This window comes from Larus michahellis, chromosome 4 (assembly GCF_964199755.1).
Source record: "Larus michahellis chromosome 4, bLarMic1.1, whole genome shotgun sequence".
NCBI classification, from domain to species: Eukaryota; Metazoa; Chordata; class Aves; order Charadriiformes; family Laridae; genus Larus; species Larus michahellis.
Window position 1 is genome coordinate 72,417,857 of NC_133899.1, and position 113,386 is coordinate 72,531,242.

General features: G+C 40.7%; 3 protein-coding genes across 10 annotated transcripts; 2 read left to right on the forward strand and 1 right to left on the reverse strand.

Annotated features, from left to right (window-relative positions):
- The first annotated feature begins 9,859 nt into the window (after positions 1 to 9,859).
- On the forward strand, positions 9,860 to 19,159 carry PSMC1 (proteasome 26S subunit, ATPase 1). 5 transcript variants are annotated; one of them, XM_074585497.1, is made up of 12 exons: positions 10,093 to 10,139; positions 10,466 to 10,812; positions 10,915 to 10,968; positions 11,824 to 11,920; positions 12,331 to 12,455; positions 12,935 to 13,120; positions 13,322 to 13,450; positions 14,368 to 14,464; positions 14,638 to 14,827; positions 16,042 to 16,193; positions 17,939 to 18,093; positions 18,852 to 19,159. In XM_074585497.1, the coding sequence occupies exons 5-12, from the start codon at positions 12,396 to 12,398 to the stop codon at positions 18,984 to 18,986; spliced, it is 1,104 nt and encodes a 367-aa protein (XP_074441598.1). In that variant the 5' UTR covers positions 10,093 to 10,139; positions 10,466 to 10,812; positions 10,915 to 10,968; positions 11,824 to 11,920; positions 12,331 to 12,395; the 3' UTR covers positions 18,987 to 19,159. The 5 variants fall into 5 exon arrangements, with proteins under 5 accessions (XP_074441595.1, XP_074441596.1, XP_074441598.1 ...); XM_074585494.1 differs by lacking the exon at positions 10,466 to 10,812 and having other exon boundaries at positions 9,860 to 10,098; XM_074585495.1 differs by having other exon boundaries at positions 10,063 to 10,139; positions 10,466 to 10,968.
- A 2,840-nt stretch (positions 19,160 to 21,999) lies between these two features.
- On the reverse strand, positions 22,000 to 93,120 carry NRDE2 (NRDE-2, necessary for RNA interference, domain containing). Of its 4 annotated transcripts, XM_074585493.1 has the most exons (16): positions 93,017 to 93,120; positions 92,274 to 92,488; positions 81,806 to 81,902; positions 48,828 to 48,936; positions 46,584 to 46,808; positions 44,349 to 44,498; positions 42,398 to 42,860; positions 41,806 to 42,208; positions 38,244 to 38,377; positions 36,075 to 36,195; positions 33,876 to 34,054; positions 32,788 to 33,174; positions 30,830 to 31,758; positions 28,411 to 28,549; positions 23,513 to 23,584; positions 22,000 to 22,855 (listed from the first exon to the last, which is right to left on the reverse strand). In XM_074585493.1, the coding sequence occupies exons 7-16, from the start codon at positions 42,725 to 42,727 to the stop codon at positions 22,730 to 22,732; spliced, it is 2,820 nt and encodes a 939-aa protein (XP_074441594.1). In that variant the 5' UTR covers positions 42,728 to 42,860; positions 44,349 to 44,498; positions 46,584 to 46,808; positions 48,828 to 48,936; positions 81,806 to 81,902; positions 92,274 to 92,488; positions 93,017 to 93,120; the 3' UTR covers positions 22,000 to 22,729. The 4 variants fall into 4 exon arrangements, with proteins under 4 accessions (XP_074441594.1, XP_074441593.1, XP_074441592.1 ...); XM_074585492.1 differs by lacking the exons at positions 92,274 to 92,488; positions 93,017 to 93,120 and adding an exon at positions 84,321 to 84,965; XM_074585491.1 differs by lacking the exons at positions 81,806 to 81,902; positions 92,274 to 92,488; positions 93,017 to 93,120 and adding an exon at positions 56,266 to 56,426.
- Positions 93,121 to 93,171: 51 nt separating this feature from the next.
- CALM1 (calmodulin 1) lies at positions 93,172 to 102,814 on the forward strand. Its single transcript, XM_074585499.1, has 6 exons — positions 93,172 to 93,405; positions 96,488 to 96,518; positions 97,438 to 97,581; positions 99,683 to 99,789; positions 101,326 to 101,461; positions 101,694 to 102,814. The coding sequence occupies exons 1-6, from the start codon at positions 93,403 to 93,405 to the stop codon at positions 101,720 to 101,722; spliced, it is 450 nt and encodes a 149-aa protein (XP_074441600.1). The 5' UTR covers positions 93,172 to 93,402; the 3' UTR covers positions 101,723 to 102,814.
- The last annotated feature ends 10,572 nt before the right edge of the window (positions 102,815 to 113,386 follow it).

Below are 113,386 nucleotides of genomic sequence, written 5' to 3' on the forward strand. Positions count from 1 at the left end.
TTGTCTTTCTGATGTCTCAGGCAATGACTTCCCATTCTCCTGCACTGAGGATAGTGCTCTCCCTTCTCTCTACTTTCTGCTTCCCTTTAATGCTCCGGTGCATTCAGTCCACTTACACTGTTCATCGTCAGATTCAGCCTTTCTTTCCATCTGCTTCGGTGGGCTTCGGGACTATCCCTAAGTGCTTTCTGACTTCAAGTCTCTCCTCAAAACTACTGTCCTTAACGAACCCTTGGCTGGTGTATCTGCGCTGGTGTGCTTTGCCTTCTGGCCTCCCTCCTGCATGGCGCTGAGAGAAGCCCCGCGGAGCAGACACAACGCCTTCCTTGGGTTTTGTAAAGCATGCGCACTTGCAGCGTTAGATAAATAATTATAACAACTCTGCCCTTGCATGAGGAAAAATATACAAAACATTAGCAGTTAATAATTCAATCAAGTACGCAGACTTGGCAAACACCTGGTACTGTCCAAGAATTTCAGACTCACAGCCCAATCAGTAGTTAGTATCATCTTTAGAAAGCCTTCATATGTGTCTTTAGAAATATTACCTTCTGCGAAATGAGGGGGAAAGCCTATTGCATGTTTTCCTCTTTCCATGAAAATTATTTCAGTGTCTCTTCATTAATTGACTGGGTCCTGCAAAGTGGCTCTGGAACAAACTAAATTTATGTGATTAGTGATGTAATTAATGATGAAGTATTCAGTTTGTTAAAACCATCCTAGACTATTAGTATATCAACGGGTTGACCTTGAGGAGCACTGGGTGATGGCACCTTTTCAACATCAGCAACTATTAATTGGCAGGTGAAGAACTCTGTATTCCGTTTAGATGATATCTCCATAATTCACCACTTTTTCTCTTTTCCCCAACCTTAGCAATTTTTCTCATCAGGCAGTCTTTTGTATCAGCTTTCATAAAGCTACCAAAAGCCCTATAAAATACAGCCTGGCTAATATGTTAGATCTTACAAACAAATCAAATGATTACTACATTTGCCTGCCACGCAACAAAAAGTCACCGTAGCAACATCGTTCTTCACTCACTGCTGAAGTACCACAGGCTCTTTTCTTACAGAAATACGAGAACTACTAAGCCACACTACCTAGCATTTTGCCAACCACTGTTTCAAAAACAGGGAGAAAGGCATTTTCTTCTTACGCTCACTTTCAGTTGGGTTTAGGATGCCACTTTGCTCTCATGCTGCTTTCACTCACTGGAATCCTTTGGGCCAAACTTTGCCATCACTTATGGGACTGTATTTGCCAGCAGGTCAATGAGGTGAATCTGATACTGCTTACACTTACGGAGAAGTAATTTCACTTCAGCTGTTGGATGATAAGACTGAGAGAGTCTCCTTCACCTCCTGCCTGCCTGCAAGACTTACAAAGTTCAGCTTAGGGGAATCGCCTGTTGCTTTGAGACTTCCAAATGAGACCATATGAAGACACAGTATATTACAAGCATAACTTTTAATATAATGACGTGTTCTGCAGTATTCTGAAAACATGTATGAGTCAGTCTTCAAGGTGTCAGACTTTGCTACAGCACTGAAAGATTTACAAGACTTTTATTATCAAAATTTTTGAAAGCGTCCATTCACTTCAGATGTTTTGAATTCTGCTTGTCCGGTTCCAAATGATTCCTGCTCCAAGAAGTCTGCTTTTCAGTGGTGCTCAGAATTCACAACACCAACATGTTATCAGCGGGAGCTGTAGTGCAGAGGAATAAGTACTTGAAGATAAAGCGATGCAGGTGAGTCAGTAGCTGGAAACTCAGGTGAGCGATCAAAATGAATAGATAACGCAGAAAAATAGGTTTAAACGTATCATTTGTGGCACTAATCAACCCCCAGCACAGCCAGCAGGGAAATGGGATGGGACAGGTATTTTACAACACGCTGTCACACTTCAACTCCTAGAACAGAAAGGGGAAGTAAAAATTATGGCATCCTGTTTACACTGCAGTTAAGTGCAGTGTAATTAATCCAGCTCCGGAGAGTGAACACTTGCTATACAGCTCAGCTGTCCCCTTAATAATTATTAACCTAAAAAAGAAAAATATATTTATATTTCTTTATGGTTCTTGCTTCAGCAGTTGATCCTTATTTCCTGATCTCCATCTCTCAAATATAGACATTTAAGTGGAATACCTTCCTCCAACTGTATGCCCTTTGCATATAGAAATTTTTTCCTCCATTCAACGTGGCATCATTTGCCCTTCAAATAAATCTTTGATGTATTAAACTTGATCTTTTTGGCTAGAGGACCAAAACCAGCTTGCTCAGCTTTATTTAAAGTTGTTGTTGATCTGGAAAATGAACAAACTAGTCACTTCTTCCCAAACCTAATTAGGAATATTTGGTTAGACATTTTTCTTTGGAAAGTGTTTGGTTTGTGTTGTGGTTTTGTTTTTTTGTTGTTTTGGGTTTTTTTCCCAAAAGTAAGACTATAGAAAGAGTTTGTTACAATTAATTTCTTTACTCAAGAAAAGCTTGTGGATAAAATTCAACATTTTCAACCCATTCTACTTGCTTTTTTAAACAAAGAGGGTTTTGTTAATGCCTTTCTGGTTATAAATTTTAGCTTATATTTAAAAAGTGGAAAATAAACATGTCAAAATGAAATAAATACTTCAGAATTTTTCTAAATTTTCATTCTACTTTTCTAATTTATTCTTTATCATCACTTTTGTTGGAAGCACGAAATAATCTGAAACTTCTCCTATTTCAAAAACATAAGCAACTTGGAAATTTAAATTGTTAACTAGGTCCTTAGACTTCATGACTAATAAAAAGGGTTTTTTTAAGAAGTGATTTAAAACTTCTTAATGAAGAGGAAGCTCTGAAGTTCTGCCGAAGCTCCACGTTTTGGGAATAGCCCTTCCTGTATCCACTCAGCTCTGCAGCCCTGCAGCCTTCCAGAGACCCGCGTATTCCTGCCCGGTGGCAGAGTGTGTCCAAAGCGTACGACCAAAGAAACCAAAGAAACGCGTGCAGCACTATTAGTGTTTTTACACAATCTGTTTAGGTGGCTGCTGAAGTTTAACACACAGTCTGTTAATGACCCTCCCTCTTGGTGGAGGGTTAAGATCCGTGTGGCCAGTAAGATATCTCTTTTCCATGAGGATTAAAAAAACCTTAATTCTGTGTTCACAGAAAATCCTACAGTATACTCCAAGCTTCAGAACTAAACTTCTTAAGCTAGTTATTGCAAAAATTAAGTGCATAAAACCTTATCAGCTACTTTTAAAGAATGGTCCCAGTAACCTTTCTTATCTGACCGTCTTCTGAACAAAACTTTAGTAATCAAAGCTTCAAAGCAAGTCTATATGTAATGTTGTCAAGATATATAATTTTTAGTATATCTAAATGTTGCTTTAATGTGGTTGCAGTCAAGAAATAAAATTTCACAACAGAAAACAAAGATAAGGATGTTTAGGAATATAATAAATGCCAACCCAGGCTGTGTGAATGGATGGCTTCATATGCAAGAACATGAAGTTCACACAGATTATTCCTAACCATGCAGAGAAAATGTGGTTTTTCTAATTCTTCAGGAAATCAGACTGTAAGGATTTCTTCTCTATTTTACCATCTCCTTTCCAACGCACAGTAGAATCTATCCAATTCAGCATTTGCTTCAATTTGAGCAGGTAAACGGTCTCACTGGAGTCTTTGGTACCACAGGTGGGAACACATTAACATTTTGGAGGGACAAGCCCACAGTGACAGTCCTAATCCTCCATTCTGTTGCAGCCGCTTGGTGCTAAGTCACTACCATAAACCTGCACTAAAGCTGGGGATCCATCTCGGGGCTCCACACTGAATTGGCAAGTTGCCTTCTGTTCCCGTTTACTCTTTTCTCTCGAGTAATAGCACGGGGATTATGTGCAGGGAAAGAAAGGCAGGGCAAGAGCTCTTTGTGCCTTGGGGATTGTTATGGTTTGAGAAAACCCGTAACAATTTATTGTCATTTAGACAATCATTTTATGACCCGATGACCCTCCCCACCCAGAAAGCGGAACTGGGGAGAACAAGGAAACACGAAGGTTGAAATATAAATAGATTTAATAGGATACGACTAAATAAATAACAATAATACTAAAGAACCAGTATTGATCCTGATACTAATATAAGATATACAAGGATTATACTCAGCCAAGTCTATCAGTAGGAAGCTGTGCACTCCCAGCAGTGGACAGCAAATGTTGGATACTGTGAGTGCAACAGCTTTGGGAGGAAGGGAAGGGAAGGGCTCAAGGCTCCGGCACTGGGGCAAGGAGTTCTCTGGACCGCTGCCATCAAGGGAAAGACAGACTATGCAGCAAACTTTCTAATTTATATTGAATGTGACGTTCATGGTCTGAAATAATCCTGTTGGCCAGCCCGGGTCAAGCGCCTGGGTCTTGCTCCTCCTTATCCCCACACCTGGCAAGGCTCAAAAACACCAAGACCTTGAATCCCATATAGCCTAGCTGGCTATAAAGTAAATATTTTCATTAATTCAGACACTAGAGTCTTACAAAAGTGGAGTTCTCCCCAGCATTAGAAGAGAAGTTAGTCCTGTGTCACTCCATCCACGACAGGGATGCAGCAGAGTCACTGCAGGCTGAAAGCTGCTCTCCTCCACGCTGGGAGCAAGGCAGTTACAGAACACCCCGGGGACCAGGAAGGCATAAGAACCACTGTTCACAGTTTAGAAACACAACGCTGTGTCAAGGAAGGTCACAGAAGTTATGACTAATGATTCAAGTTGTGAAACATCACGTGAATCTTTTCTTGGGGAACATTCTCTTTGTGTATACCCAATAATTCAAATCAAATGGGTTGTAGCTAAGAGCCACTGATGCAGTTAGGGCTGAAGCCAAGAGGCTTCCACTCCTTTTTGAAAATGAACCGGTGCAAATGTATAATACAGACTTCAGGAAAAGGATGGAGGTGAAGGTGACATTCCTATTTTTAAAAATCACCGTATTTGAGTCTCAGTGATAGGAGAAGGAGGGGGCAAACACGCTGCCCAACATAAGGCACTTATTTGAGCAGCCTAGTTTAAAAAAAGCCATGTCCCTAGTTCCCTGGACGGGAAGTAAATGTAAAGTAAAGGACTCTTCCAGCAGGTGATGAGCCTTGTTCTGAATTGGGGGAGAAACTTCTCCTACTGGATTCTGCTGGGAGCCTACAAGGAGTCAGTACCCTGCTAATAACGACCCTTCACATAGTTACATGCCAGTTAGTAGGAGGTGGGAATACATTCCACTGCTAAAATATTTGAACAACTTGTAAGCAGCACAGAAACTTAATGGTTAATTGGGTACTTTTAGACACATACACACTTAAAAAAACACCCTGTCTTTTCCGAACAGTCCTTAATAACCTGCAGTTTTATTTATTTATTGGAGGGGATGGAAGTTCATAACCCACTTATGAAAAGAGGGAGTCCAAATTGCAAGTTTTGAAAATGTAACCCACTATAAGTAGCTACAATAGCAAGATTTATCCTTTTCTTATATGTCTGTAGGTTTGTTTATTTAAATTTATGGAAACATAAAAAGCTCCAGGCGCGTAGACATATATTAAGAAAGACAAATTAATATCAACAACAGAAGCAATCCCAGTAATTTCCTCTATGTGCAAAGGGAAAATAAACCTCTTTGCTATGTACTAATCCCAACCCCAATATTCCCCCAGCCCTCAGCTGCCCTCTTCTTCCTCAAAAGCCTGGGAACACAGATGGGGGCTGTACCATATGCCTAAAAGATCAGCAGTAAGCTTACTTCAGAGTAAAGAAGAGGGAGTAGAAAACACGAAGAAAAACAAAGCACAAAAAAACCCCCCCTCTCCCTGAATAACTCTTAATATTTTTTGATATGAAGAGAAGCTTTTTGACACCCCCAAGGCTATGTTCATCTTTAGCAAACAAGGACTGTCTGTTCCTCTCTCTTACCCCTGCTCGCTCGCTCTTTTTTTTTTTCTAGTGAGGGTGACACGAAAAATCAGAGGCACTTGGATCATTAAACACATTTATTGTTTAAAGTTCCTAATTTGACATTATCCATACTCTGCAACCTAGCCAAAAATCTGGATGTGGAAAGTTAAGACAAGCAGCCAGGTTACAGAACCGCATTTCTATAGCACTGGCAGTTAGCCAGCATTACCAGCCCCAGGAATTGAAAACCATTAACCAAATCACCCCAAATCAGAAAATTGTTTCAAAACCCACAGCATTTCCCTCCCGTGATTCAGGTTTTCTGCCGCAGCTGTTCCACAGTATGTATTTAAGGGAACGAGCTGGGAGAAAATCTTGACAACACCCTTTTACTGTTGTTCCCATATGTAATTCCCTAATATTTATAAAGGCTACAAAACCAGGTATGCTGTCACAGACGTGTCTTGGGAGTGGCCTGCAGGCTTCAGCCAGTCTAGTTACTCATGCTAAGTAAAGCTAAGCAAACAGCACAAATCAAACCATACTACAATCCTAAGTAATTTATTCTAATTAAAACTTGGTTGTTTATGCTAAACAACTAATATCCCTCAAGACACCTCAAATGACTGCAAAGCTAGAAGCCACTAAAATCAGGGCTTTATAAGAAAAAATAGACAAGAAATCTGAGTCATAACCAGTACTTCCAATTACAGGTATAATTCTAAATAAATATGGGTTTGTCTGAATCTAAAGTGAGGTTGAAGAGAGGAAAATTGCATATATTTGAGGGAGAAGACGTTCTAGCATCTGTACACCCTAAGGTTAAAAGAAATACAGATGCAATCCTGTAAGACAATAAATTCCATAAAGTGAATGTCATTAAAGCAAAGAACATCTGTTTTCATTTTATTTCATTCCAAGTGTCCTTAAAAGTTACAGAACAGCTGATACCATGACAAAAATGCAGCTAATTCATAAAAGAATAAAAATAATAGAAGTCAGATTAAAGCCACAGTGCACAACAGTAACCCTTGTGAACAAATGGAACCAAACCAAAGTAAATGATCAAAACCTCACACCTTTCTACACAGCTCAGACAGTTACATTAATATTTAATAAATCAAGTTCCTTACTCAGATGCGAATTCTAGAGAAAGCGTGAAAGAAAAAACAACATCAAAGCAAAGAGCAAAACATATTCCACATCCTACTGACTGCTCTAAAGTGAAGGCCCTTTTCATGACTGCTCTGATCTTCACACTGAAAACAGTGACAGGTGTAAATATAATCTACATGATGGTTAATGGGGTGAAAGCAGAATGTAAGGATTTTTAGACTACACCCTCGGCTTGATTAAAACCTCTCTGTTGATAGTGACGCTCACAAAAGACCCCGTCCTTCCATACTGACTCCCCGCACAACCCCGCAATATCTCATCACGGAGCTTTCAGCTCAAAGAAGAGAAAGTACCTGCAGATCCCCCAAGTTCCTCTGTCACGCAGCCAGCGCTCCCGCAGAGCCGGCAGCCGCTTCTGTCGTGGGGTGGGCAGGCCGGGAGCAGCCGCTGCGGGACGCAAACGGCGCAAGGACGGGGCCTCTGGTGCAAGGACACGGTGTAAAACAGACTCGACCCAAAATGGGCGTTTGGTTCTGGATTGAGCACACAGTTGTGTCCAGTTTGTGCTTGACCTTCAGGAATGACAAAAGCAGACACTGGAAGTTTCTACGGCATCTCCCCAGGGATGTCACAGACTGGTGGAGCTCATTGTAGGTATAAATGTTATGTTTATCTGGAGGGAGGGATTTCCTGAAAACTTTACCAGTGTTCTTACAGTGCTACCCATGGGAAGAGCATTTCTTATACACAAAAATATTATGCTTTTTTGTTGACTGGCTGATGCAAGAGACGAAAGGGAGCATCAGGTCCAGGGAAAAAAAAAACCCATAACTTTAAATACAGGTCACAAAGAATATTTGCAACTCTTCCTCCTCTGCTTCTACGCTCCCACACAGGTCAGCTCACAGCAACAAGTCCTAACAGAGAGGTCACAGTGTCTCTTCCCTCTTGGCAGTTAAGGCTCCTGAAGCTGAGATTTCATTCCCAGATAAACAAACCCCCCCTCACTTTCTTTGCTTTGTATTTCCATTTCTTCTTTCATTACCAAGAGCTTTTCTGGTTACTCCCTCTGCAAATAACTTTAAACCAAGGCTGGATGCCTTCATTTATTTTGAAAACACAGATGGAAAAACATTACAGGAAAACAAACTTTTGGAAGAAGAGCTACTGGCACACTACACACAGAATGAATGTCTGTTTATATTGTTGGAACAGGCAAAATACATGGCAGCTCACGCTACAGGTGGAGAACAACCAGCATGGGTAGCACTCTGAAAACATTTGCTGCAAGCAGCACTCAATATACTAGTCCAGACACAGTCTCAGTAGAAGATCCTTCCATCCATGTTGTAAAACATTAGCTCTGGTTTTGTTCCTTTCCCTACTTCAGGCTACTCTCCTGAGCTTTAGAGCTGCTGTCCTCTACAGCGCTCACGTACCTTCTTCCACAGGCCTGTGAAAAAGCAGAGTTTGCAGTATGTGCGAGGCTAAGTTGTGACCCATGAATTCTTCATGATGGCATATGACGTGACATATATGACATATCCCATGACACCCGACAGGAGCAGGACCACTCCCCAAGCCGCCAAGAGCTGTGCGCTCTTTAACATTTCCAAGTGTGGCACAACACAACCAGAGTGTTTTGGTCTTTCCAGGAAGACCCATCTCTTAGTGCTTAAGTAGCAGTGCTTAAGGGAGGTAACTTGAACTACCAGGATTAAGGCATACTTTCCCAGCATATTCAGACGTTTTAATATCTTTTTTTATGGATATTAACACTGCATCAGCTAGTTATTATGCACTTTAATAGGGATCATGAGCTTCTTGTTTTGATGTGAACTAAACTATAAGAATACGAAGATGATCAGAGCGCTGGAGCACCTTTCCTAGGAAGACAGGTTGAGAGAGTTGGGGTTGTTCAGCCTGGAGAAACCTTATAGCAGCCTTCCAGTATCTGAAGGGGGCCTACAGGAAAGCTGGGGAGGGGCTGTTTGCGAGGGCATGTAGCGATAGGACGAGGGGCAATGGTTTTAAACTAGAGCAGGGCAGGTTTAGATTAGACATTAGGAAGAAGTTCTTTACAATGAGGGTGGTGAGACACTGGAACAGGTTGCCCAGAGAGGTGGTGGAGGCCCCATCCCTGGAGACATTCAAGGCCAGGCTTGATGAGGCTCTGAGCAACCTGATCTAGCTGAAGATGCCCCTGCTGACTGCAGGGGGGTTGGACTAGGTGACCTTTAAAGGTCACTTCCAACCCAACACGTTCTGTGATTCTATGAATACCTGAGAAATATCTCATGGGGAAACAACTCTTTCTTGTAGGTTTCCATGGCAGAGAAGGCAGTTTCACACTTTTGAAGCAAACACTGCTGTTGGCAGACCAGTAAAAATATCATCTCTGCTTGGCCATTACATGTTTCTTCTGTAAAGAAAAGTGTTATTTATCTGAAATTCTATTCAAAAGCTATTGCAACTTGAGTAGTAGTTGAAATGTGACCACAAAGCATCTGCCAACGCCACAGACACTGCTTTTTCTCCATTGCGCTCAAGAGAACTGATTTAGACACGCTTTTGACCGCCCGCAGGTGGTACGACAGCCGGGCGGCTTTCGCTTGTATCAATACACACGAATCCACGGCCTACAACCCGGAGGTCTGAGGAACTAAAGGGGTCTCAAAGCAAACACCGACACCAGCGCGGGACGCTGCCCGCTGCGGCTCCCACTCCTCCCGGGCGTACAGCTGCGGCGGCGCGGAGCCCTCTGCCGCTCGGTACTGGCCCGGCACCCCGAAGGGCCGCCTCACGGCCGACAACGCGGGGGCAAACGGGCACGGACCGAGCGCGGGGCGGGGCGGCGGCGGGCCCAGCTGAGGGGGCGCGAGCGACCGCCAACGACCGCCGCGCGTGACCCGCTGCCTCGCGTCCCGCAACGCCTTCGCCTCGCCCCGCCCGCGCCGCCTGTCGCGCTTGGCCCTTGCCGCGCCCCGTAGTGACGTCGCCGCCGCTGCGTCGGGCGCCGTCGGGGTAGCACTTCCGGTGCGGCGGCGGGGCAGGATGGTGAGGCGGCGGACCGCTCTCGGGGCCGGCCCGACGCAGCGGCGGCGACAGCGCGGCCGGGGCGGCGTGGAGCGGAGCGGGGTGGTCGGCGGCGCGGAGCTGGAGCGGGGGGTGGCGGCGGCGGGCCTCTTCCGGCATCCCGCCGCCATCGCTCGGCGTTTTGCGGAGTCACCGCAGGCGCGGAGCCTACAGGGGGGAGCGCGGCCGGGCGCGCCGGGGCCGGGCGGGGGTGTGGGTGTGGGTGTGGGTGTGGGTGTGGGTGTGGGTGTGGGTGTGGGTGTGGGTGTGGGTGTGGCGGGGCTCGCCGCCGCGGGAGGCTCGCCTCGCTCCTCGGTCCTTGTCGCCGGGGTCCGCAGGGCCGCGCCAGCCCCGGTCGCGGCATCGCCCGGCGGGTCTGGGCAGCGCCCCGGTGGGGCCGGGCTGCCCCCGGGCAGCGGGTCTCTGCCGCAGCGGGACCGGCCTGTGGTGCTGACGGGCGGGTAAATCATCCGACGGGAGAGCGAGGGAGAACTTTCTGTGAGACGCGTCGCGTAGCGCTGCGCGTTCATTTACAGTGGCGCGGAATGAGCTACACTGCTATGTGCTCAAACAGCGCCGTGCCGAAGGAGTCAAAACCAGACCCATGACCATGCCCTTCCCTGCCTCATAAGTCCACGCTTCTCTTTAGTCACTGACTTTTGGCCATTAATTGGAATATATTAGTACTCTGTTTAGGTAGGAGAAATCTAATTACGGCATTTCTTTCCATGGAAAGGTTTCAAGATTCATAGTGGTGTACTTATATTTGGCTGTTGGTTTATTTTTCTTTCTACTTAGGGTCAAAGTCAGAGTGGTGGACATGGTCCTGGTGGTGGCAAGAAGGATGACAAGGTAACTAAAAACAAAAGAAGTGCTTTTACTTAAAGAATGAAGTACAGATATGCTACTATAGAGGCTGGCTGCCGTAGGCTTTGTTTTACAATTTATTTTTTTTGTTTTTGTACTCTGAAACGCATAAAATTACACTCTTGCTAGCTTTGGTGAAATGTCTTCTCTCTTCTGTTTGCACGCTGGAGAAAACAGGTTGCTGTTCAAAAACAGAAAAGGGGTTTTGAGTGTAAAGGAAAACTGAAATTATTTCACAGTAGTAATTTCTTTTTAAAAAGAATAAAACTATAAATCTGTTTGGGTCAGGAAAGACTGCCTTTGAGCTGTCACTTAAGTAACTGGTTTTGGTTTGAAAATGACATCATACCGTCATCTACATGAGGTCAGTACTTCATGTTGTGGACCATTAGAGGCCTTTCCAGTTTCCTTTGGAGATGGAAGTATAACGTTCCTGGCAAGCTCTGTCTAAGCTGGCAAACTGAATGCGCGTTACCTATTGATTAAAATGCAACAGAAATGTTCAGATTCAGTATTTTCCTCATCCTGTCATGGATGAGTTTTGTTTGTGATTTACTTCAGGCTTTAGCCTTCCCCATTCTATGTTCATTGAAAATTGGTAGAAATCTAAATTAGAGATGTAAAATAAGCAGGAGGATAAATTTTTGAACTTTTTTAAAAAATAAGAATAATATTTCTTCTGGACTTCTCGCTATATATCATAAAGGAGACAATTTTGTTATGTAGTCATTCATCTTAAGTTGAGCTCGCTCTCTGTTTGTGCGCCTATCATCTGTCTGTATCTTTTCGTTGTTAATATCCTGATTTTATTTTTTTCGTGGAATTGTTTTTACGACTAAGGATAAGAAGAAGAAATATGAACCTCCAGTTCCAACCAGAGTGGGGAAAAAGAAGAAGAAAACAAAGGGACCAGATGCTGCCAGCAAACTCCCCCTGGGTAAGCGTTCTGCCTGCCCCGGCAGCCCTGTGGGCTCTTAGAGAAGTGCAGAGCCGTCCTGTCCTCTAGATCTGTCTGGGTGTAGGTCACAAATGATTAAACAGAAGGACAAATGTAATTTTATTTCTAATTAACATAAAAACACAAAATAAGATTATTGTTATGCCCATGAATTCCCGGGTAAGAGAAGGAGAGAGAGAGAAATTGAAATGAGGAGAAACGCAGGGGAAACTTTTATCTTTTAAAAATGTCTTTTACCTAGAATTACCGTGGGACAAGTAAAATAGTGACTGCTGTTCATATAGAAGTTAGTGTTGGAAAATAAAGCAGAATTTCTAGTAATGAATTAGTGAATTGTTGGTACCATGTCAAACTTGGTCTAAAATATTGTGATTCTACTCTGATTACAGTGACTCCTCACACACAGTGCAGGCTCAAATTGTTGAAGTTGGAGAGAATTAAAGATTACCTCCTAATGGAGGAAGAATTTATCAGAAATCAAGAACAGATGAAACCTTTGGAAGAAAAACAAGAGGTGAGGTTTGAGTGAACTGTTACTTCTAATACAATAAATGCTCTAATGTAAACTACTTCATACAAAAGCAATGGAAATAAAGTGCCATGAATGTACATATTGTGTATATTACAGTTCTTCATGAAATCTCAATTACTGTCCAGAAAACAGGATTTTTTTTCTCATGGTTTAATGAGATGAGGCCACAGTGTTTTTCTGTTTCTTAGTGGTCTGTCGAAGTGTAGCTCCCAGATACCCATCAATACAGAAAGAAAGAATATTCTAGCTATGCGCGTCCACGTAATAGCGGCCATAGCATAGAACTAAAATAATAGTGGAATTAGTTTCTGGCCTATGCTCTTAGGCCTTTTTTAGGGCAGTGAAACAACAATACCAAAGGCTGGTTCTGTTCCGTTGGGTGTGAACTGTTGAGTCAGCGTTGTACAAGAATGTTTTTGCCTGTGTTTTTGAGTTGTTTCTTGGATTCTTCTCGGCAACAGGAAGAAAGATCAAAGGTGGATGATCTGAGAGGAACGCCGATGTCCGTGGGTACCTTGGAGGAGATCATCGATGACAACCACGCTATCGTGTCCACATCAGTAGGATCGGAACACTACGTCAGTATTCTGTCTTTTGTGGACAAGGATCTGCTGGAGCCAGGCTGCTCTGTTTTGCTAAATCATAAGGCGAGTTGTTTTTATAAAACGACGCACGAGTTCTTGTACTGTTTTTAACTGTGCTCTTTTCTTGAGAATCACAGGATCGTAGGGTCTGAGAGCTAATGCTGTTTATTTCATGCACCTGAACAGATGAGCATTGGGTTTAGGTTTGAGCTTGTACTGGTAATGGTGCTTGCTTTCTTTGACAACTCTTAATGGTTGAACTAGGTTCATGCTGTGATAGGAGTCCTGATGGATGACACAGACCCTTTAGTTACTGTGATGAAAGTGGAGAAAGCCCCTCAAGAAACATATGCTGACATCGGTGGCCTCGACAACCAGATTCAAGAAATCAAGGTATTCAGTTGTACTAATTGACACTGTTAAGTAAGCTAGCAAATAGCTGTTGTGCTGGGAGCTCAACAGTCTAACAGCGGGACCAGCTGCTCTTCGTGTAGCGTCGTGCTGTAGCGCGTGTCTTCATTTGGTTTTGCTGGGCAGACCTACAGGCCTAACTCTCTTAAGTGGGCGGGTGGCACCCCCGTTCACAACGCCTGTGCACACAAACCTTTCGCAGCTCTCATAAAACCTCTGCAATAACTTTAGTATTTTGCAACATGTAACTTGTAAAGTTATTGATTGTTGCAAGATAAGAGTTAAATTCTAACAAGCACAGAGGTTGTTTTGAGGGTCTGATGCCTTGCATTCTGAGGATATTTGGTGGGTAGGGGTTTTTTGGTTTGTTTTGTTTGCTTTTGTTGGTTATTTGGTTCTGTGTTTTTGTTTTTTAACTACCAGCAGAGCTCTGTCTGAACTCTGGTAAAACGCAACCCTTTTGATTTGGGTAGGCATCCAAAATCACAAATGCTCTTAAAATACTGATCTGTAGGATCCAGTAACTCCTGGTGGAAGGCATCGTTTCATAAAGGGCCTCCCTACCCCAAGATCCTGCATGAGTGTTTGGGAGTCAGGAACCCCCACATTCCAAACTCGGGATGATGCGTTTAGGTTGGAGGAAGGGGAACACTCGCTGCTTCTTTTCCACATGTCAAGTGGAAACGGTAGGCAGACCTGTTCAAATAGAGTAGTTGCCTTAGCATTGGAGGCAGCAGAGACACGTATTTACGTATTTTTCAAGGTCTGTCCTGAAATTAGTTAAGTTCTTTTTGCCTTTGGTACTTTTATTAATGCTGTTCTCAAGATGCCCACAGCACTTCTGTGGAGAGTGCGCGCTCTTTATAAAAACCTCAGTTTCATTTTTTCCTGTGCTGCAGGAGTCTGTGGAGCTTCCTCTCACCCATCCTGAATATTATGAAGAGATGGGCATAAAGCCACCCAAAGGAGTCATTCTGTATGGCCCACCTGGCACAGGTATTTTACAGTACAGCAACAGCTCTGCTGAGCTGACATGAGTGAAATTGTGCTTGGTTAGGATTGAACCGTTGCCAAGTCTGTCACAAATTTCATATGACTGTTTTGTTAAAGCACTTTTTCTTTTTTTTCCCTGCAAACTAATAACAGTATTTCTTTCCAACTAAAAATAGGTAAAACCTTACTAGCCAAAGCAGTGGCAAACCAAACTTCAGCAACCTTCCTGAGAGTGGTTGGTTCAGAACTTATACAGAAATACTTGGGTGACGGTCCAAAGCTGGTGCGCGAACTGTTCCGTGTGGCTGAAGAGCACGCTCCGTCGATTGTCTTCATCGACGAAATTGATGCCATCGGCACAAAGAGGTACAGTATTCTGGCTCCCACCTCACAAACGAGTATCGCCAGGGACAATAAAAGGTTTACTAGAAACACTGCTTTTGCAACCGCAGTGATACTCAATTTCTTAGCTTTGCTGCCATTTTCATAATACTCTTTTTGATGTAAGCATTTTTAACAAGTAAAACTTCAAAGAACTTGTTTGAAATTAAAATATATCACAACCTTTTCATGTTAAGTAGATATGACCAGAGACTTAATCTCTCTTCTGTCTACCTGGTAGCATCTCTATGGTGGAATATCTTAAACAGAAAGAGGCACTGTGTGTAAGTTCCTGTGGTATCCTTTAAGTGCAAATCCAAATATGCCGTAATTGGCTTTAGCGATTCTGCATTGAAGCAGTGTACTTCATAGAGAAAATATCCATTTATCATTTGCCTCTCCAGATTGGTGGCTAAATACTTAAGTTCTTAGAATATTCTGTGGTAAGTTACAGAGTGTGATGTCACAGAGAAGCGTTGCTTGTGCCACACTAAACTATTGCTCAGCCTGTGTGCAAGTCGTATTACTTTGCAAATTCCGTAGGCTGGTTGGAACTATCCAATACAAATTGTCTTTAAAGTAGTCAAATGTTTTTTAAATAAATAAAAAGGTGCTCATACATGTTACTACACGGCTGAAGTTCCAGGGTAAGGCAGCTTCTGCCCCATGTATTTCATTGTATGTGGAAAGGATTGGACCGATGGTGAAGTGCGTAACACACGGAATTCTTCATAAATATTATGTTGCTTCAAACTGTTCCTAAACGTGGGTGAGCTGTTCTGGGTGTGGATTGTTTGGTCTGAGATGAGCAAAATGAAACGGCTGAGCTACAAAGCAGAGGAATACAGCCACTGGTACCTGTGTTTCAAGAAGTGCAGTTAAACCAGGATCCATATGAGTAAGGTTAAAAGTTGCGCAGTTAGAGCTGCCTGCATTGGGAAACGCTCTGACATGGAAAAATGAGTGACAACCTGTATTTTTTCCCCAGCTACAAGAATAGTTCAGTGTCTCTTTACTTACCTAGACGTCGCAATATGATTCAGAAAACTTGCTTTTTGTTTTCTATGGGTGAACATTAAATTAAAAACAAAATAATCTGTTACGGCTTTTGAAAAAAAGTAAACACGACACTATTTTGTTTATATGTTTATGGTAGTTGTGTGAAGTATGTTCTTAAATTTGTATATTATTTTCATCAGGTATGACTCAAATTCAGGTGGGGAGAGAGAGATCCAGCGCACGATGCTGGAGCTGCTGAACCAACTGGATGGGTTTGACTCGCGGGGGGATGTTAAAGTTATCATGGCTACAAACAGAATAGAAACGCTGGACCCAGCTTTAATTAGGCCAGGTAAGAGCCTTCCCACCGTGTGTGCTTAAGTCACTTTTCTTACGAAAGGACTTGTCATAACTCAACAAACTCGGGCCGGTAAAAAGAATGCAAGTTACTGGTTTGTCTTTATTCACCGTCTCATCTGCGTTGGTGCATCTGTTAAAATTGGAACCCATTCACGAGTTTCCAAAAACAATGGAAGAGACGAAATGCGTTCATTCCTCTCATATATACAGAAACAATTTGAACATTCTTCCTCTGTATTAAGAAGGCACAGCTATTTAAAGTTATTGTTAAGGCAAGCTCTAGTGCCGCAGCAGCGTTTCGTTAACGTCTGCAGCAGCTGGTACCACTCCTGCTCCATCCATGAGAACTTACACCTGGAACAACGAGAGCTGGATTTTGATGCCAGGAAAGCAGCTGCTTCCTTACTGACCAGGCACGCTGCTGTCATTGGGGGGACAAGTGAGTGAGAAGAAATACCTTATTTTGACTTATGTATCATGTGATGAGTCAAGAGCTTGAACAGGCACATTTTCCAATGGCCGCTAAAAATGTACCAAAACATAACACCTCTGTGGGGTCTGTTAAATCAGAAGTTAGAAAGCAACACGGAGAGCAAAGGAATAAGCTAAGCCTCCCGTTAGTGTCCTCAAGTAAACTGTAAGTATTGAAGAGGTTGTGAAGATATTCCTTCTAAAGTAATAGAGGTAAGATGGAGAGCAAAGGTAATGATGTAAGATGAATTTGCCAAAGACCTACTCTGAACAGTCACTAGACTGTAGGAGTTTAGAAAACACCTCCACAGTACAAAGTTGCTGAGGAGTGTTTGTTTTCAAAAGGTCTGCTTTTGTCACCCTTTGTCACTGTCACCTTACCCCTCCAAGTCAAAACCAGGTGCTGTTGGAGCAGAGAGGAGAAAATACTGTACCGGTATTAAAAGACAAATGACGATGATCTAAAAGTTGTTGGAAGGAAACTTCCTATGCTGGTTAGTACTTAAATTATAACTGTTGTGTGAGCAACAAAGGCACTTCTAGCAGCTCGGCAGACTGATTTACCATTGTGTGGGGTAGTCTGGAATATCCTACGTGGTGCCATCGACCCTTCTTTAGAAATGATAGTATAAAAACAAAGAAAAGAGTGATCCAGGGATGGAAATATGTTTAAAAAGATCGCTCATTAAAGTTGGAACAAAGAGTATCAGAACATCCAAAGGTCCCTACTGACATAAAGGAAACCTCTGGTAGGGACTTGCAGCAAAACCTTCCTTCTTCAGGAAGAACTTGCAGTTTTTTTAGGAGGCTGGTTATATAGGGAGGAAGTTCTTCAAGTTGCCACAGTGATTTAATTTTCTGCCACATAAACACAGGCTAAATAAACTTTAGAGCTAAATGTAATTTTAGAGTAGAATAAAACTTACTACAAGAACGTAAGTATTTCATTAATACCTTTCTGCGCTATGACACGTTGGCTTTTTTTATATTTATATGCAGCTCAAGGAAGCCAATGGTTTCTCATGTTTCCCAGGTGTGGCTTGTCTTGCCTGCAGTGACACAGACCTTTCCAGCAGCACGGGATCTTTCAGCTGTAGTAGCTTCCTGTTTATTGTGGACAGGATAGTCCGATCTCACTTCCTACTCAAAGTCATGATCGTGGTGTGAAGAAGCTGTTACCGTCAGTCTAACCTTGAAATGTTCTTCCTGCTCTGTTTCCAGTAGCTGCATGCAAAAATCCTAAGACTGAACTTTTCTCTCGCACAGGACGCATTGATAGGAAAATCGAGTTCCCTCTACCCGACGAAAAGACCAAGAAACGAATCTTTCAGATTCACACAAGCAGGATGACGTTGGCAGACGATGTGACTCTGGATGAGCTGATTATGGCAAAAGATGATCTCAGTGGTGCAGATATTAAGGTCAGTGTACATCACCATTGTTTATACTTCAAAACGCAAATTAAGCCTCACTTTTTTTTACTGCATCCAAAAAACATGTGTATTGAAACTGTTCTGGAATTACCTGTGGTTACATCACTGAGGGACAGTTGTGTGGCTTTAAAAATAACCTTTTCTGAGTGACACGTACTCAGCTTTACAAATGGGAAACTTATCAAAACTCTAATTATGAGGTAGCTTGTCTTGGTAAGAGTACGTACCTGTCTTATCTGAATAAGAAACTTTAAAAGTAGCAAAGTGGAAATGAGGAGTGGAATGTGGAATCTTGCACAAACATGCAAGATATCTTAAACATTATTTAAGATAGTGCAGGAGAAGCAGCATTTTTAGAGACTCTGTTGCAAGCAGATAAAAATGCAGCTGTAGATGAAGAAGCTTCAGCTGTACTTAGTCTGCTTGTCTAAAGCAGATGGCACACGTGGTAGAGTTACCACGCGAATGGGCTTGACCAAACATGGCATTACTTTATCCCCTTGCAGGAGGATAACGCAGCTGTTATGAGGCTGCATTCCTGTCACCAAAGTGTTACGCTCATCTAGCTTTACCCAGATTGCTACTGAACAATACCAAACTTAAGAATTTTAAGAATTAAGTTTTGTTAACACTCTTCACTTCTACTGGAGAGTCAACTGGAGCAGTAGGAGGGTGCCGCCACCTTCTGAGGTGTGGCCTGAAGGGGCTGCAGAGATAGGAATGTGTTCTGGCTTTCTCTGTTGCAGGCAATTTGTACGGAAGCTGGACTGATGGCTTTGAGGGAACGGCGAATGAAAGTTACAAATGAAGACTTCAAAAAGTCTAAAGAGAATGTTCTCTACAAGAAGCAGGAGGGAACCCCCGAGGGACTGTACCTTTAAGTCACCTCTCTCTTTGGGGACTGTCAGAAGCTGTTTCCATGCTGATGACAGTCTTGTGTAAAACCACATAGTCTGGCTCATTTTCATTCTTGAAGAGGTAAAATCCTGGTGGGCTGTGATTTCTCAGTCAGTGTAATACTTAATTTCCCAATAAAGCTTTTATTTGAACCGAACAGTTTTGGTGGCAAAGGCCTGCTATTTACGTGGAACTGTCTGTTGCTTTCGTTGAGCTTATTTCCAAGAAAATATGGTGGTGCTACAGGAGTTATTTTCTCCATGACCCACCCCACTGTGCTGCCAGGACACACTGTGCCGGTTCCCCACCTGTTGGTCCTTGGGAGGTGAGTCTTTTACAGCTGCTGTGTTAATTGCAGCTCTTCTTACAGTAATTACTTTTCTATATCTCTTTGAATGGCTTAAGTAACAAGGACAAAAGTAACTTTTGACAAACCTCAGTGTCTTAAGTCATCTATATGTAAAAATTAATGAAAAAACATGCAACCTTAAGTAACATTCCGATACACTTTAAAAAGCACCCAGCTCTATCTAGCACGTGTGCTTACGTGAAAGCAAGGGGAACACTCATTAGTAGTCTCAGTTTAAAGATCTAAACATGTTTGAATAAGGTAACAGTTTATAGAGTTTATAGATTTGTTCATTACATAAACATGCTTTCCTCACTCCTCTGAGTCAGAGAATGTCTTTAAAAGGCACCCAGCACAGTGGGGAGTTCTACAGCCCTGCGCCACCCAGTAGGGACTGTCGTGGCGCAGGCAGGGAGCACCTGAGGTGCGCGGTCTGTCACACAGGGACAAACTCAAACTGTGAGTCACCTGCCTGCTGTTCTGCAGCGTAATCTGAAAAGGAATTCTTCCCCTCTAAACACATTCATCGCCTGCAGCCCCACCCCCACAGGAGTTAGATTTCTGTTTTGCCAAGTTGTAACGATGCAGATACTGCTTATTAAGTACTCTGGGCAGTGTACTTTTGTGAAGGACTCGTTAAGTTCTAATTAATTACTTTCTGTGTTGTCCATGTGATTTTTTTAAGGTTTATATAAAGTTCCATATACAGACCACAGTTAAGCAATGTGCAGTCTTTGTTCTGGAAACTTTCTGCAGGAGCAAACGCTGGCCAGGAAGAGACAGTGGAGTTAAACACAGCGCAAATCCCTCTGCTAACTGCCAGTGCCGTAACAACAATGGTGGCAGCAAGGCCAACACATTTTGGTTTTCTGGGTAAAAATTATGTGGTTCGTTGTTAAAAGCAAACCCTACAGCTGCATGGAGTCTTTTATTTAATCTGGATGACAGGAACCCTGAAATAGAGTTGTTTTTCATCTGGAGATAGAAAAACAAGAAGCAAAGTTTTATTACCCATTCTTGTAAACCTTATAAGATCTGCCTCCTTGGAAAGGTCACAAAAAGCCAGTGATTTTTTAGCACTTTCTAATCGTGGCAGTTGATCTCATCATTGCTTGAGGGGCTGAAGAGCTTTATGACATGTGTGGCAAGCAATGTTTTTTTTTTTTTTCTTTTTTTCCCCCCTTCCCTTTTGGGACATGGCTGTAATGCCATCTAGAAGCGATAGATTAAGCTAAACCAAGAACTGTGTTCTGGTACCCTGTCTACCACCACAGCAACTGAAAAAGAAACACATTTGAAAATTAAATTCTTACCTTTTGCAGCAGAAATTAACTTCCACCACTTCCTCCAACATTTCTGAACTCGAGTCACAAAGATCAATACAAAAGTAATAAAGATGAGGAGAAAATGAACAGTGAGTATATTCCCCATTGGGACCGAAAAAGTTACTGGAGTCGGAATTAAAAGGCAGGACTCCAGGAGCTCCTGCAGTAAATGAGCAGCTTCTGACCATCCCAAGTGAAGGCCGCAGCGCGAGGAGAAGCTGTGCAAAGGAAAGGGGATGCGTGGAAAAGTGACTAAAACAAGAGCCATCACTGGAGGTTTTCAAGATGCGATTGGACAGGGTGCCAGATAGACCTGGGCTCCCTGTCTCACGACAGGCTGGACAAGACGATCTTTCCAGGCCCCTCCCAGCCTGGGACGCTCTGTCATTCAACCAGAAACACAAGCAGGAGCACAACCAAGCTTCCCCTTCTCCATGTCCCTTTCAGGTCTTTAGAAGAAACGGCATTTTGTTTTCAGGGGAGAGCAAAAACAAGCACACCATTTGTGATGTTACTTTTCAGTGCAGAGGAGTGACTCTGACCCCCAGTTCACTTCTGGAGCTGTTTTTTTAAACTGTTTTAAACTTTTAAGCTGTGATTTTAAAAATAAAATATGTATTTTTTACAAAGCCTTATTAATTACTTCTATAGCATCACCTGCAACACAGTGAAATTATAAAGCTCTTAGAAAGTGGTGTAACACCATTTAAAATTCTGCATATTCCCTGTAATACTTAAAAATAATTTCAGAAAAAAATAAACAAAGTGCAGCCTAAGCTAAAATGTGTTATATCTTGCATTGTGCTGCTACAGGCAAAACCAAGCCATAGGCTGTACGGCTTTGTCCAGACATAGTTTTCCGTGTAATCAGATCTCCCAGCTGGACGCCCCCAATTGTTTTAGTGCTGTGACAGTTGTTAGTTTTCTCCTGAAAAACCTCTGAAACAGTTTTGGACATTCAGTGGCTGCAGGTGCCTTCTTCCAGATGAAGATCCAGTTTCTGAGTACTTGGGTCTCAAGAGCAGGGATGCTAAACAGTCTTTCACATATTTCAGCATATTCTGTCTTATAAAATAAATATATAACAGAGCTATGTATTTAAATTGTTCCCGTATTTCATATTACTTCTCTAGGACCTTGCCCAAAGACTCTTGGAACAGAAGCTACTAATTAAACAGTCATGTTTTGACTACTCTGCCTTCTTTGGTGAGGATTAAATGCAGAACAGACCTCGACTTCTCTTAAGATGATTGCCTGTATTTGGGTCAAGAGACAGTAATCAATCACAAAAACTTGATTGAAAATTAGCTGCTTAGAGGTGCATTATGGATACAACTTCATTTTTAATACACTCACAGTTCTATTAAATTAAGAAATAAAAAAATAATTCGTTCCTTTTGACTTTTCAAATATTCAGATATATTTTCCATAAATATTCGTATTAAAACAGTCATCTGTCAAAACATACAAATACAAGTCCAAAATAGGTGCCTGCTCAAGCAAAGATTTAGCTTCTACTAAGAGTTTATGTACAGATGTAATGACTGTTTGACTTGGTAGTTAAATACACACACGCATGCATACCAAGCTGCAGAGAATTACTGAAGTCCGCCAACTGGAGAACAGTGAAGCATCCATTTGGCAGATGTTTATTTCCTGTGCTGCTCACCAAACCATAGTTGGCATGTACTGAATCTCTACTGAACTCTAGGGAATGTAATTTCAAACAATAGAATAAGAAATGTGGGCAGCATTCAACAGGAGGCTATTTATAAGAGGGTATCCTTCTGTGGGAGCCAGCAACACTTCAGGGAAATGGATTCGTTTTTGTGGGCAAAACGCAGTACTTGATTCCAGAATAGCTACACCTAGTAGAACTCCATTTTGATAGCGATTTATATAAAACCTTAAAAAAAACCAAAACAAACCACTCAACCTTAAAAAAGAAAAAAGTACACAGTACCCAACAGAGTTCCTGTTTGAAGAGAGACAGGTCTAACTGACAGGTTTTGAACTAGCTTCTGTACTTTCTCCACTCGTCTACAGTCTTCTTTTAAACCTCTAATAGTAGATCCAGCTCTTCCATAGGTACCCGCACTCGCAATTCTTTTTCAGTCATTAGATCGAGCGTCTCTTGCAGTTGATCAGGGAAGTACTCTACCGCATCCATATAGAGTACCTAAAAAGAGAATGAGAACATTTACTGTGCCATCTTTCTATCCTAGCGAGAAACACAGTATAAAGAAGTCTGCAGATATGCAAACGACTCTGTAACAAGAACATAAGAAATATCATACACTTCTTCAAAATAATACGAAAACAGAACTGGTTCTTCTACAGTGACAGATGTTTAATCAAGTTTTTTTTACAACTCTTACTAAATAATTTTATTCAAAAAAGATCAAATTTCAAGCGCAGCATATACAGACATTACCTGAGGAGCTGCAGGCATCCCTGAATAATTTCTTATACTATTAATTAAGTACATTTTCATTTGCCTATATATTTCTGCTACTACCCTGCTTATAATAAAACATGATCTAAAAGACACTAGGACTTCTACATCACACAGAAAGGAATTTATTATCTCCTTGCCTCCTGCAATGCAACACCTTTCTGTTCTGAAACACAAATAGCACTGACAACCATGTTTGTTTCCACTGCAGGTGCATCTCATATTTGCAGAAAATCTTAACAGTGCTTCTGCTTCAGAAATTTCTCCTTTCATTTGCATATAACTCATCACAACAACTACTAAATTCTAACTTTTTTTTTTTTAATACAGAACTTCAAAAATTAGAGTATGATGACAGGTTTATATTTTTTCTACACTTACCTTTGCCCAAGGACAGTTTTGAAGCGCTTTATAAAACAATCCTTTACTTTTTTCTGTTTTTCCTAGTGAAGCCTGAGTGAGAAAAAGAAATGTTCATGCTCCAATGCAGTAATAGCTAAAACAATAAAACATTATCTCTGAGACAAAGAAATTACTGTTCAGTGTTCCTTTGATGAGGAATCCTTATTACTATATATTGTGGTAGGTACGCAACTGCTCCACCTGTGCCAACCCCTCTGCTCAAAGCAGGGTCAGCAACAGCAGGCTGCTCAGAACCATCTCCAGTTGGGTTTTGAATATCTCCATGGATGGAGACTCCGCAACCACTGGACAACCTGTTCCAGTGTTTCATCACCCTCACAGTAAAAAACAAACAAACAAACAACTTTTTCTTACATTTAAATGGAATTTTCTATATTTCAATTTGTGGCCACTGCCTCTTTTCCTGTCACTAGGCAGCACTGAGAAGAATCTGGTTCTGTCTTCACACATGAGGTATTTACGTACATTGACAGTATCTTCCAGGCGCCTTCACTTCTTGAGGCTGAAAAATCACAAGTCTCCCAGCCTCTCCCTGTACAACACATGCTCCAACCCCTTATTCATCTTCACGGCTCTTGGTTATTCAAAGGGACCTGGACAAGCCACCAGCAGAACGTGGTACATCAGCCACTCCTGATTTTGTATAACCTGCAAACTTGCTGACGGTACACTCTCTCACTGTCCAGATCGTTAATGAAGATATTAAAGGGCACTGGTCCCAGTATCAGTCCCTGGGGTACCGCACCAGCAGCTGGCCTGCAGCAGGAGTTCACACTGCTGACAACAACCCTTTGAGCCTAGCAATTCAGCCAGATTTCAGTCCACCTCACTGACCGCTCACCTAATCCACACTTCATCAGCTTGTCTATGAAGATGTTCTGGGAGGCAGTGGAAAAGGCTTGCTAAAGTTGAGATAAACAATATCCACTTCTGTCCCCTCATCCACTGAGCTAGTCATCTCATTGTAGAAGGCTACCAGATTGGTCAAGCATGATTCCAGAAAATATAAACAGGAATTTAAGATAAATAGTCTGTTTCAAAATCTATATGAAAGCTTTGCACTTTTAAGCAGTGAGAGGCTTTTACCCAAAATACTGAAGACCAAATATCTAGACACACCCAAAGAGAAAAGGGAGAGATCCGCAGAACTTAGGGTAATACTGGATAATCACAACTTCTTCTACAATTATATCTGAAAATTTTAATGTTTCTAATTGATTTTGCTTTTCTGCACAATGTTATTCAAAGCTGTTACTGTAAAAGTAGTATTTTCCTCTGTCTTGTTAGCGTCTAATAAATATTCCTTCTTGTTCTTGTGAAAAAGATGCTTTCTATGAATGAATCGTTAGTGATAAAATACACACTGGGTGATTTTACCTTAGCATTTGTGCATACTAGAGTCTCATCAGGAGTCTGTAAAGACTAACAGGAATCCAATTGGACATGCCTATATACAAGGTTGTATAAAATGTAATTACAAGCACGTATTTGTGTAGAAATGGTCACAGTAATAGCCCCACACAAGAGATCATCTATAAGTGTTGATAAGATCTCCCCTCATAAATACTGAAAGGGTGGGTGTCAGGAGGATGGGGCCAGGCTCTTTTCAGTGGCGTCTGGGGACAGGACAAGAGGTAATGGGCACAAACTTGAGCATAGGAAGTTCCACCTAAACATGAGGAGGAACTTCTTTACTTTGAGGGTGGCAGAGCACTGGAACAGGCTGCCCAGAGAGGTAGTGGAGTCTCCAACTCTGGAGACACTCAAAACCCACCTGGACGCGTTCCTGTGCAGCCTGCTCTGGGTGACCCTGCTCTGGCAGGGGGGTTGGACTGGGTGATCTCCGGAGGTCCTTTCCAACCCTGTGATTCTATGATTCTATGATCTTCTCAAACACAAAACCAGAGCCTCTCCTTCCCCTGCTGCCTCTGTATTTCACAGCCTGTTAACTGCTGTTCTCCTCTGACAACTTATTATGCCAGAGGACATGAACAGAGGAGTAATATTGTGGAAAGAAATTCCCCTTACAGGAGTTCCAAGCATTTCTTTTGTGTTTTAATCTTCCATATTGCACTTTGGAGAAGCAAGAAAAGAACCAAGATGATGAAACTGCCTATGTGAAGTTGATTTTGTTCATGTACTTCCACAGTGAACTATGAAGAAATGAACATTATTGCCTTCTGGTGTTATTCTGCAATGCTAGTTAGCATAACCTTTGTATACAGCTTTTAAGATTCAAAAAGGTTGTGAAAATTCAAGGCAAGTTATAAACCTATTGTTATGTTTTCCCCATCATGCAGTTATTTTGGATGTGGACTGAACCTTGCTTGCTTCAATGTCAATCAATCAAAAAATCTTGGTCTGGCAAGGTTTTTATAGTATGGAGAAAACAGAAGAAAATATTTGAAGGGCCCACATAAAATAGTGTTTTTACCATATTCTTTGTTCCACCATAAATCCAAACCATACAGATGTTCATGCATAATTTTTTTTCTAATTCAGATCTGGAAGTTGTTCAGGGATGAAGTTAGGAAAGATAAAGACCAATTGGAATTGAACCTGTCAAGGAATGTCGAAAACAACAAAAAGGCCTTCTGTTAAGTACACAGGTAACAAAAGGAAGGATAGGGAAAACGTGGGCCCACTGCTGAATGAGGCAGGGAACCTGGTTACACAGGACATGGAAAAGGCTGACATACAGAAAGCCTTCTTCGCCTCACTCTTTAGTAGCAACACTGGCCTTCAGAAATCCCAGAAACCAGGGGGAAAACATGGAGCAAGGAAGATGCACCAGGATCAAGTCAGGGAATACCTGACCAAACTGGACATGCCCAAGTCCATGGGCCCTGATGGGATGCACCCACAAGTGCTGAGGGAGCTGGCAGATGTAATTGTGAGGCCACTCTTGATAATCTTTGATCAATCACAGCAACTGGGAGAAGTGCCCGAAGACTAGAGAAAGTCAAATGTCACTACTATCTTCAAGAAGGGCAAGGAGGATGCAGGGAAATACAGGCCGGTCAGCCTCACCTTGATCCTTAGGAAGGGCGTGAAGCAGCTAATCCTGGAAACCATTTCCAGGCACATGAACAAAAAGAAAATCATCAGAAGTAGTCAGTGTGAATTCACTCAAAGTCATGCTTGACCAACTTGATAAACTGCTATGATGAAATGACTGGTCTGGTGGACGAGGAGAGCAGTGGACACTGTCTACCTGGGCTTCAGTAAGGCCTTTGACATTGTCTCCCATAAGATCCTCATAGACAAGTGGTTGCTGTAAGAACTGGATGAGCAGACAGTGAGGTGGGTTGAAAACTGGCTCAATGCCTGGGCCCAGACCGTGGTGATCAGTGGAACAAAGTCTAGTTGGAGGCCAGTAACTAGCTGTGTACCCCTGGGGTTGACATTGGGTCCAATCCCATTTAACATCTTTGTTAATGACCTGGCTGATGGGACAGAGTATACCCTCAGCAAGATTGCAGATGACTCAAAATGGAGAGGAGTGGCTGATACACCTAAGGGTCATGCTGCCATTCAGAGGGACCACAACAGGCTGGAGAAATGAGCTGACAGGAACACCAACAAGTTCAGCAAGGAAAAGTGCAAAGTCCTGCCCCTGGGAAGGAATGACCCCATACACCAGTATATGCTAGGGGCCACCCACCTGAAAAGCAGCTTGGCAGAAAAGGACCTGGGGGTCCTGGTGAGCACCAAGTTGAACAGGAGGCAGCAATGTGCCCTTGCAGCAAAGAAGGGCTAATGGTATCCTGGTCTGCATTAGGCAAAGTACTGCCAGCAAGTTGAGGGAGGTGATCCTTCCCCTCTACTCAGCACTAGTAAGGTCACACGTGGAGTACTATGTCCAGTTGTTGGATTCCCAGTAAAAGACAGACATGGACACAGTGAGAAAGTCCAACGAAGGGCCACTAAGATGACTAAGGGACTAGGGCATCTCTCCTGTGAGGAGAGACTGGAGAGCAGGGACTGTTTAGCCTGAAGAGGAGAAAGTTCGGGGAGGATCTTATTAATGTATATAAATACCTGAACAGAAAATATACAGAAGAGGGAAGCTAGGCTATTTTCGGTGGTGCCCAGTGACAGGACCAGAGGCAGTGGGCACAAACTGAAACACAGGAAGCTCCATCTGAACATCAGGAAACACTTTTTTACTGTGAGGGTGACTGGGCATTGCTCAGAGAGCTACGGAGTCTCCATCCTTGGAGATGTTCAAAAGCCATCTAGACACTGTCATGGACAAGTGGCTCTAGGTAGCCATGCTTGAACAGTGGAGTTGGACAAGATGATCTCCAGAGGTCCCTTCCAACCTCAACCATTCTGTGATTCTGTGAAGTTATACAGAATCAGGATCTAGATTTGACAGAAATATTTCCTTACAGAACCCTAAAGTAGTTCTAAAACATAAATACAAGTCATCTTTGCTGATTTTACTTATACAACAATAATAAAATCTTAAGTGTCTACAATTTGCTTCCTCTTCTATTAAATTTTGCTCCCCTACCCACTTACCTTTATATTGTGAGTAAGACTGGGTGAAATCCATCTATTGACATCTTATGACATATTTTTTATCTATGTAAGATGTCAGCCACAATAACTTGCCTCCATCTATATCTAAACTACATTGTCAGAAGCTATTACTCCTTCTAATCCATATGAATTACATTTTCCCTAATATTCCCAGCAAAAAGGAGCATTACAACTCAAATACATCACCTTGAAAATGGTATAGGTATGACAGCATTTAGTACTCCTTTTTTTATACAGTATTGTAGCTGTGTTCATGAAAAATTCCAAATATAGTAAGAAAAATAATAAAAGTGATACTCTTTTCTTACCAAAAAGTTCAAATACATTCTCCACAGCAGTGGACAATGGGTGCCATTTTCACTTTGAGTTGCGTGTTCAAATAGAGCTATAATCCGATTTGTTAACCCAGTTTCAGGAATAGTAGAATGTATTTCACCAACATCTGCCCTGAAACACAGAGAAAAAAAGAAACCACAAGCCCTTAAACCCAAGCTAAAGAACCACATCCAGGTAAGAGGGTGAAGATCAATGTACTGTCTTTGTACACATAGCACCGTATATAGCCAGATTTTTGCATTTCATGCTACAAACTCTGAACATTATAAACCACATTTTTAGCACTTGCTAATCTAATCAATGCATTTCTAAATAGGAAAATCAGTGTTTTTTTAAAAAAAAGAGATAAATGAGGTATTATTGTGAAAATTCCTTTAGTATGTTGAAAAGTTAACCCTGTCCAAGTGGAGGAGATAATTTCTCTTTGAGTACAATAATCCACTATCATATGATCTTAAAACACTTATCTTAGTCTTCATTCAAGATCATTTTGTGTTCCAAGCTTGGCATAGCAGCTCAAACCAAATTCAAGTCTAGGTGAGCACGCCTTCTTCTGGTGCCCAGGAAAGCCTGTTCAAATTTACCCATGTTGCCTTTGAAAGGCTCTGTGTTGGTCTTGGATCAAGGCCTAGATTACAGCTCTGGATCTCAACCAGGATTACAATAAAAATTTTCTTTTTCACCTAGTGATTCAAATGCCCTAATTCCAGGCGTAACAAAAGGCAGGTAGGTATTTTTCTCCAAAGCACTGATTTCTATCTACAGCTGATACAGGCTGTCTTATTTTTGATGCTTGACCTTGAAGAAACAGCCTGTAGCACTCATGGCAACATTACTTCTGTCTGCGTGCACTCTCTTAGCCTGCCAGCTTCTTCCACTCACCCTTAATACTTGCCCTTAATTTGCCTCTTTTTTCAAGGGTTTTTCAGGTCATGTTTCATTTTATCTTAACCTTTGCCATGAGGGAAAATGATGTAATCTACTCTGCACAGAGTCAGACATTTGAAGCATTGTACCTCACACTGACTTACATATGCTACTGGTTTACCCTTCACGTTCATTTCTTTGAATGAATTCCACGCACTTAAACAGGCAGAAATACAAAACAGAATAGGAAATAGTCGCACACAGTACAGACATTTTCTTAGTTTGTCACAACATCATAAACATTACTTTTATGCATGACTGACAGGCCATTTATCTCTCTGTTGCAGTAGTTCAGCTCTGTTCTTGCAACATCCAACTCGTCCTTGCACAAATACAACTTACAGGAAAGGCTATGCTAGCAGAGAACAATCTGGAAAGGAACTAAATGTCACAGAGAAAATCATCACTCTGGAATTTTAAGATCAGTTTCCAGTAACAATAATGAAAATGTAGCATAGTGTCAGTCTGTAATTAACAGTAGATCAAATTACAATCCTCCTTTACTTTTGGTGGCTGTTGAATTCTTATTACAATTTAGGATGACATATACTGACAGCTCTTGAATGTCACTATCACGTATGCACGCCTGTTACCAGACTGTGGCAATCAAAGCAGTGGGTGCACCGTCATTTTAAAGTATACTGATAATTCTGTAATTTCATCAAGTGTGACCATTGTAAGCTTACAGCTATGTAAAGCTTCCAGATAACATTTTCCTAGAAATCTCTGTTGCTATGTGCAGACACAAAGAACCAAGCTGCCAATGTTATTAGAGATACGTAGGTAGCTGTGGATAGGTAGCTCCAAGCAACTGTTAGACAACAGCTAGAGACTAAGCTTCAAGAATGAACACATACCTCTGTTCCCCACATCTCCTACCCTTTCCACCTTTCCCAGGAGCAAAAAAATCTGAGCCCAGACCATGCTGCAAATTCAGGAAATTTCCAGCCTCTTCTACATAACAACAGCCCCATATGAAAATTAAATTCTCAAGTACTCACTATGGAAACAGATCTGCCACGACTGTATTCTATGATCCAGGAGTAGTAGGGCGGTGAGCTGCCAGAAACTGCAGCGTAGCTCTGTATTACCCTCCTTACTGCTGTTGTATTAAAATGCAGCAGTTTCTAAGCTCACAGTGTCTGCCTTGGACATCTAAGCAGGCTCTTAGTTATTTAAAAATTATTTAAAGAAATGCATACCATCTTGATGACAGTAGCAAGTAATCAAACACAAAGCAACACACAAGCTGATCCAGTAGAAAGGACGTGAGACTATCACCTAGGTCTTTACTTCTATTCAGGATTCTGCCACTGACTTGCTGTTCAGTCTTGAACAAATAACCTTCCCTAGCCACAGCTTCTTTATCTGCAAAATGAGGACTATGATAGCATTTTCTCTCCTCTGTTAAGTGATTAGACAGATCAAAAAAAAGCATAATCATAAGGAGCTGCAAGATACTACCTCTGGACATTCTCAATGAGTTTTTTCCTCATCTGCTCTGCTTGGATTGCAAACAGCCATGGCTCTAAAGAGTTAGTAGACCTTGTGACACCATCAAAAAATCTTCGTGCTTTGCTAGCACTGTGAGACTTCCTTTGGATGTGGATATATGACCTCCAAAGAGACTGGTTGCTAGGATACCGTTTCAGAGCCTCCGTTAGTGCCTCTCGCAGAGGATTCAAAGGATAAACGCTAATTTTCATGTGGAATCTGAGTAAATTTGTATGCAGCAGTGTGACAGCTTCAAGAGCAGTGGGAAAATCTTGAATGCCAGAACTCTCTTCAGTATTTTCACATTTCTGTGGACCAGGAGCTTCAATTTTTTCCAAAGTTTGCGCATATATTAATACTGCAGCATCAATCCCAACAGTCAAATACTGGAACAGTGCATAACAACCAACCAAGTTAACCAGCTGATTAGCATCATTGACCTGATCCTGATCAGAAACTGGTGTTTTACTTAAATAATCTTGCAGTGCATGCTCATACGTTTTACGAGCTTTCAAGACATTCACAGATAACACTTGTCCACTATACGGCACATATGGTCCACTTTCAGCCAATTTGGTCAATATATGAACAGCACGCGACGTAACTGCTCCTTCTAGACTTTCCAGTAGTTCCACTTCCAGCTGAGCATAAAGCAGACTGAGGCTGCAGAGCTGGGGACTCTTCAGTCCTCCTGTCCCTGCCGTGCCGAGAGCTGTGTCAAATACCTTCCTGGCATCATCGATGTTACCAAGCAGCCATTCTAAGTAGGCATACAGTTTCCAGAGAGAAAGGTGGTTTCGGTTGTCAGGTGCTTTAAGGAGATTCTTGGCCAACTTTTTACTCTTCCTCCCTTGCGCTTTCAGCTTCTTCTTCTTTTTTCTTTGGAGACACTGAAGTACCTGCAAGGGAGAATAAACAGAACGAATTTTGAGAGGGATGGGAGAAGAAAAAAACACCTCACAGCATTTTTTGATTTCATTACTATGTTTGTTTCCATATTGTTCTGTATTTCACCACCAGCCAGATTTGTTGCTACAGAGTACTGTAGGTTGTCACAACTGCCTGTTGTCAGCTCCCTCCAACGTAGCCAAATTACACAGTCTTATCATTCTTACCCCTGCCACTAAGTAATACAAAATTTCGCTCTTTTAAAAGGCCAACTGTTCAAATCAAGAGCTGCTAACCTATAATGGTTGAGAAAAGGAAAACAAATGATCCTGTCTGGCCAGATGCAGCTTTTAACTAGCACAATTAAACCTCCAAGTAGCTTTTCAGAGTGGGGAATGTGCTGACAGACAAATGTGGAGATTGGATGGGAAGATGACAGGAGGTCTTCTGGTCAGGTAGTGTTTGGGTAAAAGACAAGGAACTTCTCCGTAAGGAAACATAATACTAAACTTTCTGAAGCATTAGGAAGACAACCTGGACTCTCTTCCTTCGGTGGGCATGTATTAGAGCAGTTTTACTTAAATAAATACATATTCAAGTGACAAGGCGTTATTTCCTTCAATAACACTACAAATGTAACTTGTACAGGAAGTAGTAAGTTTCTTGATAAGGTGCTCATATCATGGTATTGGGGATTATGCACTTTGTAGAACAGTTTGGTAGAAGTACTTGTCTGACTCACTTTGCTTTGGAAAAAATCACTTGCATCCATTTCTGTCTACCATACAACATACCATATAACAACATTTATCCAAGACTGCAAGAAAACTCATTATATGTATGCTACTGTGTAACATGTACTGAAGGAAAGGGTTTGGGCTTTTTTCCCCCCCCAGTGCAATCTTAAATGGCATTTCCTGATTTGAACGCTTAGTCCTACAAGACTTAATTTTCATCAATATTTATTTTAATTAATATAAACATTAACACACAAGAAAGCCACACATCACAAAAGTGATTCTATGCAAATTCCTCATTACCTTAGATATTTCATACTGTAACCAACAAATGGACAGGTTACATTTCTCCTTTCCTGAAAACAGCAGGAACAGAACATGAAAAACATTCTGCACGAACTCCTCTCCTTCTTTATGGTGGCCTATGTGATGTCTCCGTCGCAGCATCGTGTCCATATGACCAATACTGTTGAATCCAGAAAGTGGAAAATGAACAGAAGTCAGTGGCTTTTCATCAGAAAGCACACTGTCAAAGATGTTATTTTCATCCATGGCAATATAGAGGTTGGAAGGAAAGAGTTTGCTTGTACATGGAACCCCCAGGAACTGCAAAAATGAGTAGAGTAGTTGACGTTGAAGATCTGGATTAGAAAGACGGATTAAAGATGGTCCAAGATCATCAAATAATACCTAAAAAAATCCAAATTAAAACAAACTCCATTAATTTATGCAATCAAATAAAATCAGCATTTATATAATTTATGTAATTGAAAAACCTTTTCAGGTCAATAAAGATTTGTTATTACTATTAAATGCTAACAGAATGTCATTCAGATTAAAACGAAACAAGTTAAACAGGTGATCTGTTCTTCTAGTCAGACTGTAAATTTGCTATCAAGAGATTTCTTTGCCCTGGAATATCAGAGATCTTCACAGAAAACTTATACAATGAAGCTATGAAAGATATTATTGTTTAGACCATTTAACACATTTTTATTTGAAAATCAATGTTTGATTAGACCTAGCTCCTAAGAAGAAAAAAAATAAATAAATCCAACTATCTGACTTGAAGGCAACAAAACCTTTGTTCATTTAATGCATATATCTTCTTAAACACAGATTTCTGTGACATTTCCACGTATAGATGAGAGAAATCACAGAACAGCAAATACAGACTATTTGCCTACAGCCCTTCCAAAGTTCACCAGGAGCTTCCCATGGATTTCACTAGTTTCAGCACAAAACCTCAGGTAAATTTTGAATTCCAAACAATGAAAAGAATTTTTTCCAAATGAAGAAAAGGATTACTCTTCTAAAATATCCATTGGCAATGAATTCAAATGAAAGGATAATTCATCTTATCTCCCTTTGTTTTATTGTATCACAGCGACCTGTCTTTCTGGATCATCACAATCTTCTTCAGTTTCCTTTTTGGTTTTGTCTGGCCTCCAAGGTAACCAATGCCTTGCTTCACGAGAATATTCAATATCCAACCAAATATGCCACTTGGGGAGAGTTTTATCCTTTATTTCTTGATCCTCATCTATCTCCTCTTCATCATCGTCATCATCTAAAACCAAATCAAGACACACCCACCACACCAAAATTATTAAAGAAAAATTAATCCACCAAATCCAAAGACCAGACTTGACACACAATTTAACTACTTTAAAAATGTAAACAAACACAGTGTTAATAAAACAGACACAAGACAGAGCTGCAAATTTCCATGTCACAGTTCTCCGTTTTGACACCAAGTCTGTAAGAGTAGGAGGTTTCCAAACTTCTTGAACCAGCGAATCAGTGTCAGGACTCAAGCTTTCTCATAGAGGAGAAAATAAAACACTGACAGGCTGTGGACCACTTTTATGAGGTGCAGTTTGCAGGCAACAGACAAGAGTCAGTCACCTTTCTGTGCAACTTAGGTTCCTCATACCTCAACACACAACTGGAAACGTGCTCTATCAATACTCATGTGCATAAAACATTTTGAGAAAACCACTGTAGGTAACAAGTAACACTATAATGTTAAACATCATAAACCAAGCTTCGCAACGTTGCTTTAAAATACCTGGCATTTTCAACATTTTAATTAATGTGCAATTCAGACAACCAACGTCGTTAAGCACACACAAAAGGAAGTGCTTAACCACATCTCACTTTTATGATGATCTTTCCGGACTGTTAGATGCAATTAGCATATTTTTCCTGTTACAGCAATATATTAATTCTGTGCTGAAATTGATAAGCACCTGTAGGCTAAGGGAAAGCTTGTAGAGATTTTTCAAATACCTTTTTCTTTCTTCTTGTTGTGGAAAAAAAAGTCCTCAAAATCTATAGTTACCTGCAGTATTTTTTTTGTACAAAAATCATGCCATTTCTATGCCACCTCCAAATTCTTCTTCCTGATGTTTGCCATTAAATAGGTGAAACACTCCCACTCCCAATTCTTAAACACAAACAGGTGGTGGCAAGATTTTTACTTTTTGTGATCTATAGCCTCTCCTTTAGTCAGCAACTCTGTGAAAAATGACATAATTTCCATGATCTAACCAAAATTTGGAAAAATTGACAGTTTTAGAGATTACACCCGATTATACATTAGATTTGAACTTTTGGGCTTGACACAAATGGGGAAAAGCACTGATATATGCTGGACCTGCCCAAGACTGGCAGTGGTCCTCTTCTCTATAATGAGTCTTCTCAATTTGTGGGCAAAATGTCTACAACCATCACGAGTGGAACTGCTGACCTCAGTTAAGGAACAAGGAAATTCCATTTTAATCCAGGGACAAAGGAAGCACAGCATCATTTTCCAATTCCATTTTTTTACTAAAAGCAGGACAAAACTTGCTTCATTAGAGTTGCTACGACAGCAGGAGCAGCAAAAGCAGAGACAGCTCATCTTTGGTCAGACGCATTCCATCCCCCTGCTTCCCTTCAAGATCTATCTGTTTGAGAAATAGTCCTTAAGGGAAGCATTGTGCACCAGAAGACAAGGTGGAACTAAGCAGCAGGAAGGTGTGTTTTCCGCATCCCTGCTTGCCCAGAAGCACTCCAGCCAAGTGAAGATGCAATTCCTTTGTTTTCTGCATCACAAAGAGCAAGGAGAGGTTTTCCTCCTATTTCTACTATATTATTTGCTATGAGACACTGAAATCTGACTCTAGAAACAGAATAATTAAGCTAGGAACCCTTAAGGCAACCAGCATCTAACACTGTAATTCCACCTGGTCTACCACTATGATGAAAGGCTCTTGAGGGAAGTAGCTTCTTTCAACTTTACATGGGCACGAGTCTAAACAAAGTACTCACACCTTTAGCCTTTTCATCGCAGAGTGGAGGATATGCCATCCTCTCCCTCAATTCTCATCCCTAGGAAGGACAACAATATTCCATAAACGATATCATACATAGAAGACTCAACACATGCTTTTCCCTGTGAAGTGTGATATGGTTTATCTTAATCTTGGTAAGTATTTTTTTAAATTCATACCCAAAAACATGAGAAGAAACAATTTGTATCATTCTAACCAAAATGTTTAGAAGAATACACAGATGTATAACTACACATACTGAAATAGACATACCAGGCTTAAGAGCAATCCAGCCACCCTTTTCTTGTTGGTGCATCCAGGCTTTCCAGCCTCTTGCTCCTTTTTCTCCAATTCGTGGTTCTCCACTATCCCAAAAGGGTTCAAAGAATTCCACCTGTTGTTTCGGATAGGGGGAACCAAAAGAAAACATACAGAAAAATAATTTTTGCTGTTGTACAAACACTTAGTCTGTACAAAGTCAACTCAGGTTTTCCAGACTCTAAAATCACCTATCTGGGTGCAACTTCCGTAGCTAAAGACTTTGTTAGACACTGCTTAAGACTCAGCAGGAACAGCTAATTACTTCAGTTATGCCTGTGGCATAGCAAGACTGTTGTCAGCTCTTCTCGTGAACACAAAGATTGTTTTTAAAAGGTATTAAAGCTTTAAAGAAAGCAAAAGACTTTTGTGCCAAACGTCCTATACAGATCCTTCAAGGATAGGCAGCCAAAGTCCCCAAGATGTGGCTTTCAGAAAGCAAATCTCCTATCCTCCCCATCTTCCACGCGACCATGAAGAATTTGGCTAATAGAACAGAATTCAGACAATCATACACCTACGGTCAAATCAAAATATTACAGTTGGACATAAATATGACTGGACTGAGGACAAGAGGAAAAGATCAGTAAGGCGTTTCATGTCTCTGGTTGTTCAACAACTTCAGGGCACTTTCCAGTGAAATAGAAGTCCAGGGTTCTAGTTCTGACTTTGTCACTGCCTGCATGCAATCTGTCATCTTTAGATTCATCAATTCCTCCCCTGCTTTCTGTATACTTAGCTCTAATGACCATCTCTCTCCTATTACATGCTTCTACTGTGTACCAAACCTTGGCTTGGATGTTGAGATATGACTGTTAATACAAATATTAACAATAAAATTTACTCTAAGAAAAATCAAGCATCAACGTATCAGAAAATGCAAGGCTTACAGCAACTGCAAAGCCTAATTCTGCTCCTCATGGATTTATTCTTTGCTCCAAGTGAGAAAGTGAACTGTGAAAACAGTACGGAAACAAGTAATTCAAGATTGAGTCATAATGCTTCTGTAAGAGGGCAGGATGTGTGATCAGCTGTAAATCTGGCATTTTCCTTTTTTCAAGAACTGCACTTTGCAAACTAAACACTGTCCTTTTAAATTGAGGTTCCTTTCCATCCTGCTTTCTTAAGAGTTTTTAAGCACATCAGATGATCTTGAGGTTTTTCGAGTGACTGAAAGTATAACTCAAGCTTTATCTGTTTAACTATACCAAATCTCCCATCCTGCATGATAATTATGATTGAACCCTAAACTTCTGGCTCTTTAGGAGGACACCCCTATTATTTGAACTACAAGACTGCTCCACCAGTGGGTAACAACATTAATCCAGAGAGCAAAAAAAAAAAAAGCAGTCTCAGTAGTAGCTGCTGGGGAAGAAGATGAGGTAATAAAAGGAAAATTAATTTCTGTCCTCTACGGTAGCCCAGCTGCCTAACTGGTGGCCCTCCCCACCACTCACTGAAAAGGAAGCAGCTCCCAACAATTCAGTGGGATGATGCTACATTGGCAACAGCGCCCTCTGAATATTAACTTACTGATTAATATTGGGGTGCACGCCCAACATTTGCCTGAGCAAATTGAGAGAATAAGTGATTTAGTACTTTAACAGAATAAGCTGAATGGAATCTCAAGGGTCAAATAAAAGATACTTTAAAGCATGAAGGTGCTCCTAATGTAGCCAAAGAATTACAAAAAATGGTAACAGAGAACCTAAGAAACGTTCGCAAGAACTGTCTTGAACCGAAAGAGGTTATAGGTCCTATCAGCTTTCTCCAACAACAGTAACAAAACAACAGCAGTTTTGGGGAAAAGCAGCAGGGGAAGTGCTAACTAGACACAGACTTTGGTCAGCCAGCTCATTTTTTTCCATCTTTAATTAGAAAAAAAGAGGACATGAAACGACTGGTTATCACACTTCTATTACATACAATAGAAGCAGACATTTGGCATACAGTTCCAGAGGACCCACAAGCATTTTTCCAATGCAAGCACCACCTTGAAGAACGGCAAAGTAAGTTGTGATTAAAAATATTTCCCTATGCTCTTAAAAATTCATCAACATTTTTCTGTTACAGCATTCTCTGTAGTGCACATGCATATACATGCATTTAAACGGAAATTGCTACCTGTCCCCTTGTTGGCAGATCTTTTACACTGTCAGGTTTGAAGAAGGTGAAGTCAATCAGAGCCTGAAACAAAGACACTGCTTTCTCAGAATGGCCAGCCTGTCTCAGAAAGTGGCATTGCTGAACAAATATAGCTGTAAAGTAAAGAAGATAAAATTTTAGTATTTCAAATACACTTTGTTGCAAAGTATTTTATTACAGCCCACAAATACACAAAAGACGTGCTGTAGAGCATAATTGTTTTGGAACAGTATCAAAATCCAAAACACTTGGAGTAACTAGCATAAATGCATGTCAAAATTGTCGTAACTTAATTAACTTTAAACCTTGCACTTTAAATGCACCAAACCGATGACTTTTTATTCATGCCAAACATGCACTGTCCTTGTTGACGAATAAAACTTATACACAATGGTCCCAACTGCAGTTTATTCAATATCTGACAGACTGGGTCATAGCCCTCTTTGAAGATGCAGGGCATTATTATAATTCACACTGTAAGTGATTACAACACAAATCCTTTTTGCCTAATTTTTTCATGAGATGGTTACATTGGTAGTATGTTGGCAATATAACATTTTCATTCCAACTGTCATTCTCATTTTCTTTTCCTTTATATAAGAACTCAGTTAAGTGATGTACAGTCTTTTGGCCAAAGTATTACTGCTTGAAAGTAGAGAAGAGTCCTATCCCTTGCTCTTCGACAAATTATTTCTGTAATCATTGCCATATCCATACTGCACACTGAGCCTCAAGTCTCAGCTTAAAAAGGAAAGCAAAGCTCCAGATTTTCTATTCATATATTCTCAATGAGAGTCCTAATGGAAAGAGCTGAAGAAATAGCAGGTACTATAAACACCTCTACTACGAGGCAGTTCAAGGACATCTCACAGATATTCCACCACTCCAAATTACACTCAACTCTTAACAAAACAATAGCTGTTCAAAAACCAAATTGCTTTGAATCATAATCTTAATTGGCTTGCACCCAAACCCCATACATCAAGGCTTAAATAAGTCACTGACAGTTTTGAAAACAGTTCTTCAAGAACTATTATTTCTTCACTAAATGCATTGGCTTTGGAGGGTTTTACACAATCAAAATATCTAAGTGCCTAGATACACACATGGGTAACAACATAGGTTCGCATCAATTGCTTCTAATGATCATCTTAGTTTTTAATACTAAGTAGCAAATGATTTACTCCTTTTTCTTGTATTTTGATTTACATCCGACGAGCACACGTAAAAATTTGAATTCAACTAGAACACACAAACTAGGCATTTCATCTGATTTTTCCCACACAGTCAATGATTGTTTCTGATAATAAAGACTCTGAGATTTCTGAAGATATTTAAACAACAAAAAAGTATGTTTAAGTATATAATAGAGCCTTCCAAAGTATTTTAACCAATTTAGGCACTTTTTTCATCAATTTTGGTATCTAAATGACACTGAAAAAGTTGTCCTTTCCTAGTTTCTCAGCTTCAAACAGAGGAAGTTTGATTAAAATAGTCTGAAGGTAGAGAATATCTCACCAGGACTTGCTGTCAAACTGGAAACAAAAATAAATTACAGCGTAAGATTTTCGGCATGACAAAAAAACCCCAACTATATTTGAAGAAATGCAAAGATCAGCATTTTCTTTGTGGCGAAAATCTGAAAACCACATGAATACATATTTAATTCAGTCCTTGATGCTAAGACACTTCTGCAGCTGAACTGACCTAAAAGATAAGGACGTTTCTCCCCAGCAAGTAGGTATAATTTGAAAGACAGGACTCCCTTTCCACAGCAAAATTTGAGAATGCTTGCCTTCATTTGCTTTACATTAGCAGATTCTAGTAAAATTAAAATATTACAAATTGCTATCTCAAAATTTATGTAAAAACTGATCTATAATTTTAAATAGATTTTAACCTTTCTTAAATTTCATGTTTAAAAAACCACCCACTTATTTCCAAGCAGATAGTACTGTGTACTGAACTGAACACTAGATGGCATAATCCACCACTATTTAAAATTAGCTCTTACACTTTGTCATTAGCAAAGGTCAAAGGTTGAAGATACAGGCCTACCATACACCTACACTGCCACGCACCTCATAATTAATTTGTGAAACTCTTTGTATATTTATCTTAATGAACAACTTGGTAATCTCCCTAATAAGTACACTGTCAGTTCAAATTCAACCCAAGAATTAGATAGTTGAGTCTCTTAAAAAAAAAAAAAAAATCTCAGATCAAGAAGTCTCCCCACTGGAAATTTCTCGACTCCGATCATTTGAATTCCAAAGAGGGAAAGACACCAAACCAAAACCCAAACCCTTCAACAGCATTCATAAACAAATCATTATAGTCTTAATATATTTTTCATGAAAAACATTCATTGTGGTTTGTGTACAAAGTGACTGAACAGTTGGAAATCAGAGACAGCAGAAGCAAATACAAACTATCAGGCAGTACAATATCCACCTGCCAGCACAGGATTTTTCCTTCACAGCACTTTTTCGAGTGCTTGATCCAAGATGAATTAACTGAAGACCATAAGACATCTGAATAACTGAAATCAATTTGTAAGCCAGAATCTTGATCTGTAAGTCCAGATTGGATATTGCATAAACATAGCATCATTGCTCAAACAGCAATTGCAGGACTTGAATAAAAATAGAGGTTCCTTGGCCTATGACACATATGAAGAAACGTGGACTGCTTCATAATAGTCTCCTCTAGACTTAAAACAAACTTAAAACAAATTTTTAAATGAAAAAAACAACAACCAAACAACAAAGATATTCATGGTGACAGTAGTATTTCCCCCTCCTCAGTGTATTCATAGATTAATAATCACAATGACTCTCCAAGGTAGAGAAGTAAAATTCAAATGGGATAGGTTAAGTCATTTAGCTCCAAATAAATTTAAAGCCCATACCAGAACTGAGCATGAACTCGTTTCTTCCCTGGATCTAGTCCAGCATCCTAACCATCTGACTAATTTTCCTTCCAGGGGTAATTATATAATAAATTATAAGTGGTAGTTATATGCATACAATAAATACAAAAGGCATGATCCAGTGGTATCACAGTTTAGAATTCTCCATCTAAGAACTGGGATGCTCAAGAAAATTTCACATCAGAATTCCCATGTCCCTTCTCTTTTCTGGATTAACTATAAAACTTTTGAACAAGAGATAATTGGTTTTTTAAACAAGCCAACTTTTTTTTTTTCTGTTTGTTAATAAACATTTTTCAAAGATAAAAGCACATCTTTCGGCTGTTGGCTGCAATTCTCCAGCCTTGACATTTGTACTGTAAACCACTCAAGCACATTAGACCTTACTGGATGTTATATCACAAACTCCCCTGGGGAAGAAACGCATCTGCTATACCCATATTTGGTTGGAATATCTGCTTTAATTCTCAGCTAAGAGATGAGGATGCCAGGCATTTTGAAGAGAATAAAAATTTCCTGCAATACACAGGAAAGTCTATTCTTACAGAGAATGTAGTCAGCTCCTATGAAGACCATTCTGACCATGACATGAAACAGAAAGAACCTTACCTAGCATAGCTTCTTCTGTACCAGGCAGGAGAGGATGTGATACCATGCTGCCGTCCTGTACAGCTGCCAACGTAGTCAAACATTTTCCATAGAGGCTATTGATTTTTGAAACAGAAAACGTAGTAAACTGACTTTGACAGAACAGGAGATATTTCTTCCACAGTTCTGGATTATTGGGATGTAAGAAAATTAGCTTCTGCCATTCTTTGATCAAAGCTGGTGGTTCCCAGAATTCTGTGCAAAGCTTCAACCTGGCGAGTTTCAGATCAACATTACTTGGATTGCTTTCAATTGCCCTCTCTAAAATAGCCAGTTTCTTTTCTAATATTAACTTCAGTGATTTTCTTCTTACTTCTTGCTCTCCCTTACTGGCGTAAGGGCTAGGTCCTCTCATTAATTCATCCTTAAAACAAAAAGAGAAATCATGACAACATTAGGAAGAATCAGCACCAGAATCACGAGAAAAATGCTGACATTTATGAAGATGAATTAACTGCTCCTTCTTTACCAGCAGAAGATATTTAGTCCTAAACATATAATGCTCACCTATTTATTACTTACAACAAGCAACCAGGTCTATCAGAAAACATACCTGAAAAGAAACAAATTCCATCCATGCATTAATATCTCTTGGGTTTTCTCTAACTTTCTTGTTATGTTCTTCCACTTTTGTCATTAGAATGGAGTTAATGTTTATCCCAGGCTTTTGCATTGTTTGCTGCGTATTTACGGGCTCATGTTCTGCACCCTTGCACTCTTTTCCTTGTAGCCACCCTGTAGTTGATGGATCATAAATCCCAAGAGGATTTACCTCCGTTGTGTCAGAAAAATCATCAGTTTCCATTTGGAAAACTGGTATAAAAGCAGTTGAGTCAGACGGAGAACTTTTATTGCAAACAGGAATCCCATCTGTGTTCAGCATCTTCACATTGTTCTTTGTGAAGTAGCGCTCAGGTCGCCTCTGTAATTGCTTCTTTTTTGATGCAGAAGTGTCCCAAGTTATACACTGTTTCTTTGCATCTATTCCAAGACAGGACTCTCCTCTCCTCTTATATCTTAGAAGGAAAAATAAAATTAAATATCTTTCAAAATAAACGTTTGAAAAGATACCTCCATTTTTGAAATAATGCATGGAAGAAGTACTTTAATTCAAACTGACCCAAATAATGTATGGGCAGACCTTCAAAAGTGGAAGAACTTCATAACTTTCTCCTTAATTAAGGCTTCAATTTCTACATTTTTTCAGTGCCATCACAACTTTTGTTATCATACTAAGCCTCCTCTGAGTTCAACAGTATCTTTCATACTCAGCAGAAGAAAAATTATTTTTCCCCCTATCATTTTAAGCCACGTAGACAAACTCGGAGTAAGAACAACAGACAGCATCATTTAAGGCTATTTAGATTAGATTATGTGAAACTCAAAAATCAGAAACCAGTGGTTTAGTCTAATAATATCTTTCTGTATCCCTAAGCCTCTATACATTTTATATGCCAAGAAGTGGGCGGGGAGGAGCTGAGGGAGAGGAAAGAGAGGCCAGGTTCATAAAGGCCACAATAATCCTATTGATTAAGAAAATACCATCTTAAAATATGACCAAGAATGCAATTTCAGTGGCAGAGTGACGCGCAATGTTAAAATAACACTTTTCATCTCAAACAATGTCTGAGAATCCAAAGGTGGCAGAAAATTGGAATGAATTGTAACCAGGCAATTTTACTGCAAACATTTAAACACTACAAAAATAAAAACCATAAATCCTCCCTCCTCCACAAATAATTACTTTTTATATATTGTAAACAGTTTTCCTTGAGAACATCAACAAGTGAGTGTACATACATAATGCATGAGCTCAGTGTAAGTTCCTTTAAATTCTCCGTTAATGCAGGAAAATGTTCCGAAGGGTCATCATAGTACCAGTAACCCACAAAGGATGTTGGATATGCAATTTCATCAATACTCATTTGAAATGTAGCAACGCATAAGACAGATACCCTTTGGCACTATGTCTGGGTGATCTAAGACAGAATCTGTGTGCTAAGAAAGTACCTGTAAATTTTTTTTGCAAGGATATCAAACTACCCAAGTAAGTAAACCTCTTGACAAATCTACTACGAATTAATCAGTACCTTCATTTCCCTTTCAGACACAGAAACAGAACAGAGATCAAAAAGGGCACTCGCCCAAAGATCATCTACAACAGAATCCAAGATTTCTGACCTTAAAACCATGCTTTTGAATCTCCCCCATGCTGCCACCTCCGGATGACAGTTCTAAAAGTTCACATGCCTGCAGTCCACTATACAGAGAATGTTTTTAGAAAAAATGAAAATAATGCACTTTTTTCCCCCATTATTTCATGGCATCTTTTGCCCTCTTAAAATATTTCTGCCCAACGCAAAGTCAAATTTTGAAATCAACTATTCACTTATCTTATTTTCTTATCTTCTACATAAAAATTTCAGAGCCAAACTCAAGTTAATGAATCTTGAGATAGTGATTCTGTGATAGTTTGAATACCAATAGAAACCAACACATTGTACCTTGCTATGTCCCCTCGATACAGAGATTTGTAGGTCCAGTTTGCAGGGTCTGGTTTCTTGTCTATTCTGTAGGTTTCTGCTGTGAAAGCCTGGATATCATCAAGCCAAACAAAGCGATGGCTGGCAAGATTTGATGTTTTCTTATCTAGACTGAAGAAAAGGAGAAGTAGTATATTCTAAACATTTGTGCACGTATTCAGCATTTACAAAACCCAGGAAACATTGCATTTCTGTAGTTCATGATAATTTAATCTACTCAAAGTCATGGTACCTGATCCATTATTGCAAAGTCAGTCACACACTTGGAAAAAAGTAATTACAAATACACTAATAGGACTATCGAAACAAAACACAAACACTCCTCGCGCTTGCAAAAGTTGCATTTAGGACTACGGAAGGTAACAACCAGATCTAACCAAACAATTGCTTGGCAAACCATAATCTGAAAGCCATATATTACTACAGTTAAAATTTACTTTTGTTTTAGTAAAGATGCTACAATTAAGAAAAAGAGGATGATCTTTAAAAGGATTATGTTGATTAGCTGTAATTATACCCATGCATTTGATAAAACAGTGTGCAAAGTGGTTTATGAATTGCAGTTATACAAATATACTTAAGTGGAAATTGCCATGTGCCTCCAAACTGTAGACAACTATGAACTTCCAATCTGAATTCATACATAACCTAGTAAATGAGTTTTACGGTCTTGAGAAGCTTTGTAAAATTTCACAAGACCTATTGCATTTAGAGCGATTTTGTGGTTCAGGTTTCAAAACCAGTCTCCTGAAAACTCAATATTCTCTCACTACCAACAATTTATGGAAAGAAGTGAAAATAGAGATCCTGAAAGAACTTCAACCTTTTCATTCGGGCAAAGCACTGGCTGGTTGGCCCAGTACAGCAAACAGCTGATGAACCAGGTTCAGCACATAAGCCCATTCCATCCAGCCCAGACACCCTCCCAGCAAACACAAGAGTGACTGGGCAGAGCACAATGGTCTTAGCATCCCAATGATTTTTATTGTGCTTCCTCACAGCCAAGTAAGCCTTAGCCAACACAAGCCAACAACAGTCTTCATACGGAAGGTGAGTGTGGTTAGAGGCATCAGAGAATACCTCCAGTATCACTGCCATTCTTCCAAAGGGAAACAATGTTAAGATCCCTTGGCATAGACACATGCCCACACGCTTCTGCTCTCAGCTCCTGGTTAATCTGCCTTGGGAAAATTAGTAAATTGGAGGAAGTCAAGGACTGCCTGGACAGCTGTAACAACAATTCCTCAATGTCACCAAATCCTCACTCTGTCCCAGGAGCAGCTGCAAGTGCTGTGAATTAGAGCCAGAGCTGCTGATGCTAAAGAAAAAAAACAGGAACTAGGGAATCAAACTAGCAAACATGTTGAGAAACACGGAAAGGTGACTTACACAGCCAGTTAGATTGGGCCACTTTGAATTAAATGATCAAAACCCAACAGACTGAGAAAAGCACAGCTAGGTATGCCAAACTTGAACACTCAGTACATTCACAGAACCTCTTTTACTGCTTAAATATCACGCTAGTCACTAGATACCTATTTTATTTTTCCATAAAAAAAATGACACCTCCACTAATTACACAGTACTTTAGAGCTCCTGGAATTAACAAAAAAGATCTCGCAAAACATTTTCAATTGTTCAAATACCCATCTAGGTGTACCATAAGGAAGAAGTATGAAGCACACAGCATTGAGCAATACATGGCTGGACATAAAAGAAATGTGAAATTGTTCAAGAAACTTTGTCTTAATATGAAAAAAGGGCAAAGTTAACTCTGAGGAGGAAGTTATATTACAAGGCAAACACAGCTGTATATTAAGACTTTTGCACTAATTAAGAATAATGTTTAATGCAATCCCTCTCCAAGATCTCCCAAAAGCGAACCTTGAACAGAAACAAGATGCTTACAAAAATTCAACATAAGCCTCCACATGCTTTTAAAAATATATTTCATTATCACCATACCATGCTTTGTTCTGCAGAACACTACTTCACAGAATGTTTTAGTCACAGTTTTTCAGATAAGATTAAACAAGTGGTTCTAATTCTATTTTCATTGCTTTGAATGCAGGTTTAGTCATATACAGCTCAGAAAAAAATGACCCACCAGTAGTAAGAATTTCATTCATAAAGTTGAAAAGACAGCTCCAGGAACACAATGAATTTACATCTTGCATAGTATTAATAAATACATACTTTGCTGCTGCTTCCTTTTCGTGATTTCTGCCACTTCCTGTGGCTTTGTCCTTGATGTTCTTAGTGTCCAGGTCCGATTCACTGCTACTGGAGTCCCCTTTGGTTTTCTTTTTTGTCTTCTTATAGTGGTGATGTTTTTTCTTTTTCTTTTTCCTTTTCTTACTTGACTGTTTCAGACTCTCATCTGTATCACTTTCCCCTGACAACTCTGATCTTGAAGTAGTCCTGCTTGAAAACAAGCATATATATCTATATACCCCTATGCATCTAATGTAAAGAAATACAACCATAATAAAGTTCAGAATCGTTTTACCCTTTACCTTTATTCTCCCTCTAGTTTTGCAGAGTAGAGTTAGCAGCAACACACAGAATGAAAGTGATATAAATCTGCATTAAACAACTGCATTTATTTTTTCAGCTGCTGGCATTACTGACGACCAGTCTTAAAAGTTTTAATTGTCAAAGGCATTCTGATGTGTGATCTGTATAAATATCCGTTATCATCATCAAATTAAATAAGATGGCTGAGCTGATAAAATTTCCTAACTTTGCCAAGACGATTTAAGACAAGCTAAAGGGACATGAAACCTTTCCGGGTGACCCGCAAAAGAAAAAAGTCTGCACATTTTTCCACGTATCTTTATGATTTACACAAGAAATATCAAAACCATACTTTTAAAATCACTCCCAGATTATAAATTCAAATCTCACCAATCAAAGAACAATTTTTGATGACTACTGAATTAATGTTATCATATAATAAAATGTAGTAAGAAACACTACATGAAACAAATAACTGACTTACTGACAGATCACACAAAGGACTGATAGTTTTGGTAAAGCACGTGCATATCATTGTACATACTACATACACTGCCACATTTAATAATCAACTGAAATAACGGAGGTCTTCTCTAACCCTTAATTAAAGCACAAGCTCTTTTTAAGCAGTTTTTCTGGAATCTTTCAATAAGGGAAAGGAGTGACAAGTCTCGGTATTCCTAATACGCCAATAAAAGAAAATGTATTTCAGAAGCAAGGCACCTCAAAAAAACCAACCCTTACACAACTTATTTAAGGGCACTAAGAAAATAGAAGCCATGGGAGAACCATTAGCAGACCTTTAAAACAAACACACACACTCCCCCAAAGCAAAACAACCCCAGAATCCCAAAAACCCAGCAGCTACGTTGAAGTAATTAGTTTTTATTGAACTGAGAATGTACCCTAGTAATAGGCAAAAAGATCGAACATTTCCCTGTACATTATTTTTTGACAAATTCTTTTTCAAAGATTAATTAAATATGGTAGGTTTACTATGTCATTCTATTTGAATGGTAATTTGTAAATTCCTTAGTTTTATGACAATTAAGTCTTGAAAAGATTTGAAGAAATATAAGCAGAATATATGACTGATAAACAGAACAGTGATCGTATTTCACCCACACAATACATGTAAATGTAAGAGTAAGTATACAAAAACAGATATTCAGCTGTGACTGTTTTTATAAAGACATTCTCTATCATAACCACCACCAGTCATTGTCAATACAGGAGCTTGTATCAAATTAAAAGTAACTAAGTTTTTGAACTTGGCAACTGCAACTTGATTCCATTAATTATTAAGTGCTAGTTATACTGTAGATACGCCAAGTATAGCAACTATTCTAGTGAACCTATTAAAACTAGTTCTTCAGCAAACGTGGTTGCTTAAAACTCACTTTTGTAAAAGAATATAATCACCCACTTCAGTGATCAGCATGTTCTACACAGCCGCACAACTTGATACAAGTAATATTTCATTAATTCACATCTTCAATGAGTTTTTAAAGAGTAAAAAACTCAACTGTGAATTGGCTGATTGAACTGGTTTTCACAGAGAAATCACAAAGATGATGCTTAATCTTTACATTATTTCAAGGGTCACTTAGGACATTCAAAAACTAATGAAGAATCATGATCACTCAGTTCCCTTTCCATTCCGAAATAACAATGATTTAAATGCAGCTGTGAGAAAAAGAAAATGGGAATGTAATTGCATAAGTATAATTTCTCATTATTTTAAGTTAAAGGACAGGGAAGCATTATTCATACTTTTATATATGACTCAGTTCAGGCCTTTTTAAATACTGAACAGGGGAATAAAAAGCAGCCCTAAAAGCTCCCGATTTTGGTCTCACGTAACAAAAGAGAAGCAGGACAAAAGAAAGAGGCTATTTTAAAAGATACTGAAGTATATTCTACCTTATTAGTGGTGATTTTTCCGGGATGAGATTTGCAACTTCTGTAGTGCGCTGATGCAGTAATAGTGCATCTTCCGTAGAGAAGCTTGGGTTACTAAGCCAGTCCAATTCTGCAGGTAAAGAAAAGTGTGAGATCAGTACAAATTAGCATGTTGTGTTTTTTAAATTTGGGGGTTAATCTAGCCAGCAGACAGCCAAATTCACAGCAAATGTCACTAAGTCATGTGTGATAATTGAGCATATTGGAAAGCAGTCCATGAAATTTCCATTCAGCAGAACACTAGGTTGTAATGAGGTAAAATATTTAGGAGCTGGAATCTTCCCCTGAAATCAACCTAAGCTTCAAAAAAACCCACTATACAATAATACTTAAAAGTTCATACTGAAAGCAGGTAATACATTTCATACACTGCTATATACTTTAAAAAAAACCAAATCTGTCCACTATTAATTTTTACCATGTAAAAATTCTAACTTTATATATTTATGTTGTATAACTATATGTTATATATGCATAATTATGTAAGATCTTCAATGTATTTTCACATATTTTGTATATATTAATGATAATTACTATATACAATATATAATATTTACATATTTAAATAGTAAAATTGGAAAAAATTACAGAAGGGCATAATTAAATGAAAGGTGTAGTTAATGAATGCAATACAACTTACGCAAACTTACAAAAATGTACTTTACTCAGTGTATGGAAAATATTTTTAACAAAATTTTATTGATAGGGATACACATTACCAATAAGAATACTCAAGCGTCTTACACAAGGTCAAAACGTGTCACTGGATTCTCAATTATCTAACCACCAAAATACCACTAGACTTTTAAATAGTGTGAAAAAAGGCTAATTGATGCTAATTTTGATATATTAGTCAGCATTAAGCATTTTGCATCTAGACCTCAGCCATTTCAGTCATCAGATAAGATCAGATACTGACAGTACGTGGAGGGGGAATTTTCTGCCATAATTTTACTGGTATTAAAACTTCTCTAACGATTTTCATAGAGATTTCATTTATAGAATTCTTTTAAATATGTGAAATTTTCTAACATATTAAGCAACAAACATTATTTCACATAAGCACAGAATTTAACATCAGCCTCTCCGGTGCCAGACCACAAGAGATAACAAGGAGGATGGAAGAAATTTGGTCTCCCTGCCTGTTCTCCATGCTCTTTACAACCACTTTTGCCTCAGTGTTCTTCCTGTCACACTCTTGCCTTTGTGCTTTTGACTACACTGACCTCTAATCCTTAAATAGCATGAACTCATTGTCTGCCAAGCCATACATCTCTCCTCTTTCTAAAGTATTTCTTTCAGAAATAGCTCTTCACACCAAAATTCTTTATTCCTTCTCACATGCCTGAATTGTTGTCCACAAAACGGAGCAGGCTGCAAAACAGTTCGTTAACCTAAGTTAAACTTGTCAAGTAGTACATACCATCAAGGAAAGCTCCAGTTCCCATTTCCCACAAGACTGCCCCTGCTACCAAAGACCCAAGGCCCCGTGGGCAGGGACACCGTCCCCAGTGGTTCCTTGAACTGCTGCACAGAGAAGAACCCACGATTCTCCTCTGCGCAGAGGAGAACCCAGGGTTCATGGCAATCTCAAGACCAAGTCACACTTCCCACCAGCATCCCAACCAATACTCTGCAGAACACCGCCATACACCATTGCCCGGCTCACCAAGACGTAAGATGTAGACTGAAAAAATAAAAATTCAGATATATAATATATATGCGTATTATTGTAACCTTCCGCCTGGCAATCAGAATCACCAAACCTAAGGCAAATACACTACCCTACTTTGCTGCAAATGAACATGCGATATTTTTTTTTTTCTTTCCAGGAAAATACTCAGGATATATTAATGTAAAATTAGAATAAAAATTGAAACCTTAAACCTGTGATCTTTACATGCCTATTTAAAATATGATTAAAATCTACTATTTAATTTAAATTAATCCACCCTGGCACAAACACCTTCATTTTAAGTATGTGCCTATGACTGTAAAACTGTAGATCTACCACAAAGCATTATTCCAAAACCTTTGGTGAACTTAAATGAGAAAGATTTATGCTGGATAATATCCAAGAAACATTTAACTCACCTATCAAAATAATTATTCCCCCTGCTGGGGAATAAAGTGCTGTGTAACAATAAGTTAATTTCTTATTTCGATCTTGTAAGAGGTATGTTAAGAACAAACCTAAAATCAGAATTACTTCTTAGAAGAATTGTATTTAGTATATTCCGTGAAATACCAAAATGTTTCTCATGGATAATTCTGTCACCATCACATATTTAAAACACACAGGAGTTAAATAAATCCATACACTTGATAACTGCATAACCAAATTGCAGTTAATAATTCAATATATGTCAGGCAATGCACCAAGTGCCGCTTCATACCTGAGATTTTTGAGGTATATTTATTAAATATGACATTGATTTTAAAAATTATCTTCCTTACATTCAATCATTTCTGTTCATTTTGGTAATGAAGACAGGGTGTAAAGGAATGCAGGAGCAAACTGCAACCCTACAATGTTTTTCCACTGGTCTTCCTTGAACACAGACAAATTCAGAGAAAGCACAATGGCCCAGAGCACTCCAGATTTCAATAAATGCAACTAAACTGTGCATAAAGCCTTTTATATACTTACAGAAATAAAGGAGACATTTAATTCCCTCAAAAAAAAATACATCTTTGTTTTGATTTGAGTTGTATTACCCAGATGCACTTAACAAAACAGAAAAATGCACTGGTTAGCAGAGTCTCTAGTGTAAAGATGTATCACATAACAGCAAAAAACTGTAACTTATTAGCCAGACAGATCTCCTTAAAATTATTATATCTGTTACAAAGATATACAAAACTTACCTAATTTATCTTGGGCCAGATCTGATCTCAAATAACATACTTCAGGCACAAAGATATTCTCTGTCGCCTTTGAGCTACTTTTTTTGTTTTTAAATAAATTATTGTTTCACTTTGTAATGCATAATAAATCATGTACTGGTATTATTTTTGGTGGAAATAAATTTATTGTAAGGTAGTTCCGTACTGATTTGAATGAAGAATTGTGGCTCAAAAATCACTTGAAATATATCAATACTAATACTCACGATGCAATAAAGCATTGGGTTATGTTTTTTTAAAAAGTAAGTTTGAGGGCAGAATGAACTCATTTGCCTTCAGTCATAAAGAGCTGTTGATGGCAAAATTCAGAATTCAAGACTTACAATATTCAGACCATTAGGAAAAAAGGCCAAGATGTTTAACTTTCAAGATCTTGATCTAAGGTCTTTTAAAATGCTCTACACATCAGAACAGGCTTTTCGTTGATTTCAAGGACGTAATATCAGGTTCTCCAAAGATTAACGCAGAAAATGCATTTTTTAATATTATTCATCACTGTAAACACCTTAGATACAGACCAGCCCAAATTCCGAAAAAAATGTTTGCAGAAAACTGGCATGCTAGATTTTATAACCCTGAGCCTTATGGCACTACAGTGCCAAATAACTTCCAAATGGAGATACAGATCCTTAGCAGCACTAAGAGCTTCAGTCTTAAGAACTGAAAAATATAAATCAACTGATACATCTCTTTTTTTGAAGTGGCATTATTGATCACATCGACAAAATGAACAGAGAAGAAAATAAAGAAAGCAAGCAGTAAAGCTCCAGCTGTTTTAGAATACACAATAAAACATGGGGCTGACCAAGCATATAAACTTCCCTGAGGCACAAAACACAACTTTAAACAAAAGAGGCTACACCTGAACTGGAAGAGTGGAAAACAGTTATCTTTATATTTCTGTGTTTAAAAGGTTGTTCTCAGACCAGAATAACATTCTTAAATAAAAAGAGTTGGCAAAATTTTCATTACCCCCCTGCTCCCAGCAAATTAATCCTGCAGCTCACAAAAAGATGAAGCCTGGACTTCTGAGTTGTGTCCTCCATCCTTTACACCCTCCACCGTCACCACAGCTTCAGGAATTATCTGGGTTCTCTGGACCCTTCTACAGTACTTTGCCATATCCCTGGGCAAAAGGCAGCCTGCGCTGTGCCAGATTATGATCTCCAAAGATGTTTATTAGTTGGCTAATGTACATGTGCTCATTGCCAAGCCCGTCTATCCTGGTTAGCAGTTCAATTCACATTACAGTCTCTCTATCAGCAGCGGCACTTTACCTAGGTTTCTTTTTTCTAAGCAAATATGGATTTTGAGAGACGTCCTCTGCTTTTGCCAATTCTCTCTCCCACCACAACAAATTTGACTGAAAGGGTTAAAACTTCCGAGGAGAAAGAGATATTAAGTAGGATGGCAGACAAATGCACAGCAAGCGTGCAGGAAATCGATTTCCATAGAAAAATGTGTCTTAACTATAGCAAAATAATGCCTACTATCACCATTAACTATTAGAAACAAACTTCGAAATGTCATTTTGACTTAACTTTAGCTGAAAGTATATCTTATTCCCTTACAGATGTGAAGTCACTAACTTGGTGCAATATGATTACAACAGTGAGCACAAGCAGAATAAGGTTTATTTTTTATATTTTAAATTATTGTTTTAGGGCCTCCAAGGAAAACTCACCTTGAGAAATGGAGTTATAAACATTAATCCCCTGACTGTTCTTGTAGCTTGGTTCTACCTGAGCAAATGAGATGAAATTGCCTTTTTAAAACATTGAAGAATCACACTGCAAGAACGAACCCCTGTAGCACAGTTAGTATGCCTTTATGGATACCCCAGGGAAATATTTAGAATTCTCCAACTACAGTATTTTCTGAGCAATTTAATCAAACTGACCTAATACTCTGGAAAGAACTGAACAATTTTTTCCATTACACAACATGCAAGTCCAAAACTTCTTGTAAATAATCTCCAGTGAATCAGTTAGCTGGATACAAACATTTCAAACATCGAAATCCAGTCCCCACTTTAAAACTCTATCTTTCATTTCTTTGTTATTTTCTCTTGTTAGACGTTTAAAAAGTTTATCATTTTCTCAGACCAGATTTACATTCTTAAAGAACAAAATACATAAGACTTCTTTTGTGATAATATGCATGTACTTGTTATTGTTCTACTCTACTATCCACATGCATGGGCACAACAGTAGAAGTAATCCAATGGCATTCTTTTTATACCTTCCCAAGAAAAAAAAAAAATAAAATTTACAGTGCATGTCTACAGAGACAATTTTTACGAGTTATGTAGATCCTTTTGTTGCCTCTCAGAATCCTGAAAATGTGTTTTCAGCAAAAATCACTGCATCACCTTACCTATAGAATAGTCCAGATTGTAACTAATGCTGTGCATAATGCTTACTACTGTCAGCAGGGTTAATTATTACCACTGCTCTGTTCAGTATGGCTACTGATAAATTTGTAATTTATCTTCTACCCAAAAATAGTCAAGCTTGACAACATAATTGTAAGAAACCATATACAAAACTACTTTACACTCTAGAGGCTGCTGCAACTCCACAATCTAGCAGGGTAGGAAGAGTGTACAGCAATACTTCTGTTTCAGGCAACACTTATATTTATAAATGGTTTAGGAAGGTTTGTAAGAGACAGAGGTGGTCTGAAGTAATGAAATACGGTCAGCATATTTACATTATTACCTCAACTTTCACAGTAAAATTATGAAGCAGTCCTAAATGACTGCAAAAGACAGCTCAGTTTTGCATATCATGTTAAATATAACATACTCCATGATCTCTGTATTATGATGGACTTTGGCTTCATATCAGCTCTGAGGAGAGTCATCTATCAGAGAGATACCAAAGTTGCCTGTGAAGTTCCCAAGTTCTCACAAGCTGAATGTGTGAAATTTGATATATGCCACCACAAACATGGTTCTAAGTTAATACTTAATTTTTATAACTATACTGAAATAAAAACAAAGCACAATATTGGCTAAAACGTAAAACAAACAAATTATGTTCTTGAAAGTTTTGTCAATAATGCTCAAAAAAAAATAAAAATCTTCCAGTAGACCAAAATGTAACTCATAAACAGTGTTAATAACTGAACTTTAGTTCCAAAAGTCAGTCTTAACATCTTTTTCTGTGTAATTTGATCTTCCAGACAGGTGGTCTGCAGTGACACAGACTACGCATAACCAACCTAAAGGCTAAAATTACCAGAGTTTTAAAATATATGCAAGATCTTACTATTAGAGAATTTTACTGTACCTCTGCCTGGCAGAGCAGCTCCCCTCTTCCTAGAGGCTATAATTTGCGATATTATTATTATCTGTTCCCTGCACCACATGTCATTACCAGAAAGGCTCCTGCATGTGGCTACAACATCTCTGTACTGGCAGACAGAGTATCAACAGCTGCAACGCCATCACGGGGTAACGCCTGGTTAGAACAAGAAGCTAACCCCAGCCTGTATTGCTAAAAGCTTCAAAAACTCACCGTACCGCTTAGGCCAAATATACAAGAAATTTAGCTTAGGTAAACAATTCTCTTCCAGTTTACCCCTGCTGTGGTGTCTAGAGGATGGGCAGACTAAAGCGTGGTGGAAGCTGGCAAGCAAAAAGCATAGTTCAAAACACCTCCAGTACAATTAATAAATGTTGTGCATACATCAGAGTTTGGCAATACTTCTATTCGTATAATAAAAGTATAACTACTAGTCAGCAACCGTGAGAGGCCAAATGATAAACCAAATCACAGTCTGACTCATGACCTTAGAAAAAATATCCTTTACAACTAAAATGTGGCTTTGTAAGCAAGGAAATGAGAAAACACTTTTAAAGTTATCCAAGGATAGCAGAGGAAGAAGAAAAAAAACTCGTTTTCTGCATAAAGCAAACCTTCACCAACACACACAGAAAATTAATATAGACACATTTTTCAGAGATGAGTATTTCTACAGCCATGCCTCCAGCATCTACCAGCAGATAGCTGGAAGCAAACTTGAACACGTCTGAGAGCCCATCAACGAGACGCCAGCACCATTTTTTTGCCGGGGTGTCCCTATTTCGGGTTCTCCTCAGAACTACCTCAGGGAAAGTAACTTTATTCGCAAGTATGGTTAACTTTTATTCACACCGGCGACGACATGCCTTGCGCAGAGGACGCCTGTGCTCGTACGCTGCCCGTGAGGGAGGAGCCCAGGCTGAGGGGCTCACCGCCCCCTCACACGGACCTCACGGAGCCCGCTCAGCGGCGGGGCTGGCCGGGCAGACCGGCGCCTCTACCGTGCTCCTAAGCCTTCGTTGGCGCTGGGCACAGACCACCGCCGCCGGGCGAACTGGCGGTCGCAGCAGGCCCGAGGGGGTGCGCGGAAGGGCCGGTACGGGGCAGAGTGGAAGCGGAAGGGTCTTCCGAGGGCCGGGCCGCGGAGGGCTGTTGGGGGAAAGAGCGTTCCCCCAGGACTTTACCTTTCCTGGAGCCCTCGCTGCTGCCGGGTGGGGGCTCCCCGGGCTCGGCGGCACCGGCAAAAGCCGGGAACAGCGCCATGTCTCAGCTTACCGCCACTACTATCTGCCCGAAGTGCCCCGCGGAGCGGCGGGGCAAGATGGCGCCGCGACGCTGAGCATCCTGGGAGGTGTAGTTCGTCCTCCCGACTTCCCAAAATGGCGGCGGTGCTCGGTGGCTGCTGGGGGTAGAAAGGCTTAATACGGGAAAATAAGTGATCCTGTTCACTTTCTCTGCAAAATTTTATAGACTGTTAAGATACTTCACTTCAGTATTCTCCTTTCTGGAGTGAAAAGTCTGCTTTTTTTCTTCATATGTTAAAACCACTCCGTAATGTTCTCCTTGTTGAATTTCTTTAGTTTTTCTAACTCGTACACTAATACTGCTGCATGACCTGAATTTGATGTAGTGATTAAGCTATAGGCGTACATTTGGTTTAGGGATTATATGGAATTACAATGACTGGTTTGTTCTCTGCTTCCTTCCCAACACCTTCTGATAATTCCGTTTGGCTTTTGGCCTCTTCCGAGTTACGATGTCTCTTAAGAGCCCATTCCTGAGTGGCTAAAGATAATAGGTAACTATTGCGTATAGATTTTAGGATTAGCTGCCCTACACACACCGCTTTGCACTTATCGAGCTGGTTTTTTTGGTCATTTTATAATTTATTTCTGAAATACATCAATGACCTTTCTCAGTCAGCTTTCCAGTTGATTATCCTGAATACTTTTGCACCATCTGTGGATTTTTTCAACTCTGTTCGCTGCCATTTGCAGCCTTTTTGTAGATGTTGAACAGTCAGATCCCGAGGAATCCCGCTGGTGACTTCTTCCTATAGAAAACTATAAAACTATTTCTAAATCCTTCTTTCCTACCTTTAATTTATTATTAATCTATAAAGTGCTATTCATTTTTATCAACAGGAGAGCAGAATATAAGTACAGAGAGAACAGGATTCAGAACAAAATAGTGGTCATGGACACCGATAGTCTGGAAGTCATCAAATGAGTGGGGCCTGATTGCCAATGGGGAAAGAATGGGCTTTAAAAAAACTAAAAGCAGCACATTACGAATTTGTGACCAAATTCTGAAGAGATAATTAAAAAAAAATTACCTTGCCACATGCACATTTTAGCTTTTTTACTGAGAAGAGAAAACCTTTGTAATTGTGCTACCTGAACAAGCATTTGTCTTTCCGTCTGCCTGGTATAATTTCTCCAGGTAGTTTTAGTACTCGTGACCGATTTCAACCAAATTTAACGGGAGGTTACAGGTCATTACATTACTGCAAATTACATGAGAACAGGTGGCAACACAGAGCAGGATTTTCAGTGGGAGGAAAACTCCAGTGCATGCAGTTCATATTGGGAGTCTAACCTACTGGGAAAGTTGAGTCAGAGCTCTCCTGCTTATGGAAATATTTGTTTTAATCTTATTTGGACTTTTATTGAAATTTGTAAATGTGTTTATTCTGCATACCTCAGCACTGGGAAAACTACCACCTATCTACAGAAAATTAATTATTTCCCTATTCTCTTACGAACCAGACTCAAAGCCCTTTCAAGATACTAATGCTCTAGATGCAGGATAAACTAAATGGATTTCATAACGAAAGCATTCAGTTTATTTCCTGAATGTCATTATTCACATTGTCTCTTGGCTGCTCATAGTGATGGTAGCTAAGAACTTCTCAACAAAGGGAATACAGAAAATGTGTTTTGAGAGTAAAGCAAATGACCAAAGAGAGAGTTTATAAGAATCCTAAATACAGATTTATGCCCCATGTCACTGGAAGTTAGCCACAATTATGGATAAAAAGAGGGATAAATTAACAAAGGGTGTTATCATTGTTGCCATACATATATTACTGTGACATTAAAAAAAACCTACCCACCATATTTAACACTACCACATAAACACAGGCAATATTTCCCATTATCACAAGTGGAAGTTAAATTTGTGTGAACATTGCTTTTAGATTACTGCATTTATTTGTACAAGTAGTTCCTATTTATCATTAGTGGAAATTGGCTATGTAGTAAAATCTTCTACATTGACAGTTCCTTGACTACTGAGTGAGCAATGCTCCTTCTGATGAAATGTAGTTTTCTGCAATGTCTTTAGCCCCACGTGTAACAAGTTTTATTTTGCAGCTTTTGCCTTAAAACTCTGCAAAATGCATTTTAATAACGTTATATGAATAATTTACTAAGCCTTTACAGGCAAAAAGTAGTATTATAAATGAATTGTTTGCCTCAACCCAGTTCAGCCAAGCCTTTTCTTAAGATTTAGTGAAGAACCTGACTAAAACACCTCTTGATGTCTAGAATAAAGTTACCTGAAACACTCAGCATTTTTTCTTCAGTTCTATTCTAATAACAGCAAATCATCAAGCCTCTTATGGAATCACAGAATCATGGAATTTTTCAGAGTTGGAAGGGACCTCTAGAGATCATCTAGTCCACCTCCACTGCTAAAGCAGGATTGCCTGGAGCACATTACTCAGGACCCAGGCGAGTCTTGAAAGTCTCCAGAGAAGGGGACTCCACAACCTCCCTGGGCAGCCTGTTCCAGTGCTCTGTCACCCTCACCATAAAGAAGTTTTTTCTCATATTTGATCGGAACTTACAATGCGGACAAAACCACTGCAGCTGTATACAGTAAGAATTCCTTGTTAATAAGAAGGAACAAACTAATTAACCGTAGGAACTAGCAGGTTCCTTTCTTACGAACACTCTGGTCTGCTCTTTACATTGTATCTACCTATTTAACATATTAAAGTCTGGTATAGTTAATATTTTAATTAATAATCCATTTTAAGGATTTTTCTTCTTTGATAAGGATTTTTCCTTGGAAAGTCTTATGTAATTAATGTACTGCACTGCCTAAGCAGATGTGAGAGTGATAGTTTTCAGTAGATTTCAGACTTGAGTGCTTTTGTAGATTTTGACAAAAATCAAAACATTCTCTTAAGGGACCAACGAACCTCCCCTCTCATCAGGTCCATAATATTTTCCTTATTACAAGAAAATTGCAGTAGATATTTGTGAATCTGACTTTGGTGAAATGGGTGCCATATGACACGGTAGTTCATGGCCCTTCACCAGACCCTGAAGGGCTACAGCGGGCCAGTTTGCTTCTTGGCCTTACACACTCACATTTTGTTCTGTCGTGCTCTCCACTCCTGAACTTTACAGCCTGTGATGTCATGCCTCTCGTATCTTTCACATTTTCTGTTGCTTCTCCACACTTTCTACTTCCTCTGTAGTAAATCCTGTAGGTAGTTCTTCCTTCTGCTCTGATGATCAAGGAGCCCCTGCTAGGAGCAGGTTCATCTCTCCGTAAGATATCAAGAGACCATCCTTTTTACAAAGGAGGGCTTGTTCTCACATGCAAAAACTTACAGAACAAGCCGTATAATACAGCACTATAAATGGTGTAATTTAACGCATTCACAGTGGGTACCTTGAATAAAAGCATCAGAAATAAAGGCAACCTTTTTGAGTAAGGGCTACATTGCACTCATTTAAAGAAATAAGCATCGCTAAAATATGGTAAAATTTTGTAAGGCTGTAAGAGCAGAGGTTGCATGAGGGGAGACACGAAATGGATTCTGACCACAAAGCTAGAGGGACAATTGGATGTATTCACGTGTGCCGCCCCCCTGGGGTGGATTAGCAGGCTTCCACTTCTGTGCTCCACCAGCCTTTCCAAACCTCCATGATGTGCCGAGTGCTGCTAGCATCATGGGGTGATGCACTTGTATCATCATAAGAATGCTTATGCAGCTTGCTCTATAAGCCATTTATTATCAATGGGTTTTAATGCGGCCCATTTAGCACGTTCCAGCCGTGAGAGGAACTGGGCAAATGTAAGAGGAGGGTGCTACAGCTCTGTCTCCCCACAGCGAGGCCTGTGGAGCACGGCGGGGTTTCCAATAACACAGGTTCCTGATGTGATGGCGCGCCAAGTTTCCAGCCTTCCTCTACGTTTTCCCAGCCCTTTGTCAGGTTTCTTTCACTGGGAATTACTTTTGTCTATGCCAACGCTACCCAGATGTGTTGTGCTCCACTGAGTAATTTTACCAAGGGTTCATTTCTTATTGACACCCACTGGGCAGGCGAGAGCTCCGGTTTGAGCAACCTCAGCATTGTCCCATGGCCGGCCTCACCAGGGGAACAAGGCAGAAGAGATGATGTCCTGCAGGGGCATAGCTGGATGTGGCCTGTCAGCCACCGCTGCCATGCCACCGGCTCTCCTCCCTCCGTGCTCTTTCCCAGGTAACTGGATTCATGCCGTGAGCATCAGGCTGGGACATTTCGCAGAGCGCTCCATCATCTCACACTTTGCTGTTGTTTGAGAGAGGTAGCTTAAGTAGACGTCTTCTAAGAAAAAAATTCTTCTTAAATGTCTAGGTACTATTCTTCTAATCCTCAAAACTGACAGATCAAAACTGGACATAGTTTGATTCTAACGTATAATAATTTTGCATCTGACTTTCAAAAACACTTCTATTATATTTTAAAGGGAAATGAGCTGATTCATATTTAGCAGCAAATTCCAATTACTAACTTTCTGTTCAACTTTTAATTATATATTGTATTACACGTACGGTAAATATCCTAGGTGAGGAGACTGCATAATCTTGCTAATTAATTTGATGTATCGTATTTTGCCCCCAAAGTACCCATTTTGCAGGTCAGTATGTGTATACTTTCTAGAGTCTTTTATATACAGATTTTGAAAATAATGCTATTGCTCATTAAAAATATACAATTCTACTGCCTTTTTCTCCTTACAATGTATTAAATAAATACCTGAATAAAATCTTAGCAGTTTATTAATAAAACAGGGATATAAAATCACACAGAACATTGTTCCTTCACTAGATAAAATTGAATAGAAAATAAGCATATATAAGTTGATCTTTTTCACAGACACACTATTGCTAATATTTTTACAAAGGCTGTCAGGCCATCTTTCTAATGTTTTAACAAATCTGGTGATTTATTTACCGATGCAAGTTCTATCTGTAAAATCTTAAGTTATGATAAGCATTGTATGAAGTGCTTGCTGGGGAGATCAGCAATTGCAGGTATGTTTGTGATGGACATATGTAATAATGATAACCGGTTTAGTTCAGATATACATTCTGATTCTACGCTTTAAAAACCTAGAGGAGATTTTTGTATTTAATTATTGAAGCTTCATGGCAGCGCTGGCCTTGAACTCTGAACTAAAGCCATGGTCAGACTGACCCTGTATGCATGTATGAAATACGTATACACCGTTCCATAATATGAAACAGAAACAGCAACCAAATTAATATGAACAACCTTTGTTTCAAAGCCATACACTAGATAGATAGGCCTATTAGGTTTTTACACATAAACTTCAGACTTTGAAAGTATTTTAACTTCTGCTGTGCATTCAAGTATGCATATGTGAATATAAATTTGTATTTCTATATAGAGTACAAAAAAATGAGGGTCTTGGTATTGTTCCCGGTACACTTACTGAGAATTTTGCTCTGAACAAAACTACACCCAGAAGAGGAAGAATGTATTTTGCAAACATGAGCAGAGCATTCTGTTTGCTAGAGGTGCCCAGTAGCATTTTATACATGCTTTCTCAGGGCGAAGACTAGAGAACTTCCTATCTACCCAAACCCATGCAATTTTATACAGCTTCTTTTTATAGAGAAACAGAGATAAGGAGTTTGATTCCTGGAAAAAAAAACCAAAGCCAATGAACCAACCAAAAAAACCACCTCACCCTCCAACCCTTATTTTTGGCTTATTTTTGTATCTTCTGTGTTGTAGGCCCACCATACGTCTTTCTAAAACAACACAGGAATAGATCTTCTTGTAAGAAAAATTAATTTTACATACTTCTTTTATTCTCAAATGAAAACAAGTGAGTGTTACATGCCATCTGGACTGAAAACATTCAACTTACTGCATTGTGAGGTGGCTTTGTGGCTTCATCCTGCAGCCAGCAGGCTTCCAGTGACTGTAATGGGGTTTTTATTGGTTTCTTGGGATCATAAGATCAGATGTTTTAATTTGGGGGAGAGGTAATATCCCTGATGAATCTTTCAAAATGCAGTCTAGTTAGCATGCTTAAATAATCAGTATTTTAAAAACACATAGGCTACACTGTCTAACAGATGGGATTTCCCATGTTCTATTATACATTCCTTTGGAAGCAGTTAGCAAGTCTTCTGCCTTTCTCTGGGTTTTGTGATTTCCTATCCAAAATCCATGCTAATTTCTCATTAGACCTTTCCCCAAAATAAAGTTTATCTAACCATTTATCCTTAGTCTCTAACATTTTGTGAGCATAGGTCTGGAAGGGATAATTTGAGACTGAGGCCGGGGTTCTCTGCAGAAAACCGTACCACATAAGTTTGTTCCTATATTCCATTTTGAAATTTGTTGGGCTTTTCTACCCACAACTCCTGTGGCAAGACAGTTACAGAACCTTTATTTTCCGATACCTAGAAACATCCTGACTTCCTTCGTAATTTCATTCATGCTCTGTTTATATCCATCTGTTTCTGGGCCAGCATTTTCTTATGGCTTAAAATAGCTCTTTGCTTCACCAGGGCGCTAACCTGGTGTAATCTATGCACAGACAGTAACCATATGCCACTCAGCCTTTCTTCCATTAAGCAGTTTTAAAATTTTGTAAGATTGGTTGCTCAGTCCACAGAATTTTTTGCACTTTTCTCAGTTCGTGTTCTGAACTAGAATTGTACACAGTATTCCAGATGCAGTGGTACTCTACAGAATGGCCTACTTCTCATTCTCTACATCCCCCTGCGTTTATTGTTTAGTTGACTGAATCATACTAGTGGCTCATAATGACCAGGATCAATTATTACACTTGGGCACTTCCAATCTGTCGCTTCCCCTGGATGAATGCCCCTATTATACCAGAAAATCTTGTTATTAATCCCTAAGGACATGGCCTCGTATTTTGTATTAAATTTAACTTTATTTCTGTTAGTCCAGGCTGCTAGGTCACCTGTTTTCTAGGAATGAAATTCTTGATGTGGCTCATTGTAAGCAAGGCCTCTCAGGTTTTGCCATCAGCAAGTTTAATTATCACACTCTTATTTTTGTGCCATTGCCTTTACTAAATAAGATTGGGCCAACTGCTGGTATAAGGAACCCCACTTGAAAACCCTCTCTGGTCTCATAGTGCCCTTTGCAGCACAGACCTATTGTCATCCTTCTTTTAGCCAGTTCTTTATCTAACATACATTCCTTGTGCTATTTCCCATTTCAACTAATAATCGCACAAGTACTACATTGTCAAGAGCTTTACTGACATAAAAATCAATCAGATTTACCAGGTTTCCATCCATAAAAATTCTGTTGCCATTAAAGTACACTCATGATCTATCTTAGTAAAGTTGGACTGCCTTTTATCCCATCTTCCATTTATATGCATAGTGTTCATTATTTTCAACATCTGTTTTAAAGCTTTGTGTGTTATTGTAGACTAACAGAATAATTGCAAATACATTAAATGTTTATAAAAAGAAAAGTGAAGCTTGCCATATAGCACCAACACAATACAACAGACGGATTAAAATCTCTACCACTGGCCGTAAAACTTCATGCCGTGCTTCTTTCATTAGTCAGTAATGCTTCCCCATTTGAGCAATCTGAGCTCTCCTTGTTTAGCTTCCAAGCCATGGTTCTTTTGACGTTGTGTATATTCTCTTCTAACAGCAAACTTTGCTTTGTCTTTCCTTTCTACATCTTTGTTCTGAAAGCTGCAAAAACTCCTCATTAGGCTGGGGAATGTAGCTAGATTATATATAACCTCAGTGCTTTGGGGCTCCCCCTGCTTTTTGTGCCAGTTGCGATGTGCTACTTACATCACTAAATAGTCTTTGCTTTTTGTTTTACTCTTTTGCAAGATCTAGCTTTGGGTTAGGTTTGGCAAATCTTCCTTGATTCCTGCACCTCCAAGTCTCCAAGTCATAGCTTTCTTCATTCATTTATTTCCCTTCACCATTCCATATAGACCTTTTCCTTGCTTTTGCTCTGACTGCTGAGGTTACTCATCCTGCTTCCATACTTGGAATGTAAATTCCAGACGGTTTTTGCATCTCTGAGTTAGATAAATTCCAGATCTCTGTCATGTTTAAACCTCCGATTTATTCAGGCTATTCAAATACCTCAATTACTATGTCTAATCTGTCAACATTTGTTCTTATGGTGTTAAAAAAGCCCTCATAAACTTTAATTGTTGAAACAGCTTTGTTTATTCTTCCATTTAATTTGGATTTTTCAACCAGGTGTGGATGGAGAGGGGACTGCTCTGTCTTACTTTAAACGCAACCAGGTCTCTCCCCATTATTACTGCCTACCTAAAATTAGCCTAAAATAGCATTAGTTTGTGCCCAGTTGAAAAAAAAAAAAAAAAAAAAAGCTTCAGTTGTCACTTGCACAAATATCTGGGCTGTACTGGTATTAGTAATTTATGTTTTCCACTGTACATCTGCATTTTTTAATCTCTCTTCAACCTCATCAGAAATCTCCCTCACCCCCATGTTTCACCAACAACTGAGCTGGGATGCTTGAAGGAGATTTTCCTTCCTCCAGTCTCCCTTTGTGCTGCAAAATCCCATTAACTCAGCTGCCATCAAGGTCACAAACTTTCCTCCAGAGCTTTCTAGAAAATTTCAATTTGTAAATAACATCACATAGGTATCCATTATTGGTATTGAAAAGCTTTATTACCAGACAATTTGTATAATGCTTGAGTTGTATGCAATGTCACCTCTCTGACAGAATGCTGATGGCTGTCACTAGACAACCAATATGACAGGCAATGAAACTAGCTGATAAATACAGAATAAAAAAAAAAACCAAACCACAACCAAACAAAAACTGTAACATAATGAACTGGAATCCTGCTGTCCTGAACTATTACACTGTTCTTTCAGCAGACTGAGGATTACTACGCCTATAAAACCACCAACCTAACATACCTAAATTATGGATGGCATCACTAACTCACAATAATATATTAACTGTGACTAATCAACTATATATTTATTAAAATGAAATCCTCTATCTTATTAGCAGTGAAAGTCCTTTTATATAAACTGCAGTTATTCTACTGAAGTGCTTTTACTTTTGACCTGAATAGCAGCAATATGCTGCACAACCTTGAGAAGAGGAGAATGGACAGGCAAGAACACTTGGTAAGCACTATAATAGCTTTAGGAAATTTAATTTTCATGTAGAGAAGAATGGACATTAATTTTATTTTTATGGTCCTTCCTCACAGGTACGACCGCGCTACTTCCATGCACTTCTTTTTCACCTTATCTGTCCCTCAGTGTTCTCCTACACCCATTAAATTGTATAAAAGCAGTTCTTTTGGCTCAGAAGGCTGGAAAAAAAACCAGCTGTACATGCATTAAATGTCTTAGGAGGAAAAGTAAGGGTGATGGTAATTCAAATCTAGTTCTTAGTGCAATAAAATAGCCTAAGCCAGAATAATTTGAATGTCCATGTACCTTCATTAGGGTATGAATGAAAAAAAAAATATATTTATATGTCTATACAATTTTGTATTTCATAGCTTATTTTATACACGTACACAGAAGTGGAACAATTTGAAATTTAATAATTTCCAAGAAAATTGAGTATGTCAAAAATCTGCTACTCAGTCTGTACCACAAACATGAATATGCACAGCTTCATCCAAATGTTTGCAACAATCTTCTTTCCCATGTAAGCAGGAGGCTGGACTAGAAGACCTTCTGAAGGCTCTTCCAAGCTGACCTGTGCTATGATGCTGTATGAATTCTCCCTCCCTCTAGAATTCTCTCTCTCACAACCACTATTCCACATCCAGGCATGCACAAAACTAGATGATAACGCTTTGTCAAATAGCTCGCAGCCTAAATCTGTTTCCCATATATACATATTTCCTTTTTGGTACCCAAACTGAAGATCATCATCAACGCACATGACCATTTGCTCACAAATGGACAGTCAGATACTGTTCCTTCTCTTCTACTCACTCAGCATTGCACAACACTCATTTATCTCACTGTCCATGCAAAATACTCTTTCCCCCCTTATTAAATGTTACTTTCTTTTTTAATTCCCCTCAGATTCTTCATCACTTTCTCCAAGATCATCAGTTTTGTTCAAAGCTGTTGGGTTTTCATGAACCCTGAGCCCATTTTCACAACTGCAGCCATTATCTGAAATACTCTCTACCCATCTGGCTATAAGTCCTTTTTGGTCAGAGGACTTCTCACCTATTTTTACGACTTCACTTTTGGCAGGATGTGAAATCCACCCTCAGAAATACAAGCTTGGACCTATCACTGGGGTGGAACTGAGGCATTAGTAAGGCAAAAGAACAACCACCACTGCATTGATCCAGGCTAGACCTCAATAGTTGGCAAAAGAAGTGTTATGTGTAGTCCAGATGGGTGAGGGAATGTGATAAATACATGGAATGCGAAAGAATATCTTCTCCTTTTTCACTTGTGTCTATCAGTCTGCCTGTGATTACACTCTGCTTCCCAAATACTGTGCACATCTCTGCAAAACAGCAAGGTGGGAGGTAGCTGTAGTGGCCTTGAGAGATAAGACCTCTCTAATTACCTAATCATTCTTGAGAGGTCAAGCAGTGGACACCAAAGCCCATAGCCAACAAAAAGTGTTACAGAGCTTGTAACGAGTGACTCCATGAATGAAGAAGCCCCAGAAGATTGATTTCTATAACCAGCGCTGTTTGCTTAAGAAGTATTTTACATTTTGTTTGAAATCATGTGGAATATTCTTCCTCAAATTCTTCTAAGTCAATGTGCCAATAAATACGTCAATACATCAAGCATTCTGCTGACCCCTGTCAAATAACACAGTCTCAGTTACCTTTTTGAGGTAACTGGAGTGGTTCTAGCATTTCTTTTCTCACTATAGATTCCCACCATAGAAAACACGACAGATCTTTCCTCTTCAATTTATTGTGGTGGTCTCATTTGTTAACAAATTTAGGATAAAAAGCAGTATAGCCAACCTAAAGCATTTCTTATTTGCTTAGGTGGAAAAGGAGTGCAAACAAAAAGCTCAATTTCTCATTTACAGGTCATATTAACAAACAAAATATATAAACAATCTTTCTTCTATAAAACATAATCCCACATATAGTGTGATCTGCTGTAGTTTTTCCTCAGCACATAGCTCACAGGCAGCACATTCACTGCAAGACTCTCTGACACTGCTCAAGGCCTTAGAAAACTACTGCTGTAACTATGGTCCAGGTTGATAAAGAACTTAACTAGTGCTTCCCCTAGAATATTAATTGCTCACGGAAAACAATACTTAGATAACAAAGCTTAGGCACACAGTCCATATTATGTTTTCCATCAGTCTTCTATTGTTGATTTTCCCATTTCCCAAAAAAGCATTTCCAACCTTCAACCACTGCCAGGTTGGGGATTGGATTCTTTTCCACTGTCCATTGTTAGAGGAATTCGGAATTTGCAGAGAAAAAAAAAATAACCTTATCTACCAGTCCAAATCACACTACCAATTAGCCAGAAGCTGGAGAGTTTCTGAGAGATTAAACAACAGACAAGGTAAGCCAACGTGTCTAGCTCAAAGCAAAAATTAGGCATGCCTGATCTGCAGCACAAGTTCAGAGACAGATCTGTATACGACATATAGGACCACTGTAGATACCTCTCAACATGTTTTGTTGCTGAACTTCTGAATACAGAGAGTCCTTCCATTAGACTAAAAGGAAAGCAATGGCATTTTCTACTCATCTAAACATACCTTAACATCTGCTTAGCCATCTGATAGATTATTGGTGAGGTACAGGTTCTGGTTGTATTTCTAACTATGAAGTCACAGTTGTCTTTCCACCGTAATGAACATGAGCTTCTCTGCACCTCCATTCAAACAGATTAATTCCTCACACACACCTGATGGATGTTGTTTTCATAGGTTATCTTGCTTCTGACTATAGATTTGAAGAAAGATAGTTCATTTTGTTATTTGAGATCTTCTGTGGGGGCAGGTTAAAATACAAAAGGAAGGAAACATTAACCTTTATCCTACTAAAGGTTAAACACGTCTGGAAACCTATGAGGCTTGATCACAGAACTTCATAGGACCAAGGTTGCTCATGACTTAAAATACCAGACCAGAAAAATAATTAAAAGCTCCATTTAATATTTACAGAATCACATAATGGTTCAGGTTGGAAGGGACCTTAAAGATCATCTAGTTCCAACCCCCCTGCCCTGGGCAGGGACACCTCCTACTAGACCAGGCTGATCAAAGCCCCATCCAACCTGGCCTTGAACAACTCCAGGGATGGGGCTTCCACAACTTCCCTGGGCAACCTGTTCCAGTGCCTCACCACCCTCACAGCAAAGAATTTCTTCCTAATACCTGATCTAAATCTACCCTCTTTCAGTTTGAGGCCGTTACCCCTTGTCCTATCATTACACTCCCTGATAAAAGAGTCCCTCCCCATCCTTCCTGTAGGCCATCTTTAGGTACTGGAAGGCTGCTATAAGGTCCCCTCGGAGCCTTCCCTTCTCCAGGCTGAACAACCCCAACACTCTCAGCCTGTCCTCATAGCAGAGGTGCTCCAGCCCTCTGATCATCTTTGTGGCCCTCCACTGGATATTGTCTCCTTTCCTCTTCAAACAAGTGAAAAGCTTTGCTTTACTGAGGGAAAAGTATTGGGAAAATTACCAATAAAATCTCAGTACCCCAAGTGTATTATTCCTCTTGATCAAAAGCCACCAGAGAAAGAATAGTAAGGAGCATGTAGAAATAGGAATAAAGTCTTTCGCAAGAGTGGTGTGAGATCATCTGAAAAATAATTACAAGACAGAAAAGGGTAAATGAGTGAGAAAAATGTAAAAATCTACTGAATTTGTATCATTTACTATTATTTGTACAAAATTTCTTGTATGAGTGGAAGACTATCACTTAAATATGGGAAACTTCTAAAATGCTTCAGTGACAGTTTATTAGTCCATGCACTTCACTTTAATAAACAGCCTTAGTCCATTAATTTGTCTACTCTTTTCATTATTATCCATATTAACTATGAGCTGTTCTCTGTATAATTTAGCCTAGCAGTTACCTTAGGTTATTATTCCAAACTAGAAATCATATATATATAAAAAAAAAACCACAAACCACCAAAAAATCCATACAGAAGTAAATATAAATGCAGCTAAAACAGAAATATGTACCTGACCATATTTACACAATTTATTAATGACTAAGAAATTGTTATTAGTGTTCATCAGTATATCCAGAACAACTTCATTAATCTTTAAAGTTTAGCCAACCATGGTAGACAATCTTGTACTGGAAGTCATAAAACACTGCATCTGTATTTCCCACGAATCATTACAATTGATTCCTGATATTTAGGACTGTTCAAAGTCCTAAAAACCAAATAAAGCTGAAATGGTACTCTACCACCTTTGGTTCCAAAAGGGTGCCAGTGAGTTTTAGAATGAAGTACTTCTTTTGAGCTAAGCATATGGCTGCTTTAATGAAGAAAGCACACCATATGCTTCAATCAAAAACTTCTGGCACCTCCACACTGAAAGGGGAAGCTGCACTCCACCCCAAACTATGTTACGGCCTTTGGCAGAAGCATGCAGTAGCCTCGTATGAACTGTGGAATCTCTAAACACTGTCAAAGCAGCCTTCCTTTAGGAAGAGCTGCATAAAGCAGGCTCCGCTAGGTTTGTCCAAGTTCATTTATAGAAGACTGTACTTTGGGTTTGTGAGCTGGTATCCCAGATTTGTTAGCAAACAAATCAGTAACAATATACTGGAAAGGAAAAAACCTCAAACGTTGACATTACAGAAGTGCTTGAACAGCCTTAATCATTACGAGAGGCCCTGTACCACTACTGAAATATGAGCCCTGAAGACTTCAAGACCTAGTCTAGAAAGCATCCCATTTTAAAATGCTAAGATCAAGGCTTTTCTTCAACTGCTAGAAGTAATTACTTTTTATTGCTGTTCAGTAAATAACTATTTGAGAAAGGTAAATTCATAGGACCAGCAGTTGCAGACAAGGCCAGAGATAAACACATTCAGATAATTAGCACAATATGTTCAGTGAGTTGTCAGGAACACAGATAAATTGGGGAGGGGTGCAAGGAGAGACTACAGAGGAAAGGGAGGGAGGAAAGCAATAGGAAAGGCTAGAGTTAGAAAATCAGAGCCACTGAATGCCATTTGTAAATTAATAGCTGTAGCCAAACAGAGAGTTTCCTGGTAATAGAATTTGTTCATCTCAAGTCAGGAGAAATACAGTATTTTCAGGTGATCTCTGTTGTTCAGGGACCTCTTTCCTTAGGGTTGCCAGCTGTGTTTAGATAGCCAGATTGGGTAGGAGATTTCTCCAGCAGCAGGTTCTGATGTCTTTCTTCCCTGTTGAGGAAACAGCTCAACAGCCGTCAGCTCCTTTGCTTGTCAAGGGAATTTTTTTGCTCCTTGACAAAGTGCCCGCTCTGTATTTATTCCCTTTGTTTGGATTTCTTTTCAACGACATGAGGATTCACACCCTCCCGAGGAAAACCATGGTTAGACCTATCATATGCCACTCCTAGAAGTGACTTCTGAAGCCTGTCTGTCTCCCCCCACGCCATACCATTTTCCTGCCCCACAAGTGGGGCTGAGCAAGAGGAGGCAGCAGCAAAGACAAGCAGGGATTTATTTCTCCACAATTTCTGGCCCTGTGACATCATGCCAGTGGGGCAGAAAGCCCCCTGCGGCCACTTTTTTTGTAGCCTTTTCCTCATTGAAGTTGCTGACAAAGATGTCTGAGAAACCGAGGCTCTACTGTTTTTCATTCCCAACAAGCCGTGAAGTGCAGAGTGGTACACAGCTCGGTGAAGCCATCCAGTTTTTCATAGAGTACTGTGTGTGGTTTGTAATTTTGCAACCCTGTCTAAGTGGTGGTTCAGTACTAAAACAAAGAATACTGTTTTTATGTGCTAAAATTAAATAATTCTATTTATTAATGCCATTCCTAAATTATTTTATTTGCAGGGGAGAAAAAGCCTTTCCTCAAATCTCCAGCTCCCAACCACCGTTTTTCATTTTTAAATATTTCACCTTATCAGAGCAAACATGCTTAGTGATCTTGGAAGCTTTGTTTTATTTGAGATTACTTGTAATTACAATGGTACAGCTGTTAGAATTAGTGGAATTACAGGAGTATAGCTGCCCTGTGGCTACTGTTTCACGATAAAAAATGGTAATAGTAGCTTAAAGCCTTCTAATACCCCATTCTGCCCCTCAGCTGTGGCAACACAACTGCTTGTAGGGCTTCTTAAATAAGGCTCATTAAAAGGTTGTCAACACTAAGTCAAGGAACTGATTGGATTAAAAAAAAAATAATTACTGAGCCTGAAAACTTGTGCTAGCACAACTGAATGGCTGGCATGCCGCAGACAGAAGAGGGAACAAAAAAGGGGAGCGGGAATACCTCAATCTGATACTGCTGCTTGGACAGCAGCAAAGTAACAGCCTATGCAAGAATAAAAGCGAGAGCAGGCTTGTAACACCCACTGAGCCAATTCTCAATTATCTATGATTAGATTATCTATGTTGCAGATTATCTGTGCCACCGATGTAAAACCGCATTGCTTCCGGCATAGGTATTAGCTGAGGCCGACCACTGTACAAACATCTTTTGCAAGACTGTGCCTGGCCTGGAAACAATACGTGCACCTTCCCGCAGAGCCAGAGATGATAAATTCTGTCCAACCAAAGCTGCTGCTGAAGAAACAGCTGAGGCTTCTCCTCACCGCGTCCCCAGAAGCAGGAGTGACAGACAGCGTGCTGCGGTCACACTTCACCGCTTCCCATCAGGAAGAGCTCAGACCCAGCCAGGCTCCAGGCCAAAGGCAGCGGACTTCACGGGGAGACAGCTGAAATGATCCCCAGCACGCAGGATTGTGGGAGGCCTTTTAGGTCAGGTGAATACGATACGCGTGCACGGATCCAGTGTGGATATCTGACCCAACAAACTCCCCTGCAGGGAACCAAGGAGAGAGAGCAGTGAAACATCCGCCGCAAGAAGCCTGCCCGCTTTCTGGAGGAAAGTATGGGAGCAGAATGAAAAGGCCAAAATGTCATAGGTGACACCACCAGCGAGGCATTTACACTATAAAGTATTACTTGCAAAAGAAAACAGGAAACATTATAATTAAGAGTAGGATGTTGAGAAGCATTCCGTCTTTGGCTCAGCTCCAGCCTGTCCGAGCCAGATGACAGAGAGGATCCAGCTGAAGTTATAAGGTGACTATTTCTTGGTTGTCTGCTACAGTGCTAACACAAAGCTTCCAAGCACAGTAGTTTCTTACAAACTACAACAAAACTATCACCTCTCAGTGTGGAAGTACGTTTCAGCGCTAGCTAGCAGCTTTGCAGCTGATTATTCTATACTATTTCTATTGCGCCATAAATGTGTGTACCATTTTGGTAATATTTAACAGAATATAGTTTGCCATAGTAAAGCAAGCCAGCTTCCACGTGAACACACACATTTTTACTCCAATGTAATAGCTATCACCTTGCCTTTAGCAGACCCTCAAAAATTTAAACCTCATTATTTTAATTCTTTGCAAATATTCAGATAAGGTGCACAATTTCATTAAATCAGTTAGCTTTGGGACTTTCATTTTTGTCTGTTTATGTGTTTTGTCTGCCCCATATAAGGAATGCCAACAGTGCCAAGCAGGCTGTTGCCCCGTTCCCATATTGCAATCTTGTGTGATATTATATTTGCTAGTAATGCCAATTCTTTTTGGCCCAAAGAGTCAGCCAGCTTTCCACATCTTTAAGGTTGTTTCTGTTTGGAACAGAAATTGATGAAATTTGATACGATCCCCTTTACTTAGGAAGAATGGGCATAACATCCTGATTTATGGAGCACAAAGAAATTCACATCAGCAGAAGCAATTTATTTACCTGTAGTTCCCAGACTCTCCATAGGCAGCTGTATTGTAAAAATCTTCCTTGCAGCATTTCTGATGCCACACAGACAGAATTACAGCAGCTTCCAGATCACTTCCTCTGTTCTGAAATTATTTCTAAATCCTCAGAAAACCTCCTGTACTGCTTGACCCTCCTATTGTCTGTACCTGCATGTGACCCAGTGCGAGGACAACATTTTCTACTGCCTGCTATCTAAATCAAAGTAAGTTTTAATTGTTTCTTGTGGTTTCTGAATGGAAAGTGGCTCTCATGGCCACTACTTTGAACAAAATTGTTGAACTGTCCAATGCCGAATACAGTAGCATGCTCTTCAGACTTCATTTTTTCGCATTGTCAAACAAATCCCTTTGGAATTGCACGGAATCTCTTAGCTTAGCCAGATATCACAGGCAATCCCATGTGGCCATCCACTGAAGCCAAGAGAATTACTGCAGGGATGGATTTGGCAGTACAGCATTTTGAACTGAGTTCCCTTAAGCAAGAAATCAGCACAAATGTACAAATCTGGCTGTGTTTGAAGGTTCCGTTTTGCAGCCATCTGTGCAAGCTTTTATTGTTAAACAGGAATAAAACAAATTCTGGGCTAAATGATACTCATTTATATATGCGTTTAGGTAAAAAAAAAATACACAGAATTAGGAAAGATGAAAATAACTAGAAAAAGCTGGTTTGAATTATTAGAAAACCCAGAAAACACTACATTTGTGTAAAACACTAAGAATCCAGCTTAAGACATGTTGACATTGCAAATTAACATCAGAATCCCTATATGATTTCTTAAGCTAAAAGATACAGTCAGCTGAAGACAGTTTACTGTGTGTTGATTTCTCAGACAAAACATGAGAGCTGAAATGTTGCCTCCTTTGTAATGGTACATAAAATCTTGTATCATTTTTGTAGAAGAAATAATATACTTGATTACTGTTGGCCAAGTCAATGAGTAATTACATGGTGAAACATATTGCTACAGAAACCCACTGAGGTCAAGAAACGAGTAAATTCTAAAAATGTACACGAATAACAAACTACCCAGAGCTGCAGTTGCTCGCAATAGTTCTGGAAGCCTTATTACATGTCATGTTTCAAATTTAATAAAATCTCTTATGTTACAGTTTAGAATACAATCTTTTATGGGGACAGACTGTCTCTTGTTACCAGCAGCAAGTACTTTTCTCAAGGACCTATCTTGCAATGGGTGTAGAAAGACCCAGTGAATCTCAAGTCTGATCCAGAATAGTATTTTCTATGTACCAACCTCTGAGTTTTCTGTGACATCCCTGCTGTTTGGGAGCTGAAGAAAGCAGGGTGAGTGCCAATTTCAGTTACTTTGTTGCCATTTTGCTTTATTAGCAACAACCATTTTAAGTATGAAGCATGTAAATAATGACACCACAATACAGGTTTTTTTTTTCTCAACGTACCAACTCAACTATGTTTTAATCTCTGCAGTCTGAGGTTTTTTAAGATGCAGCTTTGGACAAAAACTTGATCCACGTTCTGCTTTCACTCCTCTTTGGGACCAGCTTCTGATCAATTTAAGCAGGGCAATGCAATGAGGGGTTAAGAACTGAAGCACTCTCAGATTCAGACAAGATTAATAATCCTGTTAATTAGCAACATCATTTTTGCTTTTATAACACTCTTTAAATTGCAAGGAATGACACAAGTGACAGATACGTACTCACTTGAGCTGTGGAGCAATCACCGCCGCAAAAGTAGTTCCAAGCAGCCATTACCTGTTCACACTGAAAAGTCTCCTTGTGTCTCCAGTATGCTCTGGCATAGAGCAGTTACTCCAAAACAGCATGTGTAACCCATGAGTAAACTCATCTACACCTGGAGTTCTGTATGATCAGCAGCTAGCACCAGCCAGCTGATGGGCAGTGACTTGCTGCTGTCCAGGCCAGCAGCTCTTGCCTCTCCACCATCATTGCCCCTGCTGGAGAAGCTGAGCCAGAGCCACCTTTTGCAAGACTCTGGGAGCAACACAAGGTAGGAAATGTGACATAGGTGGAGTGGAGGTGGATGAGGGAACAGAGCTGGCTTCTTTTTGTGGCTATGAGGGAGGTAAATTAAATTTTGGGGCTTCGATAGCCATGGCGACAGGTACAGAACTGGCATAAGAGGGCAGGTGTGCAAGCAGGTATCTTCCTACACATCCATGCAGACCAGTCTGGGGAGAGAAGTTTGGTGCTACCAGTTGCACCAAAGACTTGCCCGTCTCCAGTGGATCAAGCCTGGGAGCCCCTGCTCTGTATCAGTCTGTTTTGCTGTCATGTAACGTATGCTAGGGTAGATAGCAAGCAAGTTAAAGTTTACACCCAGGAAGTTAATCATGTTGTGACCAATCAACACACCCTCACAATGGAAGAAGGCCCAGAGCCATAAACTCCTGCCATAAAACCCATGACAGAATTAGTCAAACAATTAGAGCGATGGGGTACTATAGAAAAAACTCACCCACCATATAACAGCCCAGCATGGCCTTTTAAGAAACCAGACAGGATATGGCACATGACTATTGACTGTAGGGCTTTAAACAAAGCAACTGGCCCTTTAACAGCCCCTGTTCCCAGCATAGTAGATATGAATGTGCTCTTCTGTGGCTGGGAGTGTCAGCTACAAAAGGTATGGTCTTTATGATCCCGATACAAGAGCAAGAAAAATGACAGTTTACATTTACTTGGGGTGGAAGACAATATAGTTTTATCGCCTACCCCAAGGTTTTAAACCTGGCCCCACTATTGCCCATGCCATGTTAGCTAAAGAGCTAGAATCAGTCATCCTCCCGAGACAACAATTTTGCAATATACAGATGATACTCTAATTGGAGGACACGATGAGGAAATGGTTCACCAAATTATGAATGCTATCATCCAGTGTTTACAAGAATTAAATATTAGTGTTCTTGAGTTGAAACAGAAAGGACCAAGTCAAGAAGCTGCATTTTTAGGTACATGATGGATAAGAGGACAGAAAACTGTTCCAGAATCTGTATTAGCAGAGATACAAAGCAGTGAAGCACCTTCTGATAAAAAGGAGTTACAAGCTTTAATAGGAACTTTTGGGCTTTGGAGGTCACACATTCCTGGATTCAGTATTTTAGGAGGATCTCTACAATTTGCTGAAGAAAAGCGCAATATGGAATTGGGAACAAAATCATCATGAAACATTAATGCTTTAAATGATGAAATTTTACTTACCAATCTATAGGACCTATTAACCCTGCACACCCAACTACACTTCTTATAGGCCTAGGCTATGAAGAACATCAATGGGGACTATGGCACAAGATGTGCACGGTAAAAAAGCTTACCGATTATGGTTTGCTCTAAATTGTGGCAAGGCTCCCAACTATACTCCATTTGAGAAAGTGCTGTTAGCTGCACATGAAGAGCTGCTAACTACCAAGCCATTAATTCAAGAAACGGAAAAGAAGTTATGTGCACCCATTCCTCTTTTAAAACCAATTTTTATCTAGTTTATCTGGTAAGCTGTTACCCTTAATGGTAGCCCAGGAAACTGCCGTGAAGCAATGGGCTTTATATATACTTCAACAGGTGACAAGTGATGGGATGAACAAAGGAAACAAATTATTAGAGATGTAGAGTGAATTGGGATGCCTATTGAATGCTCTCATCTGCCCTCCTCTCCAGTAACTGGTGCACCTCCCTGGGAAGGTGAGATAGAAGAAGTTTGGTTCACCGTGGCTAGAGAACTGGGTGAAAAATAATCAGCAAGTATATGGTAGAGACATATGGGGGAAAACACACTGGAAAAAGACTTTTGATACAGACCAGTCTAAGTGCATATCCTTAGGACATGTATCTGCCCACCAAAAACTAAAAACCCTGAGTCAAAGTGGAATCAGATGGCTTATAATTTGGCTAAAATAAATGTATTGCAAAAGTCGAGGCAGAAAGGCTAGTAAGTGGCTACAGGAATGGCTAGGACACACTGGGAGCTGCAAGGAGAGGATGGCCTGTGACAAAAGCTTTGGCAATACATATTGTAGACGCGTGCCTTTTTTTTCAAACAATGGTACAGTACCTGTCAAAAGGACAACAGTCTGCCAATTGCACGGAAAGTGAACTACTCTGAGAAACTTGTCAAGTAGATTATATTGGTCCTTTAAAGTGAACACCTGAAGGCTGGAAATACATCCTCACAGGAGTAGAAACAGTGGTGTAAGGAATGTGCACCCCACCCCAGCTGCGACAGGTCCAGCAATGGTTGCTGGTTTAAACCGCTGGTTTGCTACTTTTCCCTTGCCCAGAATAATACAATCTGATAATGGATCAACATTTTAAAAATCAAGTTTTACAAAGGAAAAGGGATACGGGAATAAGGGATAACTCACTACAGGGAGTGAGTTAACAAGAACTGGGGCTTGGATTATGTCTGAGACCTAGATGTCGTCTTTTGCAGGAAAATACGGGGTTACCTTATCACCACGGGAATGCTGACAATGAGAATGTATGCCTGAGACCTGTCTCTAACAGGTTCTGCCTTTTCACGTTGCCTTTGGAACAGTTCAGGTGTTGAACATCAGTTGGAACCCAACTCTGAAACTAGTTACAGGGAGAATACTGTCTGCATTAGCACAATGTCTAGGATTGATAGTAGGTGATAATGTTACAGTAATCCTTAGATCTAAAATTAACCTGACTTTAACTACGTGTAATACTTGATGGGAAATTGCAAACGATTTTAACAATAAAATGAAGTGGATACTACAGACCTGTAAGGCAACCAATTGTACCTTAATGGCTCATAAGAATTACGCTTGAAATGTAAACAAATGAACAATGTAATAATATACAGCAGTTTTTCCATAAACACTGCTAATAATCAATAGGGAGTCGATGTGAATGGACAAAATTAAGATACCACTTGTTCCTGATTGCATATCTTATGAAGCAACCAAAACAACCTCCTAACAAAGGTGCTCCTTTACTTAATACAATTGCATGATAGATGAAAGCCCATGATTATGGCTCCAAAATTAATGACAATGAACATACATTTGAACTTAACCAATGTAAGCACTAGTGCATGGAACAAGATTTGTGATTTGTGGCTACAAAATCATATACCAATAGGACACAGAACTAAAAGAACTATCATGCCAATGACAACTTTGCTGGGCGGAATTGGTACAGGATCAGGAATATTGAATTCATTTGATACTGAAACTCCACCAAATAAATTATCAGTATTGGAAGAAATGAAAGCTGGTGTAACCCGAATGACTGCAAGCTGGCTACCAACAGCTTTACACACTTCCACATGAGACTGGCAAGGTACTTGTCACCTTTGGCAACAAACTAATGTATCACTGTGGTTCCTGTTACTAACCACCAAAACCATACCACGAGAAGCCAGCTCTGCTTTATCTTTTATTCTATTTCAATTAACTAGTATGTATCAGGTTAATCAGATTTGGGTAGTCATTGAAAGTAGTCAAAGACAAACCTTAGAACTGTTCCTGAAATCTTAGTTCCCCGACTTGGTGAAAGACAAATTCAGAGGACGATGGCTTAAAACTATTGAGGGCTCTTACGGTAACGCAGCTACAGAGGAGTTAATATTCCAGTTGCTAGGAACCAGAGAGATGAGCGCCACTCATACAAAAATCATACCCTTATGCCTATTTGCTGTCATTCCTAACATCTTTTATAAATAGATGTGGATACCTACAGTAGCAGGAGATCGTTTGCATTGTAATACACGTGACATATATGAAATTAGTAAACACTACACCTGCTGGCTATCAAGCTGAGGATGGACCTGCCCTACCATGCCTAGAGCTCCAGAATTATGCAGTATGAAACATTCCTCTGGCATCTGCATCTGGCAGAGTGTCTACAGTAATGAGATATCAGTATATGGCAACGGTTTTGGATGTGTGTGTGTGTATCCACCTTCAATACTATCCACTTCGAAGACGATGTAAATTTTGAATGTGGCAACATTGGCTGCTGTAATATGACATATATTTTTGACTAAATAAGCAACCAGATTTACAGGTTAACTTCTTGTTGACTGAACAACAGATGTCTTATTTTGCACCATTTAAGATATCAGTAACATCTGGAGTGACCTTTGGTCGTGGAGTGACCTTTGATCCACAAGATGGCTTTCTCAAACAAAGTGCCAAGGTTACCCAACATCTATCTGAAACTGGAAAATGTTTAGACGAAAGACAAGTAAAAATGGCAGATGGTAATAATGAACTGATTCAATTAGCGAAAGTGGAAACCAGCCTTACTGAACACCATTTGTATTCTATCTTTAAAGATATCATAAAAGTTACCAAAAGCTACCAATGTACTGAAACTTGTGTTACATCTATGCTTGTATTATTCATAATCATTGTACTGTTATTTGTTGTAACCTTGATATTGGCCTGTTACCTGAAAAATCAAATAGTACATGATATTAACTCAAATTAAATCACATACTAAACCTGTAAATAATCAGTTTCCCATATGCTCTCACCCCCAGCGTGCACAGGCAAGAGGGCTGGCAATTCCTATGATGAATCTATTAAGCTCACTGTGCAGCACCAATAATTGTTGAATGCTGGGCTGAGCCAAGGAGCAGAATGCGGTGAGCCTACACCCTCCTACAATGGACCAAGGCTCAGAGGAGATGAGCAAAAAAAAAAAAATTATCTCAAGGAAGACTGTAGAGAATGACCACCAGTTATCCCACAGCTGAACTTATCTCAACACAAAGGGGACTGGAGGGTAACCTTTGTTTTAGATAGAAGGCTGTACCAGTGGGTCATCACGCTGTATAAAAAGCCTTCCCTGAGATAACTAGTAGAGAATAATGTCTTCCTGAGCTAGCCAAACCAACATGACAGGAGGGAAGCGTATATGTGGCTCAGCCAAAAACAGAGTATCGAAACTGAGCAACCAACAACATGCACTTTGGAGAGAGCAACAGGCTTGAGCTGGCATCAACCCACATACTCCTTCCTGGTGACTGGGGATGCCCAGCATCATGATGGTGGGCACACAGAGCCCCATAACAAGAATTACATTTTTATGGTGGTTCATCTGTATTTTTTCCTTGTGTTGTGATCTCAGTACATTGCTGTATCACCCTTCTAAATCAAAATCCCATGTAACACCAAATATATCAAATAAGTAAATTTGATATTAAACATTAAACCCTCATGTGGAGTATCTAAAAGAACATGGTCGGAAAGTCTTGTACTCTGACCCGTATGAAATTATGCTATTACAGTCAAGCAAGATCAAATGAGGGAGAAAACCCTTCTTATAAGTGGGAAATAACGGAAAAGGTGAAGACTCCATTTGTTCTTACACAAAACCAATTATGCTAAGACTTTTATTGTGGTGGTAGGTAGCATTTCACACCATCAATTCAGTTGACAGTAATCTAAATGGCAGTTTGTGCTCAGTGTCTTTTCCCAGCTAGAGTATCAAGGTAGATATGAGTATTTGCAAATGACATGAAATGGAGAAAATACAATGTATTTTTTAGTACAGGTACAACTGAGTGAAATCAGACATCCTCCTAAGTGTTTAAATTCCAGGCTCTACAAGATTTTCCAGCAAATGGTAAAACTCTGCCAAACATCATTGAATGCTGGACGATTTGCTTTTCTTAAGCACTCCACTAAAACATCTGATGGTGTCACAACCACTTAGATCAACCACTTTCCTAACTCACCTCAAACTTTTCACACGCAAAGTAATAAGGTCTTCCTGAGGAATCCTTTTCAAGTAAAAATAAATTTGCACTAGTTAGAGAAAATAATGTATAATAATACTTGATGTACTAATTATAACCCTCTTGTGTTCCTGTGCATTTGTTCTTGGCTGACCCAAAAGTCACTTATCAAGTTTATCTGACATCAGCTTTTATTAAAATAGAAAATAAAAACAAACAAAGAAAGAAACAAACAAAAAAGCATCATTTTAGCAACTTTAGTAGCTTTGCCAAACTTGGGCTGAAAATTTCCATGATGATTGTCTGCTTTGGCCTGTACAAACTTCATTCAAATTTGTTCAGAATAATACTCTAATAATAACAGCTACAGAATAGCACATATAGAAATTAACAATTTTGTCTTTAGAATAGAGCTTGACTAGCTTGCAGCAAATACAGCATACTCACACTCCAAACAAAGAGGATAAAGAAAAATTCTGAACAGCTATTCATTAAATAGCACCATCTAACCTGAAGCCTGAATCAGACAGCGGCCCCGAAGGAAAAAAATAGCACGGTGATGTTGTTCAAGGCTGTCATATAATGTAAACAGCCAACTTCAATGCTTCCCATGCTTGAACTTGCAACTGTAATGCCTTTATTTGACTGTATGCTTACACGTGTACACTTGCATGCATACATAAATGCAATAAATATACATATCAAATAGAAACAATGAGTCAAAATGGTGCAAATTTTAGAAGAAAGAACACATTACCTGAAAAGAAAAAATTCAATCGATTCTTCTAACATGAACATGTAGTTCCATATTCTGTTATTTGGTAGTACCATTCAGGCTCCATAAGATGGCAGACCTGCATATATTTAACAGATGTTAGTGTAATGACATTGCTGTAAATACACTGCTTTTAAAATGGTTGCTTTAAATGGACGGTGAATGTTTTTAGTCAGAATGTTTTGAATGTGATATATTTAGAACTGTAACGAACTCTGCTTACTACTCCATATTACCTTTTCCATACTCACTGATGGCTTTGGACATGGCCTACATACAGCAGCAGTGAAAAAATAAAATGTAGCATTATCATTCAGAGTGAAATGATTTGGAACTACCTGAACTTGAACAATGTAACTCTTGCTAATAAACAGGTAATTGGTATTTATTCACATTGATTCATTCTAGCAACTTGTGCTCAAAGTAAGCTAATTCTTAGAATATAATTGCTGTCCTGAACAAATTAAAGCTCTGGAGTTCATCTTTTAAACAGTCTGCTTTACAGGAGAATATTTGGGGCAACAATTATTTACTTGTTAACCCTGAAATTGGTATATTTATTTCCCATTGAATGATGATGTCACTTGTAAAACCTTTTTTCAGGTTCTCTGAAATTAATGTAGTTCTATTATTTGTACAGTCATTAGAGTAAATTAATATAACAAATTGCCTTTATGACTAATATACAATGTTTAAGGTTGTTCTGGAGAATACTGTGTGATGCCTTTACCAGTGCTTTATACCCATTTCCTTTCCCTTTGTTAAGACCTCAAGCTGTTTTAGACTTCAGATTTTCAAACGTGAATTTTTCAAAAATGCTATCATGCTTTAAATGACCAAGAAAGAAATTGAATGAGCTTGCAATCTCGCTTTTATGTTTCACTTTAGCAAACCCTCACTCATAAACGTTATAATTATAATTACACAGGCATATAATTTTCCCATAAAGGTTTCATTGCACTTGTTCCACTTGGCTAGGACTACAAGGAAAAGTGGCTAGATTGTTTTTAATATGCTGAAAGAATTCTTTGGAAAAAAGACAGTAAGAAGTGTTCATGCTAGCAGGAAAGCAATTTGTACCCAGTAAGGCTGTGAAAAGGAAATCACGATAATTTTAAAATAAAAAGTGTTCTACTTCCTAGTGAGCAAATGGAATAAAGGAAACAAATTACCATGGAATTTAACTCGAAATCCTTCCAACAGCACATCAGGAATGTTATCCTGAAAACTGTAGTTAGAAAGAAAACTTTCACTAGAGTCAAGAAAGTGGGCCGTTATGTTCATATGCAAATTTGCAATTTCTTTCATATATAAACATGCTCTTTAATAATTGCTTAGCAGTGAAACCTTATTTAAAATACTGCTCCCTGACACCTTCACAGACTTCTTGCTGACTCACTCTTCAAGAATGGGATTTTGAAAAAGAGCAACGAAAACACTCCAATAACAGAAATACTGAAGAATTTAGATATTATGAGCGTCTGTACCCTACTTCTATGTTCAGACGGTTATTGTACCCAGCTCCATAGATGTGCCAGGAAGTTTTTGCTGGTTTGAAACTTGCCATCGTTTTTAAAATGGTCCTGTAAGGCTCTTACGGGTGCAGAGAAGGCTTTGTTATTTGCTTGCTTCTGTTTTATCTATGCTTATTTCAATTAGAGACATATAAAAACCCCACACGAGTGGTTACGGCATGTCTGCGGCTCCTTATGCAACAGGGCTGCAGCGGGTGTTGGCTAGGCCCAAGGGGCCCCCAGACACCCAACAATGTCCAGAAGTCCCAGATGGAAGTAGGCCAACCTCGCGCGCCTCTGCGGCCGCTTGGCTGTTCAGGTCTCATTCTGTAGAAGCATCTCTTTGTGTTGAAAGATTCTGCAGCGTCTCAGCAAGATATTTAAGAGATCACTCATCACTTTATCGCGCGTATCCTCCTCCAACTGCCATTCAAACTGTCACTTCAAGCAGCAGTCCAAGAAACGCTTCTCACACCAATAGCGGAAGGGCAGAATAAGCAAATCTGCACTGCCACATTCTGTGCTGCTGGCACCCTGTGTTACGGAGAAGGAATGAGAAACGAGGCTTTGTCTTTCTGCTGCTTTTTTGACACAGAAACCTGCTGCTAAAGAGATAATTGACTGAGGAAAAGCTTCTTCCTGCCAGTTCTGCCTCAAGAGACTAGCAACCGCTATTGCTGCAAAAGCCGCAGCAGCATGAAGAGGCGGGAAACCTGGCGCTAGGGCTGCCGATACCGCCGAGGACCCTGCGGACATGGCGAGCCTCGGCGAGCCTCGGCGAGCGCGGGCGCGGCGAGGGCCAGGGCCAGGGCCAGGGCCAGGGCCAGGGCCAGGGCCAGGGCGGCCGCCGCCATGCCCGGCGGCGGCCGTCCCCACGCCCGGCGGGGACCGTCCCCGCAGAAACCCTCCAGTAGACGCACTCCAGCATCTTCACTTGACGCATTGCAGGTACAACGCAACCAATCAGAGGGCTTGACTCTTACCGGCTAACCATTGCAGAGTCCCTCTAGCCAATCAGGCGCTCCTTGACAAAGCGCTGCCTCAGAACCTTCAGCACCGCTTCCGTCGGGATCCTCCGTGCCAAGAAGCCGTAACCTTCCGCGAGAGAATATAGGCCCAGCCGCCCGCCAAACCGCAGGCGAGTGGCTCGCTGCCGCTGGTTGTGCGCCGAGGGAGGCTGTCCCGGCGCCGCTCCCGACGTCTCAGCCGCTGCCTCTCCCCGGCTAGCGCGGCGGGACCGGCAGGGCGCGGCGGCCGCCTTCTCGCGGGCCGCTAAGGGCCGCCGCCCCGGCCGAGCGCAGCACAGAGCCCTCCGACCCCGCTGCCTGCGGGAAAAGGGGCAAACCCCACCGTTTCCTACGTGAGGCTCTGGGTAAGCGAGGCGGTTTGGGCCGGGGCGGCCGGGCCCCCGCTGCTGGTTACAGCGTTCATCGGCATCAGCAGCCCCTGCGCGGGGAGCGGGAGCCCGGGGAGTCGCCAGAGCCGGAGCCTCACGTCAGGCGAGTTTTGAAGCGACTCCAGAGCCGTCGGTGCCAAGCCGGCAAATGGCGTTTGCTAGAGGCGCGGCGGAGAGCCCTGCGGTGGCGCTCCGTTAACTGCGAGAGTCGGCCATGGCACCTTTGAGCAGCAGCCGGGGCGGTGGCCTCTGAGCGCCTAGCACCGGGGGGAGACGCCAGGCCCCTACCCAGGGGCAGGCGATACGGGACGCCTGGTGTCACACCAAACGACGCGGCGCTCGTCTAAGTCCCCAGCATAGTGACAGTTATCCCTCTATATCCTTCCTTTGGGGTGCCTGGTTAAAAATCCACCCCATACCCACAGACCAAATAAGAAATACACTTTACTTTGTAGTGCAGGCTCCTGTGTCTTCATACCAAGGCAGCGCTGCGGTTGCTGGGCTGGGGCAGCGGTGCGAGACCCTGTACCTTCTCAAACATCAAGGGCCTGGCAAGGGTATCTAAAGATGTTCGCTCTCTAAAGGACACTCCCAGGCCCCAGTGGAGGCTGAGGGATTGATGCAAGGATCTCAGGACAGCTGAAACTCTAACGATAATGTTTTTTTGCAAGAATTAAGCTAGATGACTACTTGGCACCCATGGACCTGTCACAGAACAGAGTTCATTTTTTTTGCAGAAGCTTGTGGGCCAGCAGTATGTCCCCGAGGAGAGAACAAGATTAGACAAACTAAAGAAAGAAGTGGGAGGAAGAGTAGGAAGATAGCTATGTTTAAGTGATTTAACCCCATAATAATAATAACAAAATAGTCTATTTTGAGTATTTTGCTTTTTGCCTATTTGATGCTGAATATCTTGTTTCAGTTATATTTTAGTTAAGGAGATTGGTGCTCTGTAACCACCTAAAATAGAATATGGAGATAGAGACAGCAGAAGCAGAATGGATGCCAAAGTGAAATGATCTGGAGTGCTGAGCACTGCATCAGCCCACACACAGGCCCACCCCAAGGATAGTGATGCAGAGAAGTCTTGGATGGTGCTGCCTGCTTGGAAAAATGATGTCAGTATTGGCAGACCTGAAATTAAACTGAAGGCTAACCAAAATAAACTCATTAAATGTACTTCCCTTCTATATAGCATAAAAATCCCCATTCTCGGTGCAGTGCACCTTTGTGTTAGGCTTGTGCTCTTTAACAGCGCTGCTGACAGCTTCACAGCCAGCACATAACAGTGCACTTACTAAATATAAGTACTTCATTAGCATCTAGCATACTTTTGCTACCACAAAAATAATAACAAGTAGCCATACTGTGGGGAAGGTCAATGCTGCTTGCCAGGAAAGGTGTGCACGAAGTGCTAGATGCCTGGGACAGACCAGATTTTAGGCATGTTCTTATTTCACAGAAGCTGACAGCCTCAGAATAAGGCAGGCAGAACAGAGATTTAATTAGGTAGCTGATGTGAACTGTACCCTCACAAAAATGTTGGGAAGAATAGCAGGCCCCAGGGGACAGCTCTGTTTTCCAGGTTTACAAAGAAAGACGGGTTTTCTTGGTGCCATTTTGGGAATTTCAATAACGATGTGAGGTGCTTTAAGGATGGAGGCACATGCATACTCTTGAGGGTCAGAGATTTTAAGAGGCTGGACTTCACACATGCTACTGCCCCCAAAGGTGAGAACCTGAAGTTCTAGACAAAGAACTGGATCAAAGAGAAACCTTAAGGGGGATATCAGAACCTATATTCTGGAGGCATCAGATGTTCCTGTTGTTTTAAAAATTCTTTTCACTATTAAAGACTTTAAAAAAGACGAACCCTCAGTAGAGGGTTTCCTAGGTACTGCCATGCCAGGTTCCCAGGGGAGAGGCAGTCTGTTGGCTCTCTGGCAATAGGCTGCGGTGATTGGGATTTATTTTTACAGTTTCTCGGAACTGATACTAGAAATGCATCTTCTCTTTGAGGTTGTTGAAAAACTTAGGGTTTTTTTCCCCCCCCAAAAAATGGTCATCAGGCAGTTGGAGAACTTATTTCATTATGAGGTGGGTTTATTATTGATGCAGGCACAAACAACATAAAATAGCTGTCCAAAGAAGTGTAACGATTCCATAGCTTTCTTCATGTACTTAAGACAAATGAAGAAGAATATTGGCCAGCAATGGTTCTGGCTTCCAGCATCGGTAATTTGAGATGTATGTGTAATACTTCTCACCTCAGGCTAGCTCCATAGTATGGGGGATTAGAATACTGGATGTCTCTTGGATGGCAGTATTTGAGATCCATTAACTTGGGTGGTTTTGATTTTACAGCTTCTTATCCCAAGGAATCTGACAAACGGATAGAAACTCCTCGGTTTGGGTGTGTAAAAGAAAGGAAGGGAAGAATAAATCCTTAACTGATGCCAATTAACATGGATTTACTGACTTCAGGGAATGTTTACAATTGCTGAGTCTGTACCAGAAACTACAATTCTGATTTAAAATTATGATTGCCCTTGAACTGCGTATTATGTGGAGTTGTTGAATTTTTTACCTCTAGCTGTAGCATGAAGACTTACAACAGCCCTACCTAACCCTAAGAAAATTTTTTGAACGTAGACCTACTACAAAATTACAATTTGGGGTCAAGTAAGGGAGACTTGGCCATTACAGGATGTATTTGTGGATTTTACATACCTGTCTGCCTATGTCATATATATTATCATATATATATTTGTTAATTTAGCTGGGACTTTTATTGCAAAATTAACGTCCCAGTTTGCCCCACAGGAATATTCACATGAAAATGGATTACTCATGGACAAAGGAGAGGTGTAAAAAACAATGCAAACATCTCATTTAATAATTTCTGTTATGTAAAAAAGCAATCCTGAATATCTTTGAAGATTTTTTTTTCTATGTTAAATAGGACAAACTGAAATGAGAAACAACGATACTGGAGTTGCATGAACTGATTTATAACCTTTCTTCAGGACTTAAATTCTGAAGCATATTTGTTTACCATTGTTTATTATACCATTATAAGCTATATATTGGTTCAAAATCTGTAGCTAACAGCAACAGCTGTTCAGCATTTATCTATTAGTTCTAAGACAGAAATTTGAACCTATAAAGTAAACCAATTTTTGGCCCACTCAGTTTTCCAGCAGATTCTTAAGAAATGAAATGCAAACTTAAGCCATTCCTAATATGATGAATCTGACTAAGAATTGTTTTATTGTTACATTGTATCATTTAAAATTTTGAGGAATCCGTCTACTGAAATTAGAACATTTCATATGATTAGAACGACAGTTCCCAGATGTATCTTTCTGTACAGAATATTTTAAAATATATTTGTGGTAAAAATAAATTACTCTGACAGATGTATTAACTGGAGTCATCATCAGGGAATATAGTTTATATGCATGTATCCAACAGTGAAGAAGCGTGACCTAGGTATGCTTGAAATTGTTATGTAAAAATATGAAATATTTAGCAAACACATACATAAATATTCTGTCCTCTTCTGCATTTGATTCTTGAAAAATAGTGGATACAATTTGCCTTTATCCGTAAAAACACTAACGATAACGAAACATAAACAACAGAAAAATGGAACGAGTAACTTCTGTTTATATCATGAATCATCCAGTGTTTACCTTCCTATGAAGCTGGCAATTACAAAAACTGAGAAGGAAAATCCTGTTTTCACCTACTCCAGTATTTCTAGAGACTCTTCACAGGACTATGAAGAAAGGTTGTTTTTTAAGACTGTGTGAAAAAGGTTTGTTCTTTCTTCATTTATTTTACATTCAAGTGTAGAAAAGTAGGGAAAAGCACCTTGGTTTAAAAGAATTCTTTTATAATGTTTAATCTCCAAGATGCATGGCTGAGTTTATGTATGGGAGCAAGTATGTAATTCCCATCTGTGCAAGTCTTTTTAAGATAGGATCTTTAAGGTTCCCAACTCAAACTGCCCGAAGTTTAAAACACAAAACTTTTAAAATTATTTGGCCTCAAGGATACCAATTTACATAGCTACATAGAAAAGGATTCACTAATTTAATTGCAATGTGTAAATAATTTAGTTCTAACCAACGGCTGCATCAGTTTTATATCACCATCTGAAACTTTGTAAGACAACAGACACTCAACGTAGGCAGCAGCTACTATTATTCAATTACATAGATGGCCTTCTAACACTTAATGCTCAGTGAAAATCGATAATTGTAGGTGATTTTGATACACACCTGTGGGAAGAAGGCAAATATAAAAGAAATCATGAGCATGTAAAAGATTGGGGAGTTTTGGGTTTTTTCTCCCTCTCTCAAAAAAGAAACAGTAATCTACAGGAACATGTATGTTCCCATTTAAAAGGGCTACCAGGTCTGGAAATTTAAATGTTAAGATTAAAGCAATTTTAATTTTCACATCTTGTATAAATGTGGTCAAATTCAATTCTGTTCTAGCTTTTTATTTCAATGGAGTTCCACCCACTTATTTGCAATCTTAGTGAAGCTCATGGAGTATTTTTACAAGGATACTGGCTTAGATTTTCACAGCTGCCAATGGCATTTAGAAATACTAATTTTGTGGAAAATGGTTGCCCAAAAAAACATCGCCTATATGAACAGAATTTTATAGAGAGGGTAAAAAACTATATTCTGAAATACCAACAGAATTCCAATTGACTTGAAAAGCAGTACAACAAATTCAAACCCAGTTTGGGTAGCTCACACATATAACTGGCAACATTATAGCCATGAAAACTAATTATAAATTTGTTCCAGTTGCACAGATGTTGCACGCATGTATATACTTGATTTTGTCTTCTTAAACTTCTAACCTATTATATACTGGTTATCTATGCTTATGGCCATAATATCAGCCTCCCAGCTGTGCATTAAATGATACGACAAGCTTCTGTCCATCTGTTCTCAAATCCATTCTCCCAGGGCAGATGTCTGTAAAATGTTGTCATTTTGATTTTTTTTAAAACTTATGTATATATAATATGAGAAAACAATTCCTATGTGTGAGGCCATATTCTTCAGTGCTTATGTTAACAAAGCCAGGGTTGAAAAGCACACCTTGCATATAAGTAGTAAGGTTTATTATTTTTCTGGGTTCTTAAACGGTTTTCCTTGTATCTTAGGCTGCTCCCAAAGAATGGATGTGTTAAGTCTCTGCAGAAACAGAGACCAACACTGTAACCTTACTATCATATTAAGGCAAAATTTAGAAATGTAATACTAGGTAGAATGGTTGGAAGTCTTTCACTGCAACTAATACATTCCTAAAATAATCTTTTGTTAATATTGAGCTTAAACATGAGTCAACAAAAGGATGCTTAGTGATAGAGAGTAAAATAATTTAGAACAGTAAATCTATCCAGTCAGAAATTCATCTTAACAGCTATCACATAGCCCTCTCTTCATAAAAAAGCTTTGTAGCAATGGGATGGCCAAGTTCTATGGTTGTAGGCACAAATACTGAGTAATTCCATGGCCCAGTCCAGCTCCCACTGAGATCCAGGAGAGTTTGAATGAGACTGTAGAAGATCCTGGCAAATCATTTGACATTGTATGTCATTGGAATGACAGGGGCATTTCTTGCCTGCCCACAACTGAATGTAAATTTTAAGAGAACAAAGAATACTGATCAAAATCTAGCTGTACAATTGAGTGAAAGCAAATTTACAAGGAGCAGGCAGATGCCAGTTTAGATGAGGGTTTTTTCTACATTAAATAAGCTGCAAAACATTAGTATTCTGTTTTGTTTACATTTATCACTGCCATATGTCAAATTAAGAAAAAAAAAATCCCCTTAGTCAGAATGTTATTTTGGAGAATTAGCTGTGAAATATTTTCAAGTACAGAATGATGCAATTTAACAGAAACTACTGCAGAACCTAACTGTGGCACCTTAATTGATCATCCTGGGGTTTTCTTCAATAAAGCAAGATAAGTATATTCCAAACTACTTTAAAAGTAACTTTATTTTAAAATTCCATTTTTAATATAAATGAATTATTGGCATGAACCATCAAGAGTTAGCAAAAGTAGAAACAAGAAGTTTTTAAAAAAAGAAATAAGAATGGAAGCACAACAATCCTTCTGCTCAAAGGCCCTGTTAATCTTTGGCGACATTCATTGAATGTTACTGAGTGGCTTTTTACTTCACATTTCCAAGTTTCTTCACGTATGTCCAAGCGCTGTAATGCTGGTAGTTTGTAAGAGAATCTACATAAATTTTAATTACTTGTGTCATAGTCTCTCCTCAACAGATAAATCTAATCCCTGCGCTTTAACACGCAAAGGTTTCGATCAATGGAAGAACATATTACATGCACTTAAAATCCACTTTAAATAGACTGAAATAAGGCACCCACATTCTAAACTGTCACATTTAAACGTGATTATTCCCCTGATAATGCCTTCAGCCTTCCACTTTAGAAACATTCTGGCCAAAGACCATGAGACTGCATTAGCTATTTATCTTTGTGAGATAATTTGCAAATTTCTTAGCCCAATATTTATATACTTATATATTTATATTTATAATTATATGAGACATTCACCTGTGTAAGACCAGCACAACAAGGTGAATGATTTATACATGAACATTGTTCTTTGCACATCCCTGTGAGGCTCAGGGAGTTCCAAGATTCACTTATCCAAGCAAAAGCTCTTGTAGCCCACATCGATCGGACATTGTGCCATGTTTTCCAGAAAGAAATTAAGCTGGGAAAATAAGAGCTTAAAATTCTTGGTCTGGTTTGAAAAGAAAAGATCAATTTGTGTGTTCTTGTGTAGCAAAAATAAAAATTAAAGAATTCCAACATCACTGCTTAGTAGTTAAAAAAAAAAAGTATATTAAAAATAGGAGGCTGGGCAGTCTGCATCGAAAATGGAAGCTGTCTATAAACCTATCATTTGCAGACTAGCCAGCTGCAAATCAGTTTTCTGACACCATTTCATATACTAGTTCCTACACAAATGTTAGGATGATTTGGGGACCAAACTATGTCACATTAAATATGCTATTTTGTTTGCTATGAGAAACCCTTATAAACAGGTAACCTGTGTTTGCCAACCTATCACTGTGTTCCAGAAAGGCAAGCAAATAAATTGTAACTTCAGTGACAGAGCTATTGAAATTGTTAAACAAACAGAACCCAACTGTTTTTGTCTTGATTTCAAATACTGAAAGCATGCATGATTTTTCAAAAACAGTAAAATAGAAAAATGTATTTTAAAAGATTTAGTGCTATACTGCAGGCAGATCATCAGAAGTATGACCACACTGGAAGTACTGCTAGCCTCCCAATCCAGAGAGAGGCCCAAACTAAAACCTGAACTAAAAATACCTTGAACTCCAGGGAAGCTCAAAATCTAAGGGTACTTGTCATGAATGGAACCAAAATTCTTGATTCCAGTGTGGGTCCATGTTTGTGCTTCCATACCTATTAAAGGAGGTACAGTGTGAATGCTACAATATTTACCTGGGTTATTATCAGCTGGTGGACAAGACCTTCAAACCCAGAGCAGACAGAGGAGAAATGAAGGAAACATTTGACATCAGGACATCTTTTGCTGCCTCTCGCTTGCAGGCTACAGCCGTTCCACTGAGGAGGGCTGAGGGGACACCTCGGTTGTAGACCATCCGATTCTGGATTGAATTTTACCATCAGCTAGATTTTGGTGCCTGACACGAGCCCTACGATTAAAAAATAAGGCAGCGGTGCTCGCTTCAACGTAACAGCTTTACAGTCGCTGTCGTACCCCCCTTGTCGTTCAGATTTCCCCGAAGAACGTTAATAAAGCATTAACGCCTCCCACCCGACCCCGGCCCCCGGTGCCATCCTCCTCTCCCAGGTACCGCTCCGGGCTCCCCTGGGGAGCGCAGCCCACCCGCGGGGATGCTCTTTAGAAAATAAAAACAACAACAGCTCGGCCGAGATCCCCCTCAGCGCCGGGGGTGCCGGCCTGGACAGCAAGGGAGGAGATGGGGAGAGGCCGGGACGCGGGGTCCCCTCCGTAAGGCAGCCCCGCGGCGGGTAGCTCTCTCCCCGCCGGCCCGGCCGCCCCCCGCGGGCTCCGCCAGCACCATCCCTCGGCGGAAAATGGCCACGGCCGGGGCCACTCGCCCCTTGTGCTTTGGCTGGGGGAAGGGGCGACAGCGATGTCGCCCCGGGAGCAGGGGATGAGGGGGGCGCTCACCCGCCTGTCCCTGCGTGGCTCTTACCTCAGGGGGCGAGGAGACAGGGGAAGGGGAGAGGAGGGCGGGGGGCCCGGCTGGGCCCTGCTCCCGCAGCGGGCGAGCGGCCGCCGGCCGCGGGGCTGGGTGGGGGGGACCGGGAGGGGAATACAGGCCCGCCGGGGGAGGGGAGGGGCCGGGCCGCGGAGGGGGCAGGGCTGCTCGCCGCAGTCACCCTCACACATACCGCGCCGGGGAGGAGAGAAAAAGGGCCCCGCTCCGGCGGAGGGATACAGCCCTACATATATAGCGGGGCGGCGCAGGCTCACAGCCCCAGCACTTCTCCCAGCCGCCGCCGGGGAGGAGGCAGCAGCCGCCGCCGCTCGTGGTCGCGCAGTTCCTGCAGCCGCCGCCGGGCCCGCCGCCGCCGCGCCATGGTAGGTAGCTCGACTGACCCCGGCGCGGGGTGCCCGGGCTGTCGCGCTGGGGGCTCGCTGCGGAGCCGGGGACGGTCGGGTCAGCGGAGCCGGGCTTTCCCTAGGGAGGATTGGGGGTAGGGAGCCCCGCGGGGCGGCGAGGGCGGCGGGAGGCCGCAGCCTTCCCGCTTGGGTCCCCGCGGGGTGAGCGGGCTGGTGGCTGCGGACGCCCCCCCGCCCGCCGCCGAGTTGCGCGGTTTGGCCGCGGGGCTGCGGCTCTTCCTTTTCCGCCGCTTCCTTCCCCTTTCCCCGGGGCCTGCCGTGTGGGCGCCCAGGCCCCGCGCCCTCCCGCCGCGGCCCCGCCTCGCCTTCCCCCCCCCCCCACTCCCCACCCCCCTTTCCCCGCCGCATGCGGCGCTCGCTCCCCTCCGGAAAGGGCCGGGCGCGTCTCCCCGGGGCCGCGGCCCTACGGCCGGGCAGGGCGCGTTGCGGGGCGGGGGCCGCGCCGGGTGGGGCGCGGGGGTCTGCGGGCGAGGATCCCGCTGGGCTCCGGCACCAGCTGCACTGCGCAGGGAGCGGGCGGGGGGGGGGGGGGCGGCGGCGGCCCGGGGGAGGGCACCGCGCTGCAGCTACTGCGGCCTCGCCCCCCCGCCCCCCCATCCCCCAAAAAACCGCAGCAGCCACGGCGAAGCCCATCGCTGTCTGCATTACATCATGTCTCCTCCTCTTCCTCCCCGGCCCCCGCGCACCCCCCGGCTTGGGGGGGGGCGGACCGGGGCGCAGTGCGCTTTGCTCGGTTGGAAACGGCCCAGCGCCCCCATGGGGGTGTCGGGGTGGTGGGGGAGCGTCGCCTTCCCTCTCCCGCGGGGGCTGCGGGGGAAGGCGGGCTGCGCAGCCGAGGCGCCCTCGCTGAAGGCTGAGGACGCGGCGCGGCCGGGGAGGGGAGGGGACGGGGGGGCCGCACTGCAGCAGTGGGCGGCTGCCGGCCGGGAAGGGCGCCTGTTGCGCTGGGCGGGCTGCGAGCCCGCCGCTGCCCGGCCGGGCGATGCCAGCCTCCGCCTCGCCTGCCCCAAGGCATCGCCGGTGGGATCCGGGGGCTCCATCCACCACCACCACCCCCCGGCCGCTGCGGTGCCGGCCCGGGCTCCCGCGAAAGCGAGCAGGAGGAAGGGCTGGGATTTTTTTTCCCGGCGTTTTTTTATTTTTTTTCCCCCTCTGCTTCCGGCGGTTGCAGGCTGACCTCTTAATCGCGTTGTGGCAATCTGGGTGTTCCTCGGCTCTGTCTCTCCATCTCCCCTTCCCGTCGGGGAAGGCTGACATCAGCGGGACAGGATTTGATGACTTGGCTGGGTGGGGTGGTGGCTCCAGCCCTGGGTACCTTTGTCCTGTCGCTGGGGCGAGCGGGCGGCGGTGGTGCCTGTTGCTCGGGAAGGTGAACCCCGCGGCGGTTTAGGGTCGGGTTGCTCCCGGCACCGCTGCGTGTGCGAGGCTGGTTTGGTTTTAATTCGAAATCCGGCTTTTTAGAAACGACCCAGTGAGCCCCGACTAATGGGGCAAGGAGCCGGTGCTGTGGGTTGGAGGCTTTTTTTGCCGAGGTGTGGCTCTGTTTCCTCTTCTGCAGGGCATTGAGTCTGTTATGTAAATTCCTTAGATAATCTCTAAGGAAAACCTCGTATATTCTGGAAAAATCACAGAAAGAGCGTGGAAAGTCGAAGTGGATTTTGAACACAAGTTTTTCTGCTGTTATGAAAGAAGATTTATTAAATTGGAACTCGCGTCTTTAACCGTTAACACTTGTACCCTTTTTCCCCCCAACCTGCTGTGCATGTGGGGAATTGTTTAATCATTACATACAGACATTAAAACACAAAAAAAACCCCTAACAACTATTTACAGGTGAAATCTATGAATGTCACTTAACATATACAGCAGGCTTTCAACCCTGCCCTCTTCCCCTGTGCAAGAGCTTAACAGATTGTATAGCCTGTTAATTCTCCATTGTATTTGTTGCTCTTTACTGCAGTTAATGGGTTTTATACTTGAATAATGGTATTTCAGGACAAAAGGGTTACAAGATGCCTGCTTTCTCTGACCTACAAAAAAGCTATCCAATAAAATTAGTTTAAAAAGAGTTAGTACCTTGTATTCTCCAGTATCTACGATTAGGTGTGTAAAATCCAGGTGTTTTTTCTCTTTTTAATGATTAGGAAAATGCATATTTTTCCATAAAGAAGTGATTAGCTTCTTTGAGTCCAAACAGTGGAGCTTTTTGTGATGCTCTATCCATACAGAAAAGAGAGGCTTCTGGAAGGATGCAGCTAGCACAGTTAAGGTCTGGGAAAGCACATTTAATTGCCCACTGAGCTGTATGCCTTTGGATGCATCAGTGGCCTCTTGATGTATAGAAGGTCACAGGCAAGCATTTTAAATCTTGCTACTTAAAATTATGTATAAACCAGCCTGCATGTCAGAGGGAGTCACTTTAAACTGCTTAGCTGAATGGAAAGATAGTGTGACACTTGAAAACCGGCGTTTTCTTTGTCAGAGATGGCAACAGTCTCCATAATACCGGGTAGTAATTCCTCTTAATATCACAGCAGAGACCTTTCTATTAAGCTAACAGTAGGCTAATACTTGGTGCAGTGTGGTGGGGGAGGGCAGACTTCAGTAGCGTTAGATCACTAGGTGGCGCACTTGCCATTAGCCCACTAATGTACAAATACCCCCACGCAGTATTAGGGTCACTGCACTGCTGGAAATTACATCTGATGGGATGTGAAACCCCAAACACATGTGATTAAGGATTTCATGCCTCTCTGACCAAACGCAAGGAGCCTGCCCTGTGTCCTTCATCTCACCAAATCAGATTCTCCGAGTTGAAGGATGGCATGTCTGGTTCTTCATCTGCAGTTTCAAAACAAGTTAGCTTGTATGCTTTTGGAAATGGCTGCATGGTGTAGGTGAGTGGAATCTCCTTGCAGAGGCAGAATTCCCAGGGTTGACAGTGGCTTTGTAAAAGTAATGATAAATCTAAATGAAGTATCTCATGGTTTGACATAGCTAGAGGTAAACAATATTCTAAAATGTTCTATTCTTCGTGTAGGCTGATCAGCTGACTGAAGAACAGATTGCTGGTAAGTGTCTTGATGAGAAGTTATTATTTTTTTGCTGTCTCCTTGTGACTAAAAGAAAATACATTATCCAGATCTGTACTGACACTTTTTTAAAAAGCACTCACTTCTTAAAAAAAAATTCTGGAAGATTACTGGTTCATTGCCTCTTAATTTAGACTGCTTCTTCCTTGGACTACAGATGATCTTTTTTTGGACTTTCAGGCTTGAGCCAAGTCCTTCTAGATTTCTTGCAAACAGAAACAATTGCTAGACTCACGTGAACTTCTTGGGAGTCAAATCAGACCTAGGTACTCTTTTCTTTTTAATAAGTGAATATCTTCACTTTTTAAAAGTGAAGATAAACTTGAAATGAAATGGCAACAAATAAACCTAAAATGGATTTATTAGAGGTTAATATAAGCCAGTGCATTTTAAAGAACTTCTAACAGAGTGTCTGTAATTCAAACTGGTTAGGAGAAGGGGCATTATTTGACCTTCTGAAAAATCAGTCACCCACTTCTGGCTGACATTAATTCTTGTTGTCTGTAGCCTTAAAAATAAGTGGTGAATGACAACACTTATTGTTCCTGTAAGTCTGTTAATGGTGAAGGGAACCCAGTGGGTTCCTCCACTTATGCCAAGCAGCTGCTCTGTATGGTGCAACTGTGCCTCAAGCAAGATGATACTGAAATGCATTATGGAGTTGTAATGCAGATAGTAGCCACATGAATTAAGTTTGAATATACTATGCAAATTATGTCTTGGTACTGTTAAGTAATTTTGTATTAATAGTTGAGAGTGTTAACTCTCTCAATATGTGGACAATTAGATAAAATGTATCTTAAAATCATACCAGGCATTGTCAGTGGAGTGCACTTTTAGTATGCAGTTTTATCATGCTGGTGATATTACTAAACACTGGGACTGTTTCTGCCTCTAGAATTCAAGGAAGCCTTTTCCCTATTTGACAAAGATGGTGATGGTACTATTACAACAAAAGAACTGGGAACTGTCATGAGATCACTGGGTCAAAATCCAACAGAAGCAGAATTGCAGGATATGATCAACGAGGTAGATGCTGATGGTAAGTGTTGGAAAGGTAGTTACTAGCTCTGTGATCATCTTAAGCATGTATGACCTCCATACCTGGGCTTGGACCGCATAGAGAAGATTCTGTGATATAGATCTCTTGGAGCAGTTTCAACATACTCCATAGAATCTAAAGTCAGAGGGATGTCAATTTTTTGATTGCTCTCTGTACAGCAGTCAAAGATCCTAGCAGTATTAGTGAGAATATAAAAAAGGAGATGGGCAGAGACAAAGTTACGCTGTTCGTCTTTAATATTTTATGGATCACAGGCTTCCTATTGCTATCGGACTTGTCCTGACCTGCTGTTAACCTGCATTTCCACCCAGCTTTTCTATACATGTTTCGTCAGCCCGTGTTGGTCTTAATAGCTGTACTAATGTCTGTGGTTTTGTCGAAGGCCAAAAATGTGGTAGGAGTGGAATAGTGTTAAACTTCCAAGAATTCAAAACACAACAGGGAGAGACTGTATGGTCTATTGTAGTATATTAGTTTACTAATAGATGGGGGGATTGGAGGCAAAAAAAAACCCTTCCCATATCAAGTCTATCAGAATTATTTCAAATGAATGCTAGAAAGGGTAACGGCACATTTTGTTTCTGAGACTCCAGATGGGCTAGCAGTTATAAAAAGGGAAAATGCTTTCCCCTGCTCAGTGATGTCAAGGCTTTGAACTTGTATGTTCGTTGTCATAGTGATTTTTCTCTGATATTTCTCTAAAAGAAGAGTGAAATTGTATTGGCAAGAGTACAGATGATCTGATTATCAGGCTGCATTAATTACAACTACTGTCCTAAAAGTGTAAGTTGACTGTAGTTGCTAACTCCTGGATGCAGATATTGAAGAACTTCAGGGTTTGCAGTGCTATGTTGAGTTTGTATATAGTGGTTTCTCTAGGTTGCAGGCCACAATGCTGCACTGGTGGATTAAAAATGAAAGGAGACTGAGGACTTCAGATAGGTATGCCTGCCCGTCTGTTTAAACTTGTTTTATGGCAGAATGCTTTGCTGTTGCTCTGCATGTTCATGGAGGATTTTTCAGAGCTGAGTACAAGCCACGTATTCAGATTTAGCTGGTAGATAAAGCTGGCCATGATGATAAGTAGCTGTGTATGTCCCAATCTGGAATCCCTAAGATGCAAAGGTTTTCTTAAACCGCATTTATTTAACTTCTTTGCTATACTTGCCCAATGAGTTTGTATGTTTCCCTCAAGCCATGAGTAGATCTTAGTTGCACAGTGAACTATTTCATGCAGGTTCTTTTGGTGCATAGGGCTGAATCCTGATTATAGTAATATAGTTTCTGCTGTTTTAAAGAACTTGTTTCTTCACCACACCACTTTTCTCATAGCTTTGAGCAGCCTGAAGTTTGAATCCTTACTTTGAATGAAGACCGTAAAAAATCTTCGGGGTGAGGCCTGGATGTTACCAGGGATTTTCAGTTTTGCAGTGAAGTACCTGTAAGAACACCTACTGCTAAGCTTATCAGAAATACCAAATAATGGCAGCTTTTCTCATGTCACTGGAATTTGCAGATCCTTGTTGTCCCTTAAAACGGTGCATTACTTCTGTGGTGTACAACATCTATGAAGGAAGTTGATTTTTAACATGGAACAAGTGTTTATGAGCAGCTTAGTGAAGTGTAACTTTCTCAAACTTTAGATATCCTGTATTTGTAGTGCCAGCTTTATAGTACATTACCTTGTAGAGTCTCCCACAACAATTGGGAGATTCTAAAGAAACTAAATGATTAATCTTGTGGAGTGATTTGAAATAAAGACAAGTCTTAGTATTGGTTAGCCTTGCAGCATCAGAGTGGTGTTTTACTTGCAACTTGGGTGGCGAATGGTATGATTCAACCTGGAGAGAAGGCAACAGTTGATTTCTGTTTTGCTGAAACGCTGCAGTGACAGTGGTTACTGCGCATTGTAATAGCAAAAAGGCAGTGGTAGCCATTAAGGGAGAAGATTCAGTTCCTCTGTAGGAATGGTTTACAGAGGATCTGTCAGTCTTGTCCCTGGCTAAATTAATGACAGATTATTTTCTTTGTATAAAGAAAAGCATGGAAGTTTAATTTTTGGAAGTTTCTTTTCATTAAGGCAATGGCACTATCGACTTCCCTGAATTTTTAACCATGATGGCCAGAAAAATGAAGGACACAGACAGCGAGGAAGAAATCCGTGAGGCATTCCGAGTCTTTGACAAGGTATTAATAAAAGTACAAACATTCTTTAGAGGCAGTAATGGTGTCCGCTTTTTCCGCAGCGTTTTCTCTTGTCTAGGAGGAAAACAAAGTCCTCTAATAGAAGCAGAGGATCTGGAAACAGAGCAGGGGTTATTCTGGAAACAGAACCAGGACTGTTGCAGGCTGGTTCTACCTGCTTTACGTAGCAGGTCTAAGCTTTAGGCTTATCCATGAGAGGAAAACTTTTTGGCCTTTCCTTAGGAGCAGAGATGAGCAGAACGTGATGCTTGTGGGGAGGAGAGGTGGTGTTTTTCTGTACCTTCTGACTTCAGGGGAATGGGGGGATGCTTGCATGGATGCACAAGGTTTTATTCTTCATTATGGAACTTTTGAAGCTAAGATGATGTCATCAGTATTTAGAGGGCTGCGAAATATTGCATGCTCTGTTTTCAAGATGTGGACTTTGAGGTTGCTTTCAGGGAAACAGAAGAGCTCAACTCCCTCTGTTGTCTTTAAGGATACCTGGGGATACATGGTGAAGGTTAATTATTTCTAGAACAGGGGTTCCCCTCTTTGGATTGCTTGGATATGACAGATGTTAGAAGAAAATTACGTTGAGCAATGACTGGTGCAGGTGCTAAGTTGATGCACACGTATGTGTGAAAGAAAGCCTTACTACTTCTCCTTTTATGGGAAAAAAGTGGCAGTCTCCAGTACTTTGCTGGAAAACATGCTAACAGAAATGTTTGATTGTTTGTTTAGTACTTTATCTACCCCATGGGGTTATTTCTGCAGAGTAGATTTGTGTTTAAACCCACTGAGGTAGCTTATCTACTGGTGATGGCTGAATGAACTCCTGCTCTAAGCTAGTGTATTCTTCCTGTAGATGGAAGAGGACAATTTCTGAAATGGCAAGGGATGAGCACTAGGTTTGGATATTACTAATGGGAATACTGACTTAGAAGTGTCATTCTCTCTTTTTTTCATTTTTTTTTGCCATGAAGCTTTTCACAACTCCTTATGAGTAGAATTTAAATGCTTTCTTTGAAGTTTTATTCTATAGCATCTTGCCTAAGAAGCCTAACCTAGCCACCTGCAGTGTGGTTGTAGTGGTAGTATTATCCAGAAGAGAAAGCTGACTTTATTCTTGCTGGTGGGGAAATTGTTGTTTGGTCTTGGCTTTTTTTTGGGGGGGGGATGGGGGAAGGAGGGAGGAACTTGCTTAGGCAGCAGAGACTAAACAAAAACCACTGTGGTTTTGGGTTTATTTTTGAAAGCTCTGTAAAAGTGTTAAAAATACCTTATCACAGCTAGAAATCAGGCATGCAGTTATTCTTACAGTATAGTAATTGCATAGAAGGATGCGGTGGCATGCGTGCTTTGTGATGCAATGGAACTAGTGCATACTGTAGGGTTATACAGTGTGCTGCGTCTGTATATCTGTCCCGAGTGCAGTAAGGCTAGTTCAGAAGCAGTTACTGGAAACCTAGATGTAGTTTCAGAGTTAATCAATGTCAGGATTGCTGATCGTGATCTTGTGCAACTCTCTACTCACAGGATGGCAATGGCTATATCAGTGCAGCAGAACTACGTCACGTTATGACAAACTTAGGAGAAAAGCTAACAGATGAAGAAGTAGATGAAATGATCAGAGAAGCAGACATTGACGGGGATGGGCAAGTCAACTATGAAGGTAAAGAGATGTTTGTCTTGACTCAAAACCATTATTTGGATTGAGTGAAAGCCTGTTGTGTAGGGCGTTAATTTCTAGTACTTGAGACACCAGTTTAATTTAGTTGTCCACTTCTGTGGACAAAAACTTTGATGCAGTGAAAAGGGCTCTTTTTATGCCAAGTGCATTTACAAGACTTAACAGTTGAAGTACTCTGGAGACAATAAATCACAGTGACTTTTTATCTTTTCAGAATTCGTACAGATGATGACTGCAAAGTGAAGAGACCTCCTTTACACCTTTTTTCCTCTAGAAGAATCAAATTGAATCTTTTACTTACCTCTTGCAAAAAAAAATGTTCATTTACTCATTCTGTTTCTGTATAGCAAAACTGAATGTCAAAATACCTTCTGTCCACAAACTGCATGTAATGGTTGGTGGTCCTGTCCCCAAAAGATAAAGTTAAACATCAGTTTTACAATATAAATAATTGTACTACCTTGAAAATAAAAAAAAAAAGGAAGCACTTAGTGAACTCAAAAGTTCCATTTGCTAATGACTATTACACTGTTTGGGCTGGCCAGTTTTTCATGCATGCAGCTTGACAATTGAGCACAGTCAGACATTTGTATTAAAAGGAAAAAAACAACCGAAAGGATCCACTCTTTTGTTCAACGGTGGATTCTAGTTCAATTTGTAGTATAAATTGTCATAGCTGGTTTACTTTAAAATTGGTTTATACCTCAGGATGGTATGCAGCAAAATGGTTGAAGGATGCAAAACTTAGAGAAAATGCCCTAAAGGTTGAATGGTTCTCCTGTACGTAGCAGTGTGCTCCAAAAATATGATGATCTTAACTATGGATGGCATGTCTGTGTTAAAATACTGGTTTAACATTGTCTGCATTGCACTATAGTGAAACGGGTGTCGGGCTGTTACCGTTCACAAAATTTTTAAAAGAAACTTTCACCAAGGGAGCATCTTTGGACTCTCATATTTTTAAAACCTTCTGTACCATGACTTGGAGCTGGCGGAGTAGCCTGTGGACTTCAGCACAACTATCAACATCGCTGTTCAAGATATTACAATTTATGTCCATTCCAAGTTGTAAATGCTAGTCTTTTTTTCCAATAAAAGACCATTAACTTAAAGGTGGTGTTAAATGCTTTGTAAAGCTAAAATATATATATAATTGAGATAATAAACCAAAAAAGCAGTAGGAGGGAAGTGTTTCTATGAATGACTTGCTGCTAAATTATAATGCACATGTATGCAATAAGTTATCCCCTATCTTTTCAAGATGGCAAGAACTGACCTCCTGTAACCCAAGACCTTTGCTATAAATAAATGAACTTGTGCTTGCCTTTCATATTACGACAATGTTAATTTAGTTGGTCTTAAAGTCGTGCAATGCTGACTCGTCAACTATCAGCACAGAAGTAACACCTCATTTCACTAAAGTGGAGAGCTTTGAGCATGCGTGTCAATACTGGGGAGACATGTATAGGTTGCTTATGTTTTTTTTGACAGGTTATAGAAACTAGTTGGAGAATTTAAACAGCATGGACTTCATAGATATCTATGATTCTCAAACATGCCAAAAATGCATTTCTCTACCCACAAAAAGAAAAAAAAAAGGACATTTCTTTTACAATATGTAAAAAAAAAAAAAAAAAACCAAAAAAAAAAAACACCAAAACTAAGCCTTTTTGGAAACTGGGGCTATTATGTCTTGACTATCTTCTCAAACACTTGCATGAATTTTGTGGGGTGGAGAAGAGGACTAGGGTTAATTTAAAAACCATCTTGTTACTTCTGCTTTGCATGCACTAGCAGTGCTTAGTCATTCCAGGTCTCTGAGTAAGTGTTCTCTGATCCTTCAGCTTCCCCATGAATGAGTGGCAAAGCAGCCATGTCCACTCTTCTTTGTTTGAAAGAAGAATGCTTTTTTCTTTTTTTTTTTTTTTTTTTTTAAATAGCAGAGCCTCCATGTGGAAGGCTTTTATGCTTGGGAGGGAGGGACTACAGCTTAATTACTTGACTGTAAGTTTGTTTCCAAACGTAACTGGAGTTGCAAACCTTAATTGCTTAATTGCCTTTGGTTTTGGAGAGTATTGATACTATCTCTTGAAAGAGATGCAAGTCTCCATTCATCCTGTCTAACTGAGGTGCCTGTGTTAAGAACTTGGTTGCTTGAAATGCAGCTTTGCTCAGCGAGGGTCAAGAGACACCTTCAGAAGGCATTTGAGACTATCTGCCTTCAGTGATTTTTTTTTTTTTTCCTTTTTTAATTTTATTTTTTCCTGGGGGTGGGGGGATTTCTGGGTGACTAGGGACCCAGACACCTTAACCAAGTGCCTAAAAGTTAGATGGGCTGAATGTAGGCAATTGTTTAGATCTCTGGTTGTAAAGGCTCTTGGTATGGCTGTGTATGCTGTCTTAGCAAAGTGGCCACCATGATGGGAATGTCCGACTACCATTTGAAAGTAGAGTCTTGGATGGCAGCTGCAAATGGCTACTTCGGTAGTGCTTGAGAGAGGCTGCACTGATTCTGTAGACCAGCTTTTAAAGAGAACGTACTCAAGAGACAGACAAGGTAGGAGCAATGGTTGCTGCTCTGAACTAATTACTTCTTCTGCCTGAGTGTGCAGAGAGATCTTGTCTAGTAGGTAAATGCTTCTTACCATCTATCTGTCATTCACTCACGGTTGGTAGGGTAGTTCATTTAAGAACAGCTGCTTTTAGCTTATTCAGTGTGCTCTGTGCTTGCTAGCAAAGAGACCTCGTTCCTGCAAGAGGTTCTTGGCTTGATTAGAAATTGTCTGGCAGTGTGCAGTGTTGGTATGCCCTGTAACTGAATCTGCCTGGAGGTATCTAATTATTAACTGACTTCAGTACCACATCAACCTCGAGTAAATGTATCCTCTGTACAGGACTTTAGCTCTGTTCCCTTCTGCATAGTGAATATCTAGAGAAATGAAGTGGTGTCATCGAGGATTTTTTTTTTTATTTTTTTTTTAAATTTTTTTTCTGTGAGTGTGCGTGTGTGTGGCTTTGGCTTTTTCCAAATGTGAAAGTGTGGGCTGGATACACTTGGTGCATGGCTTAGAAACATGGGACTGGAAAGAACTTCCTGGGTCATCAGATCCAGTCCCCTGCTATTGCAGGCAACCGTGTCATATAATCCTTTTAATAAACTGATCAAGCTTAACCACCTGCTTGTAAGTGGCTTGTTTTCATGGAAGTTCTGTAACTCATGTTGCTCTCAACTGATGCAAGTAATATATGAAATATGAAGTTAATCAAAAGGTCCTCCAGCTTAGCTTTAGGTTTATCATTACACTTATTTATCTGACTTTCTCGAACCTGTTATTCTTTGCACAACACTCAGGAAAGTGTTGAATCTTTACACCCCCTTGCTATGAATAAGAGTTGGTGTGCTTGCTTATTTTTTTTAATGGAAAAGATGGATGTCTGGCTTGTTGAAATTTGTTAGATATGTTAATTGTCAAGGCAAGAAACAATTGAGTTACTTGTATTTGATACATAAATTTAAGGCTAGAGTATACATAACCATTTTTAAATACATCAACTTGCAGTGTAGTTTTATATTTAATACTGAAATTGTACTGCTAAAGTTTAAACTGCTGTTAATCATATTCCTCTTCTGATCATAATGAAAAAATAAAGGGTAAGAAAATGCTTAACATAGATTATTCATTATCATGCTTATTTTATTAATAATTCAGGCACTGAAATGTCTCCAGGTACGGGGCATTTGTTCTGTTTGCTGGGGTGGGGTGGGCCGAAGGGGAGGGTTTATGGATGTGGTGGAAGGCTCTTATCCCCCCCAGCCATTTGTCACACTTGTGCAGCTTTGGAAACGCAGATGCTGTCAAAAACCGATCAAGAAATTACCCTACACGTTATTCATGCATTAAACGCACGCATGGGCGCGGATCTGATCCGTGGGCAGCGTACGGTGCTGCAGCCCCTGCACCCTGCCCAGGTGAGTGGGGAGGGGGGCGAGGATGTATCCTGGTCCCTGTATTTTGGTTCGCGTGTGATGTGAACGCAGGTCCCTCCCTGTGCCCAGGTTACACCATCCTAAACCAAAAGCACAGTCTTGGAGTTTACAAACAACAGACTAAATACAGCTTGCATTTCCCCTACCGTCAAACTAACCGGAACACTTGTCTTACTGCAATGCAATTAGGTTTTTCTTTTTGTTTGGTGGGGTTTTTTTGGTGGTGTTTTTTTTTTTAAAAAGATTTCATGAAAATCTGACATAAATGAAATTTAGTGAAATCTGACCGAAGGGGCTGTGGCAGGACCATGGCATGTCTTCTCACCACAGACATTTAGCCGTGAAGTGAAGATAAGAGATGAAGGCTGATGCCATGTTTCTCTTGACTGACATTTAGGAAAGCAAATGGTATGCTTGCAAACAGAGCGGGTGGATCTTTAAAATCAGTAGGACAAATGCGTATAAAGTTATGTGGGGATTTTTAAGGAAGAGCATTGCAATTCCAGAATATTAAAGGGTGGGGTTTTTAAATCCAAACACAGGATTTGCAAGTAGACGATGAATTGTATATGGGTTTGGACTTCCAAGGATTCCTGACATTATCTGCCATATAAAATTTGTTTGAAGACCCAAGTGCTTAAGGGGTTGATATTTTATATTTTCTAAGAACCCCTATCAGTGAGCATCCCAGGGAGGCATTCAGACGATATTTGTAATAGTTGATAATTTGCTTTAAATTTGATATTAATAAACCTGTTTTTGAACGGAAGTGCCCAAATACCCCAATAAATGACAGAGCTGCTGGTTAGGTAGACCTGAAGAGAATCTCTTGTAGTCCCATGGATGATTAAGCACAGCTGGTATCTAGCAATAAATGAGTGCTTGCGTTGCGCTCTGTCCTGCTGGTGGTGGTAACCAGGAGCGGAGCAGAGTGGGCTGTCGTGCTCTCCTCCCCATAGCTCCGACAAGGACCCCCTTCTCACTTCCCTGTGCTTTGTTCTGCCGAGGCACGAACGTGCTTCAAGAACACAGCACGACCCTTTCCACCGTCAAAACTACTAAACTCCAGGAGCAAAAAGATCACATTTGATTTAAAAATAAAAAGTGTATTGCAGCCGGGGGTTAAATTTCTCCCAGACCCCTTTGGAGTCTGAGGTGCTGAGTGACACCAGCACTGTATAGCGATGTTACGGGAACACAGTTGGGAAGCAGGTCTCCCAGCGTTGCCACCAGAGACCCTACTAAAGAGGCTGCAAGTTGCCCTCTCCAGCATCTCTGTAGGTGTTGGGCAAAGCTGGCTGTAGCTGGCAATGAGTACCACAGCCTCATACGTGGTGACTTCTTGTTCTGATCTTTCATAGAAACTGGGAAATCTTGTACAGATCTCCTCCGAAGAGCCACTTTCATTTCAGTTGCCTCAGAAGTCAGCACCTGCAGAAAGACTGAAAGAATTATTCATAGTGCGGCCTTTTCCTGGCAAAAACATCTCCTAAGATAATTAGTGGTTGAAGTACAATACATAAACGGGGCTAATCACCTAAAAATGGATTTTTTGAAAATTTTTTTTTTATTATTTCTAGACCTCTGAATACGGTGTATTTGAAAAACAGATTCTTGAACAAAAGTCCTACTTGCCCTGCCAGTTGCATCATTTAAAATGAACGCGATATTTGAATGGGAACCAAGTGGATCAACTGAGAAATCCGTAAAAAGGCATTAAATAGCATTCCCCATTTTACTAGTTTGCAGTGGGGTTGGCAATAACATTGCTGACGGTGTAGTAAGTATTCTGAAAAAGGATATGGTGAAAGAAATGGATAGGGTGAGAGCAAAAAGAATACCTGAGCATGGGACTGCTTTGTAGTCCTGTCTCACTGAGTATTTGTTGCCCATAAAGCTATTAATATTTGATTGTGAGCTCCCTGGGCATTAAGTTTTTCTAGCAGCGGTGCCGTCACTCAGTTTGTCCGCTTTTCCTAACCTGCCCCCCAATGCTCCCCCCATGCTAACTCTACGTATACCTGAAAATATACAACCTGGAAAAGTTAGTTGTAAGCCTGCTGTGGTTCAGAACTTGCCAAACATGCTCTGCTTATTCTGAGCTTTCTTTACAAATACCTTAAAAAGAATAATTTCCTCTGGACATTCTGGAAGGAGACAAAATACAACCATGATTTCAGATAGGTTTTTGCTGCGTCTCTTTTGTTAAGTAAAACATTTTAGCCCAGAGTATTTAGGGCCCTAGGAATCTGTGTGCAACATCATCAAAACTAGTTTCTCAAGGATTTTGACATAAAATTTGATGGATATTTCCTAATAACTTATTTATTTAGATATTAATAGAGTAAAAATTCCTATGCACATACACCAGATGCCCTGACAATTAATCAGTGCGCATGATGCTGTCCACCCTATGTAGGTGAATTAAAGACAAGTAGATTCAATCAGTAAATCAAGTCAACAAGTAAAACATCTTTTCGCTACCAAAGAAGATACCTTCCTCTACAGCACAGTTACAAAAGCATAGCTAAATTGTGAGAATTGCCTTGCCGATTTATTTTCCATCAAATTAATTTGTAGAGAAAGGTAGGCAATTTCTTCACTAGCTCAGGTTGCTACTCTTTTCTATATTAAAAACTTGCACACACAGAAAATATTATGGCAAAAGAATGGTCTTAGGGCTACAAAACTAAGCACTCAAAAAAATACCCAATTCAGGTTATCCATGAAACTCCAGTTTGGCCTATTGCAAATGGGATTGCAAAACATTATGACACTGTCTTGTCTTATACTATGTTGCCCACAGCATCTTTGCGTCAGTATGTTAGATATCTCATTGTGACTTTCTTTTTGAACGTATTATTCCATACCCTGGTCATTCCCCACTACCCAGCTCTTGTTCTGAAGACAGAATTACTAGTTTCTTCAATTTTTCCTATGGCACTTGAGTATCTGAGTGCTTCACAAATACTGTTTTCTTTTTAGGACACACAGTGAAGCGAGGACATGCTTTATCCTCGTCAAACAGAAAGAGCTGAGGTGCAGTCACTGAAGTCCAAGGCAGTATTTTTGAGAGCTCCATTTGAGACATTTTCATTTGTCAGAATCACAGTCATGCCTTATGTGTGGTACAAAGAGACCCTGTCAGTAACAGTGAGTGTCCTTTGTGTCTGAAAATCAATCTAAGTCTCTGGGTCAGGCACTTGTCGACCGACGTGCTTAGAGGGAGCGAACGCCTATAGGCAGCCAAGTCTTAGCGGTCGACCCACCCCACGCAGGGACTCCACGCAGAGATGACGAGCACTGGTTTTCCGGGGCAGCAATAGCCTGCCTCGTCCAGCAGATCAGCTTTTCTCTTCATCCAGCCCCTGTATTGTTCACTACTCATTGCCTGATTCTTGCAACACAAGAAAAGGCCAGGCTGGATGAGGCTTTGAGCAGCCTGGTCTAGTGGGAGGTGTCCCTGCCCAGGGCAGGGGGGTTGAAACTAGATGATCTTTTAGGTCCCTTCCAACCCAAACCATTCTGTGATTCTGTGAAAAGAGGTTAAGCATGCAACATTTTTCATTACACCACCCTGATCAATGCCCAGAGCAGCTCCCCTTGTGCAAGGGAAGAAAAGGAGCTGAAACAATGATTTCACTCTAGGGCCACAAAATATGGGGATGGAAGGGGAGCAGGGGAATAGAAGTGGCAAAGAAACGCAATTCTGGCGCTTCCTAACTTTGAGGCGTAAGTTTGTGCTTTTGCTGCTGTGTCAATCCTGTAATTTACTGCTGCAAGAGTGAAAGCAGACCCACACCCCAGCACAGGAAAGTCCATCGTGTGGCATCACGGTGACACCCCCGTGAGTCATCGTCCGAGCCGCTGCCTTTGGGTTCGGCACAGACCGTGACCTCTCGAGGTAACAGAGGGACTGCAAGCAAAGCTCTGCCGCTTCTCAGCCAACCTGAAATGGGGAGGGAGCTCTTTGCCCATGGGTTTGCAGAGGACAGGTGGATTCGGGGACTGTGGGAGCAGCTCAGGGCTCTGCAGGAGGCTGTAATTTACTGGTCCTAGGTTCTTCCACCCACCCACTGTAACCATGACCTTCCTGTCCTCTGCCTGTCCTGCCCCTGCCTTCCTCTCCCTTTTATCTTCTACCCTTAACAGGCCCAGCTTGTGCCTTTCAGACTTTTCTAGCTTTCCTTGTCCATCAGTCCTTGCCCCTTTTTCATCTTCTCCGCTGTTGTGGGTTAACCCCAGTGGGCAGCTTAGCCCCACCAGCTGCTCACTCACTCCCCTCCCCAGTGGTTTTGGAAGAGAAGTGGAAGGGTAAAAGTGCAAAAACTTATGGGTTGGGATGAAGACAGTTTAATCGGGAAAGTAAAAGCCACATGCACAAGCAAAGCAAAATAAGGAATTCATTCACCACTCCCCATGAGCTGGCAGGTGTTCAGCCATCCCCAGGACAGCAGGGCTGCATCACACACAGTGGTTATTTGGGAAGACAAGTGCCATAACTCCAAATGTGCCCCCTTCCTTCTTCCCTCAGCTTTTATTGTTGAGTATGACATCAGATGGGCTCGGATATCCCTTTGGTCAGTTGGGGTCAGCTGTCCCAGCTGTGTCCCCTCCCAGCCTCTTGTGCACCCTCAGCCTGCTCGCTGGTGGGGCAGGGCGAGGAGCAGAAAAGGCCTTGGCACTGTGTAAGCACTGCTCAGCCGTAGCTAAAACATTCATGTATTATCAATACTCTTTGGGTCACAAATCCAAATGCCAGCACCATACAAGCTATAGTGAAGACAATGAACTCTATCCCAACCCAAACCAGTACATCAGGCCATCAATTTCTCCCTCTGATCAGGGCTGCTCTCTGTTCAGGCTGATCAATGACACATCTTCTTCCAGATCTCCATTCCCACAAGCACCCACCAACTTTTTGTTCTAACCTGCCTATTTCTTGCCAAGCAACTTTCTCCTCTGTGTTACCTGAGTTGGGGCAATCACTTGAGTGAGGGCGCGGAAGAATCATAGAATGGTTCCGGTTAGAAGGGACCTTAAAGATCATAGAATCATAGAATCATAAAATGGTTTGGGTTGGAAGGGACCTTAAAGATCATCTAGTTCCAACCCCCCTGCCCTGGGCAGGGACACCTCCCACTAGACCAGGCTGATCAAAGCCCCATCCAACCTGGCCTTGAACACTTCCAGGGATGGGGCATCCACAATCTCCCTGGGCAACCTGTTCCAGTGTCTCACCACCCTCACAGCAAAGAATTTCTTCCTGATATCCAATCTAAATCTACCCTCCTTCTGTTTGAAACTGTTACCCCTTGTCCTATCATTACACTCCCTGATAAAGAGTCCCTCCCCATCCTTCCTGTAGGCCATCTTTAGGTACTGGAAGGCTGCTATGAGGTCTCCCTGGAGCCTTCTCTTCTCCAGGCTGAACAACCCCAACTCTCTCAGCCCGTCCTCATAGCAGAGGTGCTCCAGCCCTCTGATCACCTTTGTGGCCCTCCACTGGACCCGTTCCAACAGGTCCATGTCCTTCTTAAGAAAGTCTTCCTGTGCTCTGCTCAGGTCCCAGGCTGTAGATGTGGACCTGAGCCCCGCTTGGCTTGCAGCAGCAGAGACCTGTGGTTGCAAAATAAAGATCCAGAGCAGGTTGCCCCCAAGCTTCAAGCGGGGGTTACCTGGTCTGGGGGGAGGTAAGCTGTTGGAAGTCTACCTTGGCCATGAGTGTGGCTGTGAGGGTGCACTGCCTCACTGGCTTTCCTGAAATGCTGCTTTCCTCTCAGAAGAGTTATTACTTTTGAAAAGGTGAAGTGCACCACTCTCCTATATATACACACACACATACCTTCTTGCATTCAAGAAGAGTTTTGCCATCCACTTCTCCTGAGCAGAATCAGATACATACAGCCATCTTTAGCCTGAAAAGTACTAGATTTTTTAAGAATTGTCTTTGCACAAGGGTTATTCCCAGAGGAGAACAATGCATCAAGTTTTGGACTTGGGACCATAACGTGGTGCAGGACGTGTGTAGGTCTGAGACAGCAAGGAAAGTGGGACGAGGGACAGACTCTCCCAAGAGACTGGGATCCCTCCCAGTCCTCTTCTCCCACCTACTCTCCTCTCCCTCTCTCTTCCCTTCTAACCTAATCTCCATCTCTTCTTAGGCTTCATGAGCCACAATTTACCTATTCTACAAAGAGCACCTAACTGAACTTAATTCTGTTAATAGGCAGCTTTAGCTTAGGAGATCAGGTACTATTTGCTAAACTGCTGCAGGAGTAACCCCCCATGAAAAGTACAAGTAGAAAGCTCTCAATTGCAGAAGTATGCCTGCAGAAAAAGTCTGATTGCACTGATATTAAATTATTATGGTAGTTTGAAGTTTTATGAAGCAATAGTTATAATAATGCCATTTCAGTACTCTGTACTTAGACACATTAGACCTGGTTCCATACAGTAGGTAGTTACTATCTGGGAAAAATAACCTTCCTTCTCTGATGAGGCAAAAAAGAAAAAGCTTCCTTATACGAAAGCTATTGCCATTAGTGAATATGTATAAATGAAGAAGTAAAATCTAATAAAATATATATAGCCAGGTACTTTTTTTCAGAGTTTTGCAGTACCTTGCTTACTATGAAATAGTGGAATGTAGTGTAGTGCTTCTCATTTTAACAGGATAGAGAAGAATTCAGGTTCTTATTCCCAATTAATGTCCATCGCGTGCATGTGGCTTCACGGTGCCAGGCAAATGATGATGTTACTTCAAGGATGAAGTATGAAACTAATCTGTTTGTGGATTGTTAATTACTATAGCAATACCGAATCTCACATGCAGCTTTAGTTCCCAAGCTACTACCCAGAGGTTATAGAATCTACTTGTATGGCAACATAGGTATTTTTAGTGATTTACAACTCGTAAGGCATTGTGTTGACCAAATTCCAGATTAAATTAATTTGAATAGTAGATACAATAATAATTGGAGTAAATACAATAATAATTGGAGGAGGCATTAAGGTCACGTGGCTGGATTGGTGAGAAAACTGAACCTTTTTTTAGAGCTATTTCTGGCTGCACACCGCTGACTGCTAGTTTTGGAACTTATTTAATCTCTTTAGTCTTACTCTATTGGATTGGTAAGGTCTTTTTACATACATATTTTCTAATGAATTGAGTATACTTCCTTTTGAGTGAATAGATCGCTGTTAAATATTTCCATTGGGGATTTGGCCCATTTTGCAAATTTATCACCTAACAGCAGATTTTCTCCCAGTTTTATGTTTCCGAATATGAAAACTCCATCACTCTCTTCAACGAAAACCAGTGAAAGCATCACTCTTAGATCATCGTGTTCTGTTCGTGCACTACCAGCTCAGTGCCCATGAACTCTGGCAATTAGGTGGGATTAGTTGAATGAGGCAGATTCATCATTAGCTCAGAATTTCTTTGATTCTGGAGATGTAGGTCAGACCAAGTTTTACAAAATGAGGTTTTGTGGTTTCATTTAATTTTTTATTATACCCTCTATAAAAAAGAAAAAAGGTTTAAAAGGAAAAAGGTGTTACTGGTATAAACAAAGGCAGGGAAGCCGGCCTGATGGGCTTAGGGAGGAATAAAAGATGAGTGTGCTTGGCAAAGCGCTCACACAGAAGAGCTCTGCTAGGGATGATGAGAGATTTCTGTAGAGCCATCTCCGGGAGAATCCCTGCAGAGAAGAGAGGCGAGTGGGGGCAGAAGTGTTTGAGGAAAGATCTGAAATAGATGAAAAAAGGTGAAACATGCAAATGGCCTTGGGATTGCAAATTATAGCAGCCCTGCTGCAGAAGCAAAGCCTCCACTGCCTGCACTAAGCTCCCAGACTCCCTGCACGGGTTAGAGGGGAAGAACCAATGCATGGGAGAAGATTCAGGGAGTGCTCACA

Excerpts from the sequence above, each read along its gene's own strand:
- PSMC1 (XM_074585494.1), top strand. Across the intron at positions 12,456-12,934 it reads CTTTGGAAGAAAAACAAGAG|GAAGAAAGATCAAAGGTGGA; the intron begins GTGAGGTTTGAG and ends TCTCGGCAACAG. Across the intron at positions 13,451-14,367 it reads ACCAGATTCAAGAAATCAAG|GAGTCTGTGGAGCTTCCTCT; the intron begins GTATTCAGTTGT and ends CCTGTGCTGCAG.
- NRDE2 (XM_074585489.1), bottom strand. The coding sequence starts at position 56,344 with ATGGCGCTGTTCCCGGCTTTTGCCGGTGCCGCCGAGCCCGGGGAGCCC. Across the intron at positions 48,937-56,265 it reads CAGCGAGGGCTCCAGGAAAG|AATTGGACTGGCTTAGTAAC; the intron begins GTAAAGTCCTGG and ends CTTTACCTGCAG. Across the intron at positions 44,499-46,583 it reads GAAAAGGAAGCAGCAGCAAA|TCTAGATAAGAAAACATCAA; the intron begins GTATGTATTTAT and ends CCTTTTCTTCAG.
- CALM1 (XM_074585499.1), top strand. Across the intron at positions 96,519-97,437 it reads GACTGAAGAACAGATTGCTG|AATTCAAGGAAGCCTTTTCC; the intron begins GTAAGTGTCTTG and ends TTCTGCCTCTAG. Across the intron at positions 99,790-101,325 it reads CATTCCGAGTCTTTGACAAG|GATGGCAATGGCTATATCAG; the intron begins GTATTAATAAAA and ends CTCTACTCACAG.